The sequence below is a fragment of the Cryptomeria japonica genome, chromosome 6 (genome assembly GCF_030272615.1).
Source record: "Cryptomeria japonica chromosome 6, Sugi_1.0, whole genome shotgun sequence".
Lineage (NCBI taxonomy): Eukaryota > Viridiplantae > Streptophyta > Pinopsida > Cupressales > Cupressaceae > Cryptomeria > Cryptomeria japonica.
In genome coordinates, this window is record NC_081410.1 from 368787988 (window position 1) to 368932166 (window position 144179).

The following is a 144179-nucleotide window of genomic DNA, read 5'->3' on the forward strand; positions in this document are numbered from 1 at the left end:
ACATTTTTTGAGCTCCTTTGAGGATTAGGTCTGAATCTTCTTATATTTCTTAGATCTAGGTGTGTGGCTCAATTCAATGACTATAGCTCATTGTTTCTGCATTTTCGTCCTCATTTCCAACACTTTATCCTAATTTCAGCAATTCAACTCACAAAAAATGGGCAAATCAACTCACACCTTGAATCCAATTAGTATTTTCAGTCCTTATCCTTGCTGGTTTGTGACTGAATCTATTGGATTCAATCCCTCTTTTGAATGTAAAGTTCCCCAAGAAAACAATAGCGGTTTTCATCCTTCTTATGGTGAAAACCCTAAATTTTTCACCCTTTACATTTTGGTGAACCCAACTCCTTACACCTTTAATTATGATTTATGTTCTCATATCTAAGTGTTTATGAAATTTAAAATTCAAATTTACATTTACAAGTTTAATTTCCAAGTGAATATTAAAAATTTAGAGGTTAAATTTACCAAAACCCTGATTTTTTAATTCTAAAATTGATCTTGTGGATTATTTAAATTATATTAATTGTTTCGTATATGATTTAGAAACATTTCAAAATCTAAATTCAAATTCATAGATCATATTTTAATCAAATTATATAAATTTAGAGGTTTAATTCATAAAAACCCTAAAAAATATATTTTAATTTGATTTGTGGATTGCTTCATTTTTCACATCAATTTTTCAAATCTGATTTATTTTCTATTTCACATATGATTATGTTTCTTTTCACTTATATTTATCAAAATCATATGTTGGATAATGGCTTCTTTCATTTCACATTGCTTCTATTCATCCATAGCACTTTGACGTATTGTGTTTTTAGACTTTCAAAATTCCTTCCCTTCAATCAATTTGATCTTAAAGCTTTCATTTATAGTGCATGTTGTGTTATTATCATATTTTTGGGAAATTGCATTTCATATGTAGATCACCTCAGAGATTTTGTAGGTCCCAATTCTAGAGATGCTAATGAGAAACCTAATCCGTGTACCTCTCCTAGGGTATCTAATGTGAATGACCAAAGAGCTAATACTCCTATCAATGATCTTTCTAATGGAGAGCAAGAATTGAAGAGAAACATGGCTCCATCTTCTTCTCATACACATGACCTAGCACAAGGGGGCAAGATCAAAATATTGGTGTTTCCATCTCTCTAGATCCTCCTTATTCTCCTAGAGCCTATCTTAATCATCAAAACATTTATAGATAAGATGATGTTATGCATTTTATTCATGGTCTATCTCCCAACATAACATTAAGCAAAGATGAGGCCTTGGATGAGAAGGATGTTCCTTCCCAATTTACCAAAGAGGATATGCATGATGATATCAAGGAAAATCCTCCTCCACAAGATATTATTTCTTCATCTTCTAATCTTTTTGTTCCTTCTAACCATTCTTACACCACAAACTTCAAAAACATTTATTATAATGTTCTCCACCTTATCAATTAAAGGATTCTTATAGGAGTGGCTTTAACATAATATCAAAACAAGGTTTTAGAGGATGATGACTTGGAAAATTTGAACAAGGAATTAGAGTCCTTATAAACCCTCCTACAAAAATTAGTACAAAAGGCCTAGGACATGATAATAAATCTCCTATGGATGACCTCCTTAGGATTTAAGACTTCAAAGACCATCTTGCAAGACAACAAGCTATTCATGTAGCTAAAAGTGCTTCTTCTTCAAAAACTCATTTTTGTTCATTTCATCAAACTCATGATCATCATGCTAATGATTGTCCTGATTTTTAGAATGTAGTGAAATGACTTATTAATAGTGGCAAAGTTAAAATCATAGATAACAAACCTTATTCTTCAAACAATCCTAAATCTCAAAAGAATAAGCCTAAACCTATTGATGATCAAGAACAATTAGCAACTAGAATCTTTTGGAAATTGAAATATGACAAGAATGTTGTTTTTCCCTTTGTGAAGTTTGGCACTAAGCATAAAAAAGGTAGTGGACATTGTCTTTTTCATAATGGTGGTTCTCATTCTCTTGGAAAGTGTAAATCATTTAAAGAATTTGTTCAAGAACAATATGATCTTTTCTTGTATATGTCTTTCAACTGATCTTGCTCTCTTTCTAGGTGAAAAGGTAGTGCCTTAGCAATCCTTTCACCCTCATGTTGCTCCTCGCCCTATGAAAAAAGTAGTTAACTTAATTGGGGGATCTTTGTCATAACAAGTGATGCTTTATCAATTTAAAAACATCTCTAGGTAGAGAAATGATTCTCTTTTACCTCTATCCTATCTCTTATCTTTAAAGTTTCACCATTTCCTTCATGGATTGCATTCTTCATAACTTGATGTCCTTTCTTGCAGAGAGTTATCCTTGATGTGATTGCATGTGTGTTCCTTGGTTGGGACTTATTCTTTGTTTGAAATGGCATGTTTCTTATGGATAATCTCTCCTGAGGGAATGTGTGATCCTTTGTTCTCATTTATCCTTATCCTCTTGCTTGGGGGGCAAGGATAGTATTTACCCTTTCTTTTTATATAAAGTATTAGTATTTCCTTTAGGGGTAGCATTTTAAATGTTTTTATATCCTTTCTTGTATGAAACAATATTTCTCTTATTACTAACCCCTCCTTAGGGGAATTTGTGATCTTTCTTTTTTTCTCTCTTTCTCTTTGAAGATTACATCTTCTTTAGAGTTTCATTTTACATATACTAATGTCTTTTCTTACATTGGATATTTATTCATGTGAGTACATTGTGCATTTTCTTATGTTTAATTTCTCCTTAGAGGGTGTGTAATTCTTCTCATTATCCTTACACTATGGGGGGAAATTATTTATTTCTCTCTCTCCTTTTTAAGGATCTACTTTTCCTTTGTGAGTGGTGTTTGTTTATAATTTGATGGCATTCCTTGTGTGAAGTTTTTGTTTGTTCAAGGATTCTCTCTAGCTTAGGACGTGTATGTTCTTGGATACAACCTCTTCTTCACTTGGCAATGTATATCTATTATAAATTCACCCCTCTCATTGGGTCAAAAGTGTGTCATCCTTCATCAAGAATCTATTCCACCTAGCAATAGGAGGAAGGTGTGAATTCTCATTCCTCTTCCTTTATTTTGGTGTAATATGTTATTTTTGTTCAAGAAACTCCTATTGGAGGTAGATATCTTTTGAACAAATATTTATTCTCCTCCAAGGATCCTCTTTACACTTGTTGCAAGATATCTCTTTTTCAACTATCTTATCCTTGCTTGAAGAGTATTCCCTCTTTGTCTTGGATTTATGACATTGTTTCCTAAAGTGTATCTCCTTGGTATTGAAGGTGGGTATCCTTGTTTCTATCTTCCTTAAGATATCAACATAGGGCTATGTTGACATCTTAGGGGTGGAGCACCCATATCGCTCCTTTGTACCATATTGTACCATATCTTTGCATGTTTTAAACGAGGTGTTCATCCTCATAAGCAAACTCTTAGAGCGAGATGCTTCACACCCAAAACCAAACAAAACATTGATATGTGTCTTAAGTGGGGTTATGCATCACCAAACCAGAGAAAACAAACTCTTACATGAGATGTCCTTGAAACCAAACATGTATCTGTCTTAATTGGGGTTACACATTCTTGGAACCAAAGGAAACTGTTAAAGCAAGATGTTCTCGAAGCCATACATTCACCTCTTGGCATTTACACAATTGCCTCTTGGAATTTGCATTTACATTACATGTCTTAAATAGGTTGATGCACACTTGAAACTAGAGGAAACAAACTCTTATATGAGGTGATATATACTTAAAACTAGACATCACTTGCACACACGCACGAGGATGATTGGAACTTTCTAAAAATAGATACATTATTCCTATTCTCCTCCCCAACATAGACCACCTAGAAAAACATATCTAGGGGTAAGTATCCATGTCATTTTTCATCAATCTTCTCATGGATCACATAGAAAAATACATCTAGCATGTATCTATGCTCCCTCTTTCCTTAGTCTCATGAGCTCATAGCTTTGCTATTGATTGTTCAAGGATGATGTGTGCTTTGCTCTATTATGTGATCACTTGTGTTAGTGAGATGGTATTTTTTAAGAATGATATTAGTGGTTGACACATTTTGATATCAAGGTCTCTTTGGCTAGTTGACTTGAGATCTTGTTTTTGGTCTTTAGTGTGATGCTCGTCAAAATACCCTAGAGAAACTAACCATCTAATATGCAAATAGAGAGAATTGTTTTTTTTGAACATCATTTAATGCATCACATATAACTAAATACTCATATATATTCAACATCCATATACAAGATATACACATATCCATCATGATCATAATCCTAAAAGCACTATACACAAGTAGAATAAATACAACATAACAATTAACTTCCCTAGAGTATCTCAATGCCATTACCTAATCTATCCAAAAAACATAACCTCATCAAGAATATTTCATCGTAAGCATAATATCATAATTACTTTCATAATCCAATGCATTCTAACTCAACTGTCATTATCTTTTAATGAAAATCCCATTAACCTCTAACATTCATTTACAGAGCACCAATCCAAATATTCCTAATCCCAATTACTTATGCAATATCTAACATTATTATTCTATTTACAATATCATCTAAGATGCAACATTTTGTTCTCATGCAAGTATTATGATCATGGCCTAATACATCATCTACCATTACATATACATCAACAATTTTACATCGAGGAGCATAGCTCTCAACTACTAATACAATTACATCATGAATTCTACACATACATATTCCATATGAATCATACACATCAATCTAATACAAGTATCCATCCATAAGTTGAAACAATGAGAATCCACATCCATGCATAAGAGAATCTAATGCAGAACCTTCCAATGGAAGAAGGCATCAAACCACCTGACCATGTGGAGCCAAAGGAACCACCCCCCATGCTAGGAGATGACACAAGATCCCACACACACTCTAAATCTAGGCTAACACCTAACAACCATAGGATAACACTTCACACATCATGCGACTAAAACAAAGCTCAATATAATATAAGACCTCTAGAGGCTACTCAACAAATCAAGACTCAAGGTGATAGGGCTGACATGTAGGGAAATAGTGTCATCACATGCAATCATAATGGGAACCTAGGAACCCGTCCCGACATCCATAATGCCCATGCAAAGCCATCTCAACCTTGAAGGAGTAAGGTAGGATCACCAAGGCCTTCCCAATCCTATCCCGGATTACCACCCATGGGCAAGGCATTGGGGCCATCATAACAATTTCTTATCTTATTGTGGTGAATTGCTACTACCCAACCCTCCTAGAATCAATTAATTTAAATTATCACTTGATTACAAGGTAAACTCCCAATGAGAAATTCTGGTGGCATGGACCTTGGATAGCCTGGTTGTCTACTCCTCATAACCCCAGCCACTCACTTGGAAGCCCATTCCCCCTGACATGCACCTAGACCTTAGGGTAACATCATACAGACCACATAAACAAGGGCTCTCAATGCAAAATAATCGGATAACCAAGGAAAATCAAAAGATATACTCATGGGCATGAACAACATATGCCACTATCACAGCCCTACATAGGCAACCAATAATCATTAAACATCAAAAATATCATTATAAAAAACATCCAATATGAGCCCAAAGAATAACAAGGCATTTATCATCTTTCTCTATCCAATAGTGCAATTAATCATCTCAAATCAATAAATCATTCCTGGAACAACATCAAGAAACTTAGAAAAGTTAAAATACCATAATGCCAAGTCAAATAATACCCAAGACCCTCATAGAAAATCTATAAGCATGAGCAAGGCATAAATCATCTTGATTAAACCAAATAAATGCAAGTAATCAATTCCAATCGAATAGTCAGTCCTGGAACAACTTAGGAACTCAAAAAGAAAGCCAAAATGATAGCCTCTGGATTGACAAAAAATCTGAAAACAAAAATTAGAAAAAGACTCAAAAAGGCCAAAACAATAGTACAAAATCAACAATGCATTCACAAGGTTCTATCGTGCCTACAATTGTTACTATAGAACCTCTAACAAGCTAAACAAGGCATTCATGACACTCTACGACACATACACAATTACTACAGAACATCTAATAGGCTAAACAATGCATTCATGACACACTGTGAAACATACATAGGGTTTTGCTGCACACACAACAATCACTGCAGAACATCTAACAGGCTAAACAATGCATTCACAACACTATGGGGCATACACAAGGTTCCTGTCGCACATACAACAATTACTACAAAACATCTAACCGCGTGAACAACGCATTCACGACACTGCAACACATACATATGGTTTTGTCGCACCTACAATAGTCACTACAAAACATCTAACAAGCTAAACAACGCATTCGCGACACTACAATGCATACACAAGGTTTTGTCGCGCATATAATAGTTACTGCAAAACCAGAACCAAAACAATACCAGCAACTCCAAACCCAGAAATTCACAACAAGCATTTTTCAAAAGTATAAATAAGAATGCAATAGTCCCAATAATTACATTTATAATTGATTTTTTTAATTTCTTAGCAACCCAAAATTTCCTGTAGATAATCCTTTCCAAACAAGTTTTTCAAAAATAAATACAAAGGATAAAACCTCTGACCTGGTAATAGCAGAAAATGAACAATAAAATTTGATGATCTGCAATCCTAAATCCAAGCTTCAATTCCAAATTCAAATCCAAGCCAAAATCAAGAATTTCGCAATAATGAATATAATCTCTAGCAAGCCAACACACAATAATGCTCAGAAGTGGACTTGCACAATGTACGAAGGATGGTAGAAGCGGGAGCAGCTGGCGGTAATGGGCGAACTCAAATTTCAAATTCTCAGCAAGGCGGGAACCCTGGTTCCAATGGTGGGAGCGGCCAAATCAAAGCTACTTGTCCCATAGGCGATAAGGATAAGCCTCCAGACATCCCAGAGGCTGTTGTTAACTTACAGTCTGATGGTACTCTGCCAAAGGAGACAGCGGGTTCATCTAGGCTTCTGGGGGAAGGGTCCAATGGGGGGCCCATTCCACGTGATGACTCCATTGACAGCGGAAGGGAAAAAAAGAAATGGTCGTCCCTTTTTGGAACTAGACCTACTGGTAAATCCTCCCTACCTCCTGTTAAGAATATTTCTTACCCTTCTAGTGGTAAGTTCGCTATCTCTATCCCTGACTAGATTTTGGACCATAATATCAATAGTATGTCGAACTCCTTGGTAGGGAAATTTATGGGTTCGCGTCCTAATATTGAAGTTGTAAGGGCTCATGTCAAACAAAAATGGGTCCTCAAGGGAAATGTTGAAGTATCGGCTTTACTTAAAGGCCTTCTATCTTTTTCATTTTCTTGTGAAGAAGATAAGGTTAAGATTCTGTGCGGGAGCCCCTAGATGGTAGGAAAGATAGCTCTGGTCCTTAGAAAATGGCATCTGAACCTAAACATGAACGATTCTCTCCTGGCGCAAGTTCCAGTCTGGATAAAGCTACCAGGATTGCCTCTTGAATATTGGGCAGAAAGTATTTTCTCTGGAATAGCAAGCTCCTTTGGCGAGTTGCTCTCAATAGACCCAATCACTGCTTCAAAAAGAAGACTAACTCATGCAAGGTTTTGTGTAGGAGTAGCCCCTGAAGCAGATATGCCGGAACAGATAGATCTAGTTTCAAAGCTGGGAACTTGGAAACAACACATCGAATATGAATCTATCCCTTTTGCATGCTTCCACTGTAAAAAAGCAGGTCATTGGGAAAAATCCTACCCAATCAAGCCAAAGGTGGAACCTAAGCAGCCTAAACCCCAGATGGAAAATCAAAAAGTGCTAGAGAAAATGGTGTGGCAAGTTAAAAATCCAGAGAATAAGGAAGAAAAATCCAATCGCTTTAATCCTTTGGGGGAAAGAAGGAGGTCACCTCAAATTCTATCTCTAGTCCCTCAACCCAGGAAGTAGTGAGAAATGAACCAACCAAAGTCAGCCCCATGGGTAGAACTCATAAAAAGGAAATGAAAGATCAAAATGATCCTTCAAATGAGATAGTTGAAGTGGTTGCTGACACTTATGAAGGCAAGGAACTAGAAAAAAAAGATTACCAACCTGAGGAAGGAGAGATCCCTGACCCCCAAGAAGAAAGGACTGATTCTTCTCTAGCCATTCCAAGTTTTGAAATTCAAGAAGCCCAAAAATGTGCAATTTTGGGTATGAACCTCTCAGACTCAGAATAGAGCTCAAGAATAGTGAACAATGTTTCAACTCATTCCAGAACTCCTAACTGGGGCAATGAAGAAGAAATCTCCAAAATTCTCAACAACATGGAAGCAACTCCTATGATAGAAACTGAATGGAAGCAACCAAAATTTAGCAATAAGAAAGGATCTACTCCCTCGACTTCTCTACTAAGGAAATCTAGTAGAATAGCTCAAGTTGATGTGGGGTATATTTCCTCTTCCCCAGGATGGCCCTCTAACCACAAAGTAAGAGACAATGAGGCCAGCAAGAACATTGCAGATGGAACCCAAAAGACTCTCAAGGAGCTGGGAATTGGTAAGTAGCTATGAAGATAATCTCTTGGAATATTAGGGGACTCAATAATCCCCATAAACATGATATTATTAGGAATATGATAAGAGATAGTAATCCTGATATTTTTCTAATTCAAGAAACCAAAATGAGTAGAGAAAAAGTTGAATCTTTGAAGTTCTTCAAAAATGGTAATGTTAGTGGTGGCAGTTCTAAAGGCGCTTCAGGAGGCATTGCTACCATTTGGAACCTTAATACTGTTAAAGGTCAAGTCATAATTTAGGATAGTAATTTCTCTTGTATTAAATTTGAGCATTTAAAAGATGGTACTTCATGGGTTCTTACCAACATTTATGCTCCTAATACCTTAAAGGTTAGAAACTCTCTTTGGAAAAAAATCATCCAGGCTAAGGATAGCTTCAAAAACCTTAGTTGGATGGTTATGGGGGACTTCAACACTCCTTTGAGAGAGGAGGAAAAATTTGGAGGTAGTCCTCCTCAATTGGAAAGTAGGATGGCCCTTATGGATTTTATTAATTCTCAGGCTCTCAATGACTTGGAAATACAGGGTTGTAATTACACTTGGACTAACAGAAGAACTGGTAATGACCTTATCCAAGTGCGACTCGATAGGACTCTCATCTCTGATGACTAGTATAGTCAGTATTTCTATTCTTTGTCGGTCCACATACGGGTTGGATCTGATCATTTCCCTATCACCTTCATTGCTGACTCAATCAATAGAAAGAGAAACTTTCCCTTCAGATTTGAAAAAATGTGGACCCTCCATCCTGAAATCAGAAGAAATATTCAAAAATGGTGGAGCATCCAAGTTGAGGGAACGACTATGTTCAAAGTTGTCAAGAAACTCAAAAGTGTGAAGGACAATATATGACTCTAGAACAAAACCAGTTTTGGAAATATATTTGAGGCTAAGAGTAAAATTCAGGAAGACCTTAAAGAAATACAAGATCAGATCCAGAAGGATGGTTTCAGTACTGTGTCTATTGCTGATGAAAATGAGATTCTCAAAAAATACCATGATATTATTGCCAAAGAGGAAACATTCTGGAAGCAAAGATCGAGATGCATCTGGCTTAAGGAAGGAGATAGGAATACAAGATTCTTCCATATGTCGACTATCAAGCATAAATCAGTTAATAGGGTGAACAAGCTAGTTGTGGAGAATGGGGAACTGGTCAAGGAGGATGAAATAAGGAATGAAGCTAAGAGGTATTTCTTGGACCTCCTCAAGAGGGATCACAGTCTGGATGTTGAAGCCCAATCCTCTTTTCTTCAAAACATTCCTTGTCTCATTGATGCTCAAAAGAATGCCTCCCTCTCCTCCATTCCCTCTAACTTAGAAATTAAAACTGTTGTTTTCTCCTTTGATGGTAACAAAGCGCCTAGTCCAGATGGCTTCCCAATGTTCTTTTTTCAAGACTTTTGGGAGATTGTTGGAATTGATGCTTCCAATGGGGTTAAGGAATTTTTTGGGGCTAGAAAACTCTTGAAAGAAATCAATGGAACTTTTATTGCTCTCATCCCCAAGATTCAAGGTGTTGATTCTTTGGACAAATTCAAACCTATTAGCCTCTGCAATTCTTTTTACAAGATTATCTCCAAGGTCCTTACCTCTAGAATTCTAGCTGTCCTTCCTGCATTAATTAAACACCAGCAAAATGGGTTTGTTCCTGGAAGACAAATTCTTGACTCCATTATTACGGTCCATGAGAACATACACTCTCTTGCTAGAGCTAAGAAGTAGGGTCTCATCCTAAAGCTAGATCTCTCCAAAGCCTATGACAGGGTTGACTGGTCTTTACTTCAGAAAATCCTCACTTCTTTTGGGTTCTCCTCTAGAGTTGTCGACCTTTTCTCCCAACTTACCACCTCTGCTACTTTTGTTGTTCTTGTCAATGGTTCTCCTTCTACTTTTTTCCAAGCTTCTAGAGGTCTTAGGCAAGGAGATCCTATCTCCCCCATTCTCTTCATTATTATGGTTGAATGCTTTGGAAGGACCATGGAAAAAATGGTGATGCAAGGCTCCTTTAAGGGCCTCCAACCATCCTCTACTAACCTTATCTGCTCCCACCAGCAGTTTGTTGATGACACTATTATTATGGGGGAATCAAGTATTTCAGAAGCTAAAGTTTTGAAGAGCACCCTATGTAAATTTGCCTCTGCTTCGAGTCAGCTTATCAACTAGGCTAAAAGTGAAGTCTTTTTCATTAATACTCTAGAGAGAAGACAACAGATGATTAGCAGAATCTTGGAGTGTAGGACTGCTGACCTTCCTGCCACCTACCTTGGTCTCCCCATGGGAATTGCCCCTCCTGATCCCTTCTAGAGTTCTCTAGTGGACAAATTTCATAAAAAACTTGCTGGTTGGAAAGAGGCCCTCTTAAGTCAATATGGCAAACTCCAACTCCTTAAGGCTACTCTTCAAAGTATAAATGATTAGCCCTACGTGTTAGGACTTTGTCTTTTATCCAGTCATCATTTTATCCCTTAAATTGGCTTTTAAATTTTTTGTCTCTTAATGTTTCATTGCCCCTTCATGGCCCCTTATTACCTAGTGAATGTCAAGTCTTCATCTACAAATATCAAGTGACTTAAGTCACTAGTCCCAACATTCCTATAGAAGTTAGGAAAGGTTGATATAAGCCCTTGCGGGAAGGTAGGGTGGCTTCCATGTGCCCAAGGTTTCATTCTTTTGTAAATTGATCATGGCTCCCTGCATCCTTGCAAAAGGCAATGTTAAAAGCCTTCAACCCTCGCAGTATGGTGGGGAAGTTTACTTTAATGACTAATTTTTAAGAAAAATGTTCATGCAACCCTACAATGGTTATGGCATCATCATCGAAGACCCCACAGGATAAAAGGAGAATAAAGATCTTAACGATGTAGCCAACTCAAGCAGTTACCTTGTGGTCCTACTAGTTTGTGGATGCAGTTAAAGGAAACCCCACAAGTGTGTGGGGTGGTCCAAGAGCTTCACAAAGAGTTAATAGTGAACATAACCCCACATCCCCACATGCTTTCCAAGTGGGATTGATGTTAGGGTGTGGGTAAGAGGGGGTATACCACATGTGTCATGGGTCCAAGCAGAAAACAAAGAAACAATTATCACACACACCCGTGAGAAAGATGATGTGGATGACAAATAGGACGCAATCTTGCAGGGAACAAATAAAGTCATGATACACTGCCAAGTTGGAGAGAAGGATGAGTCATCAAGTCAAATAAAATTGATGAGATCTTGATTGTTCATCCTAATATATTGATGGACCTAATTTAAATTTGTACACAACTATAAAAAAAATAGGGTGTTAACATGATTTCAAAATTAATGAGGACAATACTGTAGTAGGAAGATGTTTATGCCAACAAATGCCCATTTGATTGACAATGTTCATTCATTCTGCATTCAAGAGGTGAAGTCGAAGAGCTCTACAATTGGTGAGGTGATTTTCAACGATAGCTAGGGTTTTAAGAAGTGAAAAAACCAGTGTCTTGTCCTTCTTTATAGGTGGTATAAGGTGAAAGCATTGTCTTCCTTGCTAGGATTGCACAAACTAAGGTCTTTGAATCAATAGAATTACAAACCCTAGTTATTTTTGTTTGCCATCTCAATTCAATTAAAATGAGTAAGAATAGTCAGGCTCCCAATCTTACTGAAAAGAGAGACTCTTGAACCAATTAATTCTAGATATCATGTTAGACTTAGACATGAAAGGAAGCAAAAAATTGTTTAGGGATTCCTGTGATGGGTGTCAAGATGCCATAATTCCAATTTTGAGGTAGGATTTATTAAAAAAAAATGGAAACAAAGACAAGGATGTCCCAATATCAAACCCATAGACATATGATTTGGGCAATTTGGTCATTCCAAATGTGTTTATGGATGTAGACCTTGTTAGGGTTTTGGAAATTTTTTTATCACCCTATTGCTAAAGATATCTAAAAAAGTGATGGTTCACCACTAGTAGCACTAGGAAAAATGGTAATTCTTGACACCTTCATGTTGAATAGGCAATCACTAGCGGAGATTGGTGTTGACAAATTCAATGAATATTACAAAAATCATAGAAGAAATTTAAGGAATGATGGAATTTCAATGTATATAAAGAAAGGGTGGAATAATAGGAGAATGAATATCCCTAACATTTAACGAGAACCGTTGCAGGTTGACAATTTTGATAAATACTTCACTATAAATTACTATGCATTGTGTCAGGTTTTGGGACTTGACAATGAAGATAGAATACTGTTTGAATTGATGTGTATAGCCATGATAATTTAGAATCCTAAAGTAAAGACTAAATTTGAATTTACTTCTCATGGTTTTAAGGAGTTTCATGAAGGATTGATGAGAATAAGAGAGAATGATAGAGAAAATACTTTAAAACACTACTCCTTCTTGTGTCATATGATTTTGTATCAAAACAGGTCTGCATGGGATAAAAGGTTGAGGTTGCAGATGGTTGATGACAAGAATAAGAGGCAACTAGTGTAGTGTTGGAATTACATATGGGATATGAGGTGTCCAAATGCATATTTTGTGGCATTTCATGATTGTTTTGGGATAAAGATAATGGCTTGGTGCGGATTGTTTCGTGAGAGGTATCCCCTTAGAATTGTGATGTTGTTGGAAAGGAGTCCTGACAAGGGTCACACCCCTAATTTTGGTGTCTATTTCGGTTACTTTAACTATACTGCCATCAAACTATATGGTTTCACACAAGCACCCCTTACATTTCCCAAAGTTGTTCCTCCTAGGCTAGCATGTTTAGAATTTATGTGGCAAAAAATGTGGATAGAAAAGGATTTGAGGGAGAAGCAAAAGAAGGGCACTTTCTTGCCCCATGTTACTATTTTGTTTTATTTTGTGGTTGGATTAGAGGTGTTAAACCAATTTCATAATCATTTGAAGGCAATGTATAATTGGAAATATGATGTTTTGAGAGCATTTGACCTTGAAGGATATGCCAACCAGTTGAGGAAAAAGCACTTGAAAAGAACAATTTATTCTCATTAAGTATATTATGAGGAGGATAAAATAAGGAATTGTCTTAATTTACCTAAAATCCTCCAAAGAAGGAAGAAATGGGCATTTCTAATGAAGAAAGAGAAGTAGAGAAGGGAATGGGGGCCTAACTTCCTTGGTTTTTATGCAAAAGAAAAGAATCTTATTAAAATAATCAATCTTATGATTGACAAATTTGAGAATTTGTATGGGAAGTACCCAATGGAGGAAGAGAGATCATTTTATGAGCCTCCTAGACTGCAAGCACTTAAATCAAAAGGAATTAGAATTCTTGAGCCAAATCCTCAATTAGTACAAATGCCACCACAAAAACCACCATCACAGAAGAAGAAAATTGATTATAAACCTCCCCTTATGCAATACTCTAAGACTAGAGAAGAGATGGGAGATATAGAGGAAGTGGTAGAAACCATATGTCAGCTTGGTGTAGAGGAAGAGGCTGATGAACCATTGACATCACCTCCAAGTTATGATAACACAACCCAAGTGCCTAATGATAGAGTAAACATTCATGGGCCTGCTCATTTGAAGCAAGTAGATGATGAGAGAGTGGTTGCATCTACCCAATTCATGGCATATAAGGATTTTATCAACTCTCCTGAATATAAAGGTTTCTAGATTAAAATGAAGATGAAGGAATATCAAGAGAAGCTAACAATATATAAATTGGGAGAAGAAGAATCAAATCATGATGAGATAGCTACTAATACTTTTAAGGAGATGATTTTTGATGATATTGACATAAGCCCTAATGAGGCAAGGAAAATGGTACAAGAAAGTGGCATTTTTTTTAATCCCAAATCAAGATTTGCAACAAATATTGTTACTTGATCAAGTCTAGAGCCAAGAGGATACTATTTTTGTTGAGGAGTTTGATACAAATTAAGGTGTGAGAGGATTGGGTTATAATCCAAAGATTGAAACATTATCTTACTAGGCATCTACCCCAAGTACACAAAAGCCTAAATTATTGCATGTCAAACAATAAATAATAGGCAATGAAATGATAAGAATATTGAAGAGTACATCAACATTTTAAGTCTCTACTATGACTCTTCATGCATCTATGCTTAGTTAGGCCATTGCTAGGAATATATAAGGAGTGGAGAAATATAAGAAAACCCAAATTGAAATGACTAAACAATATGTAAAGAGTGAAAAATTTAGGGTTTCTACCACAAGGATGAAAACCGCTATTTTTTTCTTGGGGACTTTTACATTCAAAAGAGGGATTCAATCCATTAAATATAGTCACAAACTAACAAGGATATTGGATTCAAGGTGTGAGTTGATTTGCCCTCTTTTGTGAGTTGAATTGCTGAAATTAGGGTAAAGTGTTGGAAATGAGGATGAAAACACATAAATAGTGAGCTATAGTCATCGAATTGAACCACATAGCTAGATTTGAGAAATATAAGCAGATTCAGACCCGATCCCCGAAGGAGCTCCAAAAATGTCAAGATCATGGTGCCTGTCGCCTTGGTCCTCCGAACTTTTCGCACACCAAAGGGGATTTGATTTGTCATTGTAAATAATGCTTATCCTTAATATTGTAGCTTTGTACTTATTTCCTACACATAGAAAGAAGGGGAAAAAGGTTGTGAATAGGGGTTTGCCTAAGTCAAACCCTAGTTGAGGAATCAACCTTGAATGAAATATTGCAAATACCAAAATAAATAATGGAAGGATATACCTTAGATCTGCAATGATTGATAATGATGCTTTGCTTCTTGAATGTAATCGCATATGTTGTATGAAATGATAGGAACATGACAAAAGCCTAATCACACACACATGCTTGCACATGAAAGATGTAATGTGTCTCCACAATTGATGAATGAAGAATACAACTTTGAAAACCTCTAGAAATTCTTGATGATGAATACTTCAATACTAGAATGCTTGAATGTTTGATGCCTTGAGATTATAATTTCACCCTTCTATCCTTGTATCTATCTCTCCTTTCCAAAGTGAGAGGGGAGAGCCTCCTTATATACTTGCCCATTGAAAAACATGCTAATTTTCTGACATAGGCCGACACACGGCTAGGTTTCCCACTCAATTTGGAAATGCTCAAGGGGTTCAAAGAGGGGGAAATATAGGGAGGACCAAGGCATGGTGCCATGGTCCCAATGAGGACCGATGCACCATGCCCTGGTCCTACCCCATTTTAGGGTTGGAATTAAGGAGCCATGTGGTGTATGAAGTGAAAATAAGGCTATATTTGCATGATGTAAGCATAATTAAGTCTCAATTAAGCATTTGGGTACAAACACTTAGGTAAGGGCCCCAAATATGGACTAAATTATAAAGGAATACAATTTAGGATGCTACATTTAGCCCCCACTTTAGCAGGAGTATGAAGTCAATCATACTCTCAGTAAAGTAGACGAAAGAGAGATGAATAAGAGGAGGAGAAAAATCACAAGGAGTATAAGAAATCACTAATTTTAAGGAACTAAGCCCCCAATCTAAGGATATTAACTCACTCAAACATATGCAAGGGCACACAAAACAAGACAGGCAAAAAGACAAAAAGACAAACAAAGGCAAAAGACAAGAGACACACAACACAAAAGTTAAATGCAGTGCCCCTCCTTGATTCATCTTGCCTTTTTTTACATCAATAGACCATATTGATATAGCTTAGTCTACTTTATGATGATTTGATGGTGTCATATTATGTACTAACCCTATTTCATAATTATTTTGGATATGATGATGATTATGATAGTGCTTAGTTGTTGTGACTGCCTTCTACTGTGTTTGTGATAGGGACGATGTCATACCACTCATTAATGAGCATGATATGACATTGTGATTCCCCTTCATTTGTCTGCCTATTTCATGATATATGTTACGGTATATGTTGTTGTACATGTATTGGTGGTGACAAGTTTGTAGGTACTAGACATTGACTCCACCTGGCTTCACAGGTCTGAGCATGTCTTCATCCTGATGGCAAGTTGATCGGAGATGACATGACATCCCATTCTACACTCTAGGTTTAAGTTGGTACCCTGTCAGTCTTAGTTTTGTGGTTAGAGTTGTCTTGTGGTATTGGTGCCTTTTATTATTATTATTTGATGATTTAATGTTTATTTGAATATTTATTATTTGAGCCTTTGATTTACTGGATTTATTATTTATTTATTCATTTATTTATTGTTGGGTTATTTATTGTTTTAATTATTTATTCATTTATTTTCTTTATTGTTTATTTATTTACTGGTTATTTATTTGTTATTATTTATTTACTTTTACCCCTTGTTATGAATGACCCTCTTGGGAGTTGTGATTGTGAAGGTATTAATAATATTAATTATTTGTTTATTTATTTATACTATTTTGTAGTTTAACATTTATTTTGCATTTATATTATTACCCATTTGATTATTTAATTATTGGGCTACTCTTATTCATTTAATTCTCTTTTTACTCTTTTTGGTTATTTAATCATTATCTACCCTACCTACCCTATTTTATGATTGATGGAGAGTTTTGGGTAATTTAAATAATATTATTTTATATTATTTACACCTTGGTTTTGGGTGTGGTAGGTGTGAAATATTATATTTAATTTTTTTCTTATTAGCCAACATATTTCATAGTTTTGAATGAAGTTATATTTATATGGCTTTCTGAGCATTGTTCTAATTAATTAAAAAATAGGTTTTCAAGGCCCGAAACCTTTACAACATAGATAGAGAAAAAGCACCGAGAAGAACAGAACAAAAGAGTCCACAGACAAAAAGATTGGCCAAAAGACCAGCGAACAGAAAGAATAGCTTAATAAAAAAACAACAAAGAAACAGGGAATGCGTTACACAACGATTTTCTTTAGCAGATCCTCTGCCTTTGTAACCAGCTCATCATAGGTGGCCCCGATAGCTTTCAGGTCTTCCAAACCCTTGCTCGGTTTCTTTTCCTTCCTCTTGCCTCTGGTGCGGGTTCTGGGACCTTGAGCTTCCCCTGTTCCTTCAGCTTCCAATTCTAAGTCCTGGATTTCCTTTTCGTCATCCATCTTGTTGATGAGGGTGTGGGTGTTGTTGGCCAAGATCTTCAAAATACTTAGGCTCTATTCAACGATGTTCTTCAGGAACTCCTCAATTTTATCAACTTTGGTGACAGTGTCCGAGAGGGTTTTTTCGCTAGTGTCCGCAAGGCTTTTTCTGTCCAGCATCTCCTTTTCAATCTTCTCAAACCTAGGGTTGAAAGAATCTCTGATGTCTTCAGCTTTGGCGATGGTGTTTTTCAGGTCCTCAATGTAATCGGCCATAGTATTTCCCTCCCCAATATTAATGGTTTCCAGAATCAAGACTCTGTTATAGAGCTTCTTGTATTCATCCACAGCTTTCTTGTAACCATTAATGAGCCACTCCATAGTTTCCATGAAACCATGCAAACCCTCGGGAGGAGGGCCAGATGAGGGAGCAAATTTTCCAGGAGTAACCTGTTCTTCTTGGGGGATGTGGAGGGCAGAAATTGTGTCGATAGCCCTGAGAGTCTCTTCCATAGTCTCCTTTTCCAGACTGTGCTCAGCTTCCAGGGTCCTTACTTGATTGCCAGCTTCCGGTTCCTTGCCAGTCTCCTCTTTTTTCTTGTTCTACTTCCGGGTCTGGGTATGGATTTTTGTTTTTTTCTTTAGCAACCCTTTAGGGCTCTCCTTCTCAGAATCATCTGAATCCTCCCCTTCTAAAGAGATGCTAATCAAGGGTTTTCTTTGAGGCTTTTTGCCCTTGGATGAAGAGGGTTTTGTTTTTTTCTATTTCCTCTTCTTCCCGCTTTCATACTCCGAGTCATCAAAACTATCCTCTGTATCAGATGAAGAGTCACTATCGGATTCCTCCTCCTCATAAAAGGCAGAATCAGACATCTCTTCCTTAGAATCCACAGGGGGCTGCATAAGAGCAATTTGAGTGGCCTTTAAATGGTCATAAATTAGGACCATTAGACCTTGGTGCATAGCAGTATCACCCAAAGGATTCTCTTTGTAAGCCTTAAGGGATGCATTCATCGAACAAAGCAGGAAATAAGGGAAATTAACCTTATCATTGTGCCTAAAGTGATTTAACAGAACAAAGTGATACCCATAAACTTTCGTAAACCTGCCATCTAGAGTGATATATCACATTAAAACAAAAAGAATCTCCCGCCAGGGTTTGGCAAAAGCCTTAGGCGGGTAGTAGGTTTTGCTCAAATTTACCAGTCATTGTTTCTCTTTCTTAGTTACCGGGTACCTTTCAATAGCTTCCCTACTAACCTTCCTATCTCTGTAGAAGTTGCAACCTTCCCTGGTGAGGCTCGTAGCTTGAGCTATTAAATCTTCGTCGATTTCAACCATTTGATCACCCATTTTTAACATGCCCTTCGTCCAATTCTTGTAGAAAAGACTGGTTACCATACCATCTCGGTCGTGGAGTCTCTCCATGAAGTTCAAGAGACCACCTTGCTGCAAAATACCCCAAACCTCTTCCTTCTGTTTCCATTCTTTACAACTACTTGGTTCATATCGCCTCCTATTTCCGCCCATGTTGTCGCTACTCATGACCAAATTTTGAAACTTACAGAGCTGATTAAACTGAGAGCTTTTCAGAGTTATAACAATTACCCAGAAAGTGTGAGAGTTTATGGCATTGATTTTATAATGAGTGATTTTCTCATTATTAAAATAACTCGAAGTACTCACATCAATACTTTTCATAATTATGTTGTCCATCAAGAATCTTTGGAGTGCTTTTATATCGCTCATTGCTAATGATTTGTCTGACATCTTCGAGGAGTCCGCTTTCACTCGTCCACGTGGTAATTGCCTCACTTTTAACTGTCGCATTGGCAGCCCAGTCAGCAAAGCCGTTGGCCTCCTGGTAGATGTGGGAGATATGGCATTTTTTAAAGGTGCTAATAATGTCAATAGCAGAGGTGATTATGTTGTGAATCGACCAAGAAGGTTTTGAAGTCCCATTAAGGCACTTTATTATATTATTTGAATCCCCTTCTATCCATAGATAGGGGCATTTCCATTTTTTGGCTAGGATGATGCCTTGAAGAGCTGCCATTGCTTCAGCTTTATGATTGGTTTGGGTTCCAATAGGGACAGCAACCATTTCCTTGCAAATTCCTCTATGATCTCTAAGAATAGCTCCACAACCTGAAGGACCTGGGTTACCTTTGGAAGCATCGTCAAAATTAACTTTGAGCCAACCTTGAGGAGGGGTTTGCCACTTAGCTTCAAGCCTTTTATCTTGGTTGAGATTAGGACCATCAGTGATCTTCATATTCCATACCCTTAAGATATTTGAATCCAGAGGATTGTTCGAGTAACAAGGATTCTCAATGATCCCTATATTTTCTTGAATAGACCATTGAATTTTCTGAAATACAATATCTTGATTGAGGGAGACATCCATGAAGATTCGGTTATTTCTTTATTTCCATAGACCCCACAAGATGTGAGGAAGAGAAAGCTGCCACAAACATCTCAAAAAAGGGTTAGCCCATTGAATATTCTAGGAGGAGAACATATCTCTAATGTTATTAGGAAACACCCAAGCAATACTGAAGCTCTTGAGGAAGCTTTCCCAACAGAGGCTAAGAAGGAACAGTGAAGAGCAAGATGGTCCACAGACTCTTCCTCTTGAAGGCACAACACACATCTATTAGGGAGGGCAAAATCTCTGCCTTTGAGGTTGTCAAGGGTCAGGATCTTATTTTGGAGGATAGTCCAGAAGAAAAAATTGATTTTGGGGGTAAGACCCTTAATCCAGGCTTTAGACCAATAAGGGTTAATAGGAGGGAGGGGGGAAAGGACACAATACATAGTAGACACAGATAAAGTTCCTTTGGGATCATGTTTCCAAATAAGGGAGTCCTCTTCATTATTCAGCCATACCGCAGACAGATGTATCTTGAGCTTAGAAAGGCTAGGGTGGATACTTTCAATGTTCTGCCATTCATTACCATCCCAGTACTCAGCAACTAAGGAGCCAAAAGATCTAATACAGGAGGGAGCATGGGGGGCCCATTCATTGAAGTCCATTAGAGGTTTATCAAAAAGCCAGGGATCCTCCCAGAATTTTACTTTCCTACCATTTCCAAGTTTCCATATCACTCCTTTAGCTATACTTTCTTTACATTTAGAGGCATGATTCCAAATGTGGGATCCATTAATATTAATATCCAAATTGAGAAAAGAGGAGAGAGAGGAGGACAGAAGAGAGTACTTACTTCGCTAAATTTTGCACCATTCAGAATCGGAATGAAACATTCTCCAGACTTGTTTGGACAAGAGAGCTTCATTTAAAGTACGAATCCTCATGAGGCCTAGACCTCCTTTGCTTTTCGGCCTACAGACTTGGTCCCAAGCCACCAAGGACATTCTTTACTTATCCTCAACCCCAGACCATAGGAATCTTCTTTGAATTTTCTCAATTGCTTCAGCATACTTAACTAGAATTCTGAAAAGACTAAGAGCATAAATTGGAATACTTTGAAGAGTAGCCTTAAGGAGTTGGAGCTTGCCAGCTTGACTTAAGAGGGCCCCTTTCCAACCAGCAAGTTTTTTATGAAATTTTTCCACTAGAGAACTCCAGAAGGGATCAGGAGGGGCAATTCCCATGGGGAGACCAAGGTAGGTGGCAGGAAGGTTAGCAGTCCTACACTCCAAGATTCTGCTAATCCTCTGTTGTCTTCTCTCTGGAGTATTAATGAAAAAGAATTCACTTTTAGCCCAGTTGATAAGCTGACCCGAAGCAAAGGCAAATTTACACAGGGTGCTCTTCAAAACTTTAGCTTCTGAAATACTTGATTCCCCCATAATAATAGTGTCATCAACAAACTATTGGTGGGAGCATATAAGGTTAGCAGAAGATGGTTGGAGGCCCTTAAAGGAGCCTTGCATCACCATTTTTTCCATGGTCCTTCCAAAGCATTCAGCCATAATAATGAAGAGGATGGGGGAGATAGGATCTCCTTGCTTAAGACCTCTAGAAGCTTGGAAAACAATCCTAGCAAGGAATACAATACTTTCACCTTATACCATCTATAAAGAAGGACAAGGCACTGGTTTTTTCACTTCTTAAAACCCTAGCTATCGTTGAAAATCACCTCACCAATTGTAGAGCTCTTTGACTTCACCTCTTGAATGCAGAATGAATGAACATTATCAATCAAATGGGCATTTGTTGGCATAAACATCTTCCTACTACAGTATTGTCCTCATTAATTTTGAAATCATGTGAACACCCTATTTTTTTTATAGTTGTGTACAAATTTAAATTAGGTCCATCAATATATTAGGATGAACAATCAAGATCTCATCAATTTTATTTGACTTGATGACTCATCCTTCTCTCCAACTTGGCAGTGTATCATGACTTTATTTGTTCCCTACAAGATCACGTCCTATTTGTCATCCACATCATCTTTCTCACAGGTGTGTGTGATAATTGTTTCTTTGTTTTCTGCTTGGACCCATGACACATGTGGTATACCCCCTCTTACCCACACCCTAACATCAATCCCACTTGGAAAGCATGTGGGGATGTGGGGTTATGTTCACTATTAACTCTTTGTGAAGCTCTTGGACCACCCCACACACTTGTGGGGTTTCCTTTAACTGCATCCACAAACTAGTAGGACCACAAGGTAACTGCTTGAGTTGGCTACATCGTTAAGATCTTTATTCTCCTTTTATCCTGTGGGGTCTTCGATGATGATGCCATAACAATTGTAGGGTTGCATGAACATTTTTCTTAAAACTTAGTCATTAAAGTAAACTTCCCCACCATACTGTGAGGGTTGAAGGCTTTTAACATTGCCTCTTGCAAGGATGCAGGGAGCCATGATCAATTTACAAAAGAATGAAACCTTGGGCACATGGAAGCCACCCTACCTTCCCGCAAGGGCTTATATCAACCTTTCCTAACTTCTATAGGAATGTTGGGATTAGTGACTTAAGTCACTTGATATTTGCAGATGAAGACTTGACATTCACTAGGTAATAAGGGGCCATGAAGGGGCAATGAAACATTAAGAGACAAAAACTTTAAAAGCCAATTTAAGGGATAAAATGATGACTGGATAAAAGACAAAGTCCTAACACGTAGGGCTAATCATTTATACGACGAGGAAAGACATAAGTGACGACTTAAAGGATTAGTGTCTGGGTATAACAAGTCAACTTGAAATTAAAACATTCTAACACTCAAAGAATATAACTTAGGGATTTTTTGTAAGATCAAGGACATGAATAATTCTTAAAACCCCTGAATTTTAGTAGTCCCAACAACTCAAACACCAAATCAACCATAGATCTAATTTGCCAAACATGTCCATAACTAGTAACCAATATCAAGGAACCAATCAAGCATCTAGTGTTGGAATCAGGGATCATTGAGAGGGGGGGTGAATCAGTGATCTACCGGTTAGCAGATTTTCAAACTTGACTTTAAACCACTAGAAGCAAATACTTGAAACTAAAATGCAGAAACATAAAACAAATAACCACAAGATCATAACACTGATATTTTTACGTGGAAACCCAAATGGGAAAAGCCATGGTGGGATTTGAACCCACAATATTATTCCACTATGGTCAGTAGCAAAACAATATTACAATATGGGAATGCACAAGCATTCAAGCACACTGCCTAAAGATCAATGCTCAAATATAATAACCTGGAAGGCTACAACCCTTAGGGAAGTCTCACTGACTTACAAGATAGTTATAGTGCTGAATTACAATGATTAAACTTAGAAATAACATCTACAATGCCTGGATGACTTCCGATTGAGTGCTAGATACACTGACTGGAGCACCTTCTCTGTTCTGCCTTGTTCTGCCCTGTTCTCTGTCTCAGTCAGCAACTAGATCAAGAATTCACATGTGAAACTGCGCCATAACATATTCTCAATCACCTCTCACTCACATATAATCGAATCATCCACCAAAAAGATCATCCATACAAAACTTATATACAGACAACCACAAAATAGGTCATGCATCATGTCGACCTGCAAGTGTAACGTGTAGTCACATGTTGGCTTGACCAGATCAAAAAGGTTAGATGTACATCACTAAAACAATAATAAAATGATATTTCTAAGTCGACCCAATCATCCAAAACATGATTCAATGCACCGCAATCACCGAAAAGCTTTCGGACCCAAAAATGCTCCGTTCTTCCTGGAATACCGATTAATTGGCTATTGGTTAACACTCGCTTCTGGATAAGAAGAATTATGACCATCAGATCGAATCACTATATAGATTTTCCATCAATGACAACCCTAAACCAATAATCAACCACCAAAAACCACCAGAAACCACCGAATGAGTGTCAATTGCCAACAATCTCCCCCTTTGGCATTGATGGCAAAACTCGTGAAAAATGGCTAAGTGTTGAGTATTGTATAGTGTTTTACAAGAATCAAAACAATTTCTAAGGCTCCCCCTTAGACAAAGAATTCCACTCTTCAATACTGTACATTTTTCACCTTACCTCTCCCCCTTTGACAACAATGCCAAAGATGGGGTGCTGTCCAAAATTTATATACAGAGATATTCACCAAAAACTTTACAAATACTTGAAGATGTCAACATAAATAGACTTCAAAAAACCTAAGTGAGTATCTCACCCACTCTTCAAGTTGTTCAAAATTGTGATAAATGCACTAAATACAGTGGCATGAATCTCTAATTCCTTTAGATCAGATGGCACAGGCTAGGCCATTTCCTTCATACAATCTACCTTGTTACTCAACATGATATCCAACAGGGGGGCAATCAGGTTTGGAGTTCACCAACTTTTCTCAAAATTTTGTCCTTGTTCGCTTAGAGGCTTGAGATCTGATCATTTAGATCTATAATCTACCCTTCAACATTTCTAGTTAAAGTTACATTAGGATCAAAGGATTGTGAAATAGTAGCAAGCTTGCCTTGGCAAATACATATCTGTTTGTCCATATCTACAGTGATATTAGGTAAAAATAGGCAAGATTTGTATAATTTACTGCCTTCTGACAATGTATCAGAAATAATCTGCAATCTCTCATTTAGTTTCTCTCTATCATCCTCAATAATCTTCGGAAAAGTTTGTATCCTAACATCCTTAAATTTCTGCAAAACTTTCTGAGTAGCAGACTTCTCCAAAGACTTAAAACTGGTATTTACATTGTTAATTAATTGCAATAATTTTTCAGAGGGGATATTATTATAATCTAGTCGTACATTTGGAGCCATCTTCTGTAAAACATCTATCGACATCAAAATTAGCTTCTTATCCTCAGATTTAGACTTCACCAAATCCTGGCTAGCCTGGGCTTGCATAGCAAGTGCAAGCATAAGCTTCTATGCAAGAGACATCTATCCAAGGTTCAGTGGACTGTCTAGATTGATAGGGATCTGAGGTGAGGTACCTATAACCGAAGGAGTGACAATTGTCGGATCAGCTATACCTTTGCCTTTGTCAGACTTTCCAACCTTTGTCTTTGTAGACTTGTCATCCTTCTTCTCTTCTCCATCCGCTTTATCATTTGCACTGGTGTTTCCATTTGGTGCAGTATCAACCCGTTGGATCTCAGGGGCTACAGAGTTGTCCACCACCAGAGGGGTATCATCGGTCTCGGTATGAGTTTCATCCTTCTGAAAACCGGAAACACCTTGCTTTTCTTCTAGCGAAGAGGACTTAAATGCATCCTTGTACAAGGGGATCATGTTGAATGATTTTTCTCCATATATCCTCCATCTCTTTCCTCACCTCTTCCACCTTCCCAATCATTAGCCTATTCACCTTGTTCTTACTTCAAAATTCTTTCTCATTTGCCTCCTCAATTAGCCTCTTGGCTTCATCATGAGTAATACAAGTGCAAACATTTATTATCTCTCTTTCCTTCATCTCCTTATTTGTTTTGCTTGCAGTCATTCTCCTTGTATCAATGCGATTATACAAATCCTTGGGAATGGTCTTCTCCAATTCAATTAATGTCTTACTAAAATTATGCATGTATAATACATTAGCTTCTTCACTTTTCTTTGATCAACTTCATTTAATTTCTCATAACAGGCTCTAAGATTCTTCAAATTCCCGCCTACAATTATTTCATCAATTAACTGATCTGTTGTCAATGAGGGAACATATCCAGATTTACCTTGCTCAGGTTGAGTTTTTACTTTTCTTTCTCTCTTAGGTCTTTCGACAGGGGCAGGATCTGATTTTACCTTCTTACTTTGTTGGGCTCCATCTGATTGTGGCTTCCTCACCACTCTCACAAATTCTCCTTTCTTCTTCACCTTTCCTGCTTCCTCATTAGACTCTATTTCAGAAGCTACCAAAGATACTACAACATAGGTCCTTTTAGGCTTCTCCTTTTGCTTCAACACACCTTTCCCAGATGGGCTAGGTCCTGTAGATTGTGCCACCAGAGCAGGAGTAGACTTGGTCTCCCTAGGTTTGACCTTGGGGGGAACCAAATCAACCTTAGGCTTCTTGGTTTCCTCTTTGGACTCTTTCTGTGCATGTTGTTGGTATTTTGGTATGGTTTTGTCATTGATGTCAACACCTACTAAACACTTATCAACTCTGGTACTTTGGAGTATCAACAACATTCATCGGCAAGCAAGTGACTTATGCACAGTCACCGATATCTGGTACACCGGCAGGATATAATGATCACTAGCACTTGGAATGATATGGAAAACACTTGGTTATGTCGAAGACATCGTATGGACACCTTGTCTTGGAGTTTTGTTTATTGGTATATTCATATTTACATATTTGTTGTTACCGACAAATAGGTCCAGGTTACACCGGAAGGTTTATCTTTTCCAGATCAGCATGGCACACTATGAAGATGATTTATTATTGTTGTGAATGCATCAAGCTGACATGGTGAATCAGTTATTGCACCGGGTATTGATTAATTTGTAAATTAATTTTATTGTAATATCTTGTAGAGCCGACCTACTAAAATTGGTCCTAGGTTATGGTATAAATGTAATATCTTATTTGTAAGATCAAGTGTGGAATGCGAAAAAGGATTGTGTGAAGGTATATGCAATAATAAGCAGAGCTATACATGCAGACATCATTTGAAGATTGAAGGAGGGTTTTTGTGAAGACAATCAGAACTACACCGGTACTGAATCCAGCATATGAAGATACTATTTTGAGCAATACATTCTTATTGGATTTAACCATCCAATTGTATTCAGTGTGACTCCTATTTTGTGATTGAGCAGTGAGCTCTAGGTGCTTGGCCTTTCTACATGTGTAGACCCCATTTGTATACACTTACTATCTGTAGTAGTATCATCTGATTGTGGGTAAGGTTTCCCACCATGGTTTTTCCCCTTATAGGGTTTCCATGTACAAATATTGGTGTTATGTGTTGTGGATGAATTTGTCCTTTTGTTTCGTGCATTAATCCTTACCGGTATTGCAATTAATTGTTAAAACTGTCTACCGACATATTAGACTGGTTTACCGGTATTAAGCATTAAGTTGGTTTAAGTTGTTTTTGGTTTGAATTGTTTGACAATTGATTCATCCCCCCCCCCCCCTCTCAGTTGTCTCTGGGACCTAACACATGTCTCTCTCTTGATTTCTTCACCTTCTCCCGAGTGAAACCCATTTGAACTGCCACCTCCTCAACCATCTTTGTGACTTTTCTCTTTCTGGTAGGTGCAATGAATTGCATGTGCAGACTAAGATCCTTTTCCTTGAATGTTCCAAATCTCCCTTCCTTTGGATCCACCAGTTGACTCAAAATATGTTGGGCATATGCCACAAGTGTGACATAGTCAACCTCGTACCCCATGGGAATGATCCATACAATTCTGGGTTCTACTGCTTCCATCAGACATTGATCCTTGTCGATCATGAAGCATATGGTTTGCTCATACTTTTCAACTATTTCCTTAGGGATACACTCTCTGCTTTTCATTTCTACTTGGAAAAGATTTAAAGTACCCCTAGAGAGAAGATATTATCATTGTTGCATCTCCAACTCCCCATAATCCTTCTTTGATCTGCATGGCCACCAATCTATCATAGGCCCATTGGACCTTTCCTTTCACATCGGGTATCTCATTCAAGAAGTACAAAGCCAAACAAATAAGAAGTGTACCATATTTGAAAGTATGCTTTTTATCCTACTTAATCTTCTTCAAATTGCTCAATAACTCATTCAGGAGGGTTGTGCACAGGTCGTACCTTTTGTCTTCTTTCAGCATTTGATATGTAGAGTAAATGGCAGTACCAGAGACAAAGTTGTACTTGCTTGACTGGTAAACCTTATAACCAGCCACCATTGATACAAATTTCACATCATTCTCTAGAATGTCATTTATTGTCATCAATTTGCTATCAAATTTGGAGCCAGTGGTGGCTATCACCGTGTCATTCAACACTTTCCTCAGGCTAGGTACCTCACCGGTTTCAACTAAGCATGTCACAACTCGAATCGCCTATTTGGTAATCTTGTGAGGCCTATCAAGCCATATGAATTCATCATGAACATGACTAAGAATGTATCAGATCCACTCTGCTTCGTTGAACAATGAAAAATGAACGAATTGTGAGAAACCCTTATCTTGAAGAACTTTGTATTCAGGTTTGAGATTTCCCAAACCGTCTGCCAAGTGCTTGTTGTATAGGTCTAACATATTGGCATTACCAAGCTCCTCGAGATCACAATGGATATAAGCCCTGATATCTTCATTATGAAGCATGTTGTAGGGCACCGATGAAAATGCACCTTCTGGATCATCTTCAACGAACTTGAAAGGGTGTTTCTTGAATACAAGTCTGGCCCTATCCTTAATTTCAACCACCAAAGGGGTAGCAACACCAAAAAATAAAGCCATTTCGAATGCTAGGGTTTGTGAAAACTGAAAGCCTGAACAGTTAAATACCTTGATTCGCAACCGGGCACAAAAATTTGCTTTAGAATCGCTGAAATCGTTGTTGAATCACCAAATCACTTCGCTCTTCTTCTCTACACTATTCGCTTGATCGCATTGTAACAAATGGAACTTCAAAATGCACTTTTATCCTTTGAAAACCTAATTTTCCACTACAATAAATGCAACCGGTTACCATGATTTTCATGAAGTCGCATACCGGAGCATCAAATCCTTTCTGAAACTTCCGGATAACATCTGTATATCTAATCTAAGCCTTCTGCAACCTTTTGGAATCGATTGCAGACCATCGAAGAGGGGGTTCTTGGAATCTACATGAAAAGCTCCCCCTAAGGCATAAATCCCTAGTTACCGAATGAAGATCCTACATTAGATTCAGGTGCAGATCCATTTTCTGCTCTGGATTTATCTTTTGTAACCCACATCTTTTCATGCTTGTCTCTGATCTCTTCTACCTTCGCTTTTCCCTTCTTATCTGATTTCCTCTTGTCTACCAGAACATTGTTCTTGCTTCTATAGTACTTTGCAATGTGACCAGTTTTGTTGCATGCACGACAAACAACATAATTTTACATAGGTCTGAAGTTCATTTGATTTGGTCTCATCTTGCAGTGATTAGAGATATGTCCAAACATCCCACAAGCATAACATCTTTTTTTTTGGAAGTTATTCATCACTGCTCTACACATATTTGACTTATGACCAAAATTATTGCATATGAAACACTGACTGGTAAAGGTAGGAATATTATTCTTGTTGTTCATTCCATTATTCATCCTACTTCTGCATTGATTCACCATATGACCGAACTTATTGCAAGTAAAGCATCTACCATTGAATTTATGAGCATTAGGCTGTCTTACCAGGGGATTCTTGCTCTTCTTCTAATCAGGTTTTGCATTGCCTTATCTAGATCTAGAGGATTCAACTTTCTCAAATCCAAGTCCTCGCATGTCCTTTCCATGTCTCTAACCTCTCAGCATCTCGTCAAGCCTTGCTGAGATATCTTTGAGTTTTTCTTTGTATTTATTAGCAATAGCAAGTTCATCCCTTAAGGTAGCAATATGTCTTTCAAGTTCTTGACCATTATTCCTTGATTGTGTCAACTCAAGCTTCAATTGATCATTCTCATAGGTAAGCCTGAAGCATTCATCAACTCTTTCCTTCAATGATTGTGCTAGATTCTCTTCACTCTTTTTCTGGTCCTCAATCTCCTTAGTTAGCCTCATCACAATGGATTGCATCTCATTCTTCAAAGCAACATTCTCTCTTTCAAGCTTGTTAACTTTATCAATTTTACCCTGATATTCCATGATCTAGTCTTCTTTCTCCTTCAGTTTGTCCATCAATTCTTTCCTCTTCTCTCTATAGATGTTCGCTTGATCCTTCAAGTCATTAATTAAATCATCAACAATATTTAGGTTTTTCTTCAAGGTATGGTTCTCATTTCTAGTTGCATCAAGATCCTCAAGTGCCACACTGAGTTGTCTCTAAAAACCAGAATCCATTTAATCAATCTCTTGAACCTTCCTCAAGCAGTTAAGCTTCCTTAGAGGACCTATGCTCTGATACCAATTGTTGGAATCGGGGATCACTGAGAGGTGGGGGGGGGGGGGGGTTACTCAGTGATCTACTGATTAGCAGATTTTCAAACTTATCTTTAAACCACTGGAAGCAAATACTTGAAACTGAAATGCAGAAACATAAAACAAATAACCACAAGATCATTAAACCGATATTTTTATGTGGAAACCCAAATGGGAAAAAACACTGTAGGATTTGAACCCACAATATTATTCCACTATGACTAGTAGCAAAACAATATTACAATATGGGAATGCACAAGCATTCAGGCACACTGCCTAGAGCTCATTGCTCAAATACAATAACCCAAAAGGCTACAACCCTTAGGGAAGTCTCACTAACTTACAAGATAGTTACAGTGATGAATTATAATGATTGAATTCTGAAATAACATCTACAATGCCTGGATGGGTTCCGGTTGAGTGCTAGATACATTGATTAGAGCATCTTCTCCATTCTACCTTGTTCTGCCCTGTTCTCTGTCTCAGTCAACTACCAGATCAAGAATGCACATGTGAAACTACACCAAAATAGATTCTTGATCACCTCTCGCTTGCATATAATTGCATCATCCACCAAAAAGATCATTCATACCAAACTTATATACCGACAACCACAAAATAGGTCATGCATCATGTTGCCCTGCAAGTGTAATGTGTAGTCACATGTCGGCTTGACCGGATCACAAAGGTTAGATGTGAATCACCAAAACAATAATAAAATGATATTTCTAAGTCGGTCCAATCATCCAAAACACGATTCAATGCATCGCAATCACCAGAAAGCTTCCGGACCCAAAAATGCTCTGTTCTTCTTGAAATATCGGTTAATCGGCTACCAGTTAACACTGACTTATGGATAATAAGAATTATGACCACTGGATCAAATTTCTACGAAGAGTTTCCATCAATGACAACCACCAAAAACCACCATATGAGTGTCAATTGCCAACATCTAGGAGATAAGAACAACCAGGTAACATTGAACCCAATCACCATAAACCTAATTGTGTCATGCCAATACACAAATGCACTTGTCTATCCATGACACCATAACGAGCACCAACATTGTATCTGCACTCAACTATCACCCACACAAGTCTCCAAGTCTCAAATCATGTCCAATCATGTCATCAAAGTCAAAGACAACTTATGTACCCATCATTATTAAAGTCCAAACTTTGAAAACACCTATAAACTTGTACTAAGAAGCACCAATCTAAAACTTAGATGTATCATTGTGAATATCATGTAAAAACATGTACTCCCTCAAGGTTTCGCCTCTTAACTCATCTGTTTGCAACCATAAATGCACCTTAAATCTGAAGCACTTACAGTGATCAAATAAGTACCCATCTCTCTTTTCTCATCAAACTAAGAATTCATCATCACTATTCCGAAGTACACTACTCATGCTCTCTAATGCCTATTTGAAATTAAAAAAAAAAAAAATTGTATGCAAAATTTATACTCAAAACTGTGTATCGAAGAATATCTAGCTTTTAGGCCCCCAAAATTGATCAAAATATCAAAATCAAACCTATATCATAGTGTAGTTCTTAGAGAGAGATTTTCATTGACTAAAGAAGTTAAAAAAATGATCTTCTGGATGAAAGCTACGCATGTTGGAAAAACTACCAATTTGACTACATATGAGCACCTTGGTGGACCCCACTCCAAATATCCAAATGAATTTAATTTAAAAATTCAAAATGTTTTAAAAGGGGGCTAGTTTAATCTTATGGACCCGCTCAAATTTTTCTGATATGATTTAATTTTAATTTTTTAAAAAAACTTTATAAAAACATGGGGCACTTCAATTTAAATTGAAGTGCTTTAAACTTAAGCCTTAAGAAAAATTTCAAGGGGCAGTTTAGTTTTTTTTTAATTCAAATTTTAAACTTTACAAGCCGACCATTTGTTATTTTCAATGGTGGGCAGTGGGATCTTGACTAGGTTGGGTGAGAGTATAAGGTACATCCTTAGTGATAGAGTACAACACCTATCAGGGTCATGAAGGGGTTTGTAGACCCTCCAAAATGCTTTTAAATTTAAAGTTTTTAAATTTCTCTATAGGTTTAAAATAAATTTTTGACGTTGATTTAAATTTTATTTATTTATTTTAATTTTTGATGATGCCTTAGGCCATACCATCATACAACCTAATTTGGGGCTAATTATTGTTATTATTATTATTTTTTTCAGTTGTTTAGAGATATGTCAAATTTATATTATTTTTCATCTCTCGGCCATCTTGGATCCAATTATGAGGTCCATTTTGTCCCAATTTCTCCCACAAAACTCTCATACGAAAGCATGTCTGAGATACTCTTTTGACCCAACATTTCTCAAACCCCAAATCTACAACCAACCCATTATAAATGCAAGCCCAAAACCCTTAGATTATAATAAAACAACTTGCAAATGTGTTCCATACCTTGTAATTCCCCAAATCTTTCATGCATAGTCATGGCTTTAAATTTGCACCTTATCCACTCAAGCTAGGCTTATAACTCAAAATCTTGGGAGCTAACACCTCCCACAACAATGAAAGCTCTTACACCACTTGTTAGAGAATATTGCAACAATAACTAGTTCATTTTATCTATTTCCTCCATAATCTATAAGAAAAAAGCATGCATACAATCTTATAGAATAGCCATTATGCATTGATCAAATAGACAAGCCACAAGATAACACAACATATACCTTGGCAAAATCCTCAAGAAGGGAAAACCCAACATCCAAAACCATCCATACTCCATCTTCTTATTTACCAATAAAGCAATATAGAGCACTAACAAAGTTACAACGAATACTTTGGAAACATCAATCCTCTCCCATGCATCCTCTATGTGTCTAAGCATGAATGCACATATCCCATGCCTTGCTTCACATATGGACTCCTCAAAAGGACTCAACAATTACAACCCACTCTCCCAGCCAACCTTAAGCACTAAACATGTGCTTACTTATATAGACTCAAGCTCACACAAATACAACCAAGTGGTAAAGTAAAACCATATGCCCCAAAGTGATGAAACCAAAAACCATTGACCCCTTATGTAATATTGGGTACTAAGTTTTCACTTTATTAAATATCTTTCCCCTATATTAAATAATCATCATGTCTCCCACACATAAAATAACAACCCAATGTTACAATACAACTTACAAGGGGTCCCCAAATAATTACCTAGTATGTTTGACTACATCCCCTAGATGTACCATAACTAAATAATTATTTAATTACAATATTATAATATATCAATCTATACAATGGCGCACAACACAAAATCCTAACAAAAGTGACCTTTTTGACTAGGCCCTATTGGATTTCAAATTCTATTTACACTTGTGGGGATAAAGTAGTTTTCATTTGGGTAGTATTGGAAGGAGGAAGAGTAGGGATATTCTTTGAATTCTTCTTCTTTTTCCTAACTAGAGGTACTCCTTCAAAGTATTCCTCCTCTTCTTCCATTGTCTCTTAAATTAGCGCCACACTTTTCCTTTTCTTAGAGGATATAATTTCATATCTCTTTTTGACCACTTTGTACTCTTGGCTCTTTTCCTTTAGATATCTTTGACAATTCACCTTAGTGTTGTACATGGAATGCAAATTTTTTAGCCATTTCTATATTTTCTAGATCACCTCCCAAGTTTTGACTTTGATGAATGTATTGTCTTAGGTAAACCAATCAATCTTATTTATAGGTTGATCAAACAACTCATCTCTATTGTATGATGGGTCAATGATCTTCCCATCTTCCTTGAGGGAGTTTTGGATTTTATTAATTTTGAAGTTTGTGATATTAGGGAAGATCATACAATAGAAATCTTGATTCTTATTTCATGTTTTTTCTAAAAAATCTACCGAATAATCTTCAAGTTTTGCTTGATGCTTGTGGAAATTTCTAATTATTAGGCCAAATACATTTACGATGTTATGAATGCTCATGGAGTAAATGATGTTGTTATTGGGATAATTGGAGAGTTTATACCTAGACCTTGTGGAATCCTTAATTCTACCACATGAGAAAGTCTAAATCAAATAAAAATCCCTAATTTACCATATCTTTACATACCTCTAGTGACAACCTCCTTATATAGTCATTCTCTAAATACTTGATGATGGAGAAGATGAAAGCATCATTAAATTTGTTGTAGTTTCTCCAAGTTGACTTGAGTTCTAATGTGGATAATCATTGTACAATAGTTTGCCTCCATGTTGCATCTTTCCCACCTTGTGTATTCATGGAACGTTTACTTTTATATCCAATAGATAGACTAAATCAAAGGCCATGTAATATTTCTTATTATCTTACACTTTTGTTAGTTAGGTATGCAAATTATCACTAATTTTTCTCCCACAATCAATTTTATTCTTGTCCAAGATGGACATCATGAGAATTCACAACTAGGGTAGAACTCCTTAGTGTTGGAATTACTTGCTACTCAACTCAGTAAGGTGATGACATCATTGGCATATTCTTTGAACTCATTTTTATGAATTACTTTGGCAACCTTTGCTACTAATTTTCTCCTAGTAATCATTCTACTACCATTGATGCATTATGCTATTTAAAGAGTATTTGTTTCATAATAGTGGAGGGCCTCCTTCATGTTTACCTTGTCATATTATACATAGGTAGATAGGCCAAAGGTCTTTTCAATGACATCAACATTGATATCCAAGATTATTTGATGTGTTGGCAAGAAAATTTTTCTTTGTATGTCATTATAGTATTGTGCATGGGTCAAGACCAATTCTAGTGATTACAAAGCCACTAGGAATGTAATTTCCTATACCAATCCACTCTTTGAGCATCAAATGTTCTGTATCTCTGCCAACCCTTGTAATACTTAATGAAGTTAAACGTGCCTGAGGTCCATGTCGTCAACTTAATCCACATCAAAATCCATAAGGATACAAAAAAAATAAGAACTTAGGATAAACCCTAAACATAAAACTATATAAATAGAGAATGAAACCACACAAAAGTAGGGAATAACATGAAAATGAAAAAAATGAAGGTAGCACACAAGAAATCTACCTAGAAAATGAAGGAAACACAAGATCTAATGGTGACACATGAAAGAAAATGTAGGAAAAACTGTTCCCATAAATCTTCAAACTTGTGATTGAATTGATTGCGGAAGCAACACAAATTTAGAGGGCTTTCAAATATCAAATAGAGGAATGAAAGGAAATGTAGGTAAAATTTTTCCCATCAACCTTTGAACTCAGTATTGAACTAAATGTGTAGAAAACACAATTTAGAGGAATTTCGAATATTGGATTAAGGGATCATAGGAAAAACAAGAATGCTAGAGCTCAAGAAAACATAAAGCATAAAGTAATTAAAAAAAACTTGTCAGGACTTCTACTTGAATTTGCATGAGCAAGATTTGCAATAAATGCTGAGCCAAAGGGATAGGTCAAAGTTGAATGACAAAACCTGCTATACGTTGGGGTTTGAAGTTTGCACTTACCTTATGCTAGACAAAATTCAGGATGTGGGTGAAAGAATCTTTGAAAACTCAAAGGAATGCTACTTATTAGGGATCTAATGACCTCAAAGCATAAAAACATCGAAACCAACATGTTTCAAATCTTCAGGTTTTTTTTACTTGTACATAAAGAAGGAAAAGCCTAAAACTTCTTACTTGTACATAAAAAAGGAAAAACCTAAAACTTTGAAACAGATCAAAGAGTTCAAAACAAAGTAAAACTTTACACACCAAACTTGATAAGATTTGTCTTAAAGTAAAACAAAAGAAAAAAAAAACACGAAAGCAAAAAAAAGAGTATCTAATTTACTAAAACAAAATAAGACATGTGTACAAGACAGGCATAACTATATTCTTTTCAATAATTGATCTCTACTCATATTTACCTATAAACTTTATTTCTACCAAATCCTAATCTTAAAAGATTGTTTCATTCATTTATCTTATCTCTTCATTAATATTAGATAAAAACATTATCATAACAAACTTTTATATATTAACATATATATCTTAAAATTAAGATCGAAGAAAACATTCTATTACTTAAAAAAATTATAAACGAAAAAGTTGCACTATTAAATAAAAAGTTATAATCATTAAAATCCAATCAAATTCAATATGAAATATTTTCTACTTTATAATATAAATAAAAAAATATCAAACCTGATATGAAATTAAATCTTCTGAAAACATGATCATAATATTTTTATTTATGTTGAACTTTTGTTTTTCCCATATACTCAACTCTTATAATTGAAATAATAATAAAATTATAAAACATTAATAATATATTTTCTCTTTAAATACACTCATTTTCTTTTATCATTATACTATTCCTCATAGACATTAATATCGTTATCATAATTTCTAATTATCTCACTCACAAGTTCAATTCTTGTATAAAGTCAGAGTGTCTTCAATGTTCAGGTGACTCCAGATAGGTGATAAGAAGTGGATATGGCTTGTCCTGCTCCCTATCTCGGCTTGTCTCGTTCAAATATTTGCGTCGCTCGATCCTCTCACAATATCAATGCTTCCCTGCACTTACGACACTACACTTCGTCTTTCTTGGGCCAAAAAACATTGGGCAGATGCGACAGCAGTACAGCAGGACTAAGAACTTTGAAGGTGGGCATGAAGTCTCACTGCAGAAGGGTAACATGTTGGTTTAATTTTGGTAAAAGTGCAGAGGGAGCAGGAGTGTATGGTACCCAGGCAAGAGAAGATTTTGACCGAGATGATGTTGAACAGGTTGATAATTCTAGCCTCCCCTGAAAATTCTATCTGCTTGCATTTCCCACCAAATTAAAAATTACCCACTAAACATCTTAAGTTGATTTTTATATTTAAATATGGTTATAGAATATAACAATGTACACGTTTTGCATCAAAGTTGTACTAGGCCAAGTTAGTTATTTTCCCTACGATTGGTTTCATGTTGTCGAAATCAATGGACAATTCAGACACTGTTCATTATATGTTTACTTGCAAATACCAACTTTATAGGATCTCAAGTCTCTGTGTAGCTTCTGAGTGATGAATTGAACAACAATAGATTCGTCTTTTGGGTGCCAATATTTTGTATAAAACTTTAGTGGAGTAGGGGTTAGGTCACATGCAATGTGAGTTCAATATACAATAAAACTAATATCAAAATTAAGACGGTGACAGCAATATAGCAGCAATGAATATATTTTGACAGCATTATAAGAAAAAACACTTGCATGAAACAAAATATCAAATGGCTAAATAGACGGAGAATTAATATGCAAAATTGCTCAATGTAAATGCAGAAATCAAAAGGTATGTGAGAGATAATAGGGAATACTATTTCGAACATTTCAATCCCACATGCGACCTTCAACAAAAATATTATATAAGGGCAGATTTAAAATGGAAAGCTAAAATGCTTATAGCTCAGGTAAGAACAAGCTTGCACCATCTTAGGTGCCAAACTGGGATGTGGAAAACATCCAAAGAGGAGTGAGTTGATAGGGTTTGTTGTCTCTAGACTTCAATGTTGGTGGAAACATAATGGCATTACATCATGGAATGTTCAGCATATGAGGACATTCAGACTAAATGTGCTGATTTTCTAAAAAATGAGTCTGTAACAACTTTGTTCACTGAGGAACAAATTGCAAAGATGGCAGATTACTTTGTCAAAATTCACAGCAGAAGAACCTTGATCAGTAAAAAATAGTGGTCACTCAGAAGTTGTGGCTGAGATTTATTGGTTGGATCTTTTGGAATCATTGTGCTGTTTTCAATCTTGGGTCCCATAGACTGCCTGGTATCGTAGATGTCTTTAATGACAGCAGTGACAGCAGTGATATTAGGATAACGGTAATAATATGTCATGATTCAGATTCGTAGGTAATGATGTAAGTTATATAACAGTTAACACTAACTTTTTGATGTCATGAAGGAATTCAGATTTGTGAAAGAATTTTAAAACAGCATTTTAAATGGTTATATAACACTTGACAATGATATAAGTTCATCAGATGCATGAGGGAATTTTCAAACACTAGTTATTAATGTCACGAAGTTTTTTTTTGGTTTTTTGTTTTAATTTTAAAACTTTATAAAAAGCCTTGCCATTGGGGACGTCTGAGACTTCCCCGGCCACCTCGGGAATGGCCAAATGTCTCCGCAGCATTTCCTGTTCATGCAATGTATTTCTAAAACATTGCAGAATTTTGAAGATTTTTGAGGTCTGCTATCCCACTGCACCCAAAATATCACTGGGGAGAGGGACAGGGGTTTTAGGGCTGAGGATGCGTCCGTGGAACACATTATAGGTATGTCTGTTCTCCGGAGTTTGGTATGAGGTGGGAAAGTTGTAGGGTAAGAGCACATGCAGACCAGCTAATGCTTATTGTTTAAGAGGAATGCATTTCCTCCACCAGTGTGCAAGAAGGTTACTGGTCCTAGGCAGCGTTTTGGCAAATTATCAATTCAACTACTGAAACTCAGGCTCATAATCTGTATCTCTGCTGCTGGGAATTTGTGTAGCGTAGTTCCTCCCACAATTAGGTGAAATCCTTGGTGGGTGAGGAGGATTGCTTTGGGAAGGCAACTGTTGCGTATCCCCTATTGGCGATCTTCTTCAAAAACTACACTTTAAAAGTTGGGAAGCTAATAAAAATTGAATTGTGTTTGGGCCTTGAACTAAGCCAGCTCAAAACCAAACAAAAGTAGAGAAAAATGAATCAGGAAACAACAAACAAATCGCCCTTTTTGTTGGAGATGATAAAATCAAGAGATAGCAAATTGACTTTAACCTTGCCGAGACAAAAATGATTAGACAGAAGAAGGTATTACTTACTTAACCTTGGACTGAAGACTGCTTACTTGAGGAGAGAAAAATTGACTCAACCTAACTTCACAATCTGTTAAATAAAAATTGCTAAAAAAAAACTCCAAACATAATAACCTCAAGCTATGCATAAAGCATATTATCCTCGATGGAAGGGCAAGTGTAATGCATAATTAGTTTTCCACATTTGATCTCAAGCCACAATCATGTTTGAACATAAATCTCCTTTACAGAAGAAAGAAGATTGATTTTTCCCTATGTAAGTGCACTTAATGATGCAAAATTTGTCTTGGAAAAGGCCAGGTTACATTTGGAGGCAATGTTTGCACTTGTGACAGTTTAGGGGCATTTATATCAGACTTGGGTCCTCAATTGAGAAAACAGAAAGGAAGTGACTTTTATAAATTTGCTATTGTGTTTATGTCAAAACTAACATACACTCGATGCTAGAATAAAGCCAACTACAAAATTTCAATGAGTGTGGCACGAGTGAAAAATGACTTGCATTTTGAAACATTTCAAGCAGGCCTGAAATTCGATGGCTATTTCTATATTTATTTATTCTAGACATATATATGTATTTTGTCTATCGAAACATGATACATTATTCAACACTTAGTTATGTTCATTGTGTTGGTCACCCTGTCAAATCTTGGTAAAAAAATCATTTGTTGTCATGTTTTGGGAGTCGGGACTATATTGTTAATGTGAAGTAGAGTCTCTTTGCTTAAACCCTGCCAGAAACCCTAAAAAATTGAATGTCTTAAGCCTTTGGTATTATTGCTTGCTCTTTTGTTGTGTTTCCATGTTGACATGTATTTTTCGATTATCCTCCTTTAAGTGATGTCTTTTATATCTGTTTTAATGTGGGTGATTGGCCCTATCACAAGCATTGTTTGCGTCATAAAGACGAATTGCCAGTTGAAAGCTTCACTTTGTGCAATGTACAATGGTCTTTGCTTACTTCCAAGTCATAATTTGAAAGCTATGTTACCTCAAGTTTTTGGGACAGGGGATGGAGAGACACGTTTCCGGGACAGAGGATTTTTTTGCCAATTTTGGGGACGGTTAATAGGGAAAATTTGAAATATATAGGGAAGTCTTAAATATTCATTTGAAGAAATGGATAAAACATATATATATATATATATTATATTCATATGAAAACATGGATAAAGATTGTATATATACATTATGTAACCTTAACATATAACATTTGTGTTCAATTGATGCTCTTGTTTGACCACCAATATTGATGGTATTGATTAGTCTACACTAGCCGTTCCCATTGATGTTCATTTCCAGCCCAAGCTTGTGAGTTTGAAGGAGTATTAGTGCTTTCCAGCCTGAAAAGTACGGTCCAGTATAGGTTTTACCTCTTGCAGATCTGGCATGATCTGCTAGGTATGAATTCCTACATTTCTGGGAGGTGTTATTTAATGTATTGGGAAGGCGTTTGATGAATTTTGTAGCTGTTTTGACCTGCAAACAGCAGACCTGCAATTAAGTTTGAGCTTTGCATGGTGGTTTCCAGACTTGACATTGATCATTCCGGCACTTGTTTGCAAGTAGTTCATTGTTTCTTTCTGGTTGGAGGATATTTTTATAGTATTCTATTACTATTATGAACTACAACCACTTCTTTATATGCTACCAGGTTCTGGGTGTTTGTGAAATTGATTACCAAGCTGTTGTTCATATTTCTGAGTGCTTTTGGCTATGATTCAGACCTGTTTACCCTTCATATCAGTGAAAAGTCCAATGTTGCAGACCTTCAACCACTTTTTAACACACTAGCCCTGGCAATCCCCATCCTCGAAACTTCCCTGGTATGGGGATGGGGGATTTTGGCTCGGGACGTTTCCCCGGGTAACCTTGTTTGAAAGCAATATTTAAGCTTTCATTGATCCATGTTGTTACTACTCGTCACTTTGTTGGCATTGTTCCCTTTCAAATGGAGGGTGACATGTCAGTTGTTGATTGTAGTGCATAGCTCCCTCACATCCACCAGCGATTTGTAATATCTATCCCTTTTGTAGCCATAATTCTTTTGCAATTTCTTTCCAGTTTATCTACAAAGGCATTTTGTTAAAAAATTCATATACATTCTTATGTGCAGAGTTTTCAGATTGTAAGATCCCATACTAGAATGGCTCCAAATTTTCCACTTTTATAATCAAGGAATGAATGTTTTGGTTTTGTTTGTGTGTTTTCAATTTGTTTTCTGATATGGTTGAATAGATAGCATAATAAAATAATCTAAAATGATATGCAAGTAAGAGTAAAACTGAACCATAAACTAAATCACTGAACTGCAAAGATTGGACAGCAAGTAATACACTCAGTAGAGAACAAGAACACAGTTTAAACCTTTATCCAAATCAAGTCTTCAAATTACAAGCATAAGTCTGTACAATACTCCTTCATATGCTGGCGCAGGTACATAATATCTTCAACAGTGATAGGGGCAAATAGCAACAATAGATATTTGGCATATGATATGATGAACTATCATGCTTATTCTGATCCACTTTTCTGAGCACCCAACACAGCTATAAACTCCATGCACAGCAGGGAAGGCGGCAAACTAGAAGCTTCAAATACATGAGTTGACCCCTCCTGAATGAACACATCCAGCTCTTGCAACCTTCTAATTATCAATGCAAACTGTCAAACCACGTCTTGGGTTCCAAATGTCTAGACTGAAGGAGAGCCCGCCTTAAACAGATCTGTAACTATTTCTCACGACTTGCCCTTATTAGTCCATGCCACCATAAATATAATGGCCACATTCCCTTGTTTGCAGAAAAAAGCCTCCAAAACTAGTCCTTTGGGTAATTCGAAGGTCTACACCCAATCTTAGACACTCAAACTTTGTCCAAACACGTGCAAGATACCAGCTCAACCCTCATCCTTAATCTTCACGCTATGCTAGGAGAACCACAACTAGTATAAGGAAATATAATGCGAAATTGACCAACAAGTTTGTGTTAATATTCTTCTTCTCACAATGGCGTCTCCACATATGCTATTAATCTTCCAACTTAGCAAAACAATAGCTTTGAAATTTGTCTTTGTAAAGGAATTCACAAATTTCAATAAACCTGAATCATTGAATCCAAATGCAAAAAACTTGTAAATATCTTTTAAGCACAAATGTGAACCCTGCCTGGAACCGCTTCTGAATCAGCACCAATGAATGAGGATTTTCATCCTTGCTCAAAACCTTCAGCACTCTGTCAATCTCCATATAGAACTGCTTTGATGAGAGGGTTTCCGTCCTCAACTTCAAGAAACCATTGGCGTTTTCGTCCCATTGGTAAGAGTTTGGCCATACATACAAATCTTTGAATCTTTGTAGAGAAATAAGCAAGCTTTTGAATCTTGTGTATCCTCCAAATGAGACCCCTAGCCTTCTTTTATAACCATCCCAAGAACTTTCCAGAAAGTATAATATAAAATCACTTTATAAATTAAATAAGCCTTATATCCTCGACAAGTGATTTATTTTATAAGTAAACATTACCAACACTAAAAATCACTTTATCAGCATCCAACATTTAAAAATTTGAATTCTCATTCCAATGAGCTATTATACGAAGATGCCCAATTAATTATTATAATAAAACTAGCAATCTTAGGAAACATACTTAAATTATAGCTCATTAAAACACCCAAGTTGTGGAAACTGTTGAAAAGCATTGGAATCAAAAACTGACTGCACTGGAGTGATACCTATGATGAATAATGAGAATAGGCTCCCATTGGGTGACTTACTATAAATAGATGCTCTCTCCAAGAATCTTGGAGAATACACCAAAAGCTGGAAATAACTTTGGAAAGTGACATATGAGTCCTCTAGACCATCTGAACTCATTGGCAACATCAAATAACTCTTCTGACAAGGTTGACACAAATTGAGATGGTCAGAGCTAACTATAATGCAAGAGAACCCAATAATGGGGACATTATGGTGTTCCCTTTCTAGAATTGCTTGCCCTCAAGCAATTTGCAATTATCATCCATCAGAACCATCCTAAATAATGTAACTCCAGGATCTCAAATCAATCTTGGAAGTTTGTGAACCCCTAAAAACAATGTGTCTTGTAGAGGCACAACTGCAATTGTGACCTCCAATCTTCTTGCTAAAAGGAAAGCAATCCTTTGGAAGAGTTCAACAAACTCATCATCATAACATTGTTAGAATTCGTAAAATGCGAATCCCACTAGCCTAGTTATCTTCTGCAAGAATACCTGTCACTCATAAAGAGAGAATTGAACAACAAAATAATTGAAGACAGTAACAATGAAATTGATTGAATTGCTTTGAAATTGCTTGAGTTACAATGAAGGATATTACATCCTTATAAATAAATCTAACTCTAAAGATAGAAACCCTAAATGGTGGAGTTTACAAGATAGACTGAGAGTTGAAATAGAATGCATGAATCAGTAATGTATGCACAAATAGCATAATAGACTAATTAAATGCATGAAACTCTTGAAATCTAAACATAGTTTGCTTTTCCTAGTTTGCATTATGCATGGAGATAAATATTAATTAATTAACTAAATAATAAATGCCAATAATTAATTACTAATTAAGGCATCGATTAATTAGTGAATTAATGCAATTAAGTGAATAGTTAATGTATGAATTATTTACTCCAACACCCCCCTGAATGCACAACTGGGGAGAGAGGCAAAAGAGATGTAGGAAAAAGCCATGCAAAGATGAATGCAAGATGGGTCCCGGCATAAAGCCTAATGAGGTACCCATGAACAAACATGGAAGTTTCTCAGAAACGAAGCAAAGGGGAAAACCCAGTGGGAACAAAACTCCTCTTCAAAAGAGAAACAAAAGACAAGCATGAAGAAACATTGAAGCATGAAGAAGCTGCAAACACCATCGTAGTATGACTGCTATGATGCTGAAAAAAAAACCTCCAGAAATAGGAATGCAAGAGTGTCCATATGGTAAGTATTCCATCTCACCGAAATGCATGGGTAATCAGCCACTGCATCTTCTTAGTACATAGGAACAAGTACTGAATACATAGAACCTCCAACGCGAAACCAAGGAAGCATTAGCACCAACAGTAGAAATCCCCCCATAATGTTGACAAGGGAGAGGTATGACAAGAATGCTATTCTCCATGATGTTGGAAAAAGTAGAGATCTGAGACAAGAAAGGTGGAGCTCGGATCACAGGAAGGGCAAAATAGGACCAGAAAAAGCACTATTGATTGGAAGGAAGAGATAGTGGTCTGGTAAGCAGTCTGCAAAAAATGGACCTGAGATCTGGATAGAGCTCTGAATCATCTTTCCGATGATATCTCGTTTGCAAAAAACGGAGTCCAGATGCACAAGATATGCCCCCAAGAGTGCAAATAGCAACTTCTGACTTCAACTGGCAAAAAAACTTGCAAAATGGAAAAATCAGAGAAAATACCCTCATATCTGGATCGGGCTCGGAAAGAGCTTTTCAACGATATATGGTTTGCCCAATTTTGACTCCATATGCTCAAGTTATGGCCAAAGAAAAACACCCCTCTTTTAGGGCACAAAGAGGGTTACAAAGGGCCATGCAAACCGTCCGCACTGCTGATGTAGCAGAATATGCTGAAAAAATCCCCTTTGTCGGAAAAAACATGCCGAAAAATATTTGTAGCCACCGAAAAAAAATTTGGTGGAGGGTCGGAAAATACCGACGGGGGCCGGAAAATGCTGCATGGGTGCCGAAAAAGTGCTTGCGGGCGGAGGTGGCTGCCATGGGTGGTAGTAGCTGGAAAAGCAGTTTGGGGGGGGGGGGGTAAGAACCGCCGGCCTGCTGTAGGCTGTACGGCTACAGTCCGGACGGACTGCAGAAGGGGTACGCCCTCCCCTTCAAAAGTTAAAAAAAAAAAAAACTTTTTAACATTTTTTTTGATTTATGATATTTTTTTTGTAAATTTGTTTTTTTTGGAAAAAAATAATAACACAAAAAAACCTATTTTTTTCTCGAAGTGCGTGTAGGTGGCAGTACAGTTGAGACAAAGAAGAAATTGCCTTAGAGGTCACCATCACCCAAGATAGGCAAATTATATATCAAAATTCATTTGAAAGGCCTTCTGAAACCAATGGCGAGGTCCGTTTGGGCCCAAAACGCTTCGAATTTTCAGGTACCCTCTGGAACAGAGAAAACCCTCAAACTTCGAATCCTTGCAAAATGGACTCCGTGTATCCGATTTCAGCGAAACAAAAGGCGATTCTGACTTTCTCGAGTCGTTTGGAACATATTGTGCACTCCAAATTAACCCAAGATGAACGATTTGTTGTGTATACAAATACTCTCCCAAAAAAAGCGAACAAGAATCTTTAGATCTGGAGCTCTGATACTGTGTTAAAATTCGTGAAATGCAAATCCCACAAGCCCAGTTATCTTCTACAAGAATACCTATCACACATAAAGAGATAATTGAACAACAAAATAATTGAAGACAATAACAATGAAATTGATTGAATTGCTTTGAAATTGCTTGAGTTACAATGAAGGATATTACATCCTTATAGAGAAATCTAACTCTAAAGATAGAAACCCTAAATGGTGGAGTTTACAAGATAGACTAAGAGTTGAAATAGAATGCATGAATCAGTCATGTATGCACAAATAGCATAATAGACTAATTAAATGCATGAAACTCTCGAAATCTAAACATAGTTTGCTTTTCCTAGTTTGCATTATGCATGGAGATAAATATTAATTAATTATCCCTAATTAATTAATTAACTAAATAATAAATGCCAATAATTAATTACTAATTAAGGCATCGATTAATTAGTAAATTAATGCAATTAAGTGAATAATTAATGTATGAATTATTTACTCCAACAAACAACACTTGGATCTAACATGCGTCTTTTGAACTATTCTGATACAACCATGAAGACTTCTGAAAACTCACACTGTTCCAACTCCAAGTCTTTGAATGATGAACCAAAGCGTGCAGAAGTTCTTTGTCCTGAATGAATTCTAAGGGTAAACTATCCAAATTCACATCACCAACCTTCATAAGATGAATTTCCACAGTTGAACAGACTGAATAGGCATATGCTCGCTGCTGTTTAAGACTGAAATCAGTGAAGAATAATCTGATTTTAACAAGTTCAACTCTCTATGCAAGGAACAACAGCTGCACCAAAGGGATTTTCAATCGTTAGCATGAAAAATGAGCATTGCATTGCTCAAAAGCAACTTGGAAGTGGCTGGAAAACACTTCTAAACAATCCCCAATTGAAACCTTTTACTTTTCTTGACAAAATTATTTTGCCAAACCTCCTGAATGAAAGAAAACCTTAATGAGAGGTGGCATGCATCCAAACAGAAGAATCAAAATTGAAATTATGAACTATTCTCCACCAAGGAACATCTCTTTGGTCACCGCAGCCTTCCAACATATTTTGTTGGTGACTACTACGCTGAATTTGAAGTAACAAAGCAGCTCCATCATGCTGGTGCTGCGCTACTGTGCTCTTCATATGTGCCTCATCAGAAGATCTTCTAATGCAACCCAAGGAATCTTTCCCAAACAAAATGTCTCCAATGCAACACATCCATGTGCCACCCACAAACTGTACCTCTACAGCACTAAAATTTATACTCAATTTGATCACACCTTGTTCATCACAGTGAATGGTAACAACTTGGACTTCTTGCAAATCAACCATGCAAGCTTTTTCCAGTATAGGTCTAGAGGCAATAGATGTCAAATCTTCATGCCAAACAAGTTTTGAACTTACATTTCTTGCTGCTGTTCTGAAAATTCCAGCAAGATCATAAACATTGTTTGGAAACTTTTCAAAATCTGAAATGTAGAGGTCTCCATGATTCAATATGTCCCATGAAGAAACTACATCTTCAACTTCACTTGCATTCTCTACATCAGGTGGTCTCCCAAGAGGATTACCAACCATAAGGCTCGACAAATCCTTGTGATATGATTCTGTTACACCAACATAAAGAGAACCATGCTCTAACTCAATTTTTGAATATGCTCTTGGATCCCATATCTTGATGTTATCATCAAGTATGTTGCCTCTATCAGGAGTTGTTTCGTCATCCAATATGAATAGAGGATTATCTTAAGTTGCTTTTTCTTTTAAGACAAATAGAGGGTTATCAAAAACATGAATATCATCACTTTCCTCTTGCTCAAAACCATCTAAATCTGCATGTACAATTTCTGATCTCCTTGGCATGATATCTAAATCATACTTCTCTTGAACACTATCAAGCTCTTCAATCGCTAGTTTGATTTCTTCTGTCATTGCACCTTTTTCTAGTTCCCTCAAGTTTGTAACAACAACAAGCTGTTCTTCAACTTCTTGAAGTGCCAAGTGGGAACCTTGCAATAAGTCTTTTGTTGTATCAAGCTCAAGGATGAGCTCATCAATTTTTCTCTCCTTATCTCTTGCAACATCAAAAGCATAATCACGGTGTCTAATTATGTGCAAGAATTATGACTTCATGAGATCCATTGAAGCTTTGATGATTTGTAATTTTGTAGAAGTGACTTGTTGTGACCTTTTCACACATCGCCCCATTGGTAACGGGGACCCCCTCTTTTCCTGCTTTTTGTGTTGTTAGGTTAGGGTTTTGGCTGCTTAGTGGGCAATTTTGTGTTTCCCATGCCCGAGTCTTGGAGTTTTGATCATGCCTAGTGTCGTTTAGGGTTTTTGAAGTTATAGGATCAAGCGTGTGAAAATTGATTTTTTTAAATGATCCTAGTTTTGTCCAAGTGTTAACCCTTGGAGCGTTAACGTGTTTTGAACGTCTTCGTCGGTGATTTTAAAGTGCTAAGGTGTTTTTAGACCTTTTGGAGTTGTTTTCTCGCTCCTAGGGAGTTATTCGAGTTGATTTCACACTTTATCCTGATAGATTTCCTTGTGTTATGCTCCAATTTTTGATGAATTTGCCTAAGTCTAGTTGAGTTTTATTGAGTTTCGAAGTTTCTAAGTGATTCCGAGTGGAAAAATCATCATTTTCCAGATGAAAACCATATTCTAAGGGTCAAAAGGTCAAAATTCCATACTAGAGGTGCTTTTCCCCTCATATTCCTGACTACCCATGGTTTTCCCCACTCAGAATCCAAACTGGACATGGATTTCCCTTGAAATCCATACTTGCCTCATTTTTCTGCCACTGTGAATCCATACTAGGGTCGTTTTTCCCCTGGAAGCATTAAATTTTGACTAAGTGTCAGGATTTATCCTTACTACCCACGTTTTTCCACTAGGGAGTATGAATAGGATTGCGGATGACATTTGTCTTGATTCCACACCTGGGTCGATTTTCCACCAGGTCTGTTGTGATGAGTTTTGAGGATTTTTGTGTGTACTCTCGGTCCAGACTCAAGGCGATTTTCCATTGAGAGCATTTTTAATGATTTTTAAGTCTGGATTTTCATCCAGACTAAGGTTGATTTTCCCCTAGCCCCATTTTGTGTGCATTTTGATGGATACAGCCATGGCCTACATAATTTTTCTTTTTAAAATATATCTCTAATTCAAAAAACCATTGAAATCACTTGCAAACTGTACATTAATAGAGATCTTAAATGGATATTAGGGTTTTTAAAATGTTAGCTAGATCTTAATTTTTTAGGATAGTCCGGTGAACTCTATGACATCAGATTATTGATACTTAATTATCATTTTTTGGAACATGAACTTTGACCTATGAAGTCGGGTTAGCTAGGTGCATACCCATATTAGGTCCTGTTGACGTGTATTTTGTACACTATCAAACACAGAATAAAATACCTAAAGGTACCTTATCCTCTCTTGAGTAAAGCCTCTGATTGCTGAAGATATCGCGAAAAAGGATCAATCAGGATGGCTCCAAGGTTCTTGTATGTAGGGTCTCTACGTGTGGATAAACTCTCTGTGGTATGATGTGATTTGCTGGAATCACAAGGGGACTTACATTTGATGCCTGAACTTCTGATTTGCTTTGAATATTGCTGGACACAGGATTTTACTAGCTTTGACTTGAAAAAAGGAAAAAAGATGAGGGCGAAGAGAGGATCTAATCCTAATACTAAGAATGTAGGAGCAATGATTGATCTTTGATGAAACTCTAACTAGGTCTTGTTTTGACATCGCAGGACCATCTCCACAAGGCTAGTGCGATCTTCGAAGGAAAGCTTTATGATGTTCAAATCATCACTGCAGGCATAGACACCATTAGGTTGATGCATATCAATGAAGAAGCGACAATTGAAGTTAAGCTTAAGCTGAATGATTCCAGTTGACTACACAAGGCAAGTTTGCAATCAACAAACTGCTAGTAGTATGGATATACGAATTCCATCATCAATCAAGCACATTTCTTCCACTCATCTAATAACATGAAATCAAACATGAGAAGTATAAAGACCATGCAAATTGTCGAATCGACCCATAAATTTCACCATTTCTTCAATGAAGTTACAAGTCTTTTACAACAACATCTTGGCAACAATCTTTGCCTTCTCTCTCTACTCTACTCTAATTGCTATTCTAATCACCTTCTAACTACTTTCTATCTTCTAACTGCTTCCACTATTTACATACTATCTCTAATTGCCTTTACAAAATGAAGAGTTGGGGTTTATATAGTGCCCTCAATACAATTCGATGGCTTAGATCAATTCGAGATCAATGGCCAAGATTTTACAATGAAAACCCTAATTAGGGTTTGTTACAACCATTACATAACATTTAATGCTTGACCAATGATAAAATTGTATTGCTTGGACACATGTCCTTTCTAGAAAAATCGACCAATGGATAGTCGGGATAGGTACATCGGAGTTTGTGCCACCTTCTATGAGTTAGGTACATTGAATCTGGAAATGTTGAGGTGGACCACACTGACTGGATGAGCGATGACTAGGATGCCACCTCGTCCGACACTTGTAACTTGGTAAATATTCAATTTGATGTTGTTGAGAAGCTAGCTTTAATTAATTCATCTAGAACTATCTGCTTCTTCAACAAACCCTTGTTCTAACTTCTTGTGTCCTTGATGTGCAGGATGACTGTTGTACCTCGCCTTGGAATGCTGGATTGGAAGAGGTCGCCCTTGATGACGTTAGTCCAAAGAAGGTCGTCCTTGTCGATGCTAGGCTGGAGGAGGTCGCCCTTGTCCTTGCTTGATCGTCCTTGATCTGGCTTGATTTTCCTTGAGGAGAGTCTTCCGATTTGTAGATCTTTCGAGCTTGGGAGTTGCCATCTTGACACCTACACAACATTTCACAATTAATAATATATCTTGAAGTGTAGAAAGGAAGATTCAAGATTCTAATTTTAGGAAACTTCATGATAAATCTTGAGTTGTCATTTCCTAATTTAGGATTTTCAAAGCAAAATTTAAATCTTCAAAAAAAAATGGTGCCAAGGTGATTACGCCATACCTCCACTTGGGAATTAATTCTAAAAAATGATGCAAAAATAGGAGAATTCGCTAGGCAAAATGTAGATCAAGACTCCCTTTAGCAGAATGCGCCCCCTTTAGCTTGGAAAAGAACTCCATCTTCCACTAGCTTCTTCAAGATCAGGAAATTCGCCTTCAAATGTCTTCAAAAATCTGGAAATTATCCTCCAATCTAGCTAGAAATACGCCTCTCCAATAGCCTTCAAGATGAATTTCGCCTTCCTTAGCCTCCACACTTGGTAGAAATTCGCTCCACACAAGCTAGATTTCGCACCTCCTTCCTTGCTTCTCCAAATCGCACTTGAAAGGATGATTGAATGATTTGAATTGTGAAACAACACCTCCAATATATAGAGCGCTCACCTTCCACTTACCCATGAGGCCGACCTTGCAAGTAAAGGCAAAAAATAAATAAAATTAAAAAAAAAGAAGAGGCCGACTTGATAAAATGAATAAAAATAATACCTCAAGCGCTTCATCTTTTAATTTTAATTTAATAATAATTAATTTCAAATGCCTCAATAATTAAAATTTTGATTTTTTAAAGGCATAAATTAATTATTAAATGTTTTGCGCACTTATTAAATGTCAATTTAATTTCAAAAATATTTCAAGGTTTTATCGAAATTGGCATTTAATGTGTCATAGATGATATTGGCGCCTAGGCATGGCAAGATAATAGACATCAACAAGATCGCTCTGGTCCCTGGGAGAGGGACAGGAGCGCCCTTCCACTTTAGCCTTGCAATTCTTGTTTTTCACGTTCAACACTTCATCCTGGACGTCCAAAATGGCATTTTACTTGAAACCTTGAGTTTGATCTATTCAATTTTTGGAATGAATGCTCCTTAGAACCATTTTTGCCTTGGTCCTTGGGAGAGGGACAGGAGCGATTTTGCATTTATAAGCTCACTTGTGTTTTGCTAGCTTCGAAAATTATCTTCAACGGATCGATTGCGTCTTCCTTCACCCACCTCAAACGCGAAACTTGCCTTCCTTTTGCCAAAAACTTGTCTTGAGGGAAAATCGCTCTGGTCCCTTGGAGAGGGACAGGAGCGCTCTGGCCTTTATGAGCTCATTTATGCCTTGTTAACTTTCAAAACTATCTTCAATGGGCTGATTACGTCCTCCTTCATGCCTTTGATGTCTTAATTTGTCCAAACAAGGTCAAGAATGACTCCACTAAGCTTTTTCGCTCTGGACCCTTGGTGAGGGACATGAGCGATTCGCCTTGGACCCTTGGAGAGGGACAGGAGTGCTTTTCGCTCTGGAAACTCAGTGAAGGTCAGGAGCGAAATTTGTTTTTTCGAACTCTCTATCAGGACAATTTTAATGGAATATAACATTTAAGTATAAGTGATCTTATACTTTAAGTTATATTCCATATATACTTTCAGGATGTTTGAGAGTGGTTTCAAACCTCCAGGAGTTATATTGCAAAATCTAGTTTTTTGAGGTTTTTCAGTTTCCAGACTTAATCAAATTCAGGATCAGGACATTCCAGACTTAGCCAAATTTCAGGATCAAGACATCACTCAAGCCGGACTTGCTTATCCATGTGATCACCTGGGCGACACTCAAAATGCAAAGGCTAACTAACAAAACCCTAAAAGACCTAGAAAACAAACCCTAAAAAGCAAAAAACATGGGTCCCCATTTGCAATGGGGCGATGTGTGAAAACATCACAACAGGTCCCAATCCTGGTCTTGTCTACACATGGATATATTTCATATATGCCTCCCAAAAGGGATCTTGCCTAGGTATGCCTTGTTTTTTGTTTGAGATGAACCTGAGTGAATCCAAGGCCCCCAAAATAGTTAACCCTAAACTTTGAAGTAAAATAAAATAAATGATTATGATTTGTTTTCTTTCTAATAATCAGTTGGACCGAAGGTACAAGGAATACTTCCATCAGTGGCAGATTGTAGTTTCAGCATTCGAAGTTGTAGCTAGTTTGGTGCTACAAACATGTAGACGGCTCTTGCACTTAAAACAATTTCTTGCCACTTCCGTTGTTTGAGAAAAATGGATAGGGTTTGCAAGAAAAATATTATGAAACCCTACCAGAGAAAAGTTGTTTCTAAAATGTGACAAACCAACACCAATCTCCCTACAACTGCTTCAAAATATTCACAATAAACGAAAAGTAGATCCAAATATATTGAGGTTTTAGAGCTACCGCATTCTTGAGCTTGAGACAAGACTTTGCAGCCTTTTTCCCAGTTCACTGGATATCTTGATGTCTCCTCCCATGTAAGGTACTGCCGTTGAGCTCATTGTCGGCTTCTTTTCCTTGTGTTGCTCAGGGGTGCTAAGAAATAGAAGCCATTATTGAGCTGGTGTGCTACCACTGTTGTTCAACACCACTGATGTATAGCTCTTGCGTAGATATTTTATGCTGATGCAGATTAGATGGGGAGCAAGATTTCTGTCAGCAAGAGAAGATTTCTCTCATTAAGAGAGTAGGCTTGAGAAGCGAGAGGCTGGCGAGGTGGCCTATTTTCACACCCAATTCGTACATAGTTTGCCGAATTTGCCCAAAAATTGTTTAACAGTTACTTGTTTCAGACATCAGCAGGTAGAAAGATGGCGCATTATCCGGTTTTCAGGTGTGAGATAAAATTGCAGAGCTTTCTCGCAAGGGAAGCCTATTGGCTAACTAGAAGCATATTTTCAAGTTCACTATCAAAACTTCACAAACTTCATGCATTAAATCTGAAATTGATATGAAATATTAGTGCAGACCTGAAAATAGAAATTCTGGAAATGTTTATCAGCTTTCTTCAAATCAGACTTCATTGATATTAAGCATAGTCTGCAAAGAACTTACATAATTCAACATGTCTCTTTCAACTACAACCAAAACATAAATTCCTTGACCAATAAGAACACCAACTGCAGATTTAAATCCTTAGAAAATCCACGCCAAAGTGCAGATCAGAAACTCCAGCAAAACCCACATGCCAAAGGGAAATGTACAACCATCTAGGAAGGGTGATTTTGCTCTATAAATCTAGAATTTCAGCAAAGGATGCAAATAACATATCAATATGAGTTGTCCAGGCCAGCAATGAAGAATGAGACAATACCCAGAAGCTAATATGCCTTAAGAAATATGAGCAAAATTTTGTTTCCCCAAACTTCTGAAAATAAGACCAGCACTCTAAATAAAGCTTCCAAAACCCCCAAACTCAAACAATACCCTCAAAAGGGACCGAACACACCAAAACAAGAGATCCCACATCAAAACACCTTGAAAACCTTCATGATCATCAAACCAAATTCACCAACTGCAATCCAAAATCACTGGAAAATCAAATTGTAGAACACAACCAGCTAGGGTGGATCTTTTACCATCAAAACCAGGCTAACTGATGAGGGATTTCGTCCTCAACAATCTTCAGGAAGAACTCCAAATTCATTCTAGCAGCATTTTTGTATCTTCACAATATTCAACATAAAAGCATGAGAGCCAAAACTCTATTTTATATAGTTTAAATGAAGACCTAGGGCAACTCATATAATAAAATAATAAACTTTAGCCCCTTTTAATATTTCATTTTTTCTCCTCAAGCTTGACATCCCCCTTTTGCAACTTAAATAACATTTAAATTTTTTATTTTTCAACTTAATCCTTCTTCATGCTTGATGCCTCCTTTTGGTGGCCACTTTTAAAGATATTAAAATATTATTTCACCCACCATAGCCTCAATGTTGACCTTTTTGCAAAATGAAATAAGCTTTTAAAACATAAGAAATGCCCCCCTTCCCTAGGCATGGCCCAAGGGGTCACTTTATGAATACTTTATTTTACTTAAGTTATATAAAGTCACTATTTACTCATTTAAGTGAAATAATAAAATATTATTCTTCAAACCTTAAGAAAATTGCCAAGATATCATTATCAATGTAATCCCTGATTGTCCCAAAATAGTAATATTGTTAGAACCAACTGAAGTTATTAGAAGATAATTGATGCCAACACGAGCTTATGCTATTAATAGCAGAGGACCAAAATGAACAAACCTAGAAAGGTCGGTGCCATGCAACTACTTACTATAAATAGTAGTGTTATTTGGGGACCAAAGAAAACAAACCCAAAACCCAAAGAGATTGGTGCCATGCAAGCTCTTACTATAAATTGTAGTGTTCTCTAGGGACCAAAGAGAACAAACCTAGAAAAACATAGAAAGATTGGTGCCATGCAAGCACTTACTATAAATAGCAGTTTTCTCTAATAACCATAGAGAACAAACCTAAAAATGCCCAGAAAGTTGGTGCCATGCAAGAACTTATAATAAATAACAATGTTATCTAGGAACCAAAGAGAACAAACCCAAAAAAACCCATAAAGATTGGTGTCATGTAAGCACTTAATATAAATAGAAATTGCCGATGAAACCCACTGAAACTAAGAATTGAGCCCACCAAGAATATAGGAACACTCCTTGCAAAATTGGAAACTTTTGAAAAACTGGCCAACACTAGTAAAATAGGAAGACATAAAAATGGGGACATAATAGGATTTGCCTCATAATCTACACCAACAAACAAGGGTTTTTGTTTCTGCTCAAAACCTTCGGCATGTTGTGCCTTGCACACACTCCCTGTCGTTGACAGGGACCCCCTTTCTTGGTTTGCCTTGTCAAGGCCTTGAGTAGGATTTTGTAAGGTTGGCAGAATAAGAAGCAGAAAGAGAGAATACTTAGGTCATGATTACAAAAGTTGGCAAAGTTCAAGATTGCACTAAAATGACCAATGCTTGCAAAAAGGTGGGATTTCGATTTGAATTTAAGGGCATTTCATGGTTGCATGCTTTTGACCTCAATGCCAGTGCAATAGCGTTTCAGCAAGAGAAAGTGTGAAAGGAGGGTCTCCCAAAAATGAGCTTGTATAGGGCCATCTTCATATCTTCTTTTTACTTCTTGCCTTCAAACCACGAAAAGTGCTGAAGTTAGTATTAAAAGGGCATTTTAAAGATCAAAGGGAATTGCATAAGTTTGGTTTTAAGGGAAGTTACGAAATGAGTTGAAATGCCTAGATTAAAATTGAGCGATAAAGTAAATGAAAACGCTCTTATACTCGCTAGAAATATGCCGAAATATCCCCACCCAAAATGTTAACAAAAAAAGAAAACGCGAAAAAACGGGCCGGTTTGAGTGTAAGCAACTTTTAAATTTCCCTCAAAACCACTGAGAAAAGCATCGAATGTCTTGGAACAAGTCGAGGGAGTTTATTCGTGCTAAGTCCTAATGTTTTCAAACACTTTTTTTCCAAATATTGCCTTCATTGGCCGAAAATTAACTGAAGTGAGGAGGGAAATCGATTCAAGTCAAAACGCCTTTTTCAATTCCCTCTTTAAATGTTGAAAAATACACCAAATTGTTTTAGACTTGAGCAAGAGTCGTGAATATTCTAAAGACTAAAGACCTGGGCGTGAAGGTAAAGTGATTTGTTTTATCATCAATAAGTATGCCGAAGAAAACCCAAGTTCTCCAGTGAAATAATAGAATGCCAAAAGGGGGATGTCTATTTAAGTTCGACATAAACAGATCTGCATAAAATGCTCTAAATCACTGAAATATTTGTCGAAGCTTAGCTCGAGTGCAAAAGTTACAGTCGAAGCATTTTTGTTCTCTTTTGTGCCTTCATTCACTAATAAAACACTTGTAAAAGGGCCGAACTTGAGGTGTTAGTGAGGCGACCAAAATAGCTAAGGAGGGGGGCTAGAATGTCTCTAAAGGATTAAACATAAAGTAACGTTCTCTTCTTGTGCTTTCCTTCGCACAATACATCCCAAATTTGCTGATGGATTGATAGAGTGATAAAGGGGAGGGAGTCGATCTCAAAACAAAGGTGCTTTCTTTTCATCTTGCTAAAATATTGAAAATATTCCAGACACTAGCCAACAAATTGATATTTTCCAAGATCACAACGTTTTTTCTTTTTCTTTCCTCTCTAAATCGCCGAGTAAAGAGCTGTAGGCAGAAATTCAAACCAGAACCTAGGCTAGCAAGCAATGTGGATTCCCTTATTGCAAAATCGCGCCAGTAATTTTGACATCTTGGACAAGGGATAGGGCGCTAAGAGGAGACAATCACGACATCAAATCATTGGGAGGAAAGAATTTCATCTAGCAAGCAAGCATCGCTCCAGCCAGGACTTCAGGTACATTATTATTGAACCATCGATAGATTTCCTAAGTTTGAAACTTATTATAAAAGGGCGCATTTCTTAACCTAGGGTTAAACAAACCATTGTGTATGTTGAAATTTTGTTCGGGATTAAACCCAAAGTGGAACCGTAGGTCAATCTAACACAGTTTAACCCAAAATCAAATTTTGAAAAACTTCAACCTAATAAGATTTTCAGGATTTGCAACAGCAAGGATGGAAAAACTTAAAGCATTGCTTAGATAGGCCTTCAAGCATCGAAATTTCCTCCATATTTTGATGAAACAAGTTTGAAATTGCAAAGTGCGCCACACGAACAAACTTTAAACTTGCAAATCACACCAAAACCAAGATTTTTAGCCCTGCAACAAATCTTGAAAATTGAGCAGCAAACTTTAACACTTTTTCAAAATTCACCATTATGCTGTTATGTTGTCGCTTTGTCGATGATTTTGTTACTAACGCCGTTGTTGGCCACCACTGACCCCATTTACGCACTTAGGATCGCATCATAATTCGTGTCCTGATGTGCAGGGTAGATGCCTCCCAAAGCGTTTGATTCCTCTAAGGCACCTGAAGCACCATGAATGTCTCAGACGTCTAAGACTGAGAACCCCCGCAAATTGGAAAAAATGAAATATGAATACCAGGGAGTATTGCGGGACTCCAAAGTCCAGAGCAAATGGGAAAATGTGGGGGATACAAACTTGAGCATACTGATATCCGACACAAGGTGTATGTCGTAGACGCCCACTGGAGAGCGTAGAAAATGGTGGAAAGTGGGATAGCATAGGTTGTCGGATTCCTGCAAACCATCTAGAACTATGAGTTTATTGTAGAAAGCTCCAAACACTACAATCTTGACAACAGGGTGGTGTTTGTGAATGACATGATAATAGTAGATTTCTCCCTTGAGGCCATTGCAGAGGCTTTTGGCATCCCTGCCCATGAAGATGCAATTGTGGTCCCAATGGAGGAAGCTCAAGGAATATATGACTAAAATCCTACCAAGTGTAAGAGCAAAATGAACGACAATTGGTTTAAAGAAAGGAGGCCCCACAACTCCAAGATCCTCAAAAAGGTATACAGGAGTGAGTTTAACGAAGAACACGGAGACATGGTCACCCTTCTCAGCCGTGTCATGGGGCTGCCCCACTCCAATCTATTTGAGTGAATGTTCTATTACATAGAGGTCTTTGTGGGGAAGATCAAGTTTGATTGGGCTCAAATTATCAGCGATAACATTCATGCACAACTAGTACAGTTAGTAGAAAACAGATACTTCACCATGTCCTCTTATCTAGTATACATGTTTGCATGACATCCCAAGTCATTGGGATTGATCTGCCTAGGTGAAATTGGAAACGGGCCCAACCAGATAAAGGTGTACCATTGCTACCCTCAGCTTCACTTCTACAATATAAGTTAGAGGGAGAGGAACAATATAGCATCTGCAGTGGGTCAGTATGAACGCGAGAATGATGCCTTCACCATGCACATGGTTAGAACTATGCAAGAGGGACTGCATCAAAGGCTGTCCAAACAGGCAATTGTGTTGATATGGAAGTATGGGACTTGGTCTATCCAGTTCCCTCAATTCTCTTATTTGAGAATCTTAGGCTTTGAGGCCCTCCATACCGACTCCCCAAGTATCCTATTGATAAGATGGTGCTCTTAGAGGTCGCAAGACAAGCACATGCAGCCTGGAAAATTCTCAGAGACAAAAAGGTTTCAGGAGTCTCCTTCCCAATGGTGATAGGGGACAATGATGTGTATTTCAAAACCCTTGTGCAGGCCGAGCAGTTGATTGAGGAGTTATCTTCATACTGCTTGTAGGAGCATTACTGCAAAAAAGGCTTTGATCCTACAAAACTGGGACGGAAAGCCTATGGCCGTCACTACAAACACAAAATGGACATAGAAGATTATTGGGCAAGTTGTGCTGATGATTTTGAGGTTCACAGGAGGGAATACTCTAGGCTCAACTTGCACCAAATTAGAATTTTTGAGTATGCCCGTGTCCCAGACCAGCTAGTTGACTATGGAGACTGCGTCCAGCACCAAGCCTATGAGGCTGTAAAAGATTGCCCCCTTGCCTTAATCAATTGGTCTCAAGATCCAGTCACTAATTTGGAAATCATAATGAAGGGACCTAGGAGATACACTGATGCCTGGATAAATCAGCGCATTGAGAAACTAACCCATGATGGGGTACAGTTTACCTACAATTTGATGGGAGACCTTGAGTCTCACTCATCAGAAGACGAAGAGGCATCGAGTGCAGCAAAAGAAGGAGAAGGTGAAAAGAAGCCTAAGAAGAAAAGAAAGAAGCAAAGGCTAGCAAAGGGTCGAGGGCATCAAAGAGGTCCCAAAGAAATAAAAGCTAGTCACCCGAGGCTCCTGCTAGAAACAAGTTAACAATTAGGAGACCATCTGCTGCCGCCTCACTAGAAGATCTCACTGCAACAGAAGATACAACCGAGGCAGAATGACAATCTATCCCTCTTGTGCAGTAAGTGGATTCAACTGTCATTGAAACAACAGACTAGGAGGAGCCTAATGTGCAGGAGGACGAAGTGCAGACTACAGACCAGGAAGAACCTAATGTGCAGGAGTAGGAAGTGATCTAGAAGGGCGCGAGAATCAAATTGAAGAAGGAGAAATCCGGTCCAATGAAGAAGATGATAAAGAGGGTGACGAAGAAGCTGAAAATCAAAGTTAAAGATGAGGATAAGGAGGATGATAAGGATGAAGGCCCCCCTGGAAATGGTGAACAACAAGAAGTTGAAGCTCCGTAGCAGTTATTGAGTGAGGTTGGAGAAAACTTGACCATAGGAAATGAACAAGATGCTGAGGGGAATCAACTCCTATCCCTAGTTGACCAACCAAGAGCAAAAACGAAATCTGTTGTAGTTTGAGGAGAGCAGGGCAGAGAGATGGTGGTTACATTTGGTCAATCAGTACCTCCTGTGTGGTTGAAAGCCTGAGTTGAGAAGGTGGCAGTGAGGCCACCTATAAGTCTAGAAGACTTATTTTTCCGAATAGGATAGCCTTTGGTTAAAGAGAAGAAACCCAGGATCTATTCCAAGGTGACCAAGGATGCTAAAAGGAACCAGACATACACATTGCTGCCCCATTGGAAGGCAAATCAACCGAAGAGGTCATGCTTGCCAATTACAATGTTGTGTCAATCCCAATGGGAAAGGAAACCAAAAGGTAGGTTGTGGAAGAATTTAGAGAGTTAGTGGAGACAATACGGAGCCAATTGGAAAAGATGACCGCAGAGAGGGATATGTATAAGACTTGGGTAGAGTAGGCCAAGAGCTACATAGATTATCTACTGAAGCCACTGCAACATGTTGAAGAGGCCTATATTCTTCCTATGACGCTAGCACGAAAGACAACCACCGAATTTGAAAGGATGAGAGCTTCCAACAGGGTAATGCGGGAGTGGTTCAAAGAGGTAACAAAAATGGGAAATCAGACACTTTGGGGTTTGACCTTTTTGGAGCATGAAATAGATCGGACCACCCAGGCAATAACATCCGCTAAGGAGGGGTTCGATAAATTAAGGGAGGTGGTTAATAAGTCACTTCAATCTTGATAGCCTTATTCTAGACATTCTCCAAGATCCCTACAAGCTGACAGATCATTGAACCCGATGAATTCAACACCTTCGCAAATTGGTACTGAACTATGAGATTAAAGAGTGACCACATGGCCTCTTTGATGATGGGTGGAAGGACCATGAAAGCAACCTTAGCACTTGTTGGAACTAATTGCACACAGCTTCTGCAAAGTTTGGTTGGCGATTGGAGGCCTAAGATGGAATATAATGAGCTGAGATCACGTTGGAAAGGCTAGCTAAAAAATGATGATGGGGCTTCATATACTAGGAATGATATGGTAGTGGCCAGCAAACTGCATTCAATAATGCGTGGATACGAGCCCAACAAAGAGGATTGGGAGTTGGAGCTTGTTGATGTGTATTTTGTACACGACCAAACACAGAATAAAATACCTAAAGGGCACCTTATCCTCTCTTGAATAAAGCCTCCGAATGCTGAAGATGTCGCGAAAAGGATCAATCGGGATGACTTCAAGGTTCTTTGTTGTTGGATCTCTACGTGTGGATAAGCACCAGTGGTATGATGTGATTTGCTGGAATCACAAGGGGACTTACACTTGACGACCTAAATGTCTGATTTGCTTTGAATATTGTTGGAACATAGGATTTTACTAGCTTAGATTTGAAAAAAGGGAAAAAGACGAGGGCGAGGAAATGATCTAATCCTAACACTAAGAATGTAGGAGCAATGAATGATCTTTAATGAAATTCTAACTAAGTCTTGTTTTGACATCCCAGGACCATCTCCACAAGGTTAGTGCGATCTTCGAAGGAAAGCTTTATGATGTTCAGATCATCACTACAGGCATAGACACCATCAAGCTGATGCATATCAATGAAGAAGCGACAATTGAAGTTAAGCTTAAGCTGAATGATTCCAGTTGACTACACTGGGCAAGTCTGCAATCAACAAACTGCTAGTAGTATGGATATACGAATTTCACCATCAATCAAACACATTTCTTCCACTCATCTAATAACATGAAATCAAATATGAGAAGTATAGAGACCATGCAAATTGTTGAATCGACCCATAAATTTCACCATATCTTCAATGAAGTTTTACAAGTCTTTTACAACAACGTCTTGGCAACAATCTTTGCTTTCTCTTTCTATTCTACTCTAATTGCTATTCTATCAACTGACTATCCACTATTAGCTAACTATTCCTCTTCTAACTCCTCTCTATTTTCTTCTTTACAAATGAATGGTCGGGGCTTATATAGTGCCCTTAATACAATTCAATGGCTAAGATCAATCTGAGATCAATGGCCAAGATTCTACAATGAAAACCCTAATTAGGGTTTGTTACAACAAACTCAATTCTGACCAATGAAATAATTGTATTAATTGGACACATGTCTTCTCTGGAAAATTCGACCAATGGATAGCTGGGGTAGGTACATCGAAGTTTGTGCCACCTCCCATGAGTTAGGTACATCGAATCTGGACATGCTGAGGTGGACCAATCTGATTGAAGGAGTGATGACTAGGATGCCACCTTGTTTGATACTTGCAACTTGGTAGATATCCAATTCGATGCTGCTGAGAAGCTAGCTTTAATTAACTCTTCTGAAACTATCTGCTTCTTCAACGAACCCTTGCTCTAACTTCTTCTGTCTTTGATGTGCAGGATGATTGATGTACCTCGCCTTGGAATGCTGGATTGGAAGAAGTTATTCTTGATGATGCTTGACCGAGGAAGGCCGTCCTTGTTGATGCTAGACTGGAGGAGGTCGTCCTTGTCCTTGCCTTGATCTTCTTTGATGATACTGAGCTGGAGGAGATCATCCTTGTCCTGGACCGGGTCTTCTTTGATGAGAACCTGCCGACTTGTAGATACTCCGGGCTTTGGAGTTGCCATCTTGATACCTACACAACATATTAAAGTTAGTCCTTGATCATTAAAGGGTGGAAAATAAAACTCAAAAGGAGGATTTAAGATATTAATTAGGAAACTTCATGATAAATCTAGAATTCTTCATAAAATCAAACTCTCAAGTCTTAGACTTTTTTTCAAAAAATGCTATGAAATTAAAACAAACCTTGATGAAGAATATCAAAATGATTTCCATACCTTCTCTTGAGTACTTAACTCTTAAGACTTTGAAAAATGATGAAAGAAGACTGGATTTTGCTAGACAAGGTTTAGATTATAGTCCTCCCTTGGATGAATTACGCCTCCATTAGTCTTCAAAAGAGCTCCACCCTTAGCAAAATTTCGCCTTCAATCTTTTGGATTTCGCTCCTCAAATTGCTCTTCAATTTCGCACTTTAGAAGGGGATGAATGAATGATTTGAACTTGAAACAATGCCCCCCTATTATATAGAGCGCTCACCTTTTTTCCTCCAAGGCCGACTTGGCAAAAGGGATAAAAAAAGAAATAAAAACTCTTTAAAAAGGTGGCCGACTTGCCTATAAAGGCAAAATAATGCCCTTGAGCGCTCACTAACAAATTTTAATTCAAAAAATTAATTTTTAGATGCCTCCAAAGTAAAATTTCGATTTTTTCAAGGCTTAAAATTAATTTATTAAATGCAAAATGCCTTTCAATTAATGCGAATTTAAATTTAATTTTCCAAATGTCTCAAATTTAGCAATTTTGGCGATGTAATGCAAACTGGAGAATATCAATTTCTTGATCAAGGTCTCAATGAAGCTTGCAAATAATTTCGCCCTGGACCCTCTCTAAGGGTCAGGAGCGATTTTCATAATTTGGCTCAAAATTGACATTTTCCAAAGCTCAAAATTTCTTCAAGGCATCTCAAATAGGTCTTCTCACTGAATTCCAGGCTTAGCTCTATCAAATTTTGGAGAAAAAGTGTGATTTTGGTGTTTTTCGCCCTGGGCCCTCTCCAAGGGTCAGGAGCGATTTTCATAATTTTGGCTAAAAATCCTCATTTCCTTATCGAAAACTTTTTTTCACCAAGCTAGATCATGTTTATGCCTCCAAACTAAGCAAGAAAATCCTCTTTCCAAGTTTTTCGCCCTGGACCCTCAGCAAGGGTTAGGAGCGATTTTTCTTCTCTTGGCCTAGAATCAACAAGTTTTAAAGCAAACCACTACTAATCATGATCTCAAAGGGCATCTTCACCTTAGTGCATCCTTGCCTTAGCAAAATCTTCAAAAAAAAATAGGTAGTTTTGTGATTTTTGCCCTGGACCCTCAGCAAGGGTCAGGAGCGACTTTTTGGTTTTAGGACAACTCCTTCATCCTTCTAACTTCGAATCACTTTCCAAGGCATTAGAACATCATCTCAAGCTTATTCATAGGCCTAGCTTTGCTCAATTCTGGAGGAAAAAGTCCAATTCTGGGTTTTTCGCCCTGGGCCCTTAGCAAGGGTCAGGAGCGATTTTGCTTATCTAGCTTGTTTGCTTCTTGTTCGCCATCCAAATTATCTTTAAAGGGTAAAACATGCCTTTTCACATCCATTCCAATCATAGAACAACATTTTGACTTTGCAAAAAAAGGTGTTTTTGAGAATTTCGCCCTGGGCCCTCTCCAAGGGTTAGGAGCGATTTTGAGTTTTTGAGCAAATTCTTGATCACTCAAACTTCAATCCACCTCACAACGCTAGGAAATATCTTTCTTCTTGCTCCCAATCCAAGTTTGATTTCGTTTTGCAAGGCAGAATGGGAGATTTTGAGATTTTTGCCCTAGACCCTCAGCAAGGTCAGGAGCGAATTTCCTTTTCTAGGCTTGGTTCTTCCTTTTTCAAACTCGAAATCACCTCAATTTGACCAAACAAGGCAAGAAATGTCTTCTACTAAGATTTTCGCCCTGGACCCTCTCCAAGGTTCAGGAGCGAAATTTTGGTTTTAGGCAAAATCCTTCATTCTTCAAAGTTAAAACTTCTTCAGGAGGCAAAAGGAAGTTGCCCTTGCTTCACTCATGTCCAAAACTTGACTTTTTTCCATGCAAGATGAGAGCCATTCAAAATTTCGCCCTGGGCCGTCAGCAGGGGTCAGGAGCGAAATTGCCTTCCTTGGCCAAAATTCACCATTGTTCAAGCGTCCAAACCTTTGAATGATGTTCAACCTTCCTTCCAGGAGACCTTGCACATAAAAATTTAGCCAAAATTAGTGACAAATAGGCTCAAATAAGATTTTTGCTCTGGACCCTCAGCAAGGGTCAGGAGCGAAATTCACAATCTAGGCTAAACTGCTCAATCTTCAAGTTTCAAATCACTTCACAGGGCAAGGTAAGATCGTTTTCAAAGCCAGGAACAAGATTTCAAACTCAAACAAGGTGGCAAATGAAGTTTATGATGATTTTCGCTCTGGACCCTCAGCAAGGGTCAGGAGCGATTTTTCTAATCTTGGTCAAAATTCATCATTTTCTTCAAGGTTTTCAATCAATTCCAAAGTTCAAACAAAATGCTTTGCAAATCAAAATTTGGTCAAATAAGGCAAGAAATGAGTCCTAGATTGATTTTCGCCCTGGACCCTCTGGAAGGGTTAGGGGCGAGATTCGCTTTGGACCTCCAGGAAGGGTCAGGAGCGAAATTTGACCTTTTGAACTCTCCGTCAGGATAATTTAATGGAATATAACATTTAAGTATAAGAAATTCTTATACTTTAAGTTATATTCCATATATACTTTCAGGATGTTTGAGAGTGGTTTCAGACCTCCAGGAGCTATATTGCAAAATCTAGTTTTTGGAGGATTCTTCAGTTTTCCAGACTTAGTCAAATCTCAGGATTAGGACATTCCAGACTTAGCCAAATTTCAGGATCAGGACATTCCAGACTTAGCCAAATTTCAGGATCAGGACATTCTAGACTTAGCCAAATTTCAGGATCAGGACATTCCAGACTTCATCACTCATCATCTTGACCTAACTCAAACAGAACCTACTATCCATATGATCCCCCTGGTGACACTCGAAAGCTAAAGGCTAACAGACAAAACCCTAAAAGACCTAAAAAACAAACCCTAGAAAGCAAAAAGTAGGGGTCCCCATTTGCAATGGGGCGATGTGTGAAATGGTCACAACAGAGCTGCAAAGGGTAAAAAATCATTGTGAGGATATCATTTTCCGAATCAACAACATAGCTAGGCCCCCTAGACCAGAGATAAGGGATATATGCATAAAGTTTCAAGAATATGTTCGGGCTGAGCGAGCTGTAGGCCGAGATATTTGGAAAAAGTACTTAAATGGTGAAGATGATTTTTTATTGTAAAAGGGGGAAATATCTACTTTGGGATGACAAAAAGTGCTGTCCCCAAAGTTAGTTATTTCTTCCAACTACCAAAGTACACTTTTCTGTTTTTGAGCGTTGTGCTGTGCACTTTTGGGACAAGCTTTATTACTGGTGGTTGTTAAGTTAGTTGGGAGGGTAAGCTCCATATTTACTAGGCATGGGTGCACATGTTGTATGGATGAATTTGGGCCACTTGTTTAGTTAAATCTTGGACATTCATCCAAATTTTGAAAGTCTATATAAAGGGGATAAATTCTCTCCTATTTTTTTGTAAGAAGTTAAGGAATTTTTGTTGAAACTCTACCAAAATTTATACAGAATTGGTGGAAAGCAAATCTGTGTCTATTTTCTTGTGAGTGCATGGTTCCCCTTTTTCCAAATTTTAATTTCTGTTATGCATTTCATTTACAAATAGTTTATTTGGGTAGATATTTGATGGAATTTTTCTGTTCATACCATTAAGGACCAATTGATTGTTGATCCCTCTGTATGGTTAGTCTGAATGTTTAAAGAGCTTAGTTCGACTACTAAATGCTTAGTTGGATATATGTTTTAGATTTAGCATATGTATGTAGTGGTTTGAAAATCAATATTATCCCTTGAAGATTGCACCGATTTTGTCTAATTGTGTTTTAATTGGCAAAACAGGGCCTGGTTATTAGAAAATTCTGTCTATTTACTCAAAGATGTTGTTTTAGTTAAAGTAGTTTAACTTCTCTCCCTTTATCTTTTTTTTAGTTTATTTAAAATCTGAAGTTGATATCCCAAAACAACATCATGCCTAATGAAGATTTGATGAGCATAAGACTTGTAAAGTCTTAAGAATGACCTATAGAACCTTTCCAAAGCCAATATTTATCGCAGGTGTAAGTCCCCTTAGTGTTACCAGCAAACACATTACCATTGAGTTGTCCCACAATCAAGACTGGGCAGTTTAATCCTTGAGGTTGTCTTCTTGTGATCGTCCTTAGTAGCACTAGAAACTTCCTTATGCAAGAGAGAATGGTATTATCTCGATATTCTATTCTGTGTTGACCGAAAGAGTAGCAGTACAATTTCCCGCATCAACACAACACTCTATCGATCATTGTATGGAACTGCTCTGATGAAGATAGGGTTTTCGTCCTTAGCTTTAAGAAACCATTGGGGTTTTCGTCCCATCAGTAATAGTTTGGCCATAGGCACAAATCTTTGAATCTCTGTAGAGAAATAAACAAGTTTAAGAATCTTTTGTATCCTTCAAATGAGACCCCCAACCTTCTTTTATAATCATCCTAAGAACTTTCCAGAAAGTATAATATAAAATCACTTTACAAATTAAATAAGCCTCTTATCCTCAAAATTTGATTTATTTTATTATTTAAACATTCTCAAAACTATTTTATTATTTAAGCATTCTCGACACTAAAAGTCACTTTATCAACATCCAACATTTAAAACTTTCAATTCTCATTCCAATGAGCTATTATATTAAGGTGTCCATTAAATTATTTTAATAAAATTAGCAACCTAAGTAAAAATAATTAAATTACAGCTCATTAATATAGTTGAGTTGCGGAAATTGTTGAAAAGCATTGGAATTGAAAATTGACTGCATTGCAGTGATATCAAAGATGAATAATGAGAATTGGATCTGACTGAGTGACTTATTGTAATAGACACTCTCTCCAGGAATTGTGGAGAACACACTAGAAGCCAGAAATAACTTTGGAAAGTGACAAATGAGTCCTCTAGACCATTTGAACTCATTGATGACATCAAATAACCCTTCTAACAAGGTAGACACCCGTTGAGATGGTTAGAGCTAACTACAATGCAAGAGAACCCAAAAATGGAGACATTTCACGAGTTGTCTCTTTCAAGCCTTTGGGACTTGTTGTGTGATGCTATGCCATGTGACATTATGCTAAGTGTTTGAAGTCTTGTGCGTCTCTATGGACTCATTATGCGACAAATAGAATCGAAGCTGAATAGTAAGATGTGACTTGATTGTGCACCCCACATACATGGCCGCTTCCCATTGCATTTTTGACCCTCTTCACATTGGTGTCACCTTGTGAAACATTTGTGACTTGTTGCTATGCAACATGCCAATCATTGTCCAATTGAAAGCCAATTACCTAAACTTTATTGGCCACTACTTTACCACCTTAGTATTTGTTTGTTCTTGTGTTGTGTCAAAATATTAACTATCCAATGGTGGGCCACCTTATCCTCATTGGCTTTTCCCACGACAAATAGCATTTAAACCCATACGCTTTTCCTTATTTCAAAGAAATTGCTACATGGCACCCTTTGATTGCAGAGCATTGCCTCTTTGCATCGACAAGACATCACTCTTGCATCTTTTAGTTATGCACTGCTTTATTGATTTCATCTTAAAACTATGACTGATGGCTATTTATTGTTTCAATTTTAAGGTTTTACATGTACTATTTCATCTCCATTCTACCTCTACACAAACTGGTCATCAATGCAAGGTCTGTGTATTCATAGGCAATTCCTTTGCATAATTTCATTATCAACAAAATCTAGAGCTGCGAATTCCCCTCAATTCAAGTGCCAAAAAAAACACAAGTTGTAGACAGACTTCTAGTAGAGAAAAAAATGCCTTTATCAACGAGTCTCTTCAAATTAAAGGAATTGTAGAGGATAAAACTAGCGGAGATTGAAGGGAAAGGTGTTAGTATTGGTCGTCTCATGTGGATATAGCCTCTAGATTCTAATTCAAATTTTTGAGAGCTCAAGTATGTTAATTTTATTTGTGTTGTTCCCATAGTATAAAAAATGGGAATTACATGTGGTTACTTGTGTTTAAAACACACCTGCTTTCCAAAACATGCCATTCTAACTTGGGCTGTCCACTTTTTTCAATAAACTTATCAAACTTGGGTCTAACTTTGTCAAACCAGCAAAAAATCATTTTTATTTAAAAACCCACATTAGTCTTGTGTAATTGAAAAAAGCGATGGTTTATTCAAATTGGCCATTGATTTTTCCCTATAAACCCCTCAAATTTGATTTCTTTTGATTATTTTTTTGTACTTTATTTTCATTTTTTTTATTATTATTTTAGCATCTTTTAATTTATCATGTTTTTCTTGTTTTTAACTAATGTAACTGAATTCCATTTATACTTTTCTGAATGTGACTATGCTATATCCCTCATGTGTAGTTGTTACATGCAAAAAATTATAGGTCACTTAGGGTTTCTGGCTCCAATATCATATTTATCTAGCTTTTGTACTATTATATTTTGAAATTGTTTCAATCTTTGTCATTATCTAGATTATTGCCCCTAAAATTTGTTTCAAGAAACCTAAACCGTACACACTAAATCTTCTTAGCAGCACCCAAATTTTCCAAATGTTGTCCCTTTTCTTAAGCCTTAATTGAGTGACTCCTATGGGAATTAATAAAATTCAAAAGGCCATGGGTAAAGGTGTCTTGACCGACCACATAGAAGATGCACTGATATATATTGGGCATAGGCTCACATTCAAAACTAGGTGGGACTTATTTAGGGTTTTCTTCAACAAGTCTTTCAACATGACCCCTCTATGCAATGCATGGAGATTAGACTTGGGAAAAGTGGTCATGTCAAATTGTTTTGTGGATCTAGAATTTGTTAAGTGGACAACAAAATTGCATAACCCTAAAACTCATGCAGTAATGGATACACAAGGGGATAGGTTATCCAATTTCAATGGGGAACTTTTTTAGACTATTTTTGGCTTGAATCTTGCCACCAAAGAACTACCTAATTTGAAGGATACTTCAGGGATACTTAATGAGACATTTTTCAAGTCATGGGGATTGATGTAGTACAAAAAATGCCAAAGGGATCTTGGGTCCTAGCTTCGCATATTCAATATATGCACCAAAAAAACTAGTTGACATATATGCACCAAAATAACTATTTGACCATGGAGGTTATTTGGCAAACCACATACAAGAGAGCTTAGTCAACCTCCAGAAGCAAGAATCAAGAAAATCATTTAGATGGTATTCGTTCCTCCACCATGTTGATCTATATGATTTTTCAGGAGAGTGGGAGCAGTTAGGAAATCAATTGATGTCTGATGAATTACCAAAAGATATAGTCAATCTAATTCAATTGTGGACTCCTCATCTAAATAGGCATAATCCCTGGGCTTAATACTATGTATTGAGGATCATTTTGCTACCTCCATATCGAGGAAATTGAGCTATAATAGACCAAGGTTGATAGAGAAGATTCAAAAATTCTTGAAGCTCCATGACCTTACACCAGATTTGAAAATTGGCCACAATTCGGCTAATGATATTGATATGGCAACCACACAATACTTAGAATATATGGAGCACAAGTCACGCCACATAAGCTGCCAGAGTGGGTATTATATAGGGTAGCATTCCTAGAATCAATGTGGCAGATGTATAGATCTTGCCATATCTACTTTTTGAGCCCAAAGAAGAAGGGATTCCTACTTCCCTACTCTACTTTTCAAACTTTAATATTTTGGGGGGGAGGGATATGAAAGATTAGGTGAATTTATTGGCACCTTTGGTATGAAATGGATGGATGTAAGGAACTACGAACTTGAAAATTTCATCAATAGTATGAGAAGATTGGTGGGTAGATTTGGGTACGTGTGTGACTATCTTGAGAAGGAAGACCTTGTTAGAAATTGCATAGACAAGGTTGATAAGGAACTGAGAAAAGAATATAATTGGCCAAGGGGAGAAGAAAGTTAAACAGCTCAAAGTACAAAGGGGCTTACCACAAAATCAAGGACCGCATAGAGAGAATGAAGAAGAAAATGGATGATGTGGAAACATTGGGAGTAATGCCACCAAGAGTAGTATCCATGAAGGTTGATGTTATAGTATGGGAGATGGAGGGGAAGCATGCTATTGTGCTTGTTGACCCAAGTGTGATAGTCACTGAAGCTTTGATGCCACAAATGTTAGGAGGAGCATCAGCACTTGATGATGATGCATCCCAACCAGTCCAATCTAAGGGTAAGGCACCTATGGTTGAACAATCCTCCACATAGTCACAAGAAGTTTGAAGAGACAAGGGTAAGTTTCAAACTCAAATTCCTTCACATCCCCTTGTAAGCTATGAAGAATTGGCGAATTCAGATCACAACCCTTGAAGCTGCAACTATGATTTGATTTTTTGATGGGCATGACATTGTCAGGGATGCAAGGAAAAAGGCTAGTGATGGGTTCATGTCTGATGATGAGTTAATAAATATTGACGAATTCAAAATGTTAGTGTTCAAAATGAAAGCAAAAGCAACAAGAGATGCAAAAGCCAAGATGGAATATGAAATGTTGATGGGAGAGAAAATAGATGCAACTTAGAGTGCACCATTAGCCAATGAAGTAAATGCTGAAAAAAAGACCTTTGACTAGGCCAAAAAATTGGTAATACTAGTGAATGTCACATTCTAGCAAGATGGGATATAGCATCTTCTATAGCTTTTGATACTTTAAGGAGTGATCATGGTGATGTGTTTACAAGGTTTGAGCAAGCCAAAAAGTTCTATTTTGGTTCAGAATATAATCCAACATATGAGACATTGACAATATGGCTTGTAGCTTCAAAACATGACAAGCCTGCAATACGTGATGACCTTCAGGCTAAGTTGCTAGTTCGAGTTCGGGCACCGGTTCGGGTTCAAGCACCTGGTTCGCCGGTTGGGCAAAATTTTGAAAAGGGGTTTGGGTTCGTTAGTACAAAAACAATGTAATATATATATATATATATATATATATATATATGTATGTATGTATGTATGTATGTATGTATGTATACACGTGTATATGCATATATACATATACATATACATGTATGTATATGTATATATATATGTATGTATATATACACATGTATATATATGCATATGCATATGTATATGTATGTATGTACATATATATGTATATATATATATGTATATGTGTATATATATGTGTATATATATGTATATATATGTGTATATGTATATATATGTATATGTATGCATATATATATATATATGTATATGTATGTATACATGTATATATTTATATATGTACATATATATGTGTATACATATACATATATATACGAATACATACAAATAAATATATACACGTATATATATAAATATACACGTATATATTTATATATATATGTGCATACATATACATATATATACGAATACATACATATATAAATATATAAATATATACACGTATATATATATATATATATATATATATATATATATATATATATATATATATATATATATATAAATTATAAATATATACACGTACATATACATATATATATACGAATGCATACATATATATGCATTGCCCCTTGCGGGGTCAAGGGGCAGCGCCCCTTGCACGCTCCCTGTCCCGATATAGGGCGGGGTCGAGGGGCAACGCCCCGCGAGGCCAAAAAAACTTATTCTTTAATAAAGGCGTTGGGTGTTATTTTTCTATTGACTTGCCGAGTTTGGTGATTTTCTAATCTCTGTGTCAAAATGCCCAAAGGCTACACTGCTGCCATATAGTTTCATTGTCAAAATTATGAATTAAATTAATAAATTTAAAATTTAATTAATGTTATCTTTTAATTTTTTTTTTTTTTAATAACAATTTGAATTAATAAGGGGCCGATATTAGAAAATTTAAATAAAAAATTGAAAATACAACTTTTTAAATTTTTTTAATATTTTTTAAGGGCCTTAGATATGGGGGACGTCTCAGCCGTCCCCAGCCGTCTCTGGGACGTACAGACATCCCCCAGAGCTAGGGCAAGCGTCCCCCCATTTCGAGGACGTCCCCTCAAAATACAGGGCAATTTGGGGATGGGGGGAAACGTCCCCTGGCCGTCCCCAAGTCCCCGAAATGTCCCCGGGACGGGGACGAGGGTTTTCAGGTCAGGGACGCGTCCTCGGGTAACTCTGATACATATATATATACGTATACATACATATGCATATATGTGTACATATACATATATATGTATATGTATTTGTACATCTCTCTCTCTCTCTCTATATATATATATATATATATATATGTATATATATATGTGTATATATATATATATATTTTGGTGTTGAACTTGATGTATATGATGCTATGATGGTATGATCATGATGCTATGATTACAAGTTTATGGCGGTTTTGTTGTTTGTATGATGCTATGTGACATTCTAATCTTAATTCATGCTTCTAGGCTGCATCATACAAGCAGCCTAGAAGCATGAATTAAGATTAGAATGTCACATAGCATCATACAAACAACAAAACTGCCATAAACTTGTAATCATAGCATCATGATCATACCATCATAGCATCATATACATCAAGTTCAACACCAAAAAATATATATCGAGTTCTCATATAATAATCAGGCAGGTAAATACAAATGATGTTCTCATATTATTGAAGAAGATGCATGACATGTTCTGATCTATAGCAGTATATCAGTTATTTATATAGTATGCATCATAGGCATCAACTAGCAGGGCAATGCAATTGATCATGAAGTATGAGTTTGCTTGAGTTTGGGCATCATGTTAGTTGGGCTCTTCTTATTCAAGCTTGATAGAATGCACTATTTGGCCTATTGCGATTTGAAGGCCTGGTTGCAGCTGTACAAAATGGAACCAAGTTCTGGGGAAAAGTTGTTGCAACAAATTTAAGAATGATTGCATACTTGAAATATGATGACATGTGGGAAACCTTGTGCAGAAGGATTGGGACAAATGTCAACGGCTTGGATGCTCTAAGCATGATCATTGGGTATAAATATGAATTCCTTTTACAGAGTGACATTGGATTTTTTCTGCTAAAATTGATCATTGGTTTCCTCTGATCTTTTATGTTTTCTGGTGTCAAACTCCTAGTCTAAGTCTAGTTTTTTGTGTCTTCTATGTTTGAAAATACTAAAATCTGAAGACACTGCTTGCAAACAGAAATACTCTCCATGATCCAAATATCTCCATAGTTGGCTGAGAATTTCAATGGATAAGAAAAATGGTGTTTGTGTTTTAAAAGTCACTTTTAGGTTTTTACTCCTTTTTTGCAAGTCATAGGCAAAAAAATTGTAAATGTGGGCGCCCAGGTATCCAAGTTCACTCTGGGTTCACCTCGGGTTTGCCCCAAACGAACCAGTTTGCTCAGGCACAAACCCTCGTTGGACCCTGTTGTGACGTTTTCACACATCGCCCCATTGCAAATGGGGACCCATGTTTTTTTTGCTCGTTTTGTTCGTTTTCGCTTTGCTTTTTCTAGGGTTTTGTTAGTTTGTTAGTTGTCTGGATTTAGGGTCAAGCCTTAGGGTTTTAATTACCGTCTTTTCGGACTAGAATCCAGTCGGTTTTGGGAGCTTTTTGATTTTCCTTTTCTAGAATGCAAATTTTGAATGCAATGAATTTGCCAGAATGGTCTAATTTTCAATTGGAATGTTGATGCAGAGCTTAAATTTGTCTAAGTGTTGAAGATGAAATGTGAATTTTTGTCCAATTGAATATTTTTGACCAAATTTTGACTTTTTTGAATTTTGATCCTGGGCATTGGAATTGATTTGTTTTCGCCTCGTGAAGTGTTAAAATGTGAAAAATCTTGTTATTTTGGCCTGTAGGAGCAAAATCGCTCCTGTCCCTCAGTGAAGGACGGGAGCTCAATTTCAAATATCTCATCGTCCCTGCAGAGTCCAAACAAATTTTACGTTTGAAATAATGGAGAACGACGAGATCTTTCCATTGAATATAAATTGAAGATTTTCATGAGCACAGAAATGCCTCCAGGGGAAAGATCGCTCCTGTCCCTCAGTGAAGGACCGGAGCTACAAATTCAATTTCGCCTTGTCCTTGCAAGATTTTGAAAGTTTAATGATTTGAGGACGTCCGAAGGAAGATACTTTGCCAAATGAATATAATTTGATATGCAAAAACGAAGGAGAATGACCTATATTGACCATATCGCTCCTGTCCCTCTCCAAGGGACCAGGGCGAGGTACCTTGTAGCTCTCGTCCCTCTCCCAGGGACCAGAGCGATTTCCTTCATTTTGCAAAATCCAGACAAAGGTCAAGGCAAGTTTACGTTCAAAAACAAGGAAAAACATGAGATAAATGCGTTGAATATAAATTGAAGATTTTGGGGACGTCCATAACAGTGCTAATTGCCTAAATCGCTCCTGTCCCTCAGTGAAGGACCGGAGCTACAAATCCAATTTTGCTTTGTCCTTGCAAGATTTTAACGTCTTGACGATGTGAGAAGGTCCAAAGAGGTACATTTTATCAAATGAATATAACTTGAAGTGCTGTCGGGGAGATCAACAGGGTAGCAAGTCCGGCTTGAGTGAGGTCCTGATCCTGAAATTTGGCTAAGTCTGGAATGTCCTGATCCTGAAATTTGACTAAGTCTGGAAACTGAAAAACCTCCAAAAACTAGATTTTGCAATATAACTCCTGGAGGTCTGAAACCACTCTCAAACATCCTGAAAGTATATATGGAATATAACTTAAAGTATAAGAAAGAAGAAACATAGAAGGAAATGTCACTTATACTTAAATGTTATATTCCATTAAAGTTGTCCTGATCGAGAGTGCGAAAAGTCAAATTTCGCTCGTGTCCTTCTCCAAGGGTCCAGAGCGAAATGCGCTCGTGTCCCTCACCAAGGGTCCATCGCTCGTGTCCCTCACCAAGGGTCCAGAGCGAAAATGCTTAGTTGAGCCATTCCTGACCTTGTTTGGACGAATCGAGACATCAAAGGCATGGTGAAAGACGAAACGAAATGATAGAGCCTCCAGACTTGATCAAAAAACAATGAAATGATGAAGTTTTGCCTAGAGGGTCAAATTCGCTCCTGTCCCTCACTGAAGGACCAGAGCGAAGTTCTTCATAAGATACGATCTGGGCAAAGATCAAGCAAATTTTATGTTCAAAGGCAAGAAAGGAGGTCAATCGAACCCGTTGAAGACAAATTGAAGATTATCAAACGTCAACAAAGGACCAAAATGCTTAAGTTCGCTCCTGTCCCTCAGGAAGGGACCAGAGCGATTTTTGTTGTAGATGATTTTCTCGCCAAATTTCAACTGATCTCAAGGCATGAATGAATGAAAGGAGGCATTGCAAATCCGTTGAATATAATTTGCGAAGGTGATGAAGTGAAATGAGGCCCACAAGAGCAAAATCGCTCCTGTCCCTCTCCAAGGGACCAGAGCGATGAGGTACGTCCCCTTTGTTTTCATAGTTTTGGCGCCAAATAAACAATTCAAATTTCCTTAAATGCTAAGTTCGATAATTTTTGAAAATTCAATTAAGTAGCATTTAAAATTTGCGCTTGATATTCATTAATTAATTGTTTTGCCTTGTAAAAAATCGAAATTGTTAAATTAAAAAAAACGTTGGCAAATAATTAATTAAGTTTTTTTAATAAAAATTGAGTGGAGCGCTTGATATTTATTTGTTTATTTTACCAAAAGTCGGCCTTTTACTTTATTTTAAATTCGCTTTTAATTACAAAGTCGGCCCTAAGGTCAATATGAAGGTGAGCGCCTATAAAGGAAGGTGTTTATTTCATTTTCACATCATCATTTATCATCTCTCATATGCAACTTGGAGAAGGCAAAAGAGGAGCGAATTTCATACAAAGGAAGGGCGAAATTATCATTCAAGAAGAGGAGCGAATTCAATCAAAGGTGGTGCGAAACTACTATCCAAAGGAGAGGCGAACTTGAAGTTTCCATTTGAGCGAAGTTGCCTAGGACGTCAAAGACATATCAAAGATGGCGAAATTGCTAACTTGAAGAGGAAATCACGTCCAAGACTTGAAGGGTGGCGAAGTTGATAAGAGGAACGTTCTTTTGAAGATCACATCAAGACCATCTTATTTCAAATTTCGCCTAGGCGAATTTTATTCATTTTGCATTTTAGAGTTAAGCTCTCAAGTAAGGTATGGCAAGATCTCTTGTTTTAATTTCGAGTTTTGATTGTCATTGCCTTAATTTTGTAATTTTGTTTTGCCTTAGCTCAGTTGTTTTTAGGAAATGATTAATAAAGGACTTATCATTAAGTTTCCTAAAAATTTGCTCTCTAATTTATGTTATGTATTGCAAAATCATGGTACTAATTTTGAAATGTTGTGTAGGCATCAAATGGAGGTCTCATCAAGGAAAATCAAGCCGGATCAAGGACGGTCTTCGCCAGGACGATCAAGCCAAGACATGGGCGACCTCTTTCAATCCAGCGTTCCAAGGCGAGGTACATCGTCATCCTGCACATCAAGGACAAAAGGAGTTAGAACAAGAGTTAATTAAAGATAGCCTCTCAACGACATCAAATTGAATATCTAGCAAGCTTCAAGTGTCAGATGAGGTGGCGTCCTAGTCATCATTTCTCCAATCAGTGAAGTCCATCTCAGCATGTCCAGATTCAATGTACTTAACTCATGGAAGGTGGCACAAACTCCGATGTACCTACCCCGGCTATCCATTGGTCGATTTTTCTAAAAGGGACATGTGTCCAAGCAATACAATTTTATCATTGGTCAACCATTAAATGTTATGTAATGGTTGTAACAAACCCTAATTAGGGTTTTCATTGTAAAATCTTGGCCATTGATCTTGAATTGATCTAAGCCATCAAATTGTATTGTGGGCACTATATAAGCCCAGGCATTTCATTTTGTAAGGAAGAATTTTAGATGATTAGAGAGAGTTGTAAATAGTTGGAAGAGTTAGAATATAGTTGATAGAATAGCAATTAGAGTAGGATAGGAGGACAAGGCAAGAAATTGTTGCCATTGATTGTAAACAAACTCCATTTTCATTGAAGTAATGGTGAAATATGTCGTTTTTCTTGCAATTTGCATGGTTTCTTGTTGAGTCTTCAATCTTAGATGGTAGATGATTAGATGAATGGAGGGAATGTGATTGATTGATGGTGGAATTCGTACATCCATACTACTAGCAGTTTGTTGATTGCAAACTTGCCTTGTGTAGTCGACTGGAATCGTTCAGCTTAAGCTCAATTTCAATTTGTCGCCTCTTCATTGATATGCATCAACTTGGATGGTATCTATGCCTGCGGTGATGATTTGAACATCATAAAGCTTCCCATAGAAGATCGCACTAGTCTTGTGTAGATGTTCCATTGATGTCAAAACAAGACCTAGTTAGAGTTTCATCAAAAAATCAATCATTGCTCCTACATTCTTAGTATTAGGATTAGATCCTCTCTTCGCCCTTATCCTTTTTCCATTTTTTTAATCTAAGTTAGTCAGAGCCTGTGTCCAGCAAAGCAGATCGGAAGTTCAATGTAAGTCCCCTTGTGATTCCAGCAAATCACATCATACCACTGGAGCTTGTCCACATGTAGAGACCCTACCAAAAGGAACCTTGGAGTCATCCTAACTGATCCTTCATGCGAATCTTCAGCAGTTAGAGACTTTATTCAAGAGAGGATAAGATGCCCTTAGGTATTTTATTCTGTGTATGATGGTGTACAAAATACACGTCAACAGACCCACAGGCGTACCAGATCACGACCTGGACCCGAACCAAACCAGACTGGTACCTGGCCCTCAAACCTGCGAACCCTGCAACTTGGCCTTCAGGGATTGCTTAGGCAATTGGTTGTTAGGAGAGTTGGTTACATCTCTTCTCTAGAGGCAGCATCCTCTATAGTTTATGCAACACAATTTAGTGAAGCTTCAACGAAGAAGCTGCATGATGATTATAATAAATTACTCCAAGAGTGCTAAACTGATGAGTGAATGCAACAATTAAAAGGCTAATGCAGACCAACTCATGGTACAAATCCAAGAAATGAGCCCTAAAGTACTTATGCCTCCCTCTGGTGTATCTGAGGATGTTAACGCTTTACAGGAAGAAATAAACATATTGAAGAGCTTGCTGAAGGATTCAAAGTTAGAAAAGCAATTGGCAATGACAAGGTCTAAGTAAGATATTGAAATGCTCATTAAAAGTGTCATTAAGGACAAGGTATTAGATCTCACTAGAATGGTTGATGACATATGGAAATGCCACACAATTATATTCAAAAAGCCCTAGGTCAAATATAAGATTTTGACCCTGTATTGGCTGAAGTAAATGTAAAATGGCTTCATCAGCAACATCATTAAGGACTTGATGGAACTTTTATTCCCTTCAATGAGGTTAGAATTATGCATATCTATAGAGAGGGGAATGGGATAGTTGATTTGTTGGCCAACACGGGAGTTAGGCATGAAAGTTTAAGATGCTGGAGGGGGTGACATTGCCTTCAGAAATTGTTGATGGTGTTAGAAATGAGGTTCCCTTACTATTTTATGCAATTATGGATATTATACTATATTGAATTTATATTGCTATAATTTGGCCCATAAGGAATGACATAATAGGGTACATTAAGAGATTGCCTATGATTATTAACCTTGATTTCATTTGTGGCTCCCTAGGATATCCATCACTTTTCTTTCATAATTATTATTTCCAGAGGGGTGGTCTGATTTTGCACTTCTGGAGAATTTCAAATTCAAGTCTTGGCTCCTTTCTTCTAGCTGGATTACCTTTCAGAGAGAGCCTGATCTTGTGACAGCTAACAGGGTGCACACTATGAAGGGGGAGAGGCTACAAATTGAACCTTTCTCTTGCAAAGAGGTTAAGAAGAAAACTATGGTATCACACATTCTTTGCAAGGGTGGATTGGTTCTTCTCTTGGAATGCATAAATGGTATGATTCTGGTCTTTCCAAGGAATCAAGTAAGCCTTGGAAGGGCAGGAAGGTGACAATGAGAGGCTTAAGTTTTCATGTGACCGAGGAAGGTATTATTGTTGCCACTGGTTTATCTATGAAGGGATTGAAGGCTCACAAAGGTTACTTGTTTGAGGCCTACTAGCTCCTTGGGATGAGGTAAGTTTCTACTTGATTAAATATTTCATTTTGGAAGGATTCTACAAATTTGTTTTCTCCTATCATTCCTCTTTTAAATCATCATAGACACATGCGGCTGGTTAGTTTTCCTTTCTACTTACTTATGTCCATTGATCAGTTTCTTGTTGATGTTGTTGGACAAAATTGAACCCCCCCTTCACCAAGGGTTTATTTTCTGCCTTTACCAGTTTGAGAAATCTAAGATTGGCATTCACAAGCCTAATCCTTGGGTGGTGATGTTGGAAAAAGATCTATCCAATGGGTGTTCCTTGAGCCCCTCAAAAGGCCAAGTTTTGTCTTCTGCTAAGGTTGTCACTATCAAATTTATGGCTTCAACTCTATTGTTTCGAGGCTAGCTACTAGGGCCAATTTTGGTGGCCCCCCTATCTCTTCTAGTTTTGCTGAATTGGTTGATTCTGTTGATGACCCTCCTAAGATTGTGGCAGTGCCTGTTATTAAGATAAAGCCCTTGTGATTGAGGGGCCCTCTAGGGTTGGATGTGCTACCTCTTTTGATGAGATTGATAACAATTTTGAGGAGTGTGCTAAATAGGCGATGAGGTTGGATAAATGTTCTATTGATAGGCTGTTGAATGCTAATTTTTTTTAAACTATGAGTGGGTTGAATCTAATATTGAAGCTTTGGAAGACAACTTTGAGTCACCTGAAGCATATATTAGTGTAAAATTATCTGAAATGGAATGGGAAAAAAACTAGGGACTTTAATCTAATATTTGTTGAAATAAATGAACTCAAAGGAAGGATGTGTAATGTCTTGAATTGATTTTGTTTTGCTTTTTTTATTCAAATTCTCAATGGACAATGTATGCAACCTTACACCTTTTGATCACCAAGATACTAATCTAGGCAAGGTTAGAGCATATCGTGAAAGAGGTTAGATTGATTATTACAGAAAAATATTTGTTGGTGTCAAGCTGTACAACTCAATATAGCATTTGATACAAAAACCTAGAGGTAATGAAATACTTTTTTTGTGGCAAGCCTTCCAGATTAAATATGAACTGAAAACTCAAAATAATTGAACCTAGTCATGGTAACAAGTCATCCAAAACAATTACAGAATCTCAATCTGATAGTGAACTACTTAGATTAACATTAGAAATATAAATGCTTGAAATGAAAGTGATCTTTAATGTCATGTTTTCCTCTTGTCACGTGTTTTCTTCTTTTCTTCTCCAACTCTTTGACTCCATAGCATGCGTAGTCATTGAACACTTCACTATGTAGATTACTCATTACTTTAGCACAAATGTTTTATATCTAAATTACCCCTCATAGAGTCACTATTGGGCTTATATTGAAGATGTTGAAGGCTATCCAAAACTCTTTGATGATTTGATCTAGGGCCATGAGTTGCAACATGTTATGCATCTTTAGACAATATCTAGCAACATGGTCAATTGTCTTGTGGAAAGAACAAAATTAAGTTGTGTTATCATCAAGAGTTGTCTCTAAAGCAAGCTTTGTAGTTCGAGGCAGCTTGAGTCTGTCATTTAAGTTGGAAGGACCAACATTTATTTGTGGATGTCCTTGGTATTACTGAGTTGGAACATTCAGCTGAATTTTCCTCGTACTTGTTGTTGGAGGGGATCATTTGAACTTTAAACCATGGGTTTGATTGACTCTTTTCTAATTTCACTAATGGTAATCATGTTGTTTTCTAACACAACCGCTTGTTCTTGAGCTTTTTCTAGTATATCATTTCCACTGGCTGTGAACATGAAGGCTATATTGATGGAAGTGTGTTTCTAAAAAAACTTAGGAGGATCTGCAATAAAGGCTCTAAAGTAGCATTGATTTTCCTGAAAAGACAATTGAATCGCACAATAGATTCTAAATGGGCTCATTATTTTCCTTCTATTGGACCAATTACCATTCTTAGCTCATTTGAAATGTGACACAAGTTTCTTATACATGATCTCCCAATCAGTGATTGAACTTGTGGTAAGTTGGTGGAACCACTTTGTTGTGCTTTCAACCAATGTCTATACAAAAAGTTGCAATGTGACATTATGTGCCACTTCCAAAATATTTTAAGCTATGGGGAATGTTGAAACTTAGTAGCTTTGGTAAGATAAATGATTGAATGAGAGACTTCATTTATCTCTCATTCAATCATATACCTTATCGATATAACTAAAATCTAAATGTAGACCTCATGATTAAATAAATGAATTTGTTATAATCATCTTATATGCATAAATTGATCATACTATAATTGTAATAAGATCAGACCAGAATTATGATAACTATCACAGATATTGATGCTATCATATGATAACTATAACAATTATCATCTTAATCTCAATTTATACCGATCGGTGATTATCTTATTTATCGGATGATTATATTCCTGACGTGACCCGATTACTAATTGGTCAAACATACTAACTAACGTGCCCCGATAGCAATCGGTTTAATATATTAATGTGACGTGACCGATAGTTATCGGTACATCGCTTAAGTGAAGCGGTGCATATGCACCGATCAAGACATGTCTTGATCGGGCATGTCAAAAGACATGACCGGTCAAGGCATGCCTTGATCGGTGGGCATTGCCTATATGTACATGTCAATGAAAAGTTGTAGAAGCATAGAAAATATTAATGTTATCTTCAGCAACCTGTGACATAAGAAATAACAGAAAAATATCAGTAAAAGAATAATAAGATTATATAACTTAAGACTTGAACATAAATTTGAATATCATTTACATGGTATCAGAGCCACGCTGATCGAACTTGAGGCATTCAAATTTGACAAGTTCAAACCGAAGATATAAACATCATATTTCCCATGGCTAATGCTATCAGATTTGAGGACAGACTTGAAAGAGGCGACAATTTCTCAGCATGGAAGTTCAAAATTAAAATGATTCTAAAAGAAAATAAGGTTGAATCATTCGTAAAAATTGAATCTAAAGAACCAGAGGATGAACTTGACAAATCAACATGGATCGAGGGAAATGAAAAGGCCATGAAGATCATAGTCGATGGAGTAAGAAATCACATCATGCCAATAATAACAAAGCATGAATCTGCCTACCATATGTTCAAAGCACTCGAAAGTGCATTTGAGATAAATAATGCAAGTAGAACCCTGGCTCTAAAAAGAGAAATAAATCATATAAGTATGAACAAAAGGGAGTCAATCAATGTATACTTTATGCAGATATCAGCCCTAAGGGATAAACTGGCAACACTTGGATATGAGATCCAGAGCAAAGAGCTAACGCTCATTGCTCTAGATGGGTTGCCTAGTACATGGGAGACATTCGTCCAAGGCATTAGTGCAAGAGCTAAATATTCGAAATTTGATAGGCTAAGAGCAGATTGTCTTCAAGAGGAGTCAAGGCTAAATAAGAAGGGGATCAAACAAAAGAACATAGATGAAGATCTCCATGTTCTAAATACCAACTCCAACAAGAAAAACAAGAAGAAACATTTCAAGAAGAGAAAGAACCGACATGAGAAAAAGTCATCTAAAAGAGACAACTCTCACATTCAGTGCTTTAGGTGTGATCAATATGGACACAATGCAGCAAGATGTCCGGATAGAATCAAACAACACGCTACATTTGCAAAAGTTAAAAGGGAAGAATATGACTTTGAGAAGCATGTATTCTACTCTACCCCCTCCAGTCAAGTATCCAATAAAACTAACACCTGGATCATTGACAGTGGGTCTTCAAGACACATCACTGGGCATAGAGAATTATTGGATTCCATGGTAGAAGAAACCGATGAGGAAGTAACCATTGGTGATGACTCTGCACATCTAGTGAAAGGCGTCGGTACCTGCACCATTAAGATTAAGACATGCATGTCTCTTCAACTCACTGGAGTCCTATTCGTTCCTGGCATCAAGAGGAACTTAATCTCCATATCTACACCTGAAGATGATGGGTACAGAATAACATTCATGAATGGTAAAGTCCTAGTATGGCCACAAAACTCTTCCATCAAGAAGGCTACAACCCTAGGACATAGAAAAGGCAATTTATACGAGGTATGTACTGAATCTAACCTAGCCCTAATTCATGAGATTACAGATTCAAATGAAATTTGGCATAGAAGATTAGGTCATTTAAACTTTCGTGCTTTATGTTCAATGGAAAAATTAGTAATTGGTTTGCCTAAGTTAAAACAATACCATTCTGGTACATGTAAGGGGTGTGCCTGTTGACGTGTATTTTGTACACTGCCTAACACAGAATAAAATACCCAAGGGTACCTTATCCTCTCTTGAATAAAGCCTCTGATTGCTGAAGATGTCGCGAGAAAGGATCAATCAGGATGACTCCAAGGTTCTTTGATGTAGGGTTTCTACGTGTGGATAAGCACCAGTGGTCGTTGTGAATGCTGTTTCATCAAGGGGCCTTACGTTTCCGTACAGGAACAGGGTTTCCTAAAACTAACAAGTTCTCAAAAAAGATCAAAAGGTAGGGTTTGCAAGAGATGAATTCTAATCTAATCCTAAGAATGACTTAATGTAGGCTAGACTTGGTAGGATTCGACCAATTTCAGTATTGCCAAGGAATTACAACTCTACTGAGATTGATGCGATCTTCTAAGGTGACTAATGATTTTCCAATTCATCAAGGATCGTAGACACTACCATGAAGGTACATATCAATGGTTCAATGATGATTGAAGGTTTAAGTAATCCAAATATCTCCAGTTGACCACACAAGGCGTTCTTACAATCAGTAAGAAGCTAGTGGTTTGGAACGTGAATCTCACCAAAGATCAAGCTTAACACTTAGTCCTTCAAATTTAAATACTACTTCGACCAAGAATGATTCAAGAAAGTAAGCAACCATGAAAATAGCCACAAGATTCGCAATAAAACACCATAACTTCAATATTTTATTAATCTCAAAGCCAAAATAGACAACAATTGCTTGGAATTCTTTCTTCAAAACTCAATCTTGCTACAAAATAACTTTCTTCTCTCCAAAAGTTCTAATTCTATTATGCTATTCTCTATCTATCTCTCTATATCAAAATGAAAATGAGTAAGGGTATTGTAAAGCGGAAAAATCGAACCCTAGTTGTTCTCCCCTCCCCAACTCCAAGGAGAGAGAAGGGAGAGTCACTAGGGTTGATGGTTTTCACTTAGGGGAGACTTTACATTCAAAAGAGGGGTTGAAACCCACAAGATCCAATCCCACACAATGCAAGATTGGATTCTAAATGAGTTTCAAGGGTTGTGATAGCAAGGATACCCTCTTTTGTAAAGAAATGTGGAAAGAATGATTGAACTAAGAATGCATGTAAAGTAGGAAAGATTCGCTTATAAACAGAGATAGGGATATGGGATGAAGCTGCAGACCTGGAATTAGCAGTGAAATGTCGAGACGGTGCTGTTCTGCAAATTTGACCGAAAGTTGACGGGACGATGGCGCCCGGCGTGCACACGGTCCTCCGAAAAATCCGCGAAACGAAGGGGGATCTGTTCGTCTCTGCACAAGGATTCCAGATCTTCAATTACAGCCGCGTACCTGCAACCTACACACAGAAAAGAGAGGACGATTGGGGGGTTAGGGATGAGGGGTTTGCCTTTAGGTCAAACCCCGGTTTTGGAATTAACCAAGAAATGAGAATGCTGTAAATGTAAATGTTTGTAATGTAAACAAGTACTGATACCTTGTTGTAAGAATGTTTGTATTCTTACATGCGAAGGTGTAATGTATGTAGTAGGTTGTATGTTGTATGTGATCTCCTCTTCAATGGTTGAATCCTTGTCTTGAATGCAACACTTAGCCTTGAATGGAGACTTGGAATCAGAGTTCCGTGACTCGCGGCGAGTCACGCGAGTCAGCGGGCCGGGTGACCCTGACCCGGGCTCGGACGGGTCAGAGGGCTTGACTTGCCTGACTCGCCGAGTCAGGCGATTCATTCTCTGACTCGCCGAGTCCGAGGGTCGTGACCCGGCTGGAGTCACTTAATAAAGTGCACTAAAAAAAAAAAAAAAAAACATAACATTTTTAAATGGCTTTTTTCGCCATTTCCCTTCTTATAACACCCGATGCCTTTAGAAAATAATAAAAGTATTTTTGGCCTCGCGGGGCGCTGCCCCTCGACCCCGCCCTGTATCGCTGACCCCGCAAGGGGCGATGCCCCTTGACCCCAAGTTGGGGGCGCTGCCCCCAAACCCCCGTTGAAAAATATAGGGGGAAACCACGCCGATAGAAGTAGGGAAAATCTAACCTCTGACTCTGATTAGGCTCCATATAACAACACAACTTAGAAATCTTGGTAATTGGTATTTAGATTTAGTAATTCAAATTTCCTATAATCTCATTTGAAAATGTAATTCTTATACTGTAATACTGTCATACATCTTTTCAAAACTAGTTTTTCAAGTACTATATGTATATGTATAACTATATCAGCGCCACCACCCTGCCACCCCCCTGTCGCCGTCCCCCTGCTGTCCCCAAACTCAGGCCCTTGGTCCCCTCGTCCTGGAAACACGTCCCCTCGTCCCCAACACCTATGGCTACTCAGACTGGCACATCACAGGTAGAGACTATGGCTACTCAGTCATCCAGGACCTACCTTAGACGCCTTTCTAGGAGGCAGATAGACGAGGCTGAGCCAGAGCCTAAGCCATAGACTTGTTTTTGTTTACACTTTACAGTTACATATATGTTTGGGAACATTTGAAGTCATGGATTTTATATACATTGGACAACATTTATAACTCTATATATCTATGTTTTCTAATTCCTTCAGCTACAATTTACATTTCTACGCATGTGATGGATGTATGTTTATGTATGTGATCAAATTAGCTTCTATTTGATGATGTTATAGTGTCTTTAAGCTTAATTCAATAATGGGTGTATGAAACAAGTTTTAAATCGTTAAAAATCTCTAAATTTCAAGGGTTTTCTTATTTTGCCGAGTCATTGCCGAGTCATTGCCGATTCCGAGCCGAGTCACGAGTCGAGTCAGCCTTGCCGAGTCAGAGCCGAGTCCGAGTCTGGGAACTTTGCTTGGAATGCTCAATTGCTTGAAGGAAATGCTTGAATGCTTGAATGCTTGAATGCTTGAATATCGCTTTCGCCTTTTTTCCTTTCTTTTTGTCCTCCTCAAATGGGAGAGGAAATGTAGTTTATATACTTGTCAATTAGGGTTGAAAGATTGATTTTCCCGACCTTAGGCCAACCAGGAAACATTATTTTCCAATTTGCAAACTTAAAGACCCGAAGCCCCATAAGAGACCGGGCCCAAAATAGGGCCAGGGACCAGGGCGCTGGGCGCCATGGTCGTGGGGGACCAGGGCGCTGGGCGCCCTAGTCCTGAAGGACCAGGGCGCTGGGCGCCATGGTCCCACCTCCAGGGACAGCGGGGTGCAAGGAGGATCAGGCCAGGGTGCTGAAAAATGCAGTTTTTGGTGTCATGAACAAGTTTCGAGGTCTCCATTCAGGTTCAGTGTTGCATCGCCATCGTGAAGACCCAAATGCGGTCGAAATTGCAAGTGTCGCAATTTTAGGACGCTACAGGTATATATAGCATCCTCAATTACAATGAACGGCCCAGATTAAAAGAAGATCAACGGCTGAGATTTTGACACCTAAACCCTAATTAGGGTTTTATTACAAAAGTTCCCCTTTTATTGAACAATATTAAATGCATAGCCAAATATTTAATTGGCACAAAAATCTAGGAAACATAGACCAATGATAATTAAGGTGTCACATCATCTATAACAACCTCTCTTCTAGAACCTTGTTCCCTTTCCAATGCTCCTTCTTAGCATATGCAGTGAATCTAGACACAATTCCCTCGATCTCAGCAATAGGAATCTCTGGAAGATTCCTCATTCGTTCCTCCAAGTGGATGACCTGATCGAAAGCTTTGAGAAGAGCTATGTCCCATCCAGGCTCGAGTTCCTTGATTTTCTCAATCAGGAGCATAGTAGCGAACATTTGATCTCTTTGCTCATCTGTGATAACATTCTCATCTTTGCAAAAGATGACCTTGACCTTATCCTCCAACTCTTGAAGATTCACATCTGTCTCATCTTCAATCCTCCTACCAAGAATAGAACATAACACCTCAAACACCTTGTCTTGAATCGGATGGATGACCTCCTCAACTTGATTGCATTTCGTACTAATGTCTTCGAAAAGAACTTCCTTCATCTGAAGTAGAGTTGACCACTGGAGTAAATTATGAGCTCCTCCATCCATTATCTTTTCTTGTGCTAAGATCTTTCTTGGTGTTTGCTTGATTACTTGCAGAACAAATATGATAACATCTCTAGTGTGGGCAAAGGCGGCTACTGTTATCATTAGGTTGTGAATGATCTCAAGGACCTGGATAGCTCGATGGGTGGTCTGCATCATTCTTGTTGCGAACTCAATGGCAACGGTATGGGATTTGTCAATCCAAGAGCTCATAAGCTGGACCAAGCTCTTAACTCTTTTTGCCTCACCAACTGATTCAAGGGGAAGTGCTTGCACAGGAGATATTGTTGGATCCTGACGTCCCAAAGGCTGATTGAGATGGCTAAAGTAGCCTCTCCAAGCACCGACCTCTCGCTCAAGCTTTCTATTCTTTTCCATTTCTTCTTTAAGTTTGTCTTTAAGTGCCTCAAATGAATCAGTTGCCTCATCCAGTGTCTGCTCGGCTGTGAGTGGACCAAGTTCAAATGTTTCTACATCGTACTCTTCTGCAAGGATTTCACCTTCGTACTTGTCTACTGCCGGTGTAGCTATCTGCAACTTCCTGGACCCTGTCTCATCTCTGATCATCTTGGACATTTTGGTGGCTTTCCTTCTCTCTGTTACTCCCTGAGAATTTCCAACAAGGCTCTCTAAATCAATCACATTATCTTCGTCTTCGATCACAATCACCCTTGTTAGCCTCTCCTTTAACCAATCTGGAATGGCGGACTTTGTCTCTCTGACTTGTATCTCTTTAGACAATGGTTCTTCTTCTCGAAGAGGAGATGTCACTTCATCATCATTCTTGTCTTCATGTAGCTCATTGACTTGGGGAGATTGACTTGATGAACGTTGAGGTGCTTGCCTTTCTTCATGTTTATCATTCTGGACCATTGATTCCATAGATTCCTCAACTTCAAGTACCCTCATCTCTTGTCCTTTTTTCATGTCGGGAAGATGTGCCAGATGAGTGATCTCGATGGGCCTCTTGCTTCTTCTTGGAGGGTTCCCTTTTCTCAGGTCTTTCTTTCCTTTTCGCGCTTCTAGGATGAGGATTGCCTTCACTTACGCATCTGGGGTGAGGATTGTCTTCATTTGTGCTCCTAGGATGAGGATTGCCTTTGCTTGTGCTTGCTCCTCCTTCCCTTGGCCTTTCCTCCAAAGTAAAAGTCATAGATATGTTCTGTTCTCTCAACTTTTGATGTTGCACATCAACCCATCTGCGAGTACAAGACAAAACTGGAGCCATCAAAGCCTTTAAGTCAAAAACCTCAGGTTCATTCCAATCTATCTTTACTGCTTTGTCTTCTTGGTCATAAGATGATTGGAGATGTCTACCACTGTCTTGAGCTTGATCGGCCACTCTGTAAACTTTGCATTTCCTGATGAGATCTAAAGGTATCTTGGAATGCATCTTTCTTTTCACTTCTAAATCATCTGAGAGATTCATCAAAAAGTCCTCTATCTGAAATTCGTGCTTGTATTTTCTACCAACCGTTTCCTCTATATACCCATAAGGATCAAAGTTCTGTCTCAAGGCAAAGAATGAAAATGAATATAAGGCCAATTCTTTCTCTGCATCATCCATGGCTAGAGCGTTAGGACATACCTCAACTGAATTCCCTAGTATGATAGGTACAGGAATTCCATTTCCATGCCTGTGTCTGAATGCCTTTGCATAAGCTGCCAACTGCCTAGTCACTTCCAGTACCACTATCCTGTCTGTCGGATATCTTGGCAACATATATGGAGGTGAAGGACACCCATGAACTCTAATATATGTAAACTTCTGGAATTGGATAAACCAAGCACCGTACCTCTTTACAAGCTCTTGTGCATCTTGAGATATCCGATTGTGAATCCCGCCTTGCAATGTCTTGGTGATGTTCATCGTGAAGGTATCATTAACTAACTTGTAGTTACTTCCAGGTGGATGATGCAAATGAACATAAGATTCACAAACTTTGACTTCCCCGGGCCCTCTTCCGATCACTCCTCTGTGAGGTACTCCTGCATATTCAAAACTCCTGATCAAGGCATATATGATGTACGAGCTCATGTGGAATGACTTGGTAGCCTTCAGTCTTCTCAACTGCACGTCCAAGCAATGGCTAATAATTCTAGCCCAATGAATTGTTCCTTTCCCTTGAACTATCACTTGGATGAAGTAGAACATCCACTTCTCAAAATAAAAGGCTTGAGGAGCCCCTGTAACTTGATTGAGTAAAGTTATCAAATCTCTGTACTCCTCCTGGAAGTCAATCCTATGTGGTGTGTTGGGAATCTTGCTCAGGCGAGGACGACTTTTGAGTAACCAATTCTTATTGATGATGCTCAAGCAAGTGTCTGGATCATCTTCATACATGGATCTAGCTCCTTCCAAGCTTTTGTAAATCATATCTTTATGTTTTGGTAGATGGAGAGCTTCACTGATAGCCTCTTCTGAAAGGTAAGCCAAAGTGTTTCCTTCCTTGGACACGATTGATCTTGATTGTGGGTCATAATGACGGGCACACTCGATCATCAACTCATGACACTGGACTGCTGGAGGGATGCCGGCCGCCTTGATAATGCCACTTTCAATTATTCTCCTTGCGACAGGTGATGGCTTTCCAATATAAGGGACCTCTCGAAACTTCTTCACACTGAAGTTTCCCAAGTTGGTATCTCCAATGTTACTCCATTTTGACATGATCTTGGTCTCCAATTCTTCATTCTTTTATCTTCCTTCATGAGGGCTGGACGACTGGTGGATGCTCCTGCCTTTGGGGTCGCCATCTTGACACCTACACAACATTTCATAATGAGCAATATATCTTGCAATTTAAACATATAGAGTAGATTCAAGTTTTAAATTTAGGAAACTTCATGATAAATCTTTGAATTATCATTTCCTAAATATGACTACGCAATTTGGAATTCAAAATTCAAAATTTCAAAATTGAGCTAAGGAGATCTCACCATACCTCTTCTTGAGAACTAACTCTACAAACGATGCAAAATAAGGAAATTCGCTAGGAAAAAAGGTAGATCGAAGTCTTTTAAAATGCGCTTCCTTTATCAACTTCACCACCTTTAGTCTTCAACGCCTTGAGGAAAATTCGCTCCACCTCTAACCTCCAATAAAGTTCGCACTCCTCCTTGTTCTTCAATTCACACTTGAATGAATGATTAAAATTACGAAAACACACCCCAAATATATAGGCGCTCACCATTGCAATTTCCCATAGGCCGACTTGGAAAATAGGCCAAAAATAAATAAAAATTAATAAAGAAGAGGCTGACTTTATTAAAATATTAAAATAATACCCCAAGCGCTTCATTTTTAAATTTAATTTAATAATTAATTAATTTTAAATGCCTTTATAATTAAAAATTTCGATTTTTTTAAGGCTTAAAATTAACTATGCGCACTTATTAAATGTCAATTTAATTTTTTAAATATTTTGGAGTTTTAGCGAAATTGACATTTAATGTGATTTAGAGGGCATTGGCGCCTAGGCATGGCAAAAATATCAGTTTGTTAAGAATCTCGCCTTGGTCCCTGGGAGAGGGACAAGAGCGCCCTTTCATTTTGGCCTTGTATTTCTTGCTTTTTTACGTTCAAAGTCTCTTCCTGGACGTCCAAAATAGCATTTTTATTGGGACCCTTGAGTTTAATTCATTTCTTCTTTGGAAGGAGTGTGCCTTAAAGCACTTTCGCCCTGGTCCCTTGGTGAGGGACAGGAGCGATCCCACCTTTTGTCCTTGGACTTCATTTTCCAAATTGCCAATTCATGATATGAGGTAGGCAATGATCATTATTGCTCGTTCTACGCATGCTTAACTTGTTTTCTCAAGACAAAAATTGACCCCCTCAAGATTTTCGCCCTGGTCCTCCAGTGAAGGACAAGAGCGATTTTTGCATTTTGAGCTTAAGATAGTTGATTCTTGGGGTCGATTCCTTGTCCATCGTCTTTCGAAAGACATTTCCCATCTTGTATCACCTTGTCTTGGCGTGGCTTTGGAGGAAAATGGTGGATTCTATAGAAATCGCCCTGGTCCCTTGGTGAGGGACAGGAGCGCCCTAGCCAATTTTCACCAAGTTTTGTGGTCCTTGCAACTTCATTTTTCCTTGAAGCATTTTAAATATCATCGCCATCTTGTGCCTTGGCCTAGATTCGTCCAAATTGGAGGGGAAGACTTGATAAGGTGTTTTTCGCCCTGGTCCTTTGGTGAGGGACAGGAGCGCCTTGGCCATTATGAGCTCACTTGTGTTTTGCAAACTTTCAAAATTATCTTCAATGGAGTGATTACGCCTTCCTTCATTCATCTCAAACGTAAAACTTGCTTTTCCTTTGCCAGAAACTTGTCTTGAAGGAAAATCGCTCTGGTCCCTTGGAGAGGTACAGGAGCACTTTTGTAAATTCAAGCTTATCTGTCCTTTACTAGCCTTCCAAATTATCTTCAATGGGCTAATCATGCCTTATTCCATCCATTTCAATCACAAACTTGTCTTGTCTTTTGCAAGAAATTTACACTTTTTAGAAAATCGCTCTGGACCCTTGGAGAGGGACAGGAGCATCCTTTAAAAATCGCTCTGGTCCCTTGGAGAGGGACAGGAGCGCCTAAAATCAACTAGTGATATTCAACGAATAAAACATACTTCTCTCGACCTCCTCAAATCGCGAAATCACTTAAATCTTGCAAGGAAAATGCAATTTTAGAATTCAAGCTCCGGTCCTTCAGTGAGGGACAGGAGTGCCTTTTGTCTTCAAGGCCAATTCATTACAATTTTCATCTCAAATTTCCTTTGCTGGGGAAGATATCATCCTTTGACAATCGGTGAATGAGAGCCTAAGTCCAAAAAGGGGCCAAGAAGGTGTGTTTGAAGAAAATCGCTCTGGTCCCTTGGTGAGGGACAGGAGCGCCTTCATCTTGCTAGGCAAAACGTTCAACCTTTCATCGCTTTTGACTAAGTCTGGGTGTTCTATCATGTTGATTTCATCCATCATTGTATCCTTGGTGCTTCAACTTGATCAATTAAGGCCAAGAATGACCTAAGCAAACCATTTCGCCTTGGTCCTTCAGTGGAGGACAGGAGCGAATTCACCTTAAACCTTCAAAAAATATCATTTTTGAGTCTTCAAAATCTCCAAAATCTTCAATTCACGTTCGATTGACTCCCTTGGCAACCCTGCACAAAACAATTAAAACAAGTCAGTAGCCAAGATGCACCAAATATCATTTTCACCTTGGCCCCTGGGAGAGGGACAGGAGCGATTTTGCCTTTATAAGCCAAAATATCCACAGTTTAGGTCTTCAGTCACTTGACAAGGCAGGGTTAGGTCATCTTCAAGGCCGGGAATTAGTTAGCAAACCTTCAAAAATTCGATCAAAATTTACCTAGGCAAAAGAAATGCACAATTCCATCATTAAAATGCTAACACTTAGACATAACTTGAATTTGCCCTCAAAATCCTGACTGGACCTAACCTGAGACATACTTGACCTTTTGACAGGCTTATCCTATTTCAAAATTTGCAATCTTCGGGAGGATGCTTAATGGTCTGCAAAATTTGATTGGACTCGGCCTGAAAATATCCAAAAGAAACCCTTAAAGCTTAACCCTAGTCCAGACGACTCACTCACTTAATCAAAACCCTAAAAACAGAATAGGCAAACAACAAAAGCAAAAAAGAGGGGGTCCCCATTTTAATGGGGCGATGTGTGAAATGGTCACAACAGTGCCCTAGGCAAAAATACTAAGAGTTCCTTTCAGAATAGTTCTGGGAAAACAAGCAATGTTTTAGAGCTAGTTTACTATGACCTATGTGGGCCAATGTCCGTACCATCATTAGGGGGGTGCCTTTACTATGTAATATTCATTGATGACTTCTCCAAGAAGACTTGGATCTATTTTCTTAAACATAAAGAATCTGAAGAGATTCTCAAGAGATTTCAAATCCCTCTCTGACAATTCTTCTGGAAGGAGAATAAAAACCTTAAGGACTGATAATGGGAGGGAATACACCTTAGACATTTTTAGAGAATTTTGTAAAGATGCTGGAATTAAGAGGGAGTTCACTGTCCCTTACAACCCCCAACAAAATGGGGTTGTTGAGAGGAAAAATAGAACCATTGTAGAGGCAGCCAAAGCCATGCTTCTTGATCAAAACTTAGAAATCATCTTTGGGTAGAAGCCTCCAACACTGTTGTATACATACAAAATAGATGCCCTCACTCCCACATTGAAGATAAAACTCCTGAAGAAGTCTTCACAGGTATAAAACCTGATATCACTCACTTTAGGATATTTGGATGCCCTGTCTACTTTCATATACCTAAAGAGAAAAGAACAAAATTGGAACCCTCTGGAAGAAAAGGAATATTTGTTGGATACAGTGAAACCTCTAAAGCCTACAAAATATTTGTGCCTGGACATAGCAATATTGAACTTAGTAGAGATGCAATATTTGAAGAAGACATAGCCTTCAAAAGAGCCAAATACTCTATTGAGTTAGAAATCTATGTTCCATCTTCAGACATAGAAGAGGATTCCACTCCTGAGATTCAGAGGGAGTGCTCAGAAGAAAATGAAGAACAAATTCCTCCCCAAGAAATCGCTAAGAAAAGACCTCTGTGGGTTCACAAAACAATGGAAGACGCAAGGGACTTTGCAGCTCCTTCAGGGACCTTTAGAGAAAGTAAGAGGCCCCGAAGATTCACTAGCTATGTAGCCCTAATGAATGATCTCTCTAAATCAGAACCTTCTAGTGTACTAGAAGCTCTTAAACATTAAGTTTGGAGAGATGCCATGTCAGAAGAATATAAATCCATCCTCAACAATGATGTATGGGAAATTGTCCCTAGGCCAAAAGGGAAATCCGTTGTCTCATCCAAGTGGCTATTCAAAATCAAACATGCTGTAGATGGTAGCATAGAGAAACATAAAGCCTAATTTGTTGCCCGGGGGTTCTCTCAGAAAGAAGGAATAGACTATGATGAGACATTTGCTTCAGTTACTAGATACACCTCTGTCAGAAAAGTACTGGCCATTGGAGCAGCCAAAGGTTGGAAAGTCCATCAAATGGATGTGAAAACTGCTTTCTTGAATGGTGAAATTGAGGAGGAAGTCTACTTAGAACAACCAGAAGGGTTTGAGATCCACAATACAGAGACACATGTGTGCAGATTAAAGAAAGCTCTATATGGTCTAAAACAAGCTCTCGGGGCCTGGTATGAAAGAATTTACAGCTATTTGTTGGGATTGGGATTCTTAAAAAATGATGCAGATCCAAATCTTTACTTCAAGAAAGTTAAAAGTGACATGCTGATATTAATCTTATATGTTGACGATCTTCTGATTACAGGAGAAAATCACCTTATTGGTCAATGTAAGAAAGACCTTGAAAAGGAGTTTGATATGAAGGATTTAGGCCTTCTACATTACTTCCTTGGATTAGAGGTTTGGCAAAAGTCTAACAGCATTATACTTAATCAAGGAAAATACACCTTAGACATATTGAAGAGATTTGGTATGATGAACTGCAGACCCATGACTTCTCCCATGGAAACTAATCTTCACAAACTGAAGGAGGCAGCAACAGATTCCCCATTGGTAGATCCTACACTCTACAGATAGATGATTGGATCATTAATGTACCTGGTCAATACTAGACCTGATATATGTTATCCAGTAAATGCCTTAAGTCAATTCATGTGTGAACCTAAGGAGATTCATCTTATGGCAGTAAAACATATAATGAGATACCTTCAAGGTACTCTCAACCATAGTTGAACTACTCGCGACTCGGCTCGCCTTGCCAAGCCCCTGGGAAAAAAACTCGGGAGAAACTCGGCAACGTAAAAACACGCTTAATTTTAATAAAAAATGCATTTTTTATTGAAAATTTAATGAGAAGATGCATCCAATGAGTCAATAAATGATAACACAAAAGAAACAAGCTGATTCTAGATATATTTAAATGCAAAGTGTCTACAAAATCGCATCCTCATGAGGAATGCTGATGGCTGGAAGCAAAATAGTAAATAGTTTTTGTAAAACCAAAAGTAAATACATCATTACAAATTACAATTACAACTTCCTCTTCCCAGCTTTAGGTAAAACTAGAGGAGAGGTAAAACTAGAGGGTCTAATCCTAGAAGTCTGTAGTGGGCGTGACTATGCCTCCTCGCTCGGTATGGCTGGCTCATTCTCCATCCTGGATGAAGCTGTCTCCACCTGCTTGTGGCATTGGCAATGACTCCTCATCCTCATCCTCTTCCTCCTCAATGTCATCCAGCGTGAAACCAAATCCACCCCCCTCCTCCTCCATAGCTTGCCTCTCCAAATTAGCGTTGTCATCCTTAGAAAACAATGGAGGTTGCTCCTGTGATGTCCAATCACTGTAAGGATCTATATCATCCAAGTCAAGTGGACCACCTGCTACTTCCTCTACCTTCCTTACGCGCAATTGAAGATTATATTGCACAAAGACAAGGTCATTGAGGTGTTTTTGAGCTAGCTTGCTCCTCTTCTTTGTGTTGATGGCTTCAAACAAGCTCTAATTGTGCTCACAACTGGATGAACTACAAGGTTGACATAAGATTCTAAGGGCAAATTTTTTGAGATTTGGGGTATTTCGACCCCAACTTTGCCACCAAGCATCTGCAAATTAAAATTAGGTTGAAAGTAGCACCCCTCGCCGAGGTCTGAGGGTGAGAAAAAGAGGGGTAGAGAGATAGGTCTAGATCTTGGTGGAGATCTACAAACGCGCAATATTTGAAATTTCATCATTCATACTTATAGTTTCAAACTTTCAACTCTAAAATGTATGATACCAAGATTTCTTCAATGCTAATTATGTTGTTATATGGACTTGGAGCATAATCAGACTCAGAGGTTAAATTTTCCCTACTTCCATCAGCACAGTTTCCCCCTATATTTTTCGACGGGGGTTTGGGGGCAGCGCCCCCAAGTTGGGGTCAAGGGGCAGCGCCCCCAAGCGCTCCTTGTCGCGATACAGGGCGGGGTTGAGGGGCAGCGCCCCGCGAGACCAAAAGTACTTATTATTTTATAAAGGCGTTGGGTGTCATAAAGTATAAGAAAGGAAAAAGACATATTGAAATGCCACTTATACTTAAATGTTATATTTCATGTGTATATTCTGTTGAAGAGAATGAAACTGACCTGAAAAAACAAAAATTGATAATTTTTTGACATGTTTGGGCCTCTTTTTTTAGTCTAGCCGAGTTTTTGCTGCGAGTTAAAGTCAGAAAAACTCGCAGAGCTCAAAAACTCGACGAGTTTTTGAAACTCGCCGAGCACTCTACGAGTGTGTCATCTATGCTCTCAACTATGGACTCAAGTATGAGAATATTGACTTGAATCTTCACGGGTTCATTGATTCAGATTGGACTAGAAGTGTGACTGACAGGAAAAGCACCTCAGGGTGCTGCTTCAGCTTGGGTTCAGCCATGATATCTTGGATTAGCAGGAAACAACCTTCAGTAGCTCAGAGCTCTACAGAGGCTGAATATATCGCAGTTTCCATGGCTGCACGAGAAGCTGTATGGCTACAAAAGCTACTGGTGGGATTATTCGGAGAACCAGTGAAGCCTACTATAATTCATTGTGACAATCAAAGTTGTATAAAACTCTTCGTGAACCTTGTATTTCATGATAGATCCAAACACATTGAGATCCCTTATCACTATGTGAGAGATATGGTGGATAGGAATGTGATTCAGTTGCAGTATATCAGTACAGGAGACCAGACAACAGACATACTGACCAAACCTGTAGCCAGAGTGAAAGTTGAACACTTCAGAAAAGGTCTTGGTATGATTGAGTTATAATCAGTTTTTGTAATCTGTACTAATATATGAGATGTTTAATGTAAACTTCTTTTGTTGTGTTATGACTTTATGGGCTCTACCCCCTGTGTACATTTCTAAAAGGTATCGATCTTTTAGACTATGAACACTTGTATTAAACATTATGAGGTGACGATCTTATAATGTTGATATCATGCTGACTTGATATCACTCTGACTCATGGATGTGCCATGATATGTTATGGTAGACATTATGTGACGTAATGTCAGTGCACATACCATAACCTGGATATAAGGGAATTTAACATTCTCAAGTATTCTATACCCAAGGTATCGCGTGTTATGCGATACTGATATCACGTGTTATGTGATATCTATATCACAAGATGATGTGATGTATTCCTGTGTCACTCATTACGTGATGCATCATGTCACGAGCATATGTGATATGATCCCTTGTATTACGAAGTCGTGTAATACATGTTATTATAAGAAATATGATGCTTATTTTTCATAGGTCTCCAGTTATCTTCCCTAGCTAAGAGGGAGTGTTGAAACTTAGTAGCTTCAGTAAGATAAATGATTGAATGAGAGACTTCATTTATCTCTCATTCAATCATATACCTTATCGATATAACTAAAATCTAAATGTAGACCTCATGATTAAATAAATGAACTTGTTATAATCATCTTATATGCATAAATCAATCATACTATAATTTTAAAAGATCAGACCAGAATTATGATAACTATCACAGATATCATATGATAGCATCGATTGATGCTATCATATGATAACTATAACAATTATCATCTTAATCTCAATTTATACCGATCGATGATTATCTTATTTATTGGATGATTATATTCCTGATGTGACCCGATTACTAATTGGTCAAACATACTAACTAACGTGCCCCGATAGCAATCGGTTTAATATATTAATGTGACGTGACCGATAGTTATTGGTACATCGCTTAAGTGAATCGGTGCATATGCACCGATCAAGACATGTCTTGATCGGGCATGTCAAAAGACATGACCGGTCAAGGCATGCCTTGATCGGTGGGAATTGCCTATATGTACATGTCAATGAAAAGCTGGAGAAGCATAGAAAATATTAATGTTATCTTCAGCAACCTGTGACATAAGAAATAATAGAAAAATATGAGTAAAAGAATAATAAGATTATATAACTTCAGACTTGAACATAAATTTGAATATCATTTACAGGGAAGAATTCAGTGCACTCATTAGGGTGTTGAATGCCATTACCATGGAACTTTGGAAAACCTTTTCCCAAGCCATGTGGAAAGCCATTGCATTCTACAAGAGCTTAGGTACCAATATTGGCTCCCCAATATAGAGGAGGCAGAGGTGGACCATTGTTATTGGTGTTGTTGTGATCACCCATTTTAAAGCTATATAAAGATAGGAAAGAAGTTACTTTAAAGAAAAACTATTCCAAACAATGAATAAAATAAAGCAGCTTAAAATAGGCTTTTCTCATTTGCCAAAAATATAACATGAGTAAACATAGATATTGCTAAAAATAGCATGATTTGTGTATAATCAACCTTTGTAATTTTGATGTATTTCCTTGCTCTAAAACTTGATGGATCCATTTGATGAATATTGAAAGCCTACCTACCACTTAAATTTGCCAATCCATCCTAGTGAGTTGAAAAGAATCAACTTTGAAGTTGAAACCCTAACTCGATTATTTGACTGAATGAAATTTGAAGCAACAGAACCCTAGCATGATCAAGGGCAAGGACAAGTGTAAGTCTTCCTCAAATGCATTTCAATGATTGTGATAGAATCTGAATAATGATGGCAAAACTGTAGGGTTTCACTTACATCTCAACATTTGAAACAAATCCCAATCTATAGACTTTCCAATTGCTGGTAAACATGAATTCAGAGGTATGATGCCTTCATTTACACACAAAATACTGCTGCTACAGGTGATTGAAATTACTGTTTTTGTGGCACCTTTGGAGGATTGAAACCCTGCATATCAGCGAACCCTAACCTTGCAAAACTGCCATCAATGCTGTTCTTGTCCATTAATCTGCTGATATATGCATGAAAACAGGGGCATGGTGAAAGATTTGTATGCCACAATCATCAAAGCAAGGAGAAATAGAGACATAGGTAATCTGAACATTTTTCTTCAACTTGGAGAGGCTGATAATCTAAAACATGTTCCCTTCATTTAAATTTTTTATGAAAAACAGTCCATTTTTCAGGAAAATGTCTTTTTAGCATGAGTTTGCCACTTGAACTATTGCTGTTCCAACTGTACCAGCGTATGGTAAATGCTAGAACTTAAGGTCATAGTGAAAGTACATAGCCTGCCAACATGAATAAATGTAGTACTTCTGTCACATATGTCTGAAAACATCGCCTTTTGCTGCTGTAAAATGTTGCAATCTTACTTAGCTGAATGCTGCCCTATGGTTTAGGATGCTAACAATGGTGGATAACCCTTAAGGAGATATCAATCAATTCCCTCTCACTTCTCCTTGCCAAAAATCAAAGGCAAGATCCCTAAACAGCTGAGGAAAAGGTTAGAAGAATCTGATCTGAAATGAAAAAGAATAGAGGGAAGAAGTATGGTGTCCTTCATAGAGGAAAAAAAGATGATGAAATTGCAATGATTATGCACTTCTGCCTGTTGGAACCTGCAATTGCAATTACTATCACTCCTAATCGGAATCTGCACAGAAATTCTGGAATGGCCACTGGATTGAGGCATAAGGGTCTGTTTGATCTTGCATTTACAGAGGGGGCTTGGTTAAATGTTTTCTTTTGTTTTTTGCTTTGAAAGAGGCATCCTTTTTATAGCATGATTTCATGTTATCGACCAACATGATTGATACATAGGGGCGATTTCATGTTGTTTTCAGCACACAAGACTTTGTTCACATGATTCCATGATGATTGTCATCAGTATCCTCTTAATGATGTGATTCTCCTATTTCTGCTACCATTATGTCCCTGATCATGTGATTTGATCCATGCACTTGATTTTCACTTCCTCGCTGTTCAAACGCTCACTAGTCTTTTGATTTTCACCTCCTAGCCACTTGAAGGATGCAGATGATTAACTTAGGTACTGATTCTTTGCTCTTGTGTTATTTGGACTGAACAGACCCATTTGAGGCCTGTCTACCTATGGTTTTGGTCAGTCAAACTCTGATTTTACATTCAAATTCAGAAACCTAGTGACAAGTTTGCATTGCAGAAATTGATATGGATAAATGATGAGTTTCAGCCCCATACATACATGAACATGCTTTGTTTTATTACACAAACAGGTCGGCATTGACTGATTTACCCCAATATAGCAGGTCAGTCCTCATCAGTTTTCTGCTCACATGTGACTCAGCAGATGGACAAAACAACTTAAACAATGGTGAGTATTCCTTAGAATGAAGCAAGCAATGACAAAATCATGTATGAAGTCAGACATGATGCTTCTATATGCAACACGTTGATAAACAAACATGATGAAACATGCAAACAGATCTTGACATGGAAGTTTTGTATGGGTGCACCAGTAGATAGCCAAGCATTGAAGAAATGATACTTTTTTGCACCAAAGTTCTATGTAGCCTACCTCGGGAAATGTAAAATATCAAATACTGGGATATCAATTCCCATTCATGCATCATAAGACTCAGCATAATCATTTACTTTAATACCATAAGATTGGAGTGTCATCCCACTCTAATTCTTTGTATAGAAGCTATCAATGGGTACTTTACTTTGAGGCTTAGGCCTTAGAGTATTAACTTTAGTAGAGTTGAAGTTGTACTGAAATTTCATAAACTTACTATAACATAATGCCTTATTAGGAGGGAAGATGAAGAATTATCCAGGAAGTCGGCTGTTTATTATACTCCCTAGGTTTGTAGGTCATCTCACATTATTACAAAGAATTTATGACTTGCCACGTATCCTCAAAAAGATATGATGGTACCAATTTTTGGGAGTCCTTTTACTGTTCTTAAATAAGGATGCAAGGATCAGAGTAATCTTTTCCCAATGGTTGAAATAAGTCCTACCTTATTAAATATCCAGATATAATGTTTGATTCATATGACGTGTACAAAATTACGAGTCTGACTATCCAAGCCTTCATTGAGCAAATTACTTTTATCCATTTAATATATCTGCTTATACAAAATCGTAGTCCAAGGGGCATTTATAAGAACAAACTCTTTTTCTTGACTACAGAGGTTTTTTAAAACCACAGACAGTTGTCAAATAAATCACAATCGTCAACAACTCCTTAGAAACTGACTTCTAACTACCACCACAAACCAATAAATAATTTAACACATAGTCAGAGGTAACCATTTGAACAAACCATAACCATGGCATAATATGCTAACTACAGTCTCCACATGATTTTCCATCTTTTGAAAATTCTCTCCTTGACTTCCTCTTTGTTCTCATGACAAGAGATAGTTTCACCACACATCTTAATTTTTCAGATTTTCACTGTCTGCTGCCCTGAGGTTTAATGTGCAACCTTGCTTTGAACTCTTCCATCTGCAGATATTGAATCAAGTTATCCTTTTGAACTGCTCATCTTGAAAGTTTCGTTGAGCTGGATTTCCATTCTTCTTGTTGGTTCTCTGTGAACCTTATTCAGCTGAGGAGGCTTTCAAGTTTCCAACCTTAATGAATGCACCACCAGACATTTTTTTGGCTTATTTATGTTGCTTTGGAATTTTCTATCTTATTCTCTACTCCTCAAATCATGGACAACTTCTTGATCAGTTCTGATATCATCTTGTATGTCTTCTTGGATATCTCATGGGTCTCTCATTGCTGCATTTCCATAATTTCTACATTGAATTTTTCAAGACTCAATTTTTCCTTTGGTTTCATGAGCCAACTTAGGGCTTACAGCATTCATTTTTGAATGCCGTATTTATTTTTTGTATTTCAGCTAGTATGGGAATCATCCATTTTCTTGTTCAATCTGTCTTTTTTGGGGGTAATAAACACCTAACATTCCATTTGGTCAGATTAAAAGGTTTTATCTCCTTTCGCAAATTTGTTTACCAGTCTGTATCTCCCTGTGCATTTCACTTCCTAATCCCTCTTATCTCTCAGCCTTTGTACTTGCCTAATATCCTTTTTGATGTCTTGCAGGGTTTTATCCTTTCCATCAACAGTCAATATTGATTTTGATTATCACTTGTTCTGTAATATTTGTCCACTATGGTGTCTGGGACTCTGGATCTCGTAAATTCACATTATGAATTCTTTCCACCACAAACTGAGCTGGTTATTCAAAAAACATCTCATATTTTCTTGAAATGCCCATGCCTTAAAAATGTTTCTGAATATTTTTGCTGCAATTTGTAAAAGTTTGAACTCACCCTGCATCTTTTTTAATACCTTTGTTTGTGTGGTTAGTTATTGGATTCTTGTGCTTTTGCATTTTTTAGTTCTGGATATAAATCTATGCAGATTTAGAGGATTTTTGACTTGTGCAGTATTTCAATTATATGGGCATGCTTGCTGTCGAAGGCTCATATGACAAGATGGAAGCTTTATTGAACAAGAACATACCCCCTATAGACATATTGCTGCTGCTGGCTGCTTCTGAAGGTGACAAACCAAAGATAGAAGAATTAATGAGAGCTGGAGCTGATTATACAGTTACCGATGTTGAGGGAAGGAATGCCCTCGATAGAGCAGCAGATGAGGAGATAAAAAATTTGATCGCAAATTTTCCCAAGTGAAATGTATAATTTTACAGCTTTGTATCAACATGTTGCTTAGTTATTTTTATATTGAATTGGTCGATGTGTGTATGAGTAACATGTAGACCTATGTAATTGGGTAGATTACAGTCAATTACTTCTACTGTTATGCCTCGAAAAATAATCATTAAATTGTGACTACAATAGAAAATGGTCATTTGGAAATTTATGATGTTTTTCTTACCATCAATTTTAGGGTAGTCTCATGATTTGATTGCTGTTATTTGCCAATTTAAAACAGAGTCAATAAGGTGTGTCCATCTGAACTATACTTGTATGGACCTTTTATCGCTTTACATTCCACGTCAAAAGTTTCCTCAAGTCTCAAGCAATGGTGCCGATTCATCTGAATGTTTAGTAGACTGAGGTTTTCATGCTTTAACGCATCTCATGGCCTGTCATACATGTAGTTATTAGAGCATTTCAACAGTTGTAATGCCAGTATAGTTGTAGGCCTGCTTAGATAAGAAACCAACCAGTCTCTTGTTACTGTTTAGGTGACGTGAGTTGCGGTTTTGGAAAATATATCCAAGAATATATTGGTCTTTAATATTTTGACCTACATTTGAACGCCTGTGTTTGGATTCTAATGCTTCAAGTGATATATGTTCTTTGAGTTCAGGAAATATAGTTTATGTAAAACGCACAAGAATCACTATCATATCTGTATGGTCCTTGTGTGCAGTTGAATGGCGGATCATTTTACGAGTTTTGAATGTTTTATACGTTTGTCTAATGAGTGGTGCAGTAATTCAAACTGCAAAGGAGAACATTATGAATGATTACTTTTGATAATCAAATTAAAAATATCCAAAATAGTCTAACACAGAAACTTTTGTTGAGTTTCTTGGCAATAACTGTCAACCAATGTAATTGGTGTTGTTGAGTATGATATGTCATATGGTGAAGTACTCACAAGTTCATAAGCAAATATTTATCCCAGTTAACAAAGCAATGAAGCTAATCTTTACTTTGATTGCAAGCGACATTAAAGTGCAAATCAGTTGGTGTTAAAGAAATAAGTTTCTGAAAAACATGTCAACGTGCAAAGATTGCATTGTGAATGATTGGTTTTGATAATGGAATGAGAAATATCAAAAATGGTATTTGTTGAAATTATTTTCAAATACAAAGCCTTTGATTGAGTTTCTTTGTGTTTGCGTTTCTGCAACATCTTCCAACCAATGTCTTTGCAGTTGATGTTTTGGAGAGTCATATGCCTTATGCTGAAATAGTTGTTAGCCTATGAGCAAATATTATCACAGTCGATGAGGCAAAGATACCAAACCTTATTTTAATCATAGGTGACGGTGAAATGTAAAGCTGTTGGTATTTATTGAAATTATTTTCCTAAAATACACTAGTGTGCAAAGGCGAACATAAAAAACTTATTAATGCCTGAAATAATTAATTGAAACCGCTTTAGTCTGTAAACGCAATACTAAAGCTTTTGAGATTCCTTTTCATCTTCAATCTATGTGCATGTTTGGACCTAGACATATAAGCATATAATTAATATTTATAGCAACACAAATATGTCAAGTAATGATATGATCAGTCCTTAGTTGATGGATCCAATGGAATTCCACAACATGAGATATTAATAATTCTAGCTAATAGCTTCCAGAAGAACTCATGACAGCAGCAATGTCGTTTATGGTGTTATTTTTTGGAGTAGCACAGAGATGTCAAGTTTCAGTATGAGATATGGGTTAGTATCAATCCTTAATTGATGGAGTCAATGAAATAATCTGCAACGTCAGCCATCAATAATTCTAAGTAATTGCTTCTAGATGAATTTACGAATAATTGTGTCTTTTATAAATTATAATGCTAATTTTTATAGTAAGACAGAAATGTCAAGATGTAGTATGAGATATGGGTCAGTATCAGTTCTTTGTTGATGGATACAATGGAATGATCCTCAACGTTGGATATTAATCATTCTAGGTAATTGCTTCTAACAGAATTGTCTTCGACATGGGCTATATTAGCAATGTAGTTAATTTGTATGGTTGGACAGAGATGTCAAGTTCTAGTATGGGATATATGTTAGTATAAATTCTTAGAAGATGGATCTGATGGAAAGAAGTGCAACGTCAGATTTAACAATTCTTGGTAATTGCTTCCAGAAGAATTTTCAACAACTTTCTTTTACATAGGCTATATAACCATATAGCAAAATTTTATGGTAGAACATAGCAAAGTTTTATGGTAGAACAAAGATGACAAATTTTAGTATGAGATATGGGTCAATTCCAGTCCTTAGTAGACTTATCCACAGGAGAGATCTGCAACATCTATAATAATTTTAGGTAGTTGCTTCCAAAAGATAACAATTTCTTTCACATATGCTATTATTTTTGTGTTCTAGGGATTCAAAGAAGTTGCCGAAATGATCATGGTGAAACTTGGCTGAGCATTCTGAACAACACAATTATTTCATACATCCAACATAGAGCAAATGATGAATCACTTTGTGAGGTAGGTTAAACGAGTATGCTAGTTGTCAATATATTTTGCATGTAGTTTAAAAAAGCAACATGGATTAGCTTCACTTGAGCAAATCAATCTTGATTGAATGAGTCTATGCAACTTACAGGTAGCCAACATAGATAAGCACAAAGGATGAAAACAAGTTGACCACCAACACCATGCCTATTTGATCTCCTTTTCTTTTTGGATCTCGGCTCTTCTACTGTGAATCTTGATATAAAAAGTTAGCAAATTTTGTTATCCTTTTTTTTTCAAATAGATTACTCAAGTAGCCCACATTTAAAAGCTCGATTGCATGTCACATTTTCCATGTCGTGACATATTAGAACATTATGAATTACACATTGGATATTTCAGCTTTAATGTAATAGTGTATAGGAAAAACTTTTCCTAGGTTTAATTTAGGCTAATCACATCAAATGCTTACAACTCGTCATAAATCAACCTAGACTAGTAATTATAAGTTGTGGTATTTTGATTGGCTAATGTATTTTGTAAATAATACTAAGATATGAAAATAAATGCAATAAATAAAGGTACTTAGCTCTATGCTTGAAGAATGAATTTTGTTTGATGAAGATTTTGAACTTCCTTATTGTTGACCTCGTAAAGCCTACTTCTTTGGAAATGAAATGCCTTAGATCTTGCATTCAACTTGTTCTTTGCACCAAGCTAAGTCCATGGGTATCCATTTGCTTTGTAGTCACAAATCTGTCCTTTGTGCATGGATTGAATCTTGGTCAATGTGTACTTTTGTTCTATGACTTGCCTAATGGATCTTTGCTTGCTTAGCTCTTTTTTGATATCTAAGGACTGGAGGTATATAAAAAAACCTTGGAAAGATTGTAGTTATGTCCCATGAGGATATGTTCACATAGGTCAACTAGTAGAAATGTGTGTAAAAGATTGAAAACAACAAGCAATCACTTCAAAATGATGTATGTAGATTCTTACTCATTTTAGTGCACCGGTTGAAGTGTTTCACTATCAATTGCTCCTTGAATGCTTCTAGGATGAGAGAGGATATGAGATAGATGATAGATGTCAAATGGGCAGGTCGATGCCTTTAAATACAAACACATAGTATAAGATCATGTTAGTGTGAGTTTATTTTTCTCACAATTTTTAGTAGAATGGGTGGAAGTTAACCAAACTTGAATTTGATTTTTGAAAATTTGGGGGTTAAATGACTATATGGTAAAGCTCATTTCTACAAAAATGACAAAAGATGATCTAGGCGGGGAATGAATATTTGGGTATTGTGTGGAGTCATAAATGCCATGATAAAAGAGGGGTGTATTGGTAAATGTAGATATATGTCTATGGGAAGGTGTGTGTATGGGGATATGGGAAGGTGTGTGTATGGGGAATTAATCCAACTTTGTAGAAGATTGCACCATCTATTGATATGTACACTGTAAGCTATAAATCAAAATAAAATAAATAAGCATTAAAAATAATAATATAAATCACAATTATTTCAAATTCAAGTGAACCTCTAATTGAGCATTCAATGTAGATATGTGCTCATGATATGGAATGTGGATGCTTCCAATTTCTATAATATAACATTTGCATTTTTTGATGATAAAAATGATGAGAGTATTGTTGTATTACAAAGTGATTTTAAAATGATGACTAAAGGATTGTATTTCTAGTTTTTTGAAAGATTATATGAATGGATGATATTTGATCAAAGATTGATTGCATTGACTAATTGCATGAGGTTATTAAGTTATTATGTTGAATCTCTCCAACACTAAGTTCACATATTTACTTTGGCTTAACCAAATATTTTTGCTAGCTTTGTCTCTTTTGATCTTCATTCCTAGAATGTACCTGGCAACCCCTAAATATTTTATTTCAAATTATACTAAAATTTGAGACTTCAAATTAGAAATCATACTTTTACTATTCCTAAAAAACATTTCAACATATAATGCAATAATGAGAACGTGATCATTATCAATCTTATAATAAATGCAATGATCGAATTTTGATCTAAACATTCCCAAGCTAAACGTGAAGCATCAAACTTTTGGTACCACATCCTAGGAGCCTTTCAAACCATACATTGACTTATTCAACTTGTAAATCAAAGATACTTTATATTTTACAACATAATCCTCTAGTTGTAACATATATATTTATTCCTCCAAGTCACCATAAAAGGAATGTTCTCTTCACATCCATTTGATCAATTTTTAAACCATAAGATGTAACAACTAATAGCAAGAACTTGATGTATTTCAGCTTTGCAATAGTAAATAATATTTCACCATAATCAATTCCCTCCACCTTTGAATAGCCCTTCACAACCAAACTTGCTTTAGCTTCTCAATAGTTCCATTAAGATAATTTTTTTTTTTGAACACCCAGTACTTCCAACAAGCTTATATCGTTAATACAGAGGTATCAAATTTAATGTATTGTAAAAATGCAACTATCGCTTTATCCATGGCTTTTACCCAAGATTTTAAATAACTCACACCCATATCTTCCTTTATAGTCTTTGACTCATCAATGTTGAGAATTAAAGAAAAAATACAATTAGAATCTAACAATGAATATCCAAACCTTTCAAGTTGCTCCTTTATTCACATGAACCTCCTCAAGGGTTGAGGTTGAGGTTCTTCTTCTTCTTCTTAAATTTTAGAGTTTCTAGAGGTATCCTCATCATTAGGTCCAATAGGTTTTCTTAGTTCAATTTTCATTAGAGTGGGCGAAACATGAACTAATTCCTTTTGCTTCTCTTCTTTCTTTGGCTACAATTCAATAGGGAAGGTTTCATCTCTATGAGGATAACATGTCTACTATAGATAACCTTCTTTGCCACTACATCCCAAAGCTTATACCCTTTTACTTTGACACCATAGTCAATTAAGATACACTTAATTGTCTTGTTCTCCAACTTCTACCTCTTCTCATTCGGCACATGTGCCTCACAACCATACACTCGAAATATCTCAATGAGGGTTTCTTTCCAAACCACATCTCCATAGGTGTCTTCTCAACAATTGCTGATGTAGGAGATTGTTACTTGATAGAAAGAAATAACTAGTTTAATCCCAAACTTCTATTCAAGGCCAATTCTATTCAACATACTCCTACCCCTCTCTATCAATGTCTTGTTCATCCTCTCCGTAACTCCATTCTATTGAGGGGTGTATGGAGTTGTCTTATGCCTCTCAATTATGTTCTCTTTAGAGAACTTGCCAAATTCTACCTAACAAAACTCAACACCATTATTAGTCCTCAAGCAATTATTTTTTCGCTGTTCTAATTTTCAACAAAGACTGTAAACTACACTTCAATTTTTCTTTCAAGGAAGTAAAAAATGTCCTACTATAGTCATCAATAAATGATACAAAATATACAGATCTAAAAATTGAAGGAACAATAATTGGACCAAACACATAATAATGAATTATATATGACACCCTATAATATTTGTGAGAAATAGAATAAAATTTAACATGGTTTTTCTTTCCATAAACACAATGTTTGCAAAAATTGATCTTGAAATTACAATCATCAAATTTCCTCTATGAGGCATTTATTTTTCAAGGCTCTAAGATCTATCTCACCAATATGGTCAAGTCTTTGGTACCATAACATTGTCTTCTCGATTGAAAGTTTTATCTCCAAAGAATGAGTACCCTTAGCTACTCAATGCATGGCCATTGAAAGTAGATGCAATAGATTTCTTCATTGCTTGTTTAGATAGCAAGGATAAAGAATTTGAAGCTCTTTTCTTTAGCTTGCTAGAAGAACTATTGCATTGAATAGTGCATGCATCCAACTTTAAAAATGTGCATATATTTGAACACCCTTAGCAAGAACCATAGCTCCTCTCGTTGTCGTACATCGTCCATTCAAGAAGATAATTCACACACCCACATAATTCAACTTGCTCATTGAATGAAGGTTCCATGCCAAACGTGGGATATTTAGTACACCATCAATTTCCTTCACTTTTCCATCAAGAAATAGGATCTTGACGCTTCCATGACCAATAATACTCAAACAAGAGTAATCACCAAACTGTACACCTTCATTCTATAAAAAAAATCATACTTTGGGAGCCAACCCCCATGTGAGGTAATGTGAAGAGATGCAATAGACTTAATAAGACACACATATTTAGATGCATGTGTTGCTAAGGTTGTAAAAAAAGGATTCACTATCATCATAAGAGGATTTGTTTGAATCAGAATCAAAAGATTTTTTTTTGTTTTTCTTTTTTTTTCTCCTCACATTCTTTGCGAAAATGATCAATTTTTTTGTAATTCCAACAATTTGTCTTATACTTTCTAGGAAAGATCTTACATGAGATTTGGACATTGACATTTCTTGATTCTTGTACTTTTTCTTTCCTTTATCCTCTAATCTACCACAAACAACAAGGGCCTCCTTAGCCATTTCAAAATATTTTCTTTGCATCTCTTCAAAAAGTAATGATGCAATCACTTCATCCATCTTGAAGGTGTTACTAGTACTCCTAATGACCATGATAGTGTGATCCCATGACTCTAGTAGTGAGCAAAGAAAAGTCATACAATGATCCTCGTCCTCCATTTTCACACTAATAGAACCTAGTTGGGAAATGAGAATATTAAAGTCATTCAAATGATCAACCATATATAATCCTTCCATCCTTAAAGAATAATTCTTTGTTAGGAATAACTTATTTACCATGGATTTAACCTAATAAATTTCTCCAAGATTCTTCCATAGGTTTTCCATAGCCTTGTCTTCATGAATTCAATAGAATGGAGTCTTGCCAAACCCTTAGTTTTTTCATCCATCAAATATTAATCTTATTGAGTCATGCTGGTAGGTATAGAACTAGATACTACAACCTACAAATCTCTATGTATGAGCATATATTCCATTTTAAGCTTCCACAACTCAAAATTGTTGCCATTAAAATTCTCCATCTCAATCCTATTAAATGTGCTTGCCATATTTTTCTTATAACAAGGTTACAAAATACTTTGCAACAAGCTCCCACTAAAAATAAGATTAGTTCAAAAAACCCCTAACCCGTCAATGAGACCTAAATTAGCCAGACTTTGATACTAATTGAAAGGAACCAAGGTGAGTGGAAACAAATTCCTACACTGATCTAATGAGGAGAGTGAATTTTTTTCTTAAAACCCTTTATAGTTATAGTGAGAAGATGTACATTTGGATAACTTCAATAAGTAATAAAACAATAACATTAGATTTATATAGGGAAAAACCTTGTGGGAGAAAAACCTCCTGCTTCAAAAGCACAACTCAATAGTGTTTACAATACAATTTCAAAGAAATTATCTTTACAATAGTCTTTAAACAATGACACGATTTAGGAATGAATTTGGAAGCATAATGGTACTTGCAAACATTCTATAAACTAATACAAAATGCATAAATATCTAATATCTAGATATACAATGTAAAGGAGTTAAGAGGTGGATGCCAAGTATTTCTACATGGAAAAGATCCAATGCCTATATGCTTGTAACAACTCTCCTTGACATGCAAAGTGTTTGCATCCATGCAACACCCTTTCATATAAAGCATTGTCGTGGATGGGTCCCACCTGTCATATTATTCACTAATTCCAATACCTTTCTCAACATGCATAGCACCCCTTAAACATATAAATACACCAATGCATAGGAACACACATCAAATATGGCGCACCTATCATTAATTTGTTATTTAATTGACTCTTACATTGTCATAATCAATCATATGACAAGTCTATTAGCAAAGTAGTCATAAGTGGCTCTTACAACATGACACATGCCACCAATTTAAGTTCACACTAGGGTGCACCAAGTGGGATACACATCTCAAAATTAGCTATCATGTCATCCTGTCACCTTCCATGTAGGATGCAAACTCATCGAGGTAGGTCTCACAAAGTAACATCATAGGATGGATATAAAATAATAAACATAGGCATAAAATAATTAATAAATCTAAAAATTAATGCTAGAACTTACAAATTTTGAGACACCTTAATCCCAACGCTAACTAAACCAAAAGTCTAGCTTAATGGTTTATTTGTTTAATGGTCTATTGAGGCAAAGTTATCCCAAATCGATGCCTATTTCTGCGTAATAGAGTCAAATTGTTAGAAAAATGCGACGAAAGGAAAATATTAGACCATTCGTCTAAGCATAACAATGCATCACATGAGATTATTGCAAACAAGAGCTCTGTGAGAGCTGGAGTCCCTGCCAATTGCAAGAAGTATCAGTGAATATATTTAAGTAGAGCTATTTTGTATAGAATAGCTTGTGCTTGTTATATTAAACTAATAGCAAAGTGTTGAACAATATAATAGAAACAAATACAGATTTTGCATATGAGTGAAGTGACAACGAAAATAGAAGATTATATTAGAAAGTATGGGAGAGAATAGATTTGAACAACTCATTTTGTTTCTAGATAGAATTCAATGCTAATTACAATGTATGCCATGACTAAAACATCAAGCATGGAAGAGATGACTATGACAATGTTTCAGCTATGCATGATACATATCGTAGTGAAAAGCTTTATGCACAAAAAATGACATAAGTTTGAGGAGGTTCATGATATATGTTTACAAAAACTAGAAATTGGTTTAAACATAATAGCTATGAGAGTATCATTGCAAGGTCTTCAGTAGTTGGAGCATGAAGGTATTGATGCCTTGTAGCTTTTGAATGGAAAAACCTTCAAAATTGACAAGTATTGCAAATGAATATAAATGACATCAAGTTTGTTTAATTAGCACAAAGCAATTGAAAGGATAATTGCAATTACTATAATAATGTTAAATGACAATAAAAGTAAATTTCTTGGAAGATATAAAATATAAAATATTATTTTGTTTCTTGGTGGTAGTGTTTGTAAGCATATAGCTAAACTAGTTTATGAGTCTAAGAAGTCTTGTCTTGCAAGTGGTTTAAGTATGAAGTAATTGAGAAATATGAAAATGTAAAATAAGTAGCACTAAGTAAATGTCAAGCCTGGACACAAAAGAAAGTAGATATGTTTTGAAACCATAATTAGAGTGATCTATAACAATTGATTACTTACCTTGAACAATAGACACGTGAGAATTCGTTGAGTCTACTACACAATCAAGACCTCGAGGAACAAAAACAAAATTGCATGGTAAATGCATATGACAATGTTCACATGTGTTACAATGATAAAAGCTTACAACTTTTTTTATTAGCATTGACAAAACATACATATTCATAATCATAGACAAAACATTGCAAATAATTTCTATTTACTAGTGACATTTTGCGAATTGGACCTAGTGTCTATTGCATGAGAAACGATATGGACTCTAAATATAAACTAGTTTTGATTTTCATTTAGTCTCTCAAAAAGATGTCTCCTTTTAAATCATTATCATGCACAAAACATCTCCAGCATGCAGAGAAGATAGGCGTATTATTGTTAATGATGCATCAGACTTTCCATTCATTGCCTTGGCCAACCAAAAGAGCTATTTCACTTTGTTGTTTAGGTAATCGAATTGCATTTGCATAACGCTTTTGAAATTTATGCATTTGCAAATCATGTCAAAACCATTGTTATTTAAACCAAGAAATCATTTTGTTAAATACCTGTAATGTTATAAAAGCTCTAGTTTAATTTAAATTTGCAAATAAAAATATAAGGAAAGAAATTAGAGGATTTAATCTTACCAAGATTAGTGGCCGATTTGTATTACATGATTTCATAACCATTGTACAAAAAGGTTTATCTGATTTGAAAAGACCAACATACTCAATTGACATGATGCATGGTTGGCCTCGAACAAAATTAAGTTTCTTGTTAGATCAATTGCCTTAATTTAATGAAAATTAAAATTATTAGTTCGATGTGGCTAAGCAAGTTATGGAATGTACAAAAGTAGAAAGCTTTTTACTTTTTGAGCTAAATACTTTCTTACTAATTAATGAAGATCTCCTTTTTTCTTTTTGTTTTCTTCAAGTTCATAATTGTTTTTATCATCAGAAACTAAATTAATCACCAGTTTATTGTTCATTGTTTCAAGTGAACTATGTTTTTTGGGAGCAAGGTATTGAAAGCCATGAATACTAGATTTTTTTTTTCAATTGAAGACAATAATATCTCCAAATTCTAGCATGTGATATCTGACAAATTCTTTCCAGCCACGCCCAAATTCAAGTTTATAGTTTTTGTTTACTAATTGGACCTTCCATTGTTGCCTGGTTGGACCTTGCAATACTACATGGGTAGCTTTCTCATAATGAACTGCATGTAACACATTCTACAATTGAATTTCACAAGTTTCAAATAATTTACATGAGATTATCTAAAGTGAAAAAAGTTGAAGGAAAAGAAGTAATTCTTCAAGCACGAGCTTAAAAAAAGAGGCATATCAGTCATGCTCTTTATAATAGTTTTGGATACATCTTGTACATGGTACAAAAAAGTTTTCTGTTTTTTGTTTCTCCATGACAATGTCAGCTAGAATGGAGATAAAACTATTTTAATTTTGCATTGGTCTAAAATAAATGATCAAAGGTGTTTCTATAGATATTCATATTAATAATCGATAAAAGTTATAAAATGAGCTCAATGCAATTAAAAAGATTAAATATATTATGGTAAATTAAATTATATATACAATATGACCCACATAAGAATTCTTAACTAAAATAAATTAAACTAAATAAATGTAAATAGCATATTCTGTCTTTTAGTATATAAAACTATAAATAACAATCATTACTTTTAAAACACACATTCAAAGCAAAAATCTAAAATATTTAGTTTTTATATTATCTTTTTCAAATATTTTTTTAAAATTCACATAATATATACTAATCTTAATATTTGTAAAAAATATTTAATTTTATTTAATTTGTATTTTGCGGGTTTCATACAATCAAATTTTAAATAGTTGTAATATATAGATATTCATAAGATAATATTAATATTATTAATCGATTAAAGCTATAAAATAAGCTCAATATAAAGTATCTTTCTAAATTGGTATTCAATTTTTTTTTAAATATGTAAATAAAAAAAATATTAACAAAAGTTAAGAAATATGTAAATAGAAAAAATCATTTCTATTCTATCTTTAGAAATATGATTTTTAAAATTCTTAGAATATTTTTTCCCTAAATTTATATTAAAATAGTACAAAAACGAAGATAACACATACATATATAGAATAAAACAAATAAATACATGCTATATAAAAAACATTCTATTTTTTTTCAACAAACAAATTTTAAAACAATATTTTTATTGAAGTAAATTTTTTTTTTATTAAATTAGAAAAAAATATATTTTAATATTGTTTTTTAATTGAAAAATAACATAATATATGATTGATTAATAAATGGTTATATCCAAATAAAACCAGGATATTCATCGCTTTAATACAAAATTATTATCAATGATTTAAATCTTATGTATCAAATTGAGAAAACGAAGTTTAAGATAAACTTTGGTTAGTTGGAATATATGTTGTGTGTGTTGGGATTTTAATGTTGAAAGTGTAGAGGAACTGCAACTTAAATCATTGTCTATTTATGTTTTAGAAATTTTTTTCAATCTACTTCCAATTATTATTAAGAGCTACATTTCTAAAATGCATGGCTTGTAAGAGTGGTACCATAATTTATAGGGAAATAATATGATTGTTAGTGCCAATTTTCATGACAATTTTGCTTGCACATTTAAAGAGGCTTTTATAATTAGTTGAATTTCACAAAGTACAAAATGACATGATTACTTAAATTTCAGCATCATCTTGCCTAGACATTCAAAGAAGATACTCACATGGACAATCAAAATTACGTTCTCACATAATCTTTCCCGAGGCAAGATTCCAAAGGGAGAGACTGATATCATTAATTTAATTGCAGTATAATCTAGCGTAGATATAAAGGAAAGATCCAGAAGGCACAAAATGCTTAGATTAATATAGTTTGATTCATAAATCAAAGACCCCTATCATTATTTCAATTTCCTGAGAGTAAAATTCACAAACCAAAGACCGCTATGGTCACTTTCATTTCAAGTTTCAAAATTATCTGGCTTGGCCATTAAAAAACGAAATTGAAAATGCAAAGACCAACATAATCTTAATCTTATTTGGCAAGTGGAGACCTCAACTTCAGTAGAAGTATTAACATAGAAAAGGCTTACTTTGAAATTAATATTTGAATAAGAATAAAACCTACCGAATCTTGTGTCTCCCAAAACGAAGTATTAATAACTCCAAAAATAAAAATCAATCGATTACAATTGACTAACTTAAAGATTGCGTTGTGCAATCAATGCAATTTATTAGTCAATGATATTTATAGAAGTTTTGCATGAAGTAGTTTCAACTGCGAGATGTTTTTGGGAAAACTTTATGTTTGAAGGAAAACAAAACAAAACATTACAATCAATTGAAAAGTATTAATCGTTTTAACACGCATTAAAACTTACAAAATAAATTGCAGCGATTTTAATAAAAAATCAAGATAAACTATAGAATAATTTTTTTGACATAATTTTCAAAGCAAATCAATGAGTGAGATGAAAACATTACTCTCCGTCTATAAATCGATGAGACGAATAAAACATTCTTAATCATCCAACATCAAAATACACAACTTCATATGTAACCATTGAATAATCATTTTAATACTGTAATTGCTCTAAAATGCTATCATATTTTCAAACAAGATTTAAATTCACTAAACCAAATGTGTTGAAGGGAATTTACATATTTTTAAAAGCACACTAAATTTGTACGTGTGATTCTAGAGTCATTACATCTGCAATTCACTCTACCATAGTGCTTTCACATATCTTACAAATTTCACCACCCTCTTGCAATTGGATTTCAATAGTTGAAACCTTGAAAACAACTCTGACACTTCTATTGTTTTGAGAATAATCACTTTCCTTTGAAATGAGTTAGAGAACACAAAATATATCACTGGGTCAAAACCCTAACCAATAGCACTATAGCGCCCACAAAAATTGTGATTGGAGATGAATCTCACTCAAAATATATGTTCCAATTTGAAAGGAAATTTACATTTATCTTTGGTAGTTGTACAAGTTGATGCCATTGATGTTGGTTGATGGAGGAGAAGCACACAAAATAGTACTTGTTTGAAATCTATATTTCAATTACGCCTTTTTAGCCATTAAAATAATCACTTCGTACCTTATCAGGCCTTTGGATAATCAAGCATTAAATTTTTTGAACCTTTGACAAAATGAAGAAAATTTGTAAGAGCACTAGGGTGTCACCTACGATCAGACCATATCCTACAATCTTGCCCTGGGGATGAGAGCATAATTTTTTGATGTCTCTACAAACCTTTTTCTTAGACATAGATATATCAAACTGCATACCATCACCATGGGAATGAGGGATTCAGGCAGAACCAACCTCGCCTCCCTGAGTAAACAAAAAAAAATAACACACCATTCTTGGTCTTTTGGGCCGCCGAGGAATCGAGCTCATCCTTTCTAGCTTACCAATGTCACAAGAATATACAACTCATTGAAACCTTGGGGAAAAACATTATTACTATTTCCTATTGGACTATTGAGCCTAACTATACCTGCCTGCCAACGATGAGGGACGTCGAAATTCTAAACTCTAATAGTAATGCCTTCACCATTTCAATGATTAAGTATCTTACACCAATAGTAGAGAGAAACTATGTTCCTTTTGACAAAAATCAAGAGAAACACCACAACTCATGCAAAATATCAATATAATAGGCCTTTAGGGAAATGGACACCAACCAACCAAGGGACGATAGTAAGAGCATCCTTTGACAACCAAAAAAACACATCACAAGTGGATGAGTTTCTTTGAAACCTTGACAAAACAATACTTAAGAAAAAATGACTTTTTGACTTGAAGGATTGGGAGGTTTAAGGAATGATACAAAGATAAGGAAAAAATTGAAACCCTGAAAACTTGAGGAAATTTACAAGGGCCACAAGGAAAAGTTTTGGATGTGATAAGAGAGGCATGGAATGGAGAGAAACCCTAAAATTTTGAAAAGGTGACAAATATGATTTAGTTATTCTTTTTAAAGGAATCATGACGGGTAGGAAATGTATGATGAGATGAATGTCCTGACAAAATGAAAGATAATATATAACCGAGTTTTGATTTTTTAACTTGAGTATTTGACTAAGATGTAAAAAAGGGGAAAAGCATTCAAAGGCACTCAATTAAGAAAGATGGCCCATTTAAGATTTTTCAAACTAGATATTGAAATTGATTAAAAACATTTAGACACATAGAAGGGAAGGGACTCAAGAAAAAATGTTACAAATTTGAGTCTCAATAGTGGCTCTAGTTGGGGACACATGTCTTTTGTAAGTATAACAAGAATCTAGATCTCTAACTAGACCAAAATGTTGAGTACAACTGATACAAAACGCTGCCTTGGCCATATGGGTTAAGAGTACTAAAAAAAGTATTGGGAAAAATATGAAAGATGTAGTATTTTGCTCACTAGTAAAAGTTTAAAATCTATTACTTAGTAAAGTAATGCATCAAATGTTGGCCATGCACTAGAAGCTTCAATAAGTCTCCATATAAATCCATGAGATGGTGCATGCAAAGTTCATATCTCTCAATTATTCCACAAGGCCCAAGCCATAAAGGGTCAAAATTTCCATGCTTTCCCTTATCCTTTGACTTGGTGTTCCACCAAAGGGCTATATTACCAACCTGAAACACTCTTGGCGATATCTTTTTATCATGTAGATGATTTATGATTTGCTTGTGCTACACATTCCTATCTTGTGTTTCTCTTCATTTCCCATCTAACTTAGTGCCATTACCCTTATGAATAGGAAGCTCCACATCCTACAACAACTTATATAGGAAGCTCCAAACTAATGAGATTGTAACCTCTACCCATAAACTAGCTCAAATGGGTTATGTATAATAACATGCTTGATTGTGATTCTATTAGCCCAAAGAGTATACTTATGTTTGTCATCCTATCTCTTTTTATTATGATCTAATGTCCTTTTTACGATCTTCATCAATATCTCATTATTTGACTTAGCCTTTCCATTTCTATGTGGGTGGTAAGGGGATGAATGCACTAAATTTATAGCAAAATTAGAACATATATTATCCATGCCCCAAGACCTAGAGCACATGATATTATCAATAAGGATTGTGGTAGGTACTCCAAATCTAAATATTATGTTTCTAATCAGGAAGTCTCTATCGCCTTAGATGTTGCATTACAGGTTGAAATTGCCTTAATTCACTTGTATCTATTGTTGGATTTATCTTGTATTTACCCAATGAAATCAAATACCCACTACTAAAAAGGTGTTTTGATTGTAAAAGGTAGGAGGGGAAGTGCATTAGAAAAAAATAGATTTCTATAAAATCTTTGGCAAGCATCACACTTTTGTACCATCAGTGCAATAAGTATCATATATGATTAGATGATCAAGAGACTTTTCCTCAATTTTATATGGGAACCATTTCTCCCTATGCAATTTCATATTTTCACCATGAAAAGGAATTGTTGCATAGGATGGGTCCACCTATATACTTCCACTAATATAATGCCAAATTTTATCATATTATATTTTACCATTTGGGAGGACAATCAACCATTATATTTCCATCATGAAATATTTGTTTGGGTAGGGAACAAATTAGACCTCTATGTCTCTCACTAGTAGAAATGATATTCCTCTCCAAAATCCAAAACAATCATCTGCCATATGAATCAGACACTTGTAACTTGAGGTCATTCATTACCTTAAGAGACATGTCATTGTTGTATGCTCTTTATTCAAGAATGCAATTGTGAAGCAACCACCTATTGATGACCAACATGGTATAGAAGGGGGTTATAGTCAACTAGTTGTTCACAATTGAAACATCGAGGTATACTTCCATAGTATCCTCCTCAGTTCGATTTTCCTCATCACTTGAGATGCTATTTGGTTGTTTAAGCACAATCTCAAAAAATAAAAACTCAACCCTTGCTCTATGTTCTAGAATTCCAAGAGCGTCAAATAAAGGTAAATAAATTCATACTTGGCTCAAAATTTATCTCATATCAATTAGACTATACTCTAGTAGAGGCATATCTGGTGCTATGATCACCACATTTTCATTTGGTATGCATGAGTTCACTTGTTTTGAATAAGAAATATTTGCACTAGTGTGTACCTCCTCAATGTGAACATTTGTAGGAATGTGGATAACTAATGTGCCCTTGTAATATATAGGATCAATTATATTAGTGGTTTTACATTTAGTGATGATAATACCATTTGTTTGCACAGGTTGATTTTGTTCCTTATGAATGTACCTCTTTTTATTTTGTTGCGTTGACACCTTCCTCTAATGAAATTTTTTCTTGGTTAGGACACTTTGCTTGTCACTAGCATTAATTTTTTTTTTACTAGTGTCCATCCTTGGGATTGTTACATCTAAGTTTATAGCTCACTACCCTTGATCTCATATAACCCTATTTCTTAGCTAGTAATAATTCTAGGCTTACACAATTGCTACGTTAGCGGGGGATTTAATGTGTTCATTTGAAGGCCCGATTCTCTTATATCTTTGTTGCATAAGAGATTTCATATGCTCAAAGTCACGAGCTAGGAATCGACATGAGTACAAACTAGGATTACCTTAATATTGGAAAAAAAATGTCATTCAAATTAATACCATCTTAATATATTGCGTTCTTTTCTTGATCACAAACCAATTCATCAAATTGGTCAATGTTATCCTCATAATACTTAGTACCAACCTCATTATTCAAGAATTCTTTATGTCATAACCCTCCCTTATCACTTTTAATTTGATGCAATTTTTATTATATCTTCTTTTGGTTGAACTATTGAATATGGTTGAATAAATATTATAAAAGGTTAAATAATGGACCCGCATACACACTTGGAGAATATAATTTAAATAAGCATTATTTATTTTTCCCATTCCCAATTATGGCACATGTTGTAGGAGGAATTAGAAGCTTCTAGAGGAATCTTCATTCTTTAATTCCCTTGCATGTGACTCCCCACTAGGATATTAATCAATTTTGCATGGATCCAATATTGGAAAAAGAATCTTATTCTCAATTAATTTCTCTAGATAGTGGAATTAAGGGGTTTTCCCTATATATTGTATGCAAGTTTTCAAAAAAGGGGATTGACTATTTTTATTGAAGAAAAGTTTTCTCAAGTAGTAGTGTTTTTTTTTTGGTAGTCACATTTCATTTGTAGGATTGTTAAGTAGTTGTTTTTGAAGAAATTCAAAGAAAAAGTTGCAAGGAAGGATCCAAGGGAGGCTAGTTGAAGAATTCAGAGGGGATTATACATCAAGCTTCAAGTATCCAGGTTCTCCTCTTTTAATTGAATCATGCTTCTTGTGTTATTCTTCTCTTTCTTATGAGTAAATCTTGCTATGAATAAGAATGAATAAATTAATTTCTCTGTGAATGAAACTTATTGGGAATAAAGATTAATTTCAAATCTCATTTCTTGTTTTTTTTTTTTTTGAACAAGAATAAATAAATAAAATTCTCCTGTAAGAAATTTTGTTTTCCTGTGAATGAAACTTATTGGGAAGAAAGATTAATTACAGATCTTGTTTTCTTGTTTTCTTTTCTTTCCTGGGAGTAAATCTTACTGCGAATAAAAATAAATAAATTAAAATTCTCATGTTTTCTTGTGAATAAAACTTGTTGTAAGAATCTTGTGTTCTTCATGTGAAAATCATATGAAAATCTCTTCCTTTGATTTTAAATCTGTTCATGTGTAACCAAACTTATTTAAATCCTCAGAGTAAATCCATTTCTTTTTCCCTCTCTTAATATTGATTTGATCTTCTTAAAACCTTTTAATTAATTCAGTCCTCTCTGTAGATGAACATGGCTGTCATGAGAGAAATTTTATAAAATCTCCTCTCTGCTGTATTTGCTTGCCTCAATTTCAAGCATAATGTATTTTTTTTGTGCTCCTGTGAAATCATCTGAAATAATATTCTCTATTATCTCTCATAACTGTGAGTAGATTCCTATTTTATTTTCATAATAATATTTTTTATATACCCCTCTTAAATTGTTAATAAAACTAGAATAAAACCATATATATATATATTGCAATATTAAACTTATACGATAAAAAATAAAAATAAAATAAAATAAAGTAGTTTTCAAAAAAAAAATTATATAAAAAAAATTGTAGTTAAATGTAGGGGGGGTGGAGTTATTATAACTACCGGGGAGTGGTACTCTCCACTACCCCTACGGTCACTGCTACGACAGTGGCCGCAGAGAGAGTGGAGGGGCCCGTGGCTGTCCCCTCATCCTTGCGGGCCTACACCTGCAGGTCCGTAGTGGTGATGGGACCCGTGGCCCCCACTCCCCACTTGGCAATGAAAGCCACTACCTAAAATTAATTTGCAAATTGGATTTTGTTAATATTTTCTTTAATCAAATTTTAGTTTAGTAAAGTTAAATAAATTTATAAATAATTTGGATCATTGTTATCTAATACCACCAAATCAATCTTTAGTAAATTTATAATTGTAAATTAAAATATATCTAATTTTATAATTGGAATCTCTCAATTTATTTGAGATTTATTGGGGTACTTAGTTGGTATTTTAGATCCATTAAAAACAATTAATTTATATTATTATGATTTGACCCAAATTTGTCTAATGTCTAAACTAATTGCTTATTTTGAACTAATGACTCTATAATTAATTATTCTTGTGATATAAATAACATTTGCTTAATCTTGCATGTAAATGACACTATCCTTGCATCATGTGAATTACATATACATTATTTGCATTTATTGATGAGCAAGTTACATTTTCATCATCTTCATGCAAGTTACATGTTTAATTATCAATATGCGAGTTTCATAATTGCCATAATTGTGCAAGTTATATTTCAAGTTTTGAATATTAAATAATTTGGATTTCAAGTGGTTCATGAATCCCATAGAAGTAGTTTTTTTTCAATTATTTAAGCTTTGCAATGTCTAATTATGCACGTTCATTTCATAATTGTTTCAAGCATGATGCTAATTAAAAGTTTTCATAGCCTCTTAGTTAGAAAACTAAACAAAGGGAGTTGGAAAACAAAAACCTAGCAGCATTCGGTATTTATGGTACCTCTGGGTCACGCTTACGGGTAATGCCGTTGTGTTGAACTATTGCACTTAACGTCTAATAAAGCTACATCAACGACATCTGTGGCATTGTCCCTATAAATCGTCCGGGAGTAATAAGGGACACTTGGAAGTTAAAATCCAAGGGGAGGGTAATCCCCCTTGGATTGATAATCTAATAAGATAATCCTTAAATAATTTTTCATCCATTGAGTTAAACCATAGTAAACCCCTTTAGGGTTGATTGAGTGAAATGCTTTTATAAATTTGATTTAATATCAAAGAGTTGTTGACGATTGACAATTGGGTCAAGGGTGACGCTTATGATAGGATTAGGATCTAGTTGTTTTAGGCCACAAGCAATAGGCCATCTTGAGCCTTTGCTTAAGTGCTACCATCGTGGGTAGCAACCATAGAGAAACTGTCTGGGACATTGACCCTAGAAAGGGTTGCGTACCCACCAAACGGTTTACATTAAACCATAGATTAGAAAATAGAACTACATACCTTACGCCTTGAGCCCATGCCAAAACGGGTATGTAGCCAGTCTAGGGACGAAGTTGTCCCTAGTACTCAGGCGTTTGTGGATGGGGTTTAGGTTTGGTAAGAAGAAGGATTGTGAAGAATCCTAATTGAAAGATAAGGAAAATAAAAGAAAAAGTAATTCAATGCATACTCAGAAGGAATCCCGTATGGATTCGCTTGACTTCCCGAGGCTTTAAGCCAAATTTCGAGGCAGAATTCAAGCTTGCATTATGTTATTATGATTTCTCCTAAGGATGACGACCTCAGTGCACTCCTATTAGAAGAGTGTAGTACTTAGTGAGCGACTCAGGACCCGAATGGTCCCGATGAGTCTAAGTCTCTGGCCAGAGCACCTCCTATCTCAAGTTGGATAGATGCCTACCCCGTATGGGTATATGCCTATCCCGTATTAGATAGATGAAACCTTCTGTTCCGTATGGACAGATGCCTAACACGTATGGTTAGATGCTCATCCCGGATGGATGAATGCCTAATCCAAATGGATGGATGCCTAGAGTATGCGATTGAATCAAACACAAATGATTAAATTAAATATTAAAAAAAAAAGAGGTCAAAATTTTGTTGGGTTAAGTATAGTGGGTTATTACACTTTATATTTGTTTAATGAGAGCACAACAACACAATTTAAAGGATCACGAGGGAGGAAAAATGAATCACACCACAAATTATCATCTTGATAATTGACATTTTCTTTTCTTAAGGGGTTTAATATGTCCTTGTCCTATTATTTAAACTTCACATGATTTTGAGTAGTTTGTCCATGGTATTACTATGATCTCTTGGACTAATCAGTTTTGTATATCCTATTGTACAATATCTATCCATTATTGAAGTGTGTGAATATATCTTGAGTTAGAAATATTAACCTTCATTCTTTGCAACTTTATAATACAAGTCTTTCATGACTACCATGAGCTTGTCTAATTTATCCTCATACGAGATGGTCTTGCTCAATGCAAACCTATTCAATTGTGACAACGTCACATTGACCCTTTTTAATTATTTATTAGATGCCCTCATATTAGTCTCAATATATATGGTATTTGCATATGCTTACCTAAGTTTATAAGGATTTTTATCTCTTAGGAAATACCCTACCTTAGAATCAAAAGAACCACAATATAGAACAAGACACATTGATTCAATGGTTTTAATCTACTGAGTTACCTTTCTCATGGCAAGGATGATTTTTTTTTGTTGAATTCCATAACCATCTTATTGTTGATTTTCTTGATTGTTTAAGGTTCATATTGTCTTATCTCTAGAAGCATGATTAGATTTCGTTGGGCCAATTTTCTAAGCATAAACTTGATAGGTTCCCCTAGAGGAGTGTATTTTTTTCTTGTAGTGTTGTTTTGTGTAGGTGGTCCTTTTTGGGAGTTTGTTTGGATATTAAATGATGTCTAAGGGTTGCTTGTAGATTTAATGTTGGCTGCACATTTCAAGCTATTTTTACATCAACAACACCATCATTGAAAACATTTTTATTCTTTGACTAGAAGTGATGATTATTATTAGATAAAGCCTCATTGTCTTTGTTTTCTTTGTAGATTTGGCATATGGAAGCCCATTTCTTGATTCAAATTTTGCATGAATATTTGGACTAGTTATTTTTTCTGGAACATGGTATGAAAATTTTCTCTCTAATTTCCTTCATATTTGTAAGAAAGTGATGAAGGATGAACTTCATTATTTTGTTTGGTGTTGTATAATTATGTCATGGAGACCTGATTTTCAATGTTATATGAGAAGTGTGCAATGAATTTATCTACCAATTCATGGGAGGTTTTGATACAATGAGGGAGGTGGGAGAAGCATTTGATTACTTGTCCTTTTAGACTTCAAGGGAAGAGACACATTAGATAAGTTCCATTCCATACAGTCTCTAAGAAAGCTATGTAGAATAAATCCTAATGTGTTCTCATAGGTCATCGTTTCCATTGTACTTGCCAAATTTTGTCATTTCAAAATTATGAGGGGAGCACACCATTGCTATAGATTAGTCAAAGGGATAATGAATTATCTCCTCAAGTTTATAACTCTTGTTGATGCACATCCCATTGGATATTTGATATCTGCTATTGTAAATACTTAATTTTTTGTGCCAAGTCATTTGGATGTGTAAAGGTGGGTATTTTGATGAGATGGTTAGCTATGGTGTTGTGACCTTGTGGGGTATAAGTGTTGATTAATTGGTGATGAATAATTGACCTTGAATAAAGTTCATTTGAAGGTTTTTGATTTGGGGGATGTGTGGGTTTTTAGGATGTAGGTATTGGTAAGTGTGGTTGATAAGGAAAACTAGTTTGATGGTATGAGTTCTTGATTATGAGGTGGTATGAAATTTTGGTTATGTGGTATGATGTTATTATTTTGGGGGAATGAAAATATGATTTGGTGGAATGTAGGTATTTGTAGGTGTAGATAATGTGAGGGATACATGATTTATGTGAAGAGGTTTGTGGAATAGTCATGCATATAGATGTACTAGTATTGTTGAGTGAAGTATTATGTTGATATATAGAGGTCAAAGATTATTTTAGTGGCGAATATTCGCCAATGGAAAATTTTTCACGTCGGCAACCTGGGAAATGGCAAATATTTTGGACTGACTGGGGGTGGCCATGTCGCTAGAACATTATCAATTTCCATCAAAGTCATGGCCCGATCGCCATATGTTTTATGCAATTAAATGTTTCTATGCAATGATTTCGCCAATACAATATATGGTGGACACACGGTAAATTTAATTCTTTTGCCTACACTCTCTGAGGTTGCCTTAATAGATGACCTTAATTCGCCTATAGGCATGTGAAGATTTGTTAGCCAGGGGGATCCTATTTGCCCGACATCTTGCCGATGCGTGTCTCCATTCACCCCAACTTTCGCCAACTATATTGTATTCGCCAATTATTTGGACGACCTATAATCGCCTTGAAAATTACATAAGTTGTATTTGGACGACCTATAATCGCCTTGAAAATTACATAAGTCATATTTGGACGACCTATAATCGCCTCAAAAATTACATAAGTCATATTTGGACGACCTATAATCACCTCGAAAATTACATAAGTCGTGTTATAGTTACGTGGGATTCGCCGAATATTTGTATACCATATAAAATTCCCGTGGAATTTGCCATATAAGGATCAGTATAAATACATGCAAAGATCAGATCTATCTCAACACAATCTGGTGGGTTCTAAGCTCTGAATTCTGATCAATAGCGAAGTTTCAGACCAAGGAAAATTATTGTTGTTGACTGCATTGGTGACTGCTAGTGACCTAAAGCCTAAAGGTGAGCAATCATATTTTTGAAGTGGTATATTATACATTATAGTCTATTATTGCTTCTTCAACAAATTGATATTTTTTTGGCAGCCTTTATTTTGTTGGAGATGTCGAATAGGAAGAGGGGTAGGAAACCTGAATGTGGGGAAGGCCAGGAGAGGCCAATAAAAAGAAAAATGTTGTCTTCGTACTTTGGCATTGGAAAAGATTGTGGTGAAAATCAGGAAGGTACATCATCACAAGTACAAGTACAAACAGGATGATCTTTAAGAATATTATCTGGTAGATACCCAAGTTAGCTGGAATGATATAATCGACTTGGGTGATAATGCCATTGATGATAATGCACGGAATGGGAAAAGAAAAGCCATATCAAAAAAGGGTGAACCACAATCAAAAAAGGATCGGGAGTGGGATATGTCATTGAGGAATTTTCAAATTAATTGGATCTCAAAGTATCCATTCATTGAACCAGTGGAGAATCCAATTGAAGGCAAGCCTCCAATAGAATGCAGGTGTTAGATTTGCACTTGGAAACATAACAAGGAAATTAAGTTGCAGCTAAAATTTGACACCATAGAAAAGCATATGGGTAAAGTTTATGAAAAACAAATGATAGACGGGGTTGAAAAATCAGTGATAAGATGGAAAACAAAGGAGGAATGTAAGCATGTGAGGAATGCCGAAGAGTATTATTTTCATGAGAAAATACAGATGAAGCCTACTAAAGTTAAAGGTTCTATTGAAGCTATTTTTGGAAAAGCAATGCAAATAGAAGAACTGGGAAAAGTTGTTCAGTTAAGCGTTGTTTTTTATATTTTGAGCAGAGGGCGTGCTATGATAGATTTCCCATCAATTAGTGGTTTATTACACTTTTTGAAAGTTCCTAACTATCCTCATAGACACTAGTTAGTAAACAGTGGATGGGAATGGGCAAGTTGTCTTGCTGAGGTTGAAAAAGAAGATGTAAAGGAAAAAATAAGAGAGTCAAACTTTATTGCAATTTATTTAGACGAAGTTACGACAGTAGACAATACTTCATGGGTATGCATGCATGTTTATACTATAGAGAATCATACCCGATAACCTCATCTACTATCTGTTGCTAAAATGAAGGAGAGTGCGACAACGAAAAATTTATTTTGATGAGTAAAGAGAAGTTTAATTGAATATGGAGGTATGGATGACATGACAATAGCCAAAAAAATGGTTTGTGCTAGAGCAGATGGAGCTTCAGTAATGCAAGGTCACATGAACGATCTTTGTACAAAGATTGAAACTTCATTTGCACTGTACATTACTGCAATTCACTGCATGGCTCACAGAATGAATCTAGCTTTTGGAATTGTGAGCAATTTTGCTTCAGTTAAAAAAATTGATATTTTAATTAGAGAGCTCTACTCACACTTCTGTCGAAGTCCCAAGCGATTTATGGAATTTTAACACTTTGTTGATGGAATAGCTGATGGGAATAGGCTTCTCAAGGATAATGATACCAGATGGATCTCTTTGGATGGTCCAACGCATCGAGTGTTTTCAGAATATCCATCCTTGATTGGACTATTTCACACAACTTGTGAGGAATCAGATCAACTGAAATTTCTTGAACTTCTTTGCAAGTTAAGTAATTTAGAGACACTCTTAACTTTAGTAGCTCTTCTACCCATGCTAGAGGAAATGAGGAATATTATGAAGGCTACCCAAAAAAGAGCTTTGTATATTGCAGAATATGCTACGCTTCGTAAGATGACATGCATGACCCTCGACAATCTCTATCAAAATCAACCAACACTATCTGATGAAAAATTTGTTAAGTGGCGGACACTCACAGATTTGAACAATCCTGATAAATTTTTACAAATCGATGTAGACAGGGTGGTATGTGCTAATGTACGAGGAGTTGAGATACCAATGCACTTCTAAGCCACGGTCGACCCTAAGGAACTAGGAAAGCGCCCTAGGAAGAAACTAGCAAGAGTTACAAGGGAAGATTTCGATAAGATTGTTGAGACTGCAACTACTTCTGTGGAGAAAATTGCATATGATCTTTCCTCACAAATTAGAAGCATATTTCCTCCTGACAACCTTCTCGAAGCCATGTCTATTGTGTTTCCTCATTATTGGAGCCTCAATATTGCATCTGATTTTCGAAGTAAGCTACTGATTTTGATTAAACAATTTTGCACATCTAGAGAATTGAATGGAGTAACTATAAATGGAATATTAGATGAAACTCATCTTCGAGAGAAATCATCTTGTTTTGCATACACTATGAGAGAACAATATGCCAAAATGGAGAACCCCCACAAAGAGGGATCAGTAACAAGGCTTTGGAAAACTACAGCTGAGAACAAAATGTTGTGTGATTCAATGCCAAAATATGTGAAGCTTGCTGATTTATGTCTTACCATGATATTGGGTTTAGTGGAAGATGAGAGAGTTTTCAGTGCTTTGGGGTTCCTAAAATCAAAGATAAGAAACAAACTAGCCAAAAATTTGGAAAATTGCTTGAGGCTCTATACATGTAGGTATGATGTCCACACTTTTCCTTACGATAGGGCACTGCAAATCTGGAGGTCCAAATGTGAAAGAAGAGGTTTGGGCAACACTTCAAACCAAAGTGCCAGTGGGACTATTGCCCCATGTACTGGACCTACTGGTAGCATTGAGATGCAGTTCGGTGAAGGTATGCAGACTCAGAGTGAAGAAACTCAAACCATAGACAAGAATCAAGAAAGCTCTGAATTTGATGAGGATGAATGGCAACTGTAAGAGAGTGGTATTTATTAATCTTATTACTGTATCTCATCATTCATATTACAAAAGCATATTACTTTTTGCAATTAGAATTTAATATTGATTTGTAATTGTATTTTTCAACTTTCTATTTCCATATTTAAAATAACATAATAAAAAAAAACCATGTGTTTATCGATACATAGATGTTTATTGTTTATTTATACATGTTTGAGTCTCAAATATTTGTGATACATTTCAGAACCATATGATACAATTCATCCAATAGTAATACACATGTCGAGAACTTAGATTTTCATTAATTCTTTCAAAATATAGCCATATGATACAATTCATTCAATAGTAATACACCAATCTGTGTGATTCTCCATGCAAATTGTAAAAGTGAATACAAAGTTTTAGAACCCTTTGCAAATGACCCTAAATTCCCTTTTATAGAAACAAGAGAGCAACAAGAGCTCCTATGTGATTCTCCAATGTCCATGCAAAAGTGAATACAAAGTTTCAGAACCCTTTGCAAATGACCCTGAATTCCCTTTTATAAAAACAAGGGAGCAACAACAACTTCAGGTCGAATTGCAAGTTTGCAACATGTGAAGATTGAACATCAATGTCACAAATTCAGCATAGATTTATATGGCCATCACAAGCCGTATTAGTAATTTAACATCTGCTACATGTTTGATGTCTCCTGTTCAAAAAATAGAGTACAAAATTAAATATTAATTCACGCCATGACAAATTAAACATAGACAATAGTAGTTGCTAAAACCTACTAATCATAAATAGAGAAATGCATAAATGTTAAAGCAAGGGAGAATTTGAGAATACAAATTTACTGGCTGAAGTTTTGCACTATGCATCATAGATTCATAGGCTTGATTAGCAAAATAGCAATAGCGAGTGCTGGTTTTTTCCTATTCATAAAATAGATTCATAGGATGGATTAGAAAAATAGCAATAGCGAGTGCATTATAGATTCATAGGCTAGATTAGCAAAATAGCAAACAAAAAAAACATAAAACCTTGAAATTAAGAGTAAAAGAAGAAAATTGTGCAATACATACTATGATTCTTAAGATTTCTGTGCCAGTTTTTGTAGGGTGCTCCACTCTTCATCTGATGGAAGGTCAATATTCTGTAAACTATGGAAAGTCAACTCCAACTTCATCAACATTCCATATTTAGAAGATTTACTTGACATCATTGTTTCATCCAATACCGAATTTAGAGTTGTAAATGGTTGGATGAATTCCAGAAAGCTTTGAGGAGTTGTGTCCTTTGGAAGCAAGTCTAAATCAGACTTCATTTTTATCTCCATGTTTTTTTTGTAAGCTTCTTCTCTAATGAATTTATTTGATGGGTCAACGGTCTTAGGCAAACCAAGTAGAATCAAATTATTTTTCTTTTCTTGCAGCTTCAAGATCTTTTTTCCACAATTTTCCATAACTTCTCATGTTTCCCTTAGCTTCTGGCATTTTTGAATGATAGATGATGTCTTAACTGTGGCATCAATGCGGCTCTCAATTCCCTTGGATGCCAAGTAGCTATCACTGGAACTGTAGACTACTTTCAGAATCTTTTTTGCCATATCCTCTTTTGAATAAACATTTGTGCTCTTCTCATAGTGCCCTTTGATTTTCATATAAATTAGTCTCAGACTTTCAGTCAATTGAAACCATTCACACAACTTGTCACTCCTCTGCATTATTTGCTGCCAAATGTTTTCTTATATATACTTCGTTGTATTTTTCATATTGTCTTTCAATCTATCCTCCAAAGTTTTTATTTTATCATTTGCATTGTGCATGTCTTCTTTCATTTGTGCACCTTTTTTTCTTTCTTCCTCTACTTCCTCTTGCAAATGTTTTTCTTTTTCCTTCCCATGATCCAATAGGTCCTGTAATTTTCTCATTTCGGCAGCAACAGACTCATAACTTTTGTATAATTTTTGAAAACTGGCTCTTTCCTCATCAAAATTTTTACTACTTTTAGCCAGTTTTTCTGTCAAGTCCTTCAATTCTGCATCCATCTTCTCCTGCTCTGCAATTTATACTATAGAGCCCGAATTTTTTATCCTTTTCTGTAAATCATTGCACTTGCTATCTACTGCTTTCCTCCTTGATTTTTCATTTTCTAGGTCTGCCTGTAACTTTTCTATTTGTTTCTCCAATTTATTTTTTCTCTCTCTCCACCTTTAGCAGTGAAGTGTAGACCACTTCATTAGCCCTTTTTGACACACTAATTTTGTCCACATTATGTACTTTGGAAAAATCCATTTGGAGGGTGCTAACTTGAAATTCAGAGGGATCTATCTGACTGTGTGGTGGATTTTTATCTTTAGTTGGGGTCGGGGGCATAACAACCATGAACTCCATCATATCTTTCTGTGGGTCATATGTTGGAAATACCCTGTTCCTTGCAGGCTATTCGTTTACAACTTCAGTCAGGGAAACCCTATGAAATGCTTTCTTTTTTTCTTTATTTGCTTTTGTTGTGTGTTCATATTTTCATAGTAATCACGAAATTGAAAATTTGGGCTTGCTGAAGCAATTTAATGTTTGAAAGGAGACATAGGAATACCATAGGCTCCCGTTCCACTTATTCTTGTGGTTTTAACTAATGCTTGACTAGGATTACCAACAACAGTTCTTGATCCTGTCCCACTCCCACTGACACTTTCATGTGTAGTTTTCATAATCTTTTGAGGTGTGTGATCTGAAGCTGCAAATGATTGATTTGTAGTGTCAGTGGCACTTGATATAGGATTCTCAATAGTATGAGATTGAGTATCTATCACTAGTGGCCTCTTGCAAGAGATTTTTTGTAGTTGCCCTTGTCCAACACCAAGACAACTAGTATCAGTAGTAGTACCCATGCCAACCCCACCAATCACAACGACACTTGACTGAACAATAATAGGAATACTATCCCCAGATTCTCCACTAGTGGTAGTGACACTTGATTCACCACCAATGGGAATACCATGATGTGGTGGTGGTTGTGGATTTGAACCTGAAACAAATGTAGGTGGACCCTAAGGGTAATGAGTAGTACCTATCGGTGATGAATCTGAAGAATCAAGTCCAATGATTGGTTTAACATGACCTTTTGATTTTGACCCTGATGGAAGTTGTACCTGAAGTGGATACCAAATGCCCTCTCCTTTGGGACCTAGACCACCACCTTCAAAACCCATTTTTTCCATAATGCTTGCCCCTTTGCTATATTTGTCTTTCATTTCCTCATGGATTGCACCTAATATTTTAGGGACTGTAGTAGTTGTTTGGGTGGCCTCAAACTCATACTGATCATCATCTTCACTCCTGTCATGTGTTGTTGTGGGATGCTCCATATTCCACAATTTGCTAAACTCTCCATCCTCATCGATGGTCTCAAATTCTGCACTTGTCTTTGGTTCACCGAGATTCCTCCTCATAGTCCAAATATCATTTATTTTGGTTTGACTCCAATAATTCTCTTTACATTCGTGCATAATTGATTTGGGAATAATTTTCTTAGATGGATTAGCAGATTTTAGGTAGAAATTGTAGGACCTCCTATTTTGGATGCCCTAGCCCTCCTTTGTTGTCCTTTGTATGTGCAAGGCCATCATTTGTGATGAAATTTCTTTTGTTGAAATGTTATTGTCAGCTGCAATTTTCTCCATCTCTTTTTTAACCTCATCCCAAGAGTCCATGTTTCTAAGCTTTTCTAGCAATGATTTACTTTCATGTTGACATAATGCTGAAGAGTTCCCATTTTTCTTAAGCCTTGCTTGAACTACACCGATTGGATCATACTGCTAGAGACCCTCATCACCAAAGTTAAAAACTGTCAAAAAAACATGTGCCACATTGAATGCTTTTCTCTCAAATGTGAACCCTCTACATGAGAAAGGCAAGGAAGGAAATATGCTCTTCTTTTGCTAACCATGGAAGTGCCTATTTGTGCTCTCCAATTTCCGTACATACTCTAATGCAAATACTCTCTCTGTCACATGTATTGGAAGTCTGTGTGGTTTTATTGTCAATCCGTAAAACCTTAACACAGTGAATTCTTCCATGAAGAACCAGTCAGCCAATTCTATTTGACTTCTGAGTTGAATGCAATCTCTACAAGACACAGGCAACCTAGGCATTGGAGTGCTTGTAATTTCATTATACATTGGTGCCAAAAAGAAGTCTACAAAATGGTTGTAGTTCTTTCTATTATCATGCATCCTTATCTTTGGTGTCCAATCATATATTGGACACTCTGTTCTCTTCCCAGTCTTCTCATCAATCTTATAGCTCACAATTTGAATCTTGTTGTTCTCGAATATTGCAGGATACTTGGATAGAAGAAGATATCACAAGTAGGATGAGAACCTAAATGTCTTACAGGAACTTTTTTTGATCATTAGTAATTATTTTTGTATGGATTTTACAATGTGCTCAATAAAATTATATCTTACTGGCTGACCTGCACAATGTATATTATTAATCATTTCAAGAAGGCTTGCACCCACTTCCCTATCATTTTCCAATCCCAAGCAAAATGATAGCAAGGAAATAGTATCCCCAACCCATGGAACAAAAATATTAGAATCATAAGGAGGCTTATGATTCTGATCCAACACAATACCAGTACCACTCTTTATTAGACCTTTGATAAATGAATCTCTGTGACTTGGATCAAGACTCTCATAATTCCTTGCTAGCTTTTCAAGGTCAATTTGGACGTTTGAGTTTTGGGCTTCAAATCCTAGGTTCAACAAATGAGCAAATTCTTCCTCGTTTATGGATAGAATTTCCTCTTTTGTATTTTTATTGACAATTACTTTTTTATCTTCATCATAATTTTCGGCGTAGACCATGACAAAATCAGGGCAAGGGAATACTTCAGGTAACACCATGCTTCCCAATCCAACATCCCACGATACGATTTTATATGTTCTTTGTTGTAACATTGGGTTGAAAACAATAAATTTTGCCCTGCATGGATCTACCACCTTACTAGACAATGCATATCTAATATCTATGATACGCTTTTCACCATGGATAGCAGGGTCATAAATATCATGGTATTCATCAGTGAAACCTGGTGTTTTTACCCGTTCAGTTAGGTACATTTTTTTTCACTTGGCTTCTTGTTGAACTACTGCTTCCCGTTTTCCCCATCACTGTTATTGTTAATAATTCAAAATAATGCTAGATAAAAACCTGAAAATGCTAACCCTCAAATTGGACCACGAGATTACCAAAAGCAAAAAGGCGGGATGTAGGTGTTCTAGATTTTACCTGAAATTTCTATTTCACTAGATTGGCGCAGATAGTCTCTGTTGCAACTTGCATTCCTCAATCTAGTAGCTGTTTCTGAATCTCCCTTGATTTACAGGTTTGTCCATGAAATGAAATATGATTATGACTTACGAGTCTCTTATTTTGAAAACTCTGCAAAGTAGAAAAGTAATACCTAAAGGGCAAAATATCTAGAATCATGTTGTAATTTTATTAATTACTATTAATAACTATTCGATGCCGAAGGACAAAGCATTCATTACTTCAGTATAAATTCCGAGGACATTAAGAATCAGGTTGTAATTTTATTAATTATTATTAATAACTATTCGATGCCGAAGGACAAAACATTCACTACTTCATTATAAATTATGAAGATATTAAATATAATACGTTCAATTTTGGACGAAGTTCTCACAAATGAGTTCACTTCACACATTTAGGCCGAAATCCACCCTAAGCTGTTGATCTTTTCTCATCCAACGAACAAGGGACCAGGGTACCTATTATGACTTTACGGGTCTGTTTTTTAAGTCTGTTTAATAATTTTAAACTTCTGCCCGAAAAAGAGCTTTATAGACTTAATTATATTTAATTAAATTTAAAATGTTTCAATTCCGGGTGAAGTTCTCACAAATGTGTTCACTTCCCACATTTGGGCCGAAATCCACCCTTAGTCATTGATCTTTGCTCATCCAACGGATGATGGTACCTGTTGTCAGTTGTCGTGGGTCCCATGACTTCTGCCAATTTTCGGGCACATCACCATACTCGTGTCACTTTTCAGGTCTATTTTTTAAGTCTGTTTAATCATTTTAAACTTCCACCTGAAAAAGAGCTTTATAGACTTAATTATATTTAATTAAATTTAAAATGTTCAATTCCGGGCAAAGTTCTCACTTTCTACATTTAGGCCAAAATCCACCCTAAGCCATTGATCTTTGTTCATCCAACGGACAATGGTACCTGTTTACAGTTGTAGTGGGTCCCACAACTTCTACCATTTTTCTGGCACGTCACCATACTCGTGTCACTTTTTGGGTCTCTTTTTAAGTCTATTTAATCATTTTAAACTTCCACCCGAAAAAGAGATTTATAGTCTATAGACTATAGACTTAATTATATTTAATTAAATTTAAAATGTTCAATTCCGGGCGAAGTTCTCACCAATGTGTTCACTTTCCACATTCTGGCTGAAATCCACCCTAAGCCGTTGATCTTTGTTCATCCAACAGACGATGGTACCTGTTTACAGATGTAGTGGGTCCCACAACTTCTGCCATTTTTTTTGGCACGTCACCATACTCATGTCATGACTCACTTTTCGGGTCTATTTTTTAAGTCTATTTAATCATTTTAAACTTCCGCCCGAAAAAGAGATTTATAGTCTATAGACTATAGACTTAATTATATTTAATTAAATTTAAAATGTTCAATTCCGGGCAAAGTTCTCACCAATGTGTTCACTGCCCACATTTGGGCCGAAATCCACCCTAAGCCGTTGATCTTTGCTCATCCGACAGACGATGATACCTATTGAGAACTTGAGTGTTGTCAGATGTCGTTGGTCCCATAATAAGAGGCATTTAAATTTTAAAGATGTGCAATAGTTTGAGATAACTATTAAATATAATGTTAATATTAAAATTTGAAATTCAAAAATAGTATAAAACATGAAACTTAGTTTCTAGAATAAAACAAATAACTAAATAAAAATATAAATTTTGATATACAATTTGAAAGGTAAAAGTTTAATATAAAAAAGAAATCATTCAGAATATGTTTATGATATATAATTTTTAAAAAAAGTTTAAAAATATATATAAAAGTTCAACATAAATTTAGTGTATTAATTTAAAAAAATGTGCAGTCCTCAACCTATTAAGGCGAGCAAATTTGGAAAGTACAAATGACAGGAAATCTTTTTCTTGATCTCATGGCATTAACGCCTTATCTTACACATTCATTACTTGACCTATAAGACAAAGGCATAATTTATTACCTTTTGATCTATGTGCCAGTTTTTGCTTTGAGGCAGAACAAATCTGCAGTTCATAGCTTCTGTAAGACATTTTTTGCACGAAGTGCTTTTAAAATTGCAGGTGACCATGGAGGCCAATTTCACATTGCGAACAAACAAGAAGTTGGTGCCCTTTTTGGGAAAAGTATCTGATAAATGAATGCAAGGACTATTCAAGTATAAGGAGGAGTTGTGGGCTGTGTGTGAGCTTGAATTTCATCCTTAGAATATTACTTGCAATAAGTTAGTTTCACAAAATACAATGGAAATGCATACAGGAAATCCAAAATCCACCAATGAAACTACATGAAATACATACTAAAATAAAACATTATTTTACCTTCATGGCTTATGTCTCATTGTGTCCTAACTCCACTATTCTTGGTTGCAGATGGTGTTCTCTTAGACAATGCACTATTGGCTTCCAAGATGGCATATGAAGAATGGACTAATAACTTGTAGTTAACTGATAGTATGATATGCAAAGCTACATGATTATGCTAAAATGATAATACTATATGATTATATTGCTAAAATGATATTTGCTATTTGCTTCAAAAACTCACGGATGCATATGATTAGCTTGCAAAATGCACTTGAAGTCTCTTGAAGTCTCACTTGAAGATTAACTCTCTCAACTGAAGCTCTTGATTTTATAGACTTTGAGAGGATAAGATGATGTGGGTCAGATCAATGGTCTTGATCAGATCTGTAGATTTGAATGGCTGTGAGCAAAGGTGAAGGTTGAGAGAAAGGGGGAAGGAGAAGATAAGTGTCACTCATCCCACCTTGATTGGGTTGCTGACTGAGGGAATCTAGGGATGGTTGGAGGAAATTTAGGCATGGTAGGACAAGTGGACTCAAGTCCTTCCTAAGATGTAGGGGGTGTTGGAGAGAATATAGGAAATGGTTATGAAATATGTGTACATACACAATTTTCATTGAATTTGGAAGTTGGAGATAAATCATGAATTAATATTAAAAAATATTAATTTCCTTAGCCACATGTTTGATGAGTTGGCAAAGGGAAGATGAAGTGGAGATGGAGGGTGAGTTGGAAAAGAGATTACATAATTTTGAGAATTATTTAATATTTGAGACTATAGGATAGGAGAATAATATTAAATATTGGATATTTAATTGTTTGGAGGAGATAATTAAATATTGGATATTTAATTAACTTGATTAGAAGGAATAATTAAATATTAGATATTTAATTAATTAGAGGAATAAGATAATTAAATATTAGATATTTAATTAACTTGGAAGAATAGGATAATGAATTAATTAATAAAATATTAATTAATAGAAAGACATGAAAATGAATTAAATAAATTAATCTTTTCAAATTAACTATTTAATAGATGAATAATTATTAAATAAATATAAAATATTTATTTAATTGCTCATAGCCAATTTTTAGGTGTATACATTTTGCCCCTCTTTGAAATGATGTCGAGACAACATTGTTTCAAAGATTAAATCAAGTCTCGATAATGCCTGATAGAAATTGAAAATCCAGATTGTGTGCCCCCTCAGGAGATTGATCATGAAATTGTCAAAAATTTTAGTATGAATGGTTAATCTCATGATAATGTGATAAGAAATTTAGTCAATTAAATTCATTTGTAAAAAAAAACAAATTAAATTGCCCCATTTTTTAAATTAATTACTCTTGAAATAGTAAATATAAAATTAACCAAGGCTAATTTTAACTTTATTGTTATCCTTGTCAGCTTTTGGAGAGAATATTCTTGTTGAGGTGGCCAAAATGGTGATTCCCATGGAGAACCATCGATTCGAGCGAGTTCAGCAATATCAGTGGCCAGCCGAGTATGGGTATCCGGTATGTATCTTATCCCAAGTTTTGTTTTCAAGTTTTTGTTCAAAATTTCATGTTTTACGCGCTCTTTTTTGAATTTTTGAAAATTTTGATTTTTTCATTTTTTAGATTAGTGCATTTTCAATTTAGTTTAGCGCATATGCCATGTTGTTTAGCACAAATGCTTGATTTATCACTTTTGCTTTGTATGTTAGCGCAAATGCATAGATGGTTAGCGCTTTTGTATGTTTTAGCGCTTTTGTTTGATTTGTTAGTGCAAATGCATGAAATGGTAGCACTTTTGCATAGAATAGCGCATATGCATCGTTGTTTAGCGCATATGCTTGCAATGATAGCGCTTTTGCTTATAATAGCACATATGCATCGTTGTTTAGCACATATGCTTGATAGGATAGCACTTTTGTTCAAAGTTGGTATTTTTTGATAAGTGCGAAGGTTTAAAATCATTTTTGATGATTAGATTTATCATGTGTAATACGCATTGTGGATGAAATAGAGTCTTGATTGCTTGATTGCATGATTGATAGATAGTTTTGATTGTTTGATCAAGTAGCTTTGAGTAGCTTGATTAATAAAGTAGTTCTGATTAGCTTGAGTGATAAATTGGATAATTGAGTAGCTTTGTGATTAGCTTGATTGATAGATTTGATGATTGAGTAGCTTTGTTTAGCTTGATTGATAGATAGCTTTGTTTAGCTTGATTGAGTAGATTTGATGATTGAGTAGCTTTTTTTAGCTTGATTGATAGATAGCTCTAAGAAACCGATTTAGTTTCTGATGCAAGAGCTTAGCAGAGTTTTTGATCAAACTTAGTGATTGATAATAAACCATGATTGATAGGTTTAAAATGATTTGATAGCTTAAGTTGCTTCAATTTGATTTGATTGATTGATTTGATTGGTTGATAGCTTGATTGATTTGATTCAGTTTGATTTGATTTATTGGTAGATGATTGAGTTAGTTTGATTTGATTGATTGTTTTCTCTGGACAAACAGGAGAAACTTGATGTTCTCCAGTGTCTAGAGAAATTACCGGCCATACATCATTTAGTTTCAGAGTTATCCTAGGCCGAGATTAGACACATAGATGCCTATGGTTTACATCATTTATTGTTTATGCCAGAGATTACGCATAACAGAGGTTTGTTGACTGCATTAGCCAAGAGATGGCATAGTGAGCATAACACTTTCCACCTACCAACAGGTGAGATTAGTGTTACCCTAGAGGATGTCTACAGGATTCTACATATCTCGGTGACTGGGGAGCTAGTGCAGTATGATTATCAGGATCCCGTTGGGACCGAGGCTTGCAGAGTCATTTTTGCTGATGAGAGCATCAGTAGAGGAGAGATCCAATGGGTAGACATGGTGATGTACTATGAGACTCTTCCTATTATTCTTGCTGGTTTGATTGGTGGTTTTATATGACCTGATAGGCAATCTCGAGGCTTTTCAGTTGGATGGGGTGAGGTGCTACTGAGCATGATGTAGCATCGGACACAATATGCTTGGGGTGTTTATATGCTAGCACATTTATATCATGATCTACACCAGGTTGTGTATGATGAGAGTGCGAGTTTATCTACAAGATGTACGTTATTACATATCTGGTGCTGGGAGCACATTGCTATTACATGGCCTATCCATCATAGAGTTCATGGAGAGAGGCAACCATATGTTTATTTTTATGTAGGTGTTCTTACTCAGCCCAAGTTGGGTAAGATGGAGTATTGGCATTGGGTTCTTGATTCTTTGGATAGCATTATTTGGAGACCATATGTTGATTGTGAGCCATGGATGGATGATGCACAAACATTACCATTTATCATGCAGAGTAGATATCTCATTGGTCGTACACCCTTCATTGTTGAGTGATAGTTGATTGGTCAGATTTTGAGATAGTTTGGTATCATTTAGCCTATGCCTACTGGGGTGACGATTTATGCTCGACGATATAGAGATAGGCGAGATTGGGGACCATCTTTGTCATTTGAGATTGCTCGTATAGAGTTTGTTGCTACTCTGAGAGTGGCTTACGATATGAGATTACACATTCTTGATCCTGGGGTTACCGTAGAGTATGCTCAGTATTTATTAGCTCATCCATTTCCTCGGATTACAGATCCAACAGATCCTCCTCCTAGCTCAGGAGATGACGATGATGATTTAGATGATCCTGTTAGTAGGAGACAGAGACATAGATGAGAGCTTAGAGCCGCACATGAGGCTGGGAGAGGTGGAGATGATGGTGGGGATGGAGGTGCTGGTGGTGGTGGTGAAGCTGGATGGAGAGGATGTTGATTGAGAGTTCATGGAGGACCATTTGGACCGGCTGGCAGGATTGATAGACCTTGTCCTATGGGTGGGAGAGATGGTGGATGGATTGGGAGGGATACTGGCAGGGTAGCGATGAGATCACCTAGAGGATTGCCAGTGACAGAGGGTAGGGTGACTGGATTGGATGGGGGTTGCGGGAGAGGTATTGATTTTGGACAGATTCAGCCAGATCCTAGAGTTATTGTAGCTCATGGTGGTGATGATGAGGATCATGAGGATCATATTCCCCTGATTAGATGACAGTTTTGAAGAGTTACTCGGATTGAGGTTCCAACAGTTGGATAGGTTGGTGGTGAGGGGATTGGGATTCATGCACTATAGTAGAATCTACCAGAGCAGGTTGCACCAGTGTAGGATATGCCAGAGCATGATGTGCCAGGGCATGATACTATTGACAGTCTGAGAGCACAGATTGATTAGCTTCGAGCATAGATACAAACTCTTATGACTGAGAGAGACACAACTGTTAGGAGACAACAGGCTACTCAGGGTCTTCTAGATCATATTCAGCAGGTTGGGTCAGGTACTCTCTCAGTGGACATAGTTAGAGCATTATTTCGGGTCGGGAAGGAGACTTCCTACTAGCGACGATGATATGAGGAGGTAGTTGCAGAGAGCCAGAGAGCAGGTAGTTATCAAACCACTGTGTTGATGGATACTAGCAGTGTTGGGGTCATGGGACCTCCTCGAAGTAGTGGTGAGAATGGTAGACAGGCATCTGGAGGATCTTCTCACCCACAACCATAGAGATGGATAGAGTTAGGTGGTAGTGGTACAAGAGAGCCGTGACTTTGATTTGAGGCACTTGTATTGTTGTATCTGATATCATTGTATACTTGGACTTTTATTGTTTTATGATGATCTATATGCAGACATGGTTTCTATATGATGATGCTTTTATTTATGCAGGTTACTTTATTTGATGATGTTCTATATGCTTATATGTTTTAATTTTATGGATGCAAATGAGTAGATGAATAATGATATGATAATAGCTTACATGATGTAAATGATAAATGTTTTTGATTTTTGATTTTGATGACCTTAGATGGAAATGCAAATGATTACTTAACTTAAATGATGCAAATGCAAATGATCTATATGAAAATGCAAATGAAATGATTGCTTAATGCTTAGGATGATGTATAAACAAATGAAATGTTTTTGGATTTTCATGTATGCCACTAAATGATAAATGGAATGATAATGCAGATAATAATGATACACTATATAAAATGCACTTAATTGAATGCAATTAACGCAATGATTTATACGGATGTACACATGAATGATTGATTCATTTTTTATGTATATGTTATGCTTATAATGATTATGAATCTAAGTGAAAAAGATGCAACTAAATGATCTTTATGAAATGATAATGCAGATAATAATGATGATACACTACATGAAATGCACTTAATTGAATGCAATTAATGGGAAATGTAGCTAAAATGGAGAAAAAATGAATGCACCTACAATGATTAAATGCAAATTGTTTTTATTTGTCCAAGTATACTCAATCTTTATTTATGACCGTTGATTTGTTAATGAAATGATATGCTTATAATGCAACTTGACAAATGAATGCTTATAATGCAGATGAATAATGAGCTAATGAAATGATCTAACTAAAAATTGTACTGCCATTCTGCATATGCGATCTTGTAACAGTGCTTGATTTCATCATTGAGCTTTAAAATGTTGTAAGAAAAATACAAGCAACTTGACATAATGATTCAAGATGACCTGAGTATTTCTTTCATGGATTTTGATATAGCAAGTTAATACAAGCAACTTGATATAATGGATCAAGTTGACCTGAGTATTGCTTGCAGAACAGACAAGGATTATCTCCTTTCATGCATGACTTGGAACGTCCTCCTTGATCTTTTGCCGATCATATCCTGAGACAAGTTCATACCGTAGTAAGAAATAAACCACAGACATCAATCAAAGAAAATAATCATGCCCCATCATAGCTCCTCTAGTCATGGACATCCTTGAGTCGCATAGAGTACATGATTAGCAATAAAATCAAGATATAAACACTGAATCTTGTATGTCATTCACATGTTCTTATGGTCATTAATTGATATAATCATCTTAATGAATGATCTTTGATAATCCTTTTTAGTTTGCTAGTTGATTTTTCATTTTCTGAGTTTCATGATTCAGTTGTTGATGAAATGCCTTGATTTTCATTTCTTTGTTGCTCGTTATCTGTTTCAAAATCCTAGGTTTTTTTGGATTTTCTAAATTTTTTGAATGTTTTTGGATTTTCTAAAGATTCAAAAGATCACCTTAGCAAAAGGAATTAGGATTTTGCCCCCAGTGGAAACAAAAATTATTATGGATATATGAAATGATCAAGATCCAAACCATGGAGGAATACAAATGCAGATTGATTGATTGATTCTGATAAGGTCCAAGATAGTGACTACGACAAGTATGTCAAAGATTGATAAATGTTGGTAGGCTGCATATTTTTTGCTAAATGGTTCAGAGCAATGGATATGAAAGATGGAATGGATAAGCTAAGATAGATGGAAGTGATAAATGCAAGAGGATGGAGTGGATAGGTGCGCAAAGCGATCTCATGGATGGAGGAACTCACTTTTTAGATAGTGCCTGTTTACCAGGTTTTCACCATCTAAATTTATTGCATTTTTGTTGTTTTATATTTTTTAGGGATTTTCTGCTTTTCTGATTTTTACTAGATTTCTTCAGGACTTTATATGCCTTTTATTGATTTTTCTAGGACTTTATATCTCAAGCATAGAATTTCTTGAGATGGATAGAATTGATAGGTTCATCAAACCAATCACCTTTTGGGGTAGATAATTTGTATGCTCCTGATCCATATGTTGCTACTATGACAAAAGGTCCTAGCCAATTTGGTTCAAATTTGCCCTTCTTTTCCCGATCTTGCTGATTTCTCGGATTCTCCCTAAAAACTATGTCTCCAATCTGGAAAATGCGTGGCTTGACTCTATGGTTATAGCTTCTTGCCATTCTTTGTTGATTTACTTTCAAATGGTCTATTGCATTTTGGCGACGTTCCTGAATCAGTTCTAGTTCCTGGAGTCGAGAGACTCTTTGTTCTTCTTCTGGTATAAGACCATGCAAGGATACTCGTAGAGAAGGTATCTCTACTTCTATAGGTAATATCACTTCTGATATGGAGTTGCCCCTGTTGGAGTGCGGAAACTAGTTCAATATGCCCAAAGAGCAGGATTTAGTTGAATGTGCCAATCTTTTCCAGCTTCATTGACTATTTTCTTCAATTTTTAAAATAGTTTTGTTTGATGCCT

At 36.4% G+C, this 144179-nt stretch overlaps 1 protein-coding gene across 1 annotated transcript; it reads left to right on the plus strand.

Moving 5' to 3' along the window:
- Nucleotides 1–36461: 36461 nt before the first annotated feature.
- LOC131072227 (protein LHCP TRANSLOCATION DEFECT) lies at nucleotides 36462–103302 on the plus strand. The gene is made up of 2 exons (XM_058008340.2): nucleotides 36462–36841; nucleotides 102843–103302. The coding sequence occupies exons 1-2, from the start codon at nucleotides 36548–36550 to the stop codon at nucleotides 103089–103091; spliced, it is 543 nt and encodes a 180-aa protein (XP_057864323.1). The 5' UTR covers nucleotides 36462–36547; the 3' UTR covers nucleotides 103092–103302.
- The last annotated feature ends 40877 nt before the right edge of the window (nucleotides 103303–144179 follow it).

What these genes read in the sequence shown, in the direction of transcription:
- LOC131072227 (XM_058008340.2), top strand. Translation starts at nt 36,548, where the DNA reads ATGGCTTGTCCTGCTCCCTATCTCGGCTTGTCTCGTTCAAATATTTGC. An exon ending in ACCGAGATGATGTTGAACAG is followed by an intron (nt 36,842 to 102,842) that starts GTTGATAATTCT and finishes TGACTTGTGCAG; the next exon opens with TATTTCAATTATATGGGCAT.